General features: G+C 46.2%; 1 protein-coding gene and 1 long non-coding RNA gene across 4 annotated transcripts; both read right to left on the bottom strand.

The window, feature by feature from the left end:
* Window positions 1-55,686: 55,686 nt before the first annotated feature.
* Window positions 55,687-93,697, bottom strand: DUSP10 (dual specificity phosphatase 10). 3 transcript variants are annotated; one of them, XM_036277431.1, is made up of 4 exons: window positions 93,590-93,697; window positions 90,566-91,419; window positions 60,115-60,486; window positions 55,687-56,968 (listed from the first exon to the last, which is right to left on the bottom strand). In XM_036277431.1, exons 2-4 carry the CDS (start codon window positions 91,374-91,376, stop codon window positions 56,703-56,705), a joined length of 1,449 nt encoding a protein of 482 aa, XP_036133324.1. In that variant the 5' UTR covers window positions 91,377-91,419; window positions 93,590-93,697; the 3' UTR covers window positions 55,687-56,702. The 3 variants fall into 3 exon arrangements, with proteins under 3 accessions (XP_036133324.1, XP_036133326.1, XP_036133325.1); XM_036277433.1 differs by lacking the exon at window positions 93,590-93,697 and adding an exon at window positions 93,357-93,369 and having other exon boundaries at window positions 55,807-56,968; XM_036277432.1 differs by lacking the exon at window positions 93,590-93,697 and adding an exon at window positions 92,600-92,640 and having other exon boundaries at window positions 55,807-56,968.
* Window positions 93,698-136,440: 42,743 nt separating this feature from the next.
* On the bottom strand, window positions 136,441-138,353 carry LOC118640534. The gene is made up of 3 exons (XR_004961414.1): window positions 138,036-138,353; window positions 137,403-137,536; window positions 136,441-136,712 (listed from the first exon to the last, which is right to left on the bottom strand). It is a non-coding gene; the product is annotated as an uncharacterized LOC118640534 (long non-coding RNA).
* Between the last annotated feature and the right edge of the window lie 5,826 nt (window positions 138,354-144,179).

Below are 144,179 nucleotides of genomic sequence, written 5' to 3'. Positions count from 1 at the left end.
CTCCCCAAAAGACGAGATGGCTCAGAGAATAGAAACAGGGCTTGGCGTAGGTCTCTCTTCTTCCTCCCTACTGAGGACTCAGAAAGCCAAAGACCAGAAGGGAAGGCATCAGTTGACCAGCCAGCTCTCGAACCTCTGACACCCCTTCTTCCCTTCCATCACAGCAAATGCACCCAAGGAGGGGCTGAGAGACCAAGCTGCTGGGAGCTGGGTAGGACAGCTTGGAGAGACCCTCAGCAGGGTAACGGGCAGCTGGTGGGCAGAAATGGCCTGTTGGAGAAGTCCGGCACTGGGCTGGAATGCCCTGGCTCCAGGGGCCCCCACCATTTCCCGGGGAGCCGCACTATTTCAGGCATTGGCCGGCAGCAGCCTGAGGGAAGCGAGGTCTCTGCATGACCACCGGGGTGGATCTGAACTCACAGTGACTGGGAAGTTGTCACCAATCATGCTCCTTGCCGCTGGGTCCTCTGAGTGGGCTGAGCAGAGCATCAAGGATGCATCACCCGTGGGCTCCTCACTATGCACAAACCGCACCCCTTAGGACAGGGAGGAATTATTTCAACCAGAGCAATCCATGTGGATGCGTATGAACAAAGATAAGCAGATCATAAAAGCAGCAGCATGTATAAAAAGAGTACAGCATTCACGTAGGCACAGTGTCAGAAAAACAAAAGCTGCGAAAGAGCTCACAAAGGACGAAAATAACTTTTTAAAAGACACACTTGGAGCATAAATAAAAATGAGAAAGCTGTAGCTCCTTTTCACGGAAAAGCTAGAACGACACTGAAGTCCTCGTTTTACTCACGCAATCCAAATCTGCCGAACACTATGCACAGAATTCAGCTAAGCACCAGGATAAAGATAAGATATATTTCCTCTTTTCTGTTAACATAGGGTGTCCCCCCAAAATATGTACACAACTTTGAATAATTATAAAGCCAGTGTTTACTAAAATGCAGTTCATTTTCAAAATGTAATAGCATCTACAGACACCTAGTACACATTATTGTGGGACACCTTGCATATGGAGGGTCATACATCCTTTAGAGCATCTTATTAAGCTGTAACCACAGATCACAAAAGGGTATTGGAGAGAGTAAGTGGGGACAAAGAGAAGCAGCATATAGCAAATATTCAAAAAAATTTTGTACACAAGTTTATGGACCCCCATAAAGGGGGAACGGTAGGTGTTTGAGTTCCCTAGATTATAAACTCCTAATTTGTATCTCTTTTCTCTGATCGGAGAATGATTTTCCCGACAGGAATGAATAAAACAAATATTCACTAAAATAAGTGAAAAAAAAAAAAAATGGCGAGACAAAACAAACTGCTCCTGGTGTGTTTATGTCTATTGGTCGTAGCAGAAATAAACCACACTGCTAACTCACTGCGTGTTTTTTCTGAGAAAGCCTGGAGCACGGAACACACGTTGGACAGATGACGGCACGGTGTCCGTGTTCTGTGCTGGAACAAGTAATTGCGGCTTCTCTCACACGACCTCGTGTACCGGACAGGGCTGTGTGAGAACGTGCAAATGCTTGGGGACGGACGCAGAGAACGTTTACAACCAGACTGGTGTCTTCACTGGTGTTTCTCAGGACTCCCTCTGGCCGGCGTCCAGTCCAACGTGATACACTGAGGACCGTGATGGTTTCTTAGAGAGCATGCAGCTGTGATTGGGAAGCAGCCCCAAGCTAAGGGTTTAGCTGATATTGTAACAAAAAGAATTAGGATCTACGATGGATGGATTTAAGTTGGGGCCTTCTGCTTCTGTTAAATTTATATTTAACGGAGCGAGGGCACCCTAGCAATAGTGTCACTGCATGTCACGTGGGTTAGGTCGCACTTTCAATAGTACTGTGTGTTCTCCTGGTTGTCATGTTTTTAATAGTGTATTTACCAAGTAAACCTGCCCTGATGAAAAAGATATCATGATACAGGACCTCAGAATAACCCAGCATAAGGAGTGACTGAAGGAACTGGGGAGCATTCAGCGTGGAGGAGTACTTTAAGAGTGTTCAAGGTGTTTAAATTATTCAGGAGGATTGCATAAAAATAGATGACAAGCATCCTCGGTGGCTCTAGAGGAAAGAGCAGGGGCAATTGAATATGCATTGCAGGAAAGTGTTGACTTAGCTTAAAGAAAAACTTTATTTATTTTACCATTACTGGCTGGAGAAAAACAAATCATGAAAGCAAAGATGTGGGAGTAGGCAAATTCCCCATCGCTAGAGGTACGGAAGTAGCTGTTCCGGTAGGTCACTCCAAGACCACCTGGGGAAAGCCAGGCTTCGGGAGTTAGCCGGACTACATGCCCCTAAGTTTGTGCCACAGTAGAAAAAACTCTGAGTACAGACTGGGTCAGGGAACCTGGCCCTCTACCTCGTTCATGTAAAATTACCCCTTGGGTTCTTTCTAATCAAAAAGTCTGATGGGTATTATGTTGGCAGGTTTTGTTTGTTTGCTTGTTTATTTTAATCCTCACCCAAGGGTAATTTTTCCATTGATTTTTTTTAGACAAAGTGGAAGGAAGGGAGGGAGGGAAAGAGAGAGAGAGAGAAACATCAACGTGAGAGAGACATCGATTGGCTGCCTCCCTCACGACCCCAACCAGGGCCGGGGACCTGCAAACGAAGTACATGCCCTTGTCCAGGAATCAAACCTGAGACCCTTCGGTCTGCAGGCTGACGTTCTAACTGCTGAGCCAAGCAGCCAGGGCTGCTATGAGGCTTTTAAATTCATTTTCATGATCCTGGATCAGTCAGCATAAGTTAAGTCAAGCTGCAGTGACTAACAACTCCAACATCTCGGTGGCTTGAAGTCACAGTGGTTTGTTTCTTGCTCATACTACATGTCCACCTCAGGTCAACGGAGGGCCTTAGAGTCTGAAGGTTTTGGCCTGCGTCGCTAGCAGAGAGAGAATTCAGTCAATTATGTGCAGGCTCTTGAAGGCTCTGCCGGTCTAGGACTAGTCACAAGATTCACTCCATTAGGGGGGCAGACAATGTACGGTCTTCTCTGTGCCAAGAGGAGAAGAGAAGCAGTCATCCTGGGCAGGAACTAAGGACTATCTGAAATGACAATGGATCCATTCAAACCTTCAAACACGCAAACAAAGGAACCTAAAGAAATGGCATTGATTTCTCTTCTAGGCTCAGGTCCTGCCCCTATCATGAACCTTCTTTGTGATTCTGGGTAGGTCACTTGACCTTTTTATCCCTCGGTTTCTATAAAGCAAGAAGAAGAACCTCTCTCTTTCTCTCTCTCGGGGTTGCTGTTTCAATACGAGTCAACAAGTACAAATGCAATTCAGAACATTCAACAACCACAACAAATGGAGTGGAAGATGAACACATACTCCATGCCCAACACCAAGGAGAAACAACCAGACAGCTGAGCGTCCTGTAGATTGAATGAGTTTCGGTAATATTTTTAAACGTAGGAAACACTTCTATCTGTGCATTTTAGTATTCTTTTACCCCATTTTCCAGCGAGGAAGCTAGAAGCAGCTGTCCCACTCCATGTCACAGATGCAGATGAGGCCCAGGGCCCAGCAAGAAGGTCTCTGAAGACACCCAGGGTCCATATTAGCACCAGGAAGAGCGAGTCCCTGGCTCCTGGCTCCAACCATTAGCCGGTTTGCTCCTCTCCCTCCCCACTGGCCTTCCTCCCTCTCTTATTCCTATTTCTATTGCTCTGCAAAACCTTGGCAGGAAGAATGCAGTGCGGGTCACTTGGGCAGTGGAGGAGAAGGCCTCTTCCAAAGGCCCTTTCAAAAATAGTTCCAGTTCACCCGTGACCTGGCCTGTCCCTCCAGGGAGGTCACTTGAGGGAGGCTGGGCACATGACGGAGCCATTTTTGTTCCAAAGGCAGCCCAGATGTTCCAAGAACCCAGGCTCCCCGCACAGACGGCAGTAACCGCGGCATCCAGGAATGTGGGCCCAGGTCCGTCTCCTACTCAGGAAGCTGATTGAGATTTGGACGGTGAATTGGAAAGTTTAGAGGCACGGGTGGCGGACCAGGCGGGGTGTATGCAGATCCCGTGGGTTTGCCTTCCCATCGAGGAAGGCTCCCCTGCTTGAGGTCGGGGCGCTGCCGCAGGAGAGCCAGGCAGGAGTGTGGGTGCAGGCAGGTGTGCGCGCATGCTCAGTGCCGCCTCGCTCCGGCTTCTCCGCAACCACTCGCTGAGCCCACCCAAGGGATTTATCAAAGACTCAATCGGGGATCATCAAAGATGCAGACAGGGATAGTGCCATAGTGCCCACCCTTAACGATTTAGAAATTCATTGAGGAGACAAGACATGAACATATGCAACAACTCAAAAAAAAAAAAAAAAAAAAAGGTTACAAGGCACTACCGAATACAATTAAAGTGGTAGGTTTATAGGAGAGATTTCAGAACGGGGTCTAAATTATTGAGGACATTTTTGTGGGTAATTTACAGCGTGGCTCATGCCTAAAATCTGCCTCTCCCGCACGGGTCCAGGCAATTCTTCCTGGTTCCAATGCAATAATATAACGTTTCTTCTCCACGAGTTAGAAAGTGTTCTCTCCAGACAGACCAGTGCAGAGACACCTTCGTGGGGAAGCGACACCCACCCAGCGCTCTCGAAAGGATTGCAGTGACACGGGCCTTGCATGTTGATCGTTTCTCCTTTGTGATTTTCTGTGGATAACCACATCTCACACTGTCATTCTGTGCAACTGCTCTTGGTTTTTGTTTTTGTTTTTCCGTGTTTTTATTTAACAGGGAGAATGATGCTGCTTGTCAACATATCATGTCAGTTCTGAGTTTGATTAGCAAAGCAGGGAGAAGATTTGGAGTGTGACCCAAGGAAGCCACCTGTCTAATCCCATGAGCACCTTCATACCATCCTCCGTTAAGGACTGGAGGGGACCCTGCCCACCCGGCTTGATATGGCGGAGCTAACGCAGGAGATGCTCAGCTAAGTGCTTGCTGGGTGACCAGCCTCATTTATCGGGTCCTCTGGGCTCCCATTTTCCTTGAACACACCAAAGCGAGGTGCTTGCCACACCCTAGATGGGAAACTTAACTTCTGCTTTATGATTCTGGTTTTAGAATTCAACTCCTACAGAAGCATTCTTTTCTCCTCTTTTGTCTTGAAAATGGGGTGCAGGAAGGAGGCGCGGGTGTCTAGTGTTTTCTTCAGAACTCTCAAAATGATGGGCGGGAATTCCGTAGCTTTGCAGAAGTTCGGTAAAGGATGTAAAAGCCACAACCAGCAGAAGCTGGCAGGAGAGGAGGAAATCTTAGGCGCAACCTGCCTCCGAAGATGGAGAGAAGCCGATCTCATCCTTCAAAACACACTCAGTCTCCTCACCTGCTCTGTCGGTCACCTTGTGATTCAGGCTGTTTGAGAGAATTCCAGTTGACCATTTTCATCCGACCGATGAGCTGATTTTTCAAAGTACTCAATACAATTGTCAGGTGGATGCAGGCGACGGGATGTTGAAAGGATGCTGCTTCCACGAGACGCTATGGATGAACATTTTATCCTAGGCTACCCAGAGGGCTACACATGAGACCCTTTCTTCTCAGTCCTATTTTTAGAGAACACGTGCTATGCCTGCACCTGTCAGCAGTTGGCTCAACAGCCAACGGCCCATTTATGCTGTTACTGTACATGCGGCCACATGGTGAGGCCTGGCCTGGGGCTGAGGTTACGGGAAGGTTACCATGGCCACGGCCTTCAGACAAGGACACTCTTAGAAATGACCTTTCAGTCTAGTCCCTCTCAACTATTGGCCCTTGACTCAGAGTCAAACACCAACATCCCAAAGCAGTAATCACCGTTGATTTGCAGGAAGGAAAATGATTTGGGTTCCATTTGTTTTTTGGGGTTTTTTTTTATCCTCACCCAAGGACATTTTTACATTTATCTTCAGATAGAGCAGGAGGGAGAGAGGGGGGAAGAGAGAGAGAGAGAGACACATCAATGTGAGAGAGACACATCGAGTGGTTGCCACCCACACGACCCCAAACAGGGCCGAGGACAAACTACAACTGAAGTATGTGCCCTTAGCAGGAACCGAACCCAGGCCCCTCAGGTCTGCGGGCTGATGCTCTAACCACTACTCCATTTGTATTTTAAAAAACACAATACACATACATACAAACATGCGGCCACATACATATATCATGTGTACTTACATGTGAAAGATTTAAAGTTAGGTATCAGATTTAATAGTTGCAACCTTGGCCCCATGAACCTTGGTATTACTTGAATTTTTAACACCTAGGTTTTCATTACCACTTGTGGCACTTTTTAATCTCTTGGCACGGAACCCTCCTATAATGATCTTACAGGGAAAAAAGAAAGAGAAAGGGGGAGGGAGGGAGGGAGGGAGGAGAGGAGGGAGGAGAGAAGCAGAAATGGGGGTGTTCACATTATCAAGAGTCAGGACCACCAGCTCTGAATGGACGGAGTGGGCACAGATAAGTGTGGCTAGCCCAGACAGGTTTGATGAAACGGCCGAATTTTGACCAGAATTAGAAAATAATAGTATGCTTACTGTATCCTCTAAGATGTTCACTGGGGAAAATTGGGAAACTATTAAGGAGCACAAAGAAGAAAGTTCCTATTGCCAGGACACCTCCGAGAAACACCAGATGACATGGCCATTACTTCGCCTCCATTGTCGTGTGTCATGTTTCGACTACATGCTGAAGGGTGACAGAAACACCCCATGACAAAGGGGAGGGAGGTGGGGTGGGGAGCAATGGAGATGTGTTACCAGAGGCCCTGAACTGCTCCTCTGGCCTGAGGTCCCACCTGGACCCCGAATACTGCTGTTATATTCATCTCCGAAGCCATGTTGGAGAACTAGCCTCCCTGGGCCTGTTACCTTCTCTGTAGAACGGAGATATTCTCTTTGTCCCACCCACCTTGCTGCGCCCAGTCCCCCAGACATAAACAAAGCACACCCCAGCTACAAATCAGTCCCTCCTTGCCTGGAATACAGAGGGATTCTAATATCATGCAGGTTTGTGGACTAACCCAAAGGTAGCTGAAATACCACACTGGGTATTTATAACTGTGATTTTTCTACCATGTTTTCTACTATACGTGTATTGTTTTAGCCACAGTGTGAGCATTGTAAGGCAGATTCTTGTATCTGTCTGGGGACCGAACCAGCACTTGTGTATCTGAGAAAATGTGTTTTCTCTGTTTACAGAGGAGCCTATCACCAGCCCTCCTATAATTCTGGGGCATCTCTGGGCAGCATCAGTGGGATGGAATTGTGCACTCTGGGGACAGGTTTCATTGCCCAGGAGCACGCCCAGTCCACACACCGCGCTGGTCAGTCTCATAACAACACCCACTACAATGACACGTGGAAGCAATAATGAGGGCAGCTCCCGTTCCTGAGGGAGTTTATGCTCCCAGCATGCATTGTTGCATTTCATTCTCACATCAACTCGACCACGTAATGACAATTATTTGCTCCATTTTATACAGGAAACAAGGCACAGGGAGGTCAATAGCTTAGTCAAGGTCATGCAAATTAGTCTCAGGTGAGCCAGCATTTAAACTCTGGTAAAACAACCCAACAGGCCCAGCTCTTATCAACCGCTGATATACGGGCAAAGGGGGGAATCTCAGGTACAATTTGTGACCTGCTATTGCTAGGGAGTTATGCTAGGCTGTTTTGGAGGTCACCTGGAAATTTTGCAAGGTTTTCTAAAGGGTAGGGAGCTAGGAGAAATCTGACCTCCCCGCAGGGATGTTTGTTAGGCAGTTGCCCATCCCCCTCCCATCCGCCCATTCCAGAGATGCTGTTCTTCGTGGCCTGGTGTCAAGAAAATGTGTCCACCTTGTTGGTAACAGTAATGTTGTCATTAAGGGAGGTCATTTATGCCTAGCTGGTGTGGTTTAGTGGTTGAGCATTAACCCATGGACCAAAAGGTCACAGGTTTGATTCCTAGTCAGGGCACATGCCCAGGTTGTGGGGCTCGATCCCCAGTATGGGGTGAGCAGGAGGCAGCCAATCAATGTATGTCTCTCATCAATGTTTCTCTCTCTCTCTCTCTCTCTCTCTCTCTCTCCCCCTCTCCCTTCCTCTTTTTCTAAAAGTCAATAAAAACATATTTTTTAAAAAACTAAGGAAGGTCATTTAAGGTTCTATGAGCAAAGACTACTGCTTTAGAACTCTTGGGGTGGGGGTGGGGAGATTTATAATCATCTCATTCTATCCTGCAGGGCCACTCCTCCGCTAGATCCATCCTTCTGAGTCATCTCTCAATTAGAATCAACCACCCAGAGCACGCTCTGTTTCCGAAATGTGTCCTGTGATTTTAGGATCTTTTTTTCCTGTTTTGCTATATTGCTTATAATGTTTATGCAGCTGCTTGGAGACCTAAATAAATATTCAATCAGTGTGACACAATCATGTTCCTTCCTTATCAGGGAAGGGAGAAAATGCCAACCTGAATTTTATGCAGTTTTCAAGAGTTCCATGATGCAAACTGATAAGTACATTTAATTGATGTGATCTTAATTGGAATCACAGGGAAATTGGAAGGCGCATAGAGCTTCGTTGTTTGTGTTTTTAATAGCACTGTTTGACTGAGATTGGACCATTATCTCTCTCTGGTTTTTCAAATGATGGAGAGTTTGAATTTCTAAAATTTGCTGAAAGTGGAGTGCTATATTGCAATACTTTTCTTGGTCTTTTCTGTTAAGCTGTTTCATATGAGTTTTAGATTTTTATTATGTTTTGAGAACAAGCTACCATAAGTAGTGTGTGTGTGTGTGTGTGTGTGTGTGTGTTTCTGTTCATGTTCTAGCAATTAGAAGTTCAAGAATAGTCATTCATGTTCATTATATCAGCTGGTAGTACTTATTTATTCACTTGTTTATTCAAACTTTCATTCATTTAACAAATACTTATTGAGCCCAAGCCATCTCCTTGAATTAATTGATAAGCACAGGAGACAGACAAGTGGATAGGACTAAAGTCTCATTGGAGCTGGAGAAATGAACAAGTCAACCATAGGACAGGTCCTGGGGTGGGGGTGTGTCCTGGGTGGGGAGGCTTTGCAGCTTCTCTGCTGGATGTTTTGATAACATAAGACTGTAGTGTGGCTGGCTTTACTTATTGGTTGATTATTCCACCCAGGGGTCACAGTCAGAAGTAGATTTGGAAAACAACCCAGACGTCCATCCACCAATGAATGAATAAATAAAATGTGGTATATCACACAGAGACTGTTACATTGGACCACAGAAAGGAGTGAAGTTAACAAGGTGAACCTTGCAAACATGTGAAGTGGAAGAAGACAGTCATAAAAGTGCACGTAGTGTGTGATTCCACTAATGTGAAATGTACAGAGCAGGGAAATCTACAGAAACAGAGAGTAGATTTGCAGCTGTTTGGTGCTATGAGGAGAAGAGACGGGGAAACAAGGGATTTTTTACCAAAGAGCATGAGGTTTCTTTCTTTCGTTGTTATTACTCCTCACCTGAGGATCCTTTTCCATTGACTTTGAGAGAGAGAGAGAGAGAGAGAGAGAGAGAGAGAGAGAGAGAGAGAGAGAGCTGGATTGATTGCCTCCTGCACGTGTCCCAACTGGGGCTAAGTATCAAACCTGCAACCCAGGTACGTGCCCTTTACCAGGAATCAAACCTGAAACCCTGGGGTGCACAGGTCGACTCTAACCACTGAGATACCAGCCAGGACTGGGGTTTCTTTTTAAGGTGATGAAAATGTTCAGAGATTTTTGGTGGTGACAGTTGTACGTATTTGTGAATAAACTAAAAGCCATCACATTTTAAGTGAGTGAGTCGTATGGTATGTGAATTAGATCTCAATAAAACTACCTTATTTTTAAAATATGTTTTTATTGATTTTTTTTTTCCAGAAAGAGAGGAAGGGATAGAGAGATAAAAACATCAATGAGAGAGAAACATTGATTGGCTGCCTCCTGCACGCCCCCTACCAGGGATGGAGCTCAAAACCCCAGCATGTGCCCTGACCAGGAATGGAACTGGGACTTCTCAGTCCATGGGACAGTGCTCAATCCACTGAGCCACACGGCCGGGCACAATAAAACTCCTTGAAAAAGAAGTAGATCTCGAATAATCTAGCAATCTCTCCTTTGTGCTCCGTTACAGTGAGAATGCCTTGACAGTCTTGGTCCTTCGCCAAGGACTGACCAACGATCATGCTGACCGTTGAACCCTTTCCCTGAACATCATAAAACCTCACTGCATTTTTCTTAAATAGGTTTTTCCCTTGAACTCTTAGAGCGTGTCATTCAAATGTCAGACATACTCACTTGTGATGCCATTATCAATTTACTTGTCCGTTTTCTGTAATCGATCATGAGCCTATCCAGGGCAAGGACCATTTCTTATTTGTCTTTGAATCCCTAGCACCAAACTTTGTGTCTCTAGAGCAAGTAGCTTCTTAGAAAAGTAGAAGGAAAAAGGGAGGAATGGAGGGAGGGAAGGAGGAAGGACTGTGGAAGGGAGAACCACCGTTTCATCCGGAGTCAGTAATACCTAACACCTGGAATACAGTGTCCGCTCTGTGGGGGCTCTACCAGACTCCTGCGCAGGGTGCCTTCAGGCAGCATGCTGTCTACTGATGGGTTACACCTGCGCTGGATTTATGCACATCCGTGAAAAAGGGCCGTGAATGCTATGGGAGCGCCTGGATTTAAGCTACATTAAACTGTTTAATCTTGGCTTATAGTCGCTACAATATTACTCTTCAACCACTGTCTATTGGTAGCTTACACATGTGAATCCCGGCGTACGTATTTCCCTCATTTTATGGTGTTTATTAGCTCAAGTCCAGGGACCTTAGTTTCTGCATCTTCCATGCCTCTCTAAGTGTGGACTGTGGAGCAATTGATTAACAGAGGCTTATTCTCTGAGTAAATGGCTGGGCGACATCAATAAATAAATAGGATAGGAAATTTGACACTGTTTGGCAAGTTTGAATAGTGAGCTTAAGTTGGTATTTTTTGTATCCACCATTAAGTAAACACTCTGATTCTTTATATCCCAGAATTCCAGTCACTCCAGCCTCTATACCACAGGCTATTCTGTGACATAAAAGAAAGCATTTACCTGAAAGAACTTTTGTTATCTCCAATATAAAGAAGTCAAGTTACAGCACCCATCATTTCTGAGGACTTCAGTGGTCAAGCAGGTGCGAAGGAGAACACTTTCGGTTTGACCTGTGAGCCCTCGTCCCCAGGCGCAGCACCCTGATCTGCTGCTAAGCCACTGTATGTGTGAGACAGTCGGGTACCCCACCTCTCTTTCTACAGTAGCCTTCCTATTGGTCCCAAATGTAAATCATTACCACCATAAAGCACCTTCTAACCATCCCCTGATGTCTGAGGCCAGAGTGGTCTCACGGCTGGAGACCTGGCCTGCTGTGATTGTATACACCCTCTTGGACGGGGCACCTGAGAAAGGAATTGGACATTTGTTTGTTATCTACAAAGGGACATTTTTAGCAAGGACAGTAAGGGTCAACTTTATCCCCCTTTTTACAGGGTGCGTTTCTGAGGACTAGGAGGCAAACTGTAGTCAAGCATGTGGATTTGAGGATAATGTTTGGATGTCTCGGAGCTGCCTTGTTAGTTGTGTACTGAGAAACCCGATCCAGTGGAGAGACCGAGCGGGCTCAGGTCCAAGAATCACGGGTACTATTTCCAGTACTCCCAATAACTTCGGAGGGAGGGCTGGCTTCACTCTGCCTGGGGCAGGGCCAACCTCAGGGCAGTGTGAGGCCACACTGGGTGTCCCTAGGTGGCCTGTGTGTGAGGGAAATCATGCAAGCTCATGCCTCTCTGTATTTTGCGTGTCTTCAGTCGACTAGGCTCGCACGTGATGGAGGCAACAGAGACAGAAGGATTATTTTGAATCCTTCTTCTCTCTCACTAGCTTCTCCACATTCATTCATTTGATTCCACAAGTATTTATTGGGCAGCTACTATGTGCCAGATCCTGTTCTAAATGCTGAGGATACAATGAGGCGTTAAACAGTCTCCCCCTGCCGTGGGACTGATCTTCTGGTGGGGGAGGGGTACACGTGTGAGCCAAAGGGAGGGGTCTTCGCTTCCTCCCAGTGGAGGAACTCGCCTGGTTCTCTGTCCTGCCCATGGATTCCCCTTCTAATGGGACATTTTTCTTGGCCAGCGGGATTCATATGAAAAAAGAGAGAGCGTAAGACATAAGCAAGAAGGATTATTCCAACTTAGAACAAAGTCCTCATTCTGAAGAATAAAATCGTATTGCTGACCATCCTTTGTGATGGGCAGTGAACATAGTAAGAGGCAAGACTCCAGAGTCTAATCCCTTTGGCCTTGAATCCCAGCTTGACCTCTAACGAGCTACATGTTAGAAGGTAAGTGCTATAGACTGAATGTTTGTGTCTCCAAAATTCATGGGTTAAAACCTATTTCTCCAAGGAGATGGCATTTGTAAGTGGAGCCTGTGGGAGGTGATTAGATCATAAGGGTGGAGCTCACAGGAATGGGATTAGTGCCCTTACAAGAGAGACTCTAGAGAGTTTCTTTGTCCCCTGAAGACACAGACACGTGATGCTGGTCTATGAACCAGGAAGGGTGTCCCACTAGACACCATATCTGCCGGGATCTCAGACTTTCTGGCCTCCAGAACTGTGAAAGAGAAACACTTGCTCTTTACAAGCCATTCCATCTGTGCTACTTAGTTGTGGAAGCCTAAGTGAACTAAGACAGTAATTTACCCAACTGCCTGCATCTCATCTCCCTTCCTTGTAAAACGGGAATAATACGAGCAGCCACCTCTTAGAGCACCTGTGGAGAAGAACTGAGATCGTGTGCTTACGGTGCCTGGCATATGGCACACACTCCCTTTCCTTTTTTTTTTTTTAAGTGTATGTAAGGATTTACTTGATAGAACAGGAGGGAGAGAGGGGGAGAGAGAGAGAGAGAGAGAGAAACATTGATGCGAGAGAGACACATCGAGTGGCTGCCACCCACATTACTCCAACTGGGCCCGGGACAAACTGCATCTGAGGTGCACGCCCTTAGTGCGAGCTTCCCTGGGACTCTCTGGTCCACAGGCCAATGCTCTAACCACTGAGAAAACCGGCCAGGGCAATACATTTAGTTATTGTTTTAAATCTCCTAACAAAACCTGTTGAGTGGCAAGATTTTAGGCTCTTCCATAGCTGCATTCTGTAACACACCTGTTTACTGGTCTCTGTTATCTGATCCCTTCTGTTTCTTCATCACCCCTTAAATTGGGCCAGATTCCTGGTCCACGGTCACTGATGCTGAACACACATACATCCATGCACACCCACACACATGCGTGCACGCAAACTAGACTCTGCATAAAACCTCCCAGTGGACAGAGTAGGGCCTTTTCCGTATTCACCAGACACGTTCTCTCTGGCCAGAGAGCACAGGGCTCTGAGCAGAGTGAGCAATGGGTTTAACAGGCTCAGGAGACCCTACAGACCCCAAACATCCATCTAACATCCCCAAATCCTGATGTGTTAAATGCTTTCTTAAGAAGAGTGATATTCCATTGATTTCAGGCAGGAACGTATGAGGAACATATGTTCGGGCTCCCATCACAGTGCCGCTGTCTCTGTGTCTAATTCCATCAACTGTAACACGTAGGACCTGTATCAAACACCCCACGGAACCCTGTACGTGAAGCGCTTAGAATAAGCGTGCTTGGTGCTATGCATCTATTCATAGGAAATACTAAAAGATACACACACACAGAGCTGAACAATGTTCACTATAGCATTGTTTATACTAGTGAGGAACCAGAGACATTTTAAATATCCCACACAGGAAATTGGTTCAATAATTCAGGGTACATTCCAGAAAATAATACAGGTAACATAGTTAACAGTCTGAGGAGTGAACTAATGGGTGGAAACTGATACTAGGTCTCATGATGAACTTGTTTATACTGATATTTTAATTAGTTGTATGCATAAGTTGTATATTATTTTTAAAATTAAAAATGGTGTTGTAATAAACAAATTCAGAGTTTATTAATTCAGTATGGTACTAGGAGTCATTAATATTTATGTTGTAGGAAAATATTTAATAACACAGTCATATATTACTGAGCAAAAAAATAAAATATGGTTGGTATCATCTTGTTTTTATAGGAAAAAACTTTCATACATGGGCCTAATAAAAGGCCCAAATATAAGCCCTAGAAGAAAATGTGTCAATATAATGGTGCTTGTCTCTGTGTGACAACATTATGGAACATTTTAGTCTTTTTCACAATGAATTTACATTTCTTTTGTGATAAGGAAAAGTGGTTACAGTTAATTAAGTTCTAATCAAAGGTATATAGAGCCATAGGGAGAGATTGGAAAGATATACAGCAAAAAATGAAATGGCCCTTCTCTATATATATCATGGTGAGTTGTTTTCTTTTTCTTTTTTCAAATATGTTTTTATTGATATTTTACAGAGATGAAGGGAAAGAGAGAGAAACATCGATTGGCTGCCTCCAGCATGGCCCCCTACTGGAGATCGAGCCCACAACCTGCGGATACGGGTACCTCTCAGTCCATGGGACGACGCTCAATCCACTGAGCCACACTGGCCGGGCAAGTTCCTTTTTTTTAATCTTTTCACTTGAATATATTCTAATTTTTCTGCAATAATCTCATATTACTTTTGTAATAATAAAAGCCATAAAATTTCATTAACTTTTTATAAAATGCATATAATAGTCTAGGAAAATTTGGAAAGACATATGGCAGAAATGCAAACAGTGGTTTGTTATCTTTGGGTGAAACATTAAAGGAGTTGTGTTGTTTCCTTTGTGCTTTTTAAAGACTTGTCAAATTTTTAGAATGAATATAGAATCTGTCTCTAATGACAGTGAAGAAAATGTTATTAGAAAGAATATTTGCTCCTGGCTGGTGTGGCTCAGTTAGTTAAGTGTCATCCTGTGCACCAAGAGGTCACCTGTTCGATTCCTGTCTGGTCACGGGCCAAGGTTGTGGGCTTGATCCTAAGCAGGGGTGTGTGGGAGACAGTTGATCAATGTTTCTCATCCATGTTTCTATCTCGCTCTCCCTCTCCCTTCCTCTTTCTCAAATTGATAAAATCATATTTAAAAGAAAGAGAAAAAGAAAAAGAAAAGGAAGGAACCTTTGCTTGTCAAGCTACAAGGAACTGTGTCTTGGGTACCCCAGGAGATCCACGTGGGAAGTTCTGAGAAGTTGACCAAATGGACTGTAAGGTCAGAACTGTGCCTCGTCTCATAAAAATTGTCACTGAGGTAAAGGACAGTACATCTATATCAATATACTTGTCAGAATCTGGGTCAAGTACACTTAACACCCAAATCATCAAAGCGAAACTCACAACGTTTGAGTCCATCCATGGGAGTCTAGCCATATCTGGTTTTTAAATGCACAAAATAATATTGAAATGACAGTGTATCGGACAAAAAAAAATACATTTCAAGGTAATAATTGCTGTAGGCCCTCATAGCCTTATCTACTGCGAAAGTCAACATGTGAACCGAACCCTGGGGAAGGGTTGACCACTGCTCTCCGCAAGGACATTTTGCAAGAGATATTTTCTGTGCTGCAGACGCCTCCTCACAGGTGGGCATTAACCAAGGGAAAGCCATTTGAAGTTGATAAAGTTGTGAATTTTAGAAGATTCTCCAAGAATTTTAATTGTAATACTATTTCATAGAATAATGGCAGTTAGTTGTGAATTGTTACCAAGTAGGGCCTGCATCAATGAATATTTTTAAAAACATATTTTTATAATATATACTAACATTTAAAGCATGTTTATGTTTGTTTATGTAATTCGGCGGAAGCAGTTGACAGCCTCCAATGTTAGATCACACAGAATGCAAGTGTCGGAACTAGACTTTGATCTTGGTCATCAAACCCCAAAGCCAAGGCTCTTCACACCCCAAAACCGCATTCCCGTTCTAATTCATCGTAGGTCGTTGACAATGATCGATGTATTGACTGAAGTCCATGCTTTGTTTCCTTGCCTTGGTTAACTGGAGCGTGCTTCCTCTCTTTAGCGTCTTTCTACATGGAGGCCCTGCTGTCAGGTCATGCTTGAATTGTTCTATGTTCCTGTTGAGTGAAATCACAGTTGATGAGGCTTTGGTGTGATTGGAAAGATTTGGGTTTGGTTCTGTTGAAGTGCAGCAAGAATCCTGGGAACAAGGGAGACGCCGGAAGCCGGAGCAGGTAACTAGGGAGAGAGTAGGGACAGGCAACATTGTTCAGGGTGGTTAAGGGCGCAGCTGGGTGTGATGAGAGGTGAGGGGGCTGGATGGAAGAGTCTGGTGGAAAGAGGGTAATCAAGTCACAGCAGCAGCTGGTTGCCTTACGCCACACTCAGAATAACATCAAAAGCCCACGTACCAAACGCTAATTTGGCAGTAATCTGAGACAGAAGTGCATTGATCCAATTACTTTTCCTGGCACCCCAAACCAGTTACTACCTACCAGCTTTTAAGAGCTTCAATAACCCCAGGGCTAGAATGATGAAATAAGCCCCAGAATAAACAAATCTCACTTTATGGCACTGGGAGTCACTGGGAGACCCGTATGGCCACGGGCCATGTCTCCTTGCTGACATGAATGAACCAGCTCCTACACCTGCCCCCAGAGAACCCCTTCATCCTCTGCCCTACCCTCAGCTTTGAAAGATATAAGAAAAATGTTTTTCGTTCATGCAGTGAGAGTTGTTGCTAATCTTACAGACCAGCTTCTGCTATCCCCGGATTTGTAGACCACCTGTGTGGATGTGTCCAATCTCAGGTGACTGTATTCCTAAACCCTTTTGGGTTAGGGAAGGATAGTTTGGGGGCACTCCATGGTCAGAAATTAAAATTCCGACATTGGAGGAGAGGAGGTTGGGAAACTCTGTGGTCCGGCCCTTCCTTCTTCCCGATGAACAGGTTACAGACATGACACGCTGACTCTATGGTGGCCAGTTCTCCAATGTTACTTTACTTTGGAATCTAATACGCTGTTTGGAAATACATCAGGAAGAAAAATGAGCTAATCTGAATCTTCCACATGTATTTGTAAAAGTAGAACAGTAACGAGCAATGGTTTAGAACTTAGGAAAAATATGATTCAGGAAGGACACTGACCTTGTATCACCGCCGTGTAGAATTGCCTACATTCGGTGATAAGAAAAGATAGACCAATGCTCAGTCTGTTTGGTTCTTGTTCTGTTATTTCGTATAGACAGTGCACCCCTGTATTGCCTACCTTGGGCAGACAGTTCTCAATGCCCACTTTGCACACCGCCAAGGTGTCTGTCTGGGACTTGCTCCTCTGATGGTCTCTGAGTCTCATTTTGTGAGCTCTGGTGAAATGAACTGTCTAAGGCAACACACACAGGTCATGTGGGTAGAGCTTGCATCTACATGTCAATCCCTTGATTCAAAGAGTGACCCAATGTATTGAATAAGGTCCCCTTTTCCCTACCCTGAAATGTCCCTGCTGTCCATATATGTTATATTTTAGTTTGTTTTTGTTTTTCCATAAGCATGGGATAGCTCCCAACCTGAGACCATATTAAATTAAATTATTTGCTTAGTTGTTGTTTTTTGCACCATGCACATCACGTAAATAGAAGTCCCAAACTAATGTGAGAAGTAAATTATTACTAAGATTTCTCCAGAGACAAATATATTCCCTCTACCAGGACCAAGTCAGATCAATTTCTCCCTTCACCTTCTTTCCTGGTTCTCTTTCACTGAGGACAGAGCCCAGCGTAACAAAAAGAAGTCTTCTACTCCTACAGAGTGTTTGGGACATCCGTGGAGACATTTTTGATTGGAGAATGCTATTTGCGTTCACTGGGTACAACCCAGGAATATCAGATACTTTGTAACATACAGGATCGATTGAGCATGACAAAAATTCATCACTCTTATAGATGAAAGAATTGTTTAGAATGATCAGACCCTAGCACATAACTTCATTAAACATATAAACCTAACGAAGTCTTTAAAAATGTTTTTATTGTTAATTAAGAGGAAGAGAGAGATAGAAACATTGCCGTGTTGATTTTCTCCTGCACGCCACCTACTGGGGATCGAGCCCACAACCCGGGCATGTGCCCTGACCAGGAATCGAACCGGGACCTCTCAGTCCACGGGATGAGGCTTAATCCACTGAGCCACACCAGCTGGGCTAAAGTATTTTTTTTTTTTTGCAATTAAAAAGTATCCTGATTTTTTTTTTCCAGGAACACAGCTTTATTTGAATCATGACTTCACTTTTTTTTCCTAACGTCGCCAAGAGTTGGTTACTATTTCAGAAAAGTATTACGCGTGGAAACGCTACTCACAGACCTAGAGCTACGGCTACCGTGGGTGGCCCTCGTACCCACTGCGGCCCAGAGGCCCCTTTCTGGGCCAGTCCGTGTACGGAAGCAGCTGATGCTTTCGTGGGCCTCCGGGTGCAGGTAAATGCCGTGTACTTCGATATGCATCCATTTACTACCACTTACTTTGATTTCTTTTTCATGTCTGAGTTAAGGCAGTGGTTTCATTTTCATTAGGTAAATTATGCCATTAATTTTATTTCAGAATAATAAAAGGGACATTACAAAATAGACAAATAAAGGTGCTGGTTCTGAGAGGTCTGTTAACCAGGGAGACAACCCTTTGAGGAGTTTCAGATTTACATCAATAATTCAGATTCTGCTTCCCGAATGGAAGGTTAAAATACACACACGCACACGCACACGCACACACACACAGCCCTACAGCTTAAAACCAAAGCTCTAAGTCACGGGTGACAGAAGAACACAATCCCCGTTCCTGTTTTGTTTTTCTTCCCTAAGGGGTTTTCTTAAAATCTTGCCAAATCAGCCATGCATTTTAGCAGATTTAAAAATACATGTAAGTGTAGCTTACGGTTTGCATTTGTAAAAACCTTGGCGGCACGTACTTTATCTGCCGTACAAGATTTCCCTTTTGTCAAAGCAGAACACCTATAAAAGCGCTATAAAAAATATAAACAAATGCAAGGATTTCGTAGTGATAGGGTTCCCACAGCTTAATGATTTCACACAAGGATCTCCAAGAGAACTCAAAATATATATATATATAAAAAAATACAAGGTTCCAAATCTGGAAGACTTGCCACGAAATGGACTCCCCCATCACCCTCCAATCCCATGAAAAATATTGGATATAAACAAGGGCAATAACCGATGTGAAGGAAAAACAGACGATCTCATAAAGGTCTTTGAATGGGCAGAGAGGTCACTGAATAGGTCTGAGGAGAACAGTCTGTCAGATTCCCTGCAGTTCTGGACACTCAGTCCCCACCACGTGGGGCAGGACTGTCCACCTGGTCCCCTTCCAGACCAGGTGATTACGGTCGGCCTCCCACCTGCTCTATCCCCTCTCCTCTGCTACCCACGGCGCCAGTTGCTCATGTGAGTCTCGGCAGAAGGATCTTGCCCTGTTGAACAATTGCCACCTCTGGGCTGGGGGTGTGGAGACGGTGGGGTGTCTTTCAGGACAGGACAGAGCGAATCGTGTACTTTAAAGGTTTGGAATTGACTTTTGTAGGTCAGTAGGACAAGCCTCACGTAGTCTGTTTGTTCAGGAGATGATATGAGATATTATGGATGATTACGAAAGAGTCTGGATGGACTCTCAGTCCTTGAGAACAGAGGCTGATAAACCACGGTGGGGGGGAGGGGCGTGTACAGAATGACGTCCTCAGCGGGGGTGGATGCTGACAGCTGTGGACAGGAGCACGTACGGCTCGGAGGGAGACTCACTGGGGAAGCTTTGATGGGACTTTTCAGACGAGCTTGGCAGACGGGGGCTAACAGCCCAGAAGCTGTAGTGGCCCAAGGAAAGGCACAGAGGTGGGGACCAGCAGCTACCAAACAAACAAGCAAATCACAGGAGCTTTAGAGACCAGATATTCTGATGTTTGCTCTTTTGGGAGGAAACCAAGGTCCAAGACATAAAGGACTTTGTGCACATTTTCACAGGGTTAGTGTCAAAAACAGGACAAGAACTCAGGGGTCATAGCAGTTGGACCATCTCCCCCAAAGTTTCCCAGGTACACAGCTGGCGGGAACTCGATGCCCTGAGATATAACATTGTGCACAGCCCTTTCCCCATCACATGCCACCCGATCAGCTCCTTCCAATGCTGGCATCGCCGTGGCCAGCTGTCTCTCCGGACAAGACTCCTGGCGCTGCCTTCAGGGCTGTGGGTGGGCCAGGAACTCTCGTGGTGTCTGCAGAGATGCTGCGAGAACACCTCTAATTTATTCATCCGAGCTGCTGCCCAGGAGCCTCAGTCCTGGCTCCGCTCCTGGAAAATCGGGTAACTGGTTCTGTGAGCCTGACTTCACTGATTGCACATCGAATTATTGGCCAATAAACTAGACCACCATTCTCGTGCTCCTCAGTGTGCCGTGTTAGCAGCGCACAGTGCCTGCGAGGCAGATTTCAGGTCTCCCTGCTCTCCATTGAAGGTTCGGAACAACGCACAGCAGACTTTGAGACGATGCATCTCCCTGGTTCCAAGTCAGGCGCATGAGGATCTCGGGACGAGAGAGCAGGAGCCTGGGTCTTGCCAAGCCAAAGGGTGGTAAAATACAACACTCAAAGCGTGGTGAGCACCACAAACACAATGCTGAGCAAAGAAAGCGAGACGCTAGAGTACATACTGTGGTATTCCGTTCAGGTAACGGTTTTAAAAACAGGTAAAACGAATCTGTGTTATCAGGAGTCTGGGGAGTAGGGGGGCCTAACCTCGCTGGGGTTAGTGACCGTGAGGAGTACCCGAGGACTTCGGGGGGCTTGCAAGTTTCTGAACTAGATCTGCGTGCCATGAGTGTGTTCACGTCTTAAATCTTGTCAGACTGTAATGTGATCTTCTCACTTTTCTATGTTAAGCTTCTGCAAATAAAACAAGGGGGTTCTACAGAAGGTGACCTCAGGGGGATCTGATCATAAATCCCTACCTGGATGGGGGAGGTCGTCACACCCAGGCATACAGCTTCTTCAGTAAAAGGCTTGTCTTTGCCTTAAGCAAGCCCTTCCCATTGTTTCTGAGCATCCAGGCGAACACACCGTTGACACACCCTCTTTCAAGTCCCTTCTTCAAAAGTGTGACCATTCTCCAGAGAGCGCATAATCTTCACATATCTAGGGATATACTAAAACTCACTGAATTGTACATTTAAAAAAATTCTTTTTCCTTTATTGATTTTGGAGAGAGAAGAAGGGAGAGGGAGAGAGAGAGAGAAACCTCGATGAGAGAGAACATCGATTGGCTGCCTTCTGCATGTCCACCACTGGGGATCGGGCCCACAACCTGGACATGTGCCCTGACCGGGAATTGAACCAGCGACCTCTTGGTGCATGGGGCAATGCTCAACCACTGAGCCACACCGGCCGGACTGAACTGTACATTTTAAAAGAGTGAATGATGTGGTATGTGAAATATATCTCAATAATAAAGAGCAGGAACAGACCTGGGGGGGGGGGGGGAGCAAGTCCACAATCCTGATTGTCCTGCAATCCAATCCCTCCCTGTTTTCTCCACCTGCCTGTACTCTTCCCAGCTCCCTCCTCAACTCCAAATGTGCAAAGGAAGTGGCCAACTGTTCTTCCCAGAGGCACTTTTCTCAGTCTGTTGAGACCTTGTTCGGGAGTATTCTTTGTTTGACTCAAATCTTTATAAGAATTCTCTACAGGTTTGGAAGCTCTTGCGTCGACAGGTCAAATTGGCAAAGGAAAAAAAAGCCACAAATAGTAATCGTGGGGAGGGGGTCTGGCATCAATTTCTGATGAATAAGAAGATAGTAATATGGTTGTTTCAAATCCCAATTTTCAATTTTATTTCCTTGTTGACAATAGGGTGAGAGACCAAGAGAAAAGGAGAAAAACTTCACCAACAACAACTCATGGTTCAACAATTATTTGCCAAGTGCCTGCATTGGGCATGGGGCACAGAGGTGCGCAAGGGACCTATAATGTCTGCTGCCATGGAGCAAACACTAGGGACCCGAGAGGGTACAAAGGAAACGCTCTCTCTCAATTGCTGCTCATACGGTAGAGATGGTGTGCTCTTCGAAGCTAAGAGCACATATTCTTGAACAAGATAGACCTAGGTTCAAAGACTGGGTCTATTAGTGATCTGTTCTGTGACCTTGGACAATTGACATAGGTTCTCCAGACCTCACAGAGGAGACATCCTCTGTGGAATGAGGGTATTCACCCTGTCCTATGTCAATGATTGTAAGAACTACCGCAGATACAGCTCATAGCGCCCTTGAAGGCTTTGGGGAGATATGAGAGGTCTAGGAATGGGGTGTACCTTCATTGGTTTGTTATCATAAGAAAGTCTGTTTCTGACAAGATGCGCTCTATGTCAATTAAATATTTAAATCCTACTTTAACAGAAGCATCTAAAATCTGTGGAAATAATGACATCCAGTTACAACGATGTCTCTGTACAGTGACCGCGTCTCCCACCGCGTCTCCTTCCTTCTTTCCTTCCTTCCTTCCTTCCTTCCTTCCTTCCTTCCTTCCTTCCTTCCTTCCTTCCTTCCTTCCTCTTTCATTTAAGTCTAGTTGATATATAATATTATATGAGTTTCAGGTGTACAGCATACGAGTCAATATTTCTATACCTTACAAAGAGACCACCTCACTGAGTCTAGTATCACCTGTCACTGTGCAAACTTATCACAATTTTATTGACTGTCTTCCCTTTTTTACCCCTCCCCTCCCCCTCCTTTCCTCTGAGAACCATCCGTTTGATCTGTTTCTATGAGTCTGCTTTTGTTTTTCAGTCTTTTGTTTCTTATAAATGTTGTTTTCAAGTTAGAATTTTAACAGTAAAAGCCGTTGTCCAGTGGGGATTTGTAGTCACACACTGTTAGTGATGGAAAGAATTAAGAATCCTTTCAGTTTTGAAAATAAAGAAAGTGAGTTTGACAGGGTTGGAATTTCATCTACCACGTTGCTGAGTCGAACAGGTTATACACCTAACCAATTAGGGGATCAAAATAGTCACTTCACGTCTTCAAAATAGTGCCCTCTGATGTTAGAAGAAAGAGACTTTTGAAAAACGAATACTTTGCATTTTTTCTATGCTTGACTCGCTTGGCCCCGGGGAAATGAAGTGGGTAGCTGATAGGGGAACTGGTGAAGAAGAATGGGACCACCTGCTTCAAATCTGCCCTTGGGAGTACAGCCATCTGCACCCTAGTGACACCCCCAAACCAGCCCGTGAAGGCCAGGGTTGGCTCTTGACTGGGGAGCACCTTTGCCTAATGCTGGGGTCCACTATGAAGAAGGTTGCTTGGCCAAAACTCTAACACTAGGCCTTCCCATCCAGGCTCTCAGCCCTAGAGGTGGATTCTGTCCCCCACTTTTCACCCCTTCCATCTCCATTGGTTCATCAGCAGGGCGGGGAGGGAGGACACCATGCATTGGAGCTCCTCAGACAGACGCTTTATTGGATAGCCTCAGACACCAGCATTTGAGTGCATCTGAAATTGTCTTAGCCTACTACTATTGATGACATTAATAATAACTTTTCTGGGAACATAGCTCCAGAGGAAAGGGGCATGTGCACATGTGTGTGTGTGTGTGTGTGTGTGTGTGTGTGTGTGTGTGACAGAGAGAGAGAGAGAGAGAGAGAGAGAGAGACAGAGAGAGAGAGAGGACATAAAGCAAGGCGCCCTTGTGAGTTATCTTGTTTCTGTTGGACAACAAGCACGCAGCCCGAGGGCAGGATCCCGAGGATGAGCTAGGAGCAGACCTGCAGAGGGTCCAAGCATCACATCTGTACATTCTCAAGGCTCCTGGGCAGAGGTCTGGAGGCTAAGCTGTGTGAAAGGGGCGACGGCTGGTGCAGGTGGAAATGGACAGAGGGGTGGACGGGAGCAACCGGTACAGAAGAAATGATCATGACACGCGTTGCAGAGGCTGAGGAAGACTTTAGTGAAGAGGCAGCACTGCACTGGGCTGTGAGGGGGCAGAGAGATTGGCTCAACTCCCAACAGAACAGGCCACAGAGCAGGGTGAAGGCCGAGATAGAAACTTCCCGAGAAAACATCAAGGCCAGGGGCATTCCTGCTAGACCCACTTGGCAGGATTCTTGTTGAAAGCAGAGCAGGGTGATAAGATATCCAGAATGGGGGATGAGGGACTCAATCCCCTACAGAGGGTGGTCAGATACCAAGGTTGGGGACTGGCTAAAGTGACTCAGCAGAATTCTTGCTAAAGCTGGGTCAGGAGCTGGCATATGACTGAAGTCAGGAGCAAGCCACGCGAAGATGTGGGGTGGGGAGAAGGGTCCAGTCCTCGCCCAGCAGATGCCAAGCCCCTGAGGGGTGGGGGTGGGTGGGAAGGGACAGGTTAGGCACACTTCCACCCTGGCAGCTGGTTTCACAGCATGTGACCTATCCAGTCTCAGCAACCCTCGCTCCTGTAAACAGGACTAATCTCACAGGAGCGCCAGGGACTTCTGCGTTTTAGAATCTCACGTGGCCCTCACGAAACTAAGAATCACATGCTTGAAATTTGGTGATCGTCCAGTTAGGTACGTAAGCTTTACACTCAGATAATGCTTTCTAAACAATTTTAGTTTAGATTTTTTTAAAAAAGTGTTATTTGGGCATTTAGAAAGACTGTGTGTGTGTGCGAGAGAGAGAGAGAGAGAGAGAGAGAGAGAGAGAGAGAGAGAGAGGGAGGAAGAGAAATTACGTAACTTCAGACCACACTGGTTTTGTGTATCACACATGAAGTAATTTGTGTATAATTGTTCAGAAGGGATGTTTACCCAGGGAGCCGAGAGCGATGCTGAGACGCCAGTAGGTTGTCAGATCTACGTGTCTGTTTAGATGAGGACAGTGGCCAGGCCGGGATGACATTGGCATCAGAGAACACGTCTACATAATTCCACTTGTCCAGATCCACCAGCCTCACCCAGAACGCCAGTCCCTTACCATGGCCTGCATTTCTGGGACTTTGGAAAGGGGCACACAGCCAATCCTCGGCCAGGGTCTGGGGCCTTGGGACGGAAGTGACCACCCGGGTTTTTACCTGCGATTTCCTGTCCTCTGGAAAATGATGTTATACCCATTTTCCACTATTTCTCTCTCTCGGGGATCTGTTCACATCAAAATTCTACTCTAGCCCTGACCGGTTTGGCTCAGCGGTTAGAGCGTCGGCCTGCGGTACAGAGAGACCCGGGTTCGGTTCCCGCTAAGGGCACGTACCTCGGTTGCCGTTTGTCCCCGGCCCTGGTTGGGTCGTGCAGGTGGCAGCCACTCAATGTGTCCCTTTCACATCGATGTTTCTCTCTCTCTCTCTCTCTCTCTCTCTCTTCCTCTCTCTCCCTCCCACTCTATCTGAACAAAAAATGGAAAAATGTCCTCGGGTGAGGATAAAAAAAAAAAATTCTACTCTAATGTCATAATAAATATTCTCTTTCCCAGGAACCAGAACCTGAGCTACCTCAGTGGCCTCTGGAAAAGCATGTGTGTGAGCCCGGGGTTGGGGGAGGCAGACGGGGGCTTGACCACCCCCCTGGCCCCAGGCTTGGCCATGTTTGCATTCACATAAACCAGAGAGGACAGCGGACTAGGCAACAGAGGGCCCACACACGTCCGCCAACAACCCACACCACTCTAAAGCAGACAACGCCCATCAAAATTAGGGATGGCTCCTCTGTCCGGGACAGACCTCACGTTGATTATCTTAATTTCAATAATACAGGAATTTTAAGTACCAAAAAATAACCATCTGCCCACAGGGCCTCACTGTCCCTTTATTTCCAGAGGCCGCAAATATCCAGGTATTTCTTATCCTGTGCCTGTCCTTTGCCTGCAGACAGGGACCCAAGTACCTGAATAGTTTAAGACCCCAGAACTGGAACAGTTTGCAATGTCTTTGGGGATCAATAACAGAGAGAGCTGCTGCGTCTCAAACAAACATAACACAGGAGCACTGGCAAAGCATCAAATACCAATTCGACCGAACTGAAACTGCTTAATTCTTATTACATGGGTTCCACTGGGGAAAACATTAAAACTGTGATCAAATAGGAAATAACGATGAAACAACAGCATTCTTTGTTGTGACTTTGAATTATACTGAGAATACTGAAGGCAATAAAGAGATTAAGATCATTGGCTGGTGGGGCTCAGTGGATTGAGCGTTGCCCCATGGACTGCGAGGTCCCAGTTCAATATCAAGTCAGGTCACCTGCCCGGGTTGCGGTCTTGATCCCCAGTAGGGGGCGTGCAGGAGGCAGCCGATGGATGTTTCTCTCTCACATTGATGTTTCTATCTCTTTCTCCTTCTCTCTTCCTCTCTCTAAAAAATCAATAAAATATATATTTTTTAAAAAAGAAGCAATCATTGCTTCATGGTATTCCGCATAACTCGCATTAGCCAAAAGTTGGCATACTATTTATAGTTATAGACTACAGAGCAATACCCGAGAATGAAATGTTCCTCAAAGACATCATGGGGCACGCACAGAAAAATGAGTGGGCCACGGCTGAGCTGATGGAGAGCTGGCTAAATGCCGCTTGGAAAAGATGTGCAGAGGAGTCTTCAAGAATAAGTAGTTTTCCAGGAGGATGAAAAAGGAAAAGTCATCGCAGACCAGAGGAAGAGCGTAACAAAGCTACCGAAGAGCCTACACTCGCTTGGAGAGAGATTCCGCGTGTAAGGGAGCTTCTACATGGCAAGGGACATGTCTGTTTGGCCACATCCTTAAAATAGAAGTGGCTGAGTCATTGCACATGGCAGAGAGATCTTGATGGTGGAGCCCTTTAGTGATGGCACAGCCTGCCCCAATCACGCTGTTTGACGTTCTGCCTACGTCCGATTTATTTCTCCTCTTCTCCCGGTGCCGATCACACAGCTTATTGGACATTGAACAAATATTCTTGAGTTGAAAATATGATGATGTGATTTTTGCAGCTCAATGTTGTCCTGCAGAATGGTGGCCACATAGGAGACCTCAACACATCCACTGAGCAGTGGTCTTCCTCGTGAAAAACATTCATGGTTTAGTTGGCAAGATTCACTACCAGACACCATCGGTGCTGTGTTTCTCTCTTCTTCATATGTCTTGCTTTTCCCACCGTACAGATATGCTCCTCCAGGTCCCCCCACAGTGCCCTGCCCTTCTCCGGAGTCCATGTCATCTTGACCTCTGCTTGTCTCCGCTCCCTGCCACTTCACCCAGATCTGTGCAACCATGAATAGTTGAAACAGTGTTGCCAAATGTGATATGACATTTCCTCCAAGTGATGGCCCTCAACTCACTCAACTCAATTTTGGGGAAAAAATAGTCCTATAATGTATCTGTATAAGATGAAACAGTATTGCTCTGGCCAGTTTGGCTCAGCGGTTGGAGTATCAGCCCGTGGACCAAAGAGTCTCGGGTTCGATTTTGGTCTAGGGCACATACCTCAGTTGCGGTTCAGTCCCCAGCCCTGGTTGGGGTCCTACGAGACGCAGCCAATCAATGTGTCCCTCTCACATCAATGTTTCTCTCCCTCCCACTCTATCTGAAGATAAATGGAAAAAAATATCCTCTGGTGGGGATTTAAAAAAAAAAAGAAAATGAAACAATGTTGTTGTTAAAATGAAACAGTGGGATCTTATTTTAGATCTTCTTACTATTGGCAAAAGCCAAGGAAGTTGCAACTTTTCCCCACAACAGTCAAATAAATTAAAACGCACAAACAAAACACAGTTCAGTCTTTGGCTCAGGGATTAAGTGGAAGCTCTGACAATAATGGGAAGGAGACATTTGAGATGCACATTACAAATATCCAACACTGGAGGATTTATTTTTTGAGCTGGGAATTTTCAGTTTATCCAACACAAGATTAAAGATCTTGGCAGGATATAAGAGGGAGGGTGTGGAGAGATACAGACAGACAGGTGAGCACATAGACAGACGATGGTCACTTCATCAAACATATTCCTGCTTGTGCTTCAAACAGAAATCTTACTTATTCAATGGCACATGTAGGCCAAAAAAAGACTCTTCCATCTTTTCTGGTTTTTGCATCATTATCGCGATACCTGGCGATGCTTTCGTTGTAGGAGAACTCTCTATTTCACAGAGCTAGGGTTGATGGCCAACTTGTGCAGGCCAAGGTGAGGCCCGAATACTTCACCCCCATCTACCATGTCACTAATTTGGCAACAAGGGTTGTTCTTAATGGAGAAAAAGACAGAATTTTTCTTCTGTGTCTTTAATGCCAACTTTTTTGTTTGTTTATTTTTTTGCTTCTTGAAAGAGAGGCAATGTCACAAATTTCATTACTATAATCTAGACCGTCAGAGCTGGCAGGGACATTAGGAGGCACCTGGTCCAATCCCCTCATTTTACTGATGAGAAAAAATAAACAACTGACTTGTTCCAGACTTTACAACAAGCTGGTGGCGACGCCAGAAGAAAACCCAGGTTCTGCACCAAGCGGCCACCCTGCTCAGGACATGGGGGACGCCCGAGGTGCCCCTGCAGCCACAGACTGGCTTGCAATCAAGTTCAAGAATGCTTAGGGTCTCTTGTTCTGCAGGTTCACTGACTTAGGAGCTACAAAGGAAAAATACTGAGGTAAGTGTTGTTTGGAGGGGTTCATCATTAAGGCCGAGAGATGGAAAGTTCTGCTCCGTGCATGGCTGCCTCGTCGACAGTGCTGGGAAAGGGAGCTGGTAGATGCGTGGATGCATCAACTCGCCCCCAGGCGGGGACACTGAGGCACCAGCAAAGCAGCAAACCCACACCGCTGGAGGAGGGACGGCTCCAGGGCTCCAGGGCCAGGCTTCTCTTTCCTGGGCTGCACCGTGCAGTCCACAGCTCGTGTAATTCTGCAAAGCGCTCATGATTCAGCGAGGACGCCGGCCCAATCAATAAATAATATGGGGAGTTGAGAGATTGAGGTCTCTCAGCAGCTTTACCAAGATCTATTAAAAGTAATTTCAGTCCCCTTTGAATTGCAGTCCTTTTTCTCTTCGCTCTGCCAGAGGTTTTTATTTTATTTGTTCTTGCATTTTGGATGGCCTCTTTGTTGGCTGGGGGATGGATTTGATTATCTCATTTCACTTGGTCCTTTCCAGCCTGTTTCTGGGTTGGGAGTGGGTTGGAAATGCATTCCGGACCTGCGGCCTGGAGGGAGGAGGGCTCTCTCAGCAACCTCCACCCCGGCCCACCCCAGTGGACCAGAGCCTTGCATCTCCATCTGGGCGAGTCCCCACGAACCCAGGACTCCCGAGTCCTGTTCTCGCTCCAGCCACACTCACTGCATTATTTGCCGCGGGCCACGGGATGCTGTCAAACTCCGAAGGTGCTTCTCAGACTTCCTGTTGCAGAGAGGAGCACCTGCTATTTATGGGATTCAAGTGATCCGTTTCAGAGCCACAGAAATCAATCGGTAAATCAAATACCAACTTTCTGCTGAGTAGCTCCTCTCCATGTGGCACATTGAGAAGCCACATAATGAGCCCAGTGGAACTGAAAATGTTCCTCACTGGCTTCTGTGTCCCAGCTCATACAGAGATGGCAGGATTGCTTCCTAGACAAGGCAGAGAGGTCGACCGAGGTCACGCCACCGTTTCGTGTCAGAGGTTGAAATCAAAACAAGGTTTATCTTACGAGACCACAGTATGTTTTTCGCTCCTAGTCTTCCAAGACATTGTAATGCTAATACCCCAAATGACATGTTATCCTCCGCATGGTCCTCCATGAAATAGCACCTGTTACCCCAAACCACTGTGGCCAGCTGCTCCCCAGAATTCAAGATGGCCTACCCTTTGCAGAAGGTGGCCCTGATTCTAGGGATGAGGACCGAGGAGAAAGGCACGCTGCAGAAGCCCTGCTAGCATGCTTCCGCCTCTCTGGTCTCACCGAGTCAAAGATGGTAACATACCTGTTCCTGGCAGTGGCCCAACTGTACTTACATTTCCTCCCTCACCACCACGTGATGGAAATTGGGCCGCGCTTTCTTTCAGAGGACAGATCCTTTTACAAGGACAGCTCTGGAGATACTCTGGCCACTCTAGCCCCGGGGGCTGGTAAGGCTGAGAGGCTTGGACTGTGGTTCTGATGGAAGTGGGATACGCTGGGTTGGAGGACGTGCTTCGCCTGGCTTGAAACTCCGTGCCTACTGCGATGCTAATGAGGGTCCAGAAAGGACTAGGGGAGTAGCACCCTGGGGAGTAGCTTTGGCTATAACCTTGCACCATATTTTAGCTAAGAAAGGAGACATAGACTTTCTCAGACTGTCAGAACTCCTCCCAGACCAGGTCCTGATTTATTTCCAAATAGGCAAGAATTCAAGTCAAGTCAATAACTTGTGTTATTGGACTAGTGTTAATGAACACCTTTCATCAAGCTCAGCGTGGTTTTTAAAGGCTCTTCACCCTCACGACCCTTTAAGTCTTACTGTAGAGTCGATATTTATGACATTAAGGACAATAATAGAAGATAGCAAATGACTAAATGCCAACTTGAACGACTCCAGCAAGCCATGCTTAAAAACTTTGGGAAAGAGAAACTCAACGTGGAATTTGGGGGCTGGATTATTTTTGAGCGAGGCGTCACTGAAGGAGAGAGACGTGTCCCTGGTGTGGTTTGAGTAGACAGAGAGAAGGGGAGAGTGGGGATGTCAGACCCCAGGAAGGAGCATGGGAAGAGGGCAGAGGCTGGGCTGGAGCAAAGATGCAGGGTCCCCGCTCCTAGCTCAGGACCCAAACCCCAGTCCCCAAAGGGGCCAAAAGACCTGCCTGGAGAACAGTTAGCATTAACTACAGCTAGCTTCCTGCAAGAGATTCTTAAAGCAATTGGATTTTCATTCTGTCCGTCACAAGAGCTTCCTGGAGGATCTAAAAAGTCAATTTAGATCAGTTGAAAGAATCGCATTTCATGACAAATGAAAGCGAGCACCGTTTTCATATAAAGATATATTACAGCCACTGCCTCCCCCGTGCGTTAATCTTGTAATCTTACCAAAAAAGCAACAGTAATTAACGTTGCTTTGCATTATTCTTGAATAAAATAATATTTTTATAGCTCATGAGTTGCTTTCTTTCTAGTTATTTATGGATTTTTTTTTCTCTTTAAAGGTGAATTATGGCATCACCAAGGAGAGAGAGATTAGCATAAGTAAGAACCTTAAATATGAATCCCAACTCTGATAATTTCCAGCTGTGAGACCTTCAGCAAGAAACTGACATTCTCTGGGCTTTGATTTCCCAGACATGGAATCCAACACTTGCTTCGTTGAGATGATGGGACCTTAAGTAAAACGACATTAAAAACATACTTGACAATTGGTTGTCACTCAGTGAACGGGCGCCATGTTATTCCTACTCCGCAAGCTTCCTCTCTGTGTGGGAGTCGGAGAAGTGACACTATATCACAATCGTCAACTATTTTTTCTCTTTATTTTCTTTGACTTTCGATTTTTTTATGCTAGTGAGTTCATGCAACTACTGAATTTAATCCTAAAACTCCACACCCTAAAAGTTCTCCAGTAATCCCAACAAACTGTGAAGAGACCAAACCTAGATCGAGTAAATATAAGATTTATGCGTTATGTAAACCCAAGGTCCAAATTTTTCAGTTCCTTCAATTTGTCCAACTATTTGCCCCAAAAGAAGAACCAGCTTGACTAACTAAAATTTTAACTTATCAATGAGCTGAATTAGAATCATATCATCAGCATCTCACATGAGTTGACCAGAAATCTCTACGTGGTCAAGTCATGAATGTCAGGGAAAGAATACATTTTTTTCCCATTGCTCTGAACTGCTTATAGCTAACTCACAGTCAGGCACGAGAAAAGAAAAGAAAAAAGACTGGTTTTAGGCACAGCTGGAGAACTGGAGTGGGTACCACCTATATGGTTAGAGAGTCACAGTCGGGAAGATTCTAATGGGCTTTATATTCTAGAGTTTGCATAGCAGGTCTTTACATTCTTCACACTTACCACATTGAGAATGCTTAATCAGACTGCACATGCAACATTCTGATAAGGTCCCCTCGCTCTTGTGTGTTAGGATTAGAATGATGGGGTTGTCAGGAAAACTGATGTTATCTTGAGCCTCTAGAAATGTGGCATGTAGAACGGGAAATTTGGTTCTGCTTTAGACTCTTCTGGCCAGGCTCCATCTAATTCAATCCCTTTAAAGGATTGTTGGCAAACTGGAAAGAGGAAAAGGCCTCAAAATCCGGTTATGCGACAAATGATTGAAGAAACAAAGTTACTTAGCTTGGGTAAGAGTCCAGTGTGAGGGGAGGGATCCTAATTCCTACCTATCACTGTTGACAGTCAGCTACAGTTCTATTAGAACACAGCTCACAATAATGAGAATGGCAATGAGCACATACTATGATATGGACTCTGTTCTAAGCTATTACGTTTTATGTTATCCAATCCATACAAAATCTATGAGGTATCTACTATGATTGCATCCATTTTGCAGATGAGAAAACCCAGGCACAAAGTGATGAAGTAGCTTGTCCGTGGTCAAACAGTAAACTGGAGTGGCACTTAACTCCAGAGCCCATTCTCCTAACAGTTAAACGTTTGGTATGGCCCCGGTGATGAGAAGAGTAACCATTTGGTGGGAACAACCGTTGAGTGATTTAAGCACACGGATGTTGAAATATAGGGGAGGAGTAATTACCAAGGCAATTAGATGAAACAAGTCTTCGAGGATTTCCCCCCTCAAAGTTTTCCCTCTTAGGGTTGATGGACCTCTCTTCTTTTCAACAGTAGTATGTGAAGCTCTGTGCTGGGACGTAAAGGGTGTGGGCCAGATTCAGTGCTGACTCTGTGGCTTCTTAGCCACATACCCTTGGAAATGAAAGTTTAAAAATAAATGAATAAATAAATAAACAAATGAATTTAAAAATACCAATTTTATATCAGTATCATCAGAGATTTCAAGTAGAAAATCAACTAATTCCCATAATAGTTCAATTGTTTTCTCATCCAACCCATAAAATTAAAATAAAGCTTTGGTCCCTGCAGGTGTGGCTCAGTGGTTGAGCATCAACCCATGCACCAAGAGGTCACAGGTTCGATTCCCAAACAAAGCACGTGGCCAGGTTGTGGGCCAAATCCCCAGTGGGGGCATGCAGGAGGCAGCCAATCGGTGTTCTTGCTCATCGATGTTTCTCTCTCTCTCTCTTCTTCATTCCCTAAAATCAATTAAAAAAAATTAATAATAAAATAAAGCTTTGGAATTTCATTTGACATTGTCCCAACCGTTCCACTTCTAATTATTTAAATCATTTACATAGAGGAAATGAAAACATAGATTCACCCAAAGATTTGTAAATACATCTCCACAGAGCTTTATTTATAATAGCTCCAAACTAGAATTAAATGTCCACCATGAAGTGAATGGGTTTTAAAAAGCCTGGTACATCTATAATACTACTCAATAATATTTTAAAATATGTTTTTATTTTTTATTTTTTTTAGAGAGAGGAAGGGTGAGAGAGAGATAGAAACATCAATGTGAGAGAGAAACATCCATTGGCTGCCTCCTGCACGCCCCCTACTGGGGATCGAGCCCACAACCGGAGCATGTGCCCTGACCGGGATTGAACTGGGACCTCTCAGTCCATGGGACGATGCTCAATCCATTGAGCCACACGGGCCGAGCTCAATAATAATTATTTTAAATGAACTCCTGATTCATGTAATAATATGAGTAAATCTCCACCACTCGATGCTGAGTGAAGAAGCCAGGTAGAAAAGTACATTTATAAAAATGTCGAAAGGAGTGAACTTGCAGGTATAAGATAAAGAAACCCTGGCGACAGAATGCACAGCATGGTGACTACCATCAACACGACTGTGCGTCTATTTCAAAGCTGTTAAAGAGTTCTTCCCAAGAGCTCTCATCATGAGGCGAAAAAATTTTGCCCTTGTTTATTGGTGTCTGAGACTATGGATGTTAACTGAACATTTGTGGCGGCATCATTTACCGGTCAAGTCATGATGCTGTTCGCCTTACACAGTGCTGGATGTCCATGACATCTCATTAAAACTGGAAAATTTTTAAGTAAAAAAAAAACAAAAAGTGTACATATTGTATGTTTCACTCCTATGCAATCAGACCAGTGGAGTTACCAAGGGAGGGCTAAGGAGGAATTGGTGGCAAAGTACACATGATACTTTGCAGGGTGGTGAGCATGCCCTGTGTCTTTCCTGGACAATGACGACACGGCTGTATACATTCGTCACACTTCATGAACTATACTCTTAAAATGGGCCTATTTTATTATGAGTAAATTATACTTCAGTAAAGTTTAGAAAAAAGGAAGATATACAGATTTTCAAAAGGAAAATACATAAATAAGATAAAGCCCTTAAAAAGGGCTCTGTGCCAGCAAAACTATTTGTGCCCCGCACTGATTTGTGAGTGTCTCTGACTCCTGCCAAGCTGTTCATAACTGCTAAGGTTAGGTTCCTTTCCAAAAGGATTCAAAGCGACTGATCCAATTTTTTAAAATTGATTTTAGAGAGAGAGGAAGGAAGGAGAGAGAGATAGAAACATCGATGAGAGAGAACACCAGCTGACTGCCTCCTGCATGCCCCCCATGGGATTTGGCCCACAACCTGGGCATGTGCCCTGACCAGGAACGGAACTGGCGACCTCCTGATGCATGGGTTGATGCTCAACCACTGAGCCACACCAGCTGGGTGATCCAAATTTTTTCAAAGAGGAATCCTCTCCTCCTTTAAAATTTCAGATCCATGTCTTTCCTGGGCATTTCTTATAAATAATCAGTGTCCATTTGGAAACACTGCAAGTGTGAGATTCCCGAGTTAACAGCCTTTCCGTGCCAGGCGGACACTTGAATTATGGGCAGGAACACACTGTGAAGTCTGTATTTTTAAAAATGTGTCAATCCGCTGTGCTGGCATCTAAACTTGGACAAGACAATGTCGAATGCAAACTGTAACTGACAACAAGGTAATAATAACATGGAAAAAAAATTCTTCTGAATAGTGGGCCTAATTGTGACTCCCAGAGACAATTCTTGACCGACCAGAGCGACATCAGCCCTAACCCGCCTGAATGAAATCTGTCGGGTACACGAAGCGCTTCACGGAGAATTGATGAGACCGGCCCAGCCTTGTTTCTGGGCAGCCTCTTGTTAGTGGGTGGCCTGTGGACTGGGCGTGGGCCCTGCTCGTGGCCTGCTGGAGGGAGGGTCAGCTCAGGTCACGATGAGGGAATGGTGGATACCCATTTGCATCACTTGGGGAGCTTTTAAAAAATGCTGCTTCCCAGGCCCCACCTCCAGCCTATGAAATCGAAATGTCTAAAGCTGAAGCTTGGGCACTGAGTTTTCTCAGAAGCTCCCTAGATCATTCAAACGTGCAGTGGGGACTGCAAGTCGGTATTTCAAAAGGAGAGGGGAAAGGACACGTCATTGGCACCGTTGAAAAGACGTACACCTACCTAGTGACACAAAACCATTTTTTTATTGTTAATCCTCACCGGAGGATATTTTTCCATTGATTTTTAGATAGAGTGGAAGGGATGGAGAGAGGGAGGAAGTGGGGAAGGGAGGGAGAGAGAGAGAAAACATCGATGTGAGAGAGACACATCGACTGGTTGCCTCCCATTTGTGCCCCATCCAGGGCCAGGGATCAAACCTACAACCCAGGTTTGTGCCCTTGACCTGGAATCGTATTCGAGAACTTTCAGTTCCCAGGCCAACACTCTGACCACTGAGCCACACTGGCCAGGGCATGAAACCATTTTTAAAAGAGCAGGAAACGTGAGCTCTACCTGGAGAAGAACAAGAAGCATTTCCAAAGTTAAGTTAAAGGAAGAAATGTCTAACTCCAGAATGTCCTCTCATTGGACTGCACAGCCAGCGGAGACCTACGAAGAGCTCCCACACCAGCCGAGCTCCAGCCCACGCAGCCTCGAAGTGCAGCCGAGTGGGGCACGTCCAGCTGTCTTAGAATTGCCACTGAAGTTCCCGGATGTGCTGTTTCCCCACATGTCTCCGCCTCTCTGGAAGAGCTCGGCCAGTCTGCTTCTCGCTGTTGGCGACCGCCTCACACGTTTGCACCTTTCAACCTTCTTATTCCTCTGGAAGGCTGCTGTCTGCCCTGGTAAACCACCTACACCCCTTCTTCCTTCAAAACCTGGTCTGAGCTCCTCCTCCAGGGAGCCCTCCCTGATAAGCAGAATGCATGCGTCCATGTGGCCCAGAGCCTAGCTGCTCTGCGCATGCTCTGTGGATCAGCGATATCTATCCGCATTATCCACCCCGGGAGCTTGTGAGAAACGCAGACTCCCAGGCCCTGCCCCAGACCGACTCAGTCCCACTCGGCCTTGCCTCAAGGTCCCTGGTGAGTACCCACTGGAACCTCACACTGAGGGGTGGAGAAGGGCGAGACTCCGCCCCTTCCCTGAGGCCACAGGGCTGGTGTCCCGTGTGCGCTGCATCTGGTAAGACATCACTGCACAAGTGACTCGTGAGGGCCTCTGGGTTCAGGTGGCTGACAGCTGAAATGTGGCTCCTGCTTCTTCCGCTCTCCCCTCCCCCCAGGTGCTGGGGACACCGAAAAGAGAAGAGGAACTATGGCTTTCCCAAGTGCCCCGGGAGAGAAGGGATGTCTTCTCCATGCAGGGTCAAGGGAAAGGATGGGTATAAAATAGAACCAGAGGCTTGGAAACATGGAACAGACTGATGAATCTCAGAGGGAAGGCGGGGAGAGATTAACCAAAGAATTTACATGTATAAATGCACAGCCCAGGGACACAGACAATGGGGTGTGAAGGCCTGGATGGGGGGCACATCTCTAATACTCTCAACAATAAAGTTTAAAAGAGAGAGAGAGAAAGGAGGGGTAGTCACTTCTAAAAATTGACATCGAATTCACACATCATCAAATTCACCCTTTTAAGATGTACCATTCAGTGGTTTTTAGTGCGGTGACAGAACCCTGCAACCGTGACCGCTCATTTCAGAACATTGTCATCGTCGCGAAAAGAAAGCTCATGCTAATGAGACCAGCTCCTGGCAACCACTGATTTGCCTGTGTGTCTGCGGACTCACCTGCTCCGAGTGTTTTCTGTAACCAGACTCGTACGCGGTGTGGGTGTCTGGCTTCCTCCGCTGAGCACACGGTGTTCGGGGCTCGTCCACGTTGTGGCCTGTGCTGTCCCGGCGAGGATTCGCTCCTTGGCCAGTCTCTCCTTGGCCTGAACTCTTCCTCCATCCCGACTTCTGTGTCTGTCTCTGTATTGTCCGAGTCCCAGTGCTCAGCTCTGCCCGGCTCTTCCTCCCTCTAGCCTGGTCCAGAAAATGCTGGATGAGAAAAACGGAAGAGATTATGGGACTTCGCTCACCAGTTTCACTTCTTACGGATCACAGTCCTGTGTTTCTCCTGGTCTGGTGTCTGAACATGTTGCATCATACCTTATCACCAGCGTCTCTCTCCTTCTTTATTGGGATGTTAATACCAGGCACAGTTAAAAGATTTATATAAATATCCTTCATCATCTAAAGGGAGGGGTGTGCAGAGAGAGAATGTGAATAACATGAGAACTAAAATGCACACAGACGGAGACAAAGTTGGCAATAATACGGATTAAACTGATCAGGGATCTGGGGTGACTACTCCAGGAAAGAAAACAATGTAAAAGTTTAGTAGACTGTATAAAAATAATACTAATTGTAGTTAGTCACATAAACGGTTCAGCATTGAGCCTAATTATCATGCATTACAGTGATTCGGAGGCTACGATGAAGGGTGGGTTGGATGCACCTGTGAGGGTCGCGTGACTCGGTGACCTGGCCCAGGAGCGCCCAGCCTGGGAGCGCGTTGCGCCCGGCACCCGGTGGGAAGGCTCAGAAGCAGGAAGCATGCCCATTGGGTAAAGATCAATCCACGTCGCCGAAAGAGGAACCGGACGGACTAATCTCAGCCTCCGGTCCCCTTCACCTTTCTCACTCTAAGACTTCATGTTTTCGTTAAAAAAGAAAAAGAAAACGCAAAACACAGGACCTGCAGCAAGGCGGTCAATGGGATTATTCTTTATTTGGAAAGAATGGTTCTTTCTCTCTGTTTCTGCTCATGGGATCCATTGATTTCTCCTTAACAATCTGATCAATTTCACAAGGTTTCAGAGGTATGTTTGAAACTGTCCACTGGCCTTTTTATTTATTTTTTTTGAATCCTCACCCAAGCATACTTTTTCAAGTATCTTCAGATAGAGTGAGAAGGGGAGGAGGAGAGAGAGAGAGAGAGAGAGAGAGAGAGAGAAACATTGACGTGAGAGAGACACATGGACTGGTTGCCTCTTGCACGACCCCAACCAGGGCCAAGAACTGCAACCAAGGTATGTGCCCTTGACCAGAATCGAACCCGTGACTCTGCTATGTGGGCCAATGCTCTTAGTCACTGAGCCAAACCGACTAGGGCTCCACTGGCCTTTTTAAAAGTGACTTTTTAGTGGGCAGAAAGCCTCAAATAAAAGGAGAAAACACCCAGAGGAAAAGCATATTTCAAGAATTCATTCACCACCGTTGGAAGCAAGAAGTGTGTGTTGAATTACTAGCTCTTGGATAAAGAGCCTGTTGAAATGCCCCCATGTGCTCCATCATAGAGATACATTTGCAAACGTCCACACTATATTTATGCACCTGAAAGTTGAAGCAGCAAACAAAGTTTACTGTGACATAATAAATAAGGATACTATATGAGCACAGTGATCACTGGTAACATAATTTGAAATAAAGTTGGTGTTAGCTGTGCAGTGAATAAGAAAACAATGAATTTAGCAAGAAATTAAAAACCAGTGGCGGTTCCCTCTCTCCTGGCTTCCTTGTTCCCTCCCCTCCATCCTAATATTCAATTTCTAATCTTCAGTTTCATGGTCAGTGTTTTTGGCGGGGAGGACCTGGTAAAGGCGCGGGCATGCGCAGGAAGCCAGAGGAACAGCAGCAGCTTTGCACGGGACTGAGGGCACGCGCAGGCCGGCGGAAGGGACGGAACTGGCGAGTCAGCGGTGATCAGCCCGGAGCGCGGCCCAGCGACGCGGAGGAGGTGGCGAGCATGACCCACTATAGAAGACGGAGAAGGTTAGGCGGAGGGAAAGGCCCGCTTGGAAGCAATTATGGATATACCGTGGGAGCTTTTAAAAAAAATTTTTTTTTCTTTATTGATTTTAAAGAGAGAGTAAGGGAAAGGGAGAGAGATAAAAACATCAATAAGAGAGAACACCGATTGGGCACCTCCTGCGTGCCCCTCACTGGGGATTTGGCTCACAACCTGGGCATGGGCCCTGACCGGAATGGAACCCGTGACCTCTTGGTGCCTGGGTCCACGCTCTAACATTGAGCCCCACTGGTTGAACTATTGTGTTTTTTGTGTGTTTTTTTTATCCTCACCCGAGGACATTTTTCCAATTTTTTTTTGTACAGATAGAGTGGGAGGGAGAGAGAGGGAGAGAGAGAGAGAGAAACATCGACGTGAAAGGGACACATCGAGTGGCTGCCACCCGCACGACCAACCAGGGCCGGGGACAAACTGCAACCGAAGTACATGCCCTTAGCGGGATCCGAACCTGGGTCTCTTCGGACCGCAGGCCGACGCTCTAACCGCTGAGCCAAACCGGCCAGGGCTGAACTATTGTGTTTTAACTGGACAGATATCACTGGGAATGTCCATAACAGTGAAAAAAGAAAGAAAGGAAAGAAAAAACAGAGCGTCCTTACTATCTAAAATATACCATATTTTGGGAAACGTAGTGTACATTCACAAGATGGTGTGTGATGTGCTTATGAAAAACGATCAGTAAAATGAATAACTTGAGATACACTTTTGATATCACGTTAAGCAACAAGAGTCATTATTTGATTGTATATATTGAATGAAGACAACTATATAACATTGCCCAGAAAACATGTGTTAGGAAGGAAACTAAAATATTTCTACTGGGAAAGAAAGGTAATTAAAATTTTTTTTCTATTTTCAAAATCATGTTTAATGAGCATATATTATATTTATAATTTAAACTGTGGATGAGCACAGGCTTCTCAAGAGAATGGGTTACTCTTATCTTCTTCTCTTAAAAATTTTCAAGCACATCCCAGCTGGTGTGGCTCAGTGGATTGAGCGTTGTCCCCTGGAGGGAGAGGTCCAGTTCTATTGCCAGTCAGGGCACAGGCCTGGGTTGTGAGCTTGATCCCCAGTAGGGGGCGTGTAGGAGGCAGCTGGTAGATGTCTCTCACATTGATGTTTTTATCTCTCTCTCCCTTCCTCTCTGTCTAAAAAATCAATAAAAACATATTTCAACATTTTTCTTTCAAGCACATACTTTTCTAGGCTTCATTCTATCCTCTTGGGGGATTTGATACCTTCCCATAACAACTTCACTAGACGGCTGTCAGAGAACATTGGGATTAATAAAGTGACACAGATGGCCATCTCTTACTTCCCTCTAAGGATGGCGAACTCACTTCTGGACATTTGCAATGCGTGTTCAATTACCCTTTACCCTCTGCTCTCTCGTGATGTATGGTAACTTTGAACACACACATTCTCACCGTGTAAAGTTAATCATTCGCAATAATGACTATAGTGTACTTAATTCCCCTTCAACCGCTATGCTCGAAAATGAGGACTTAACAATTAATCAGGATTACTAACCAAGTCCATGGAGACTTAAACAAAGACAACCACTCGTACAACCCAAAAGGGACGCGTGTGAACGTAGGGCATAGGATAGAGAATCTACGTCTCGGATGTCAGATGTTCAAGGTCATTGGGATTACAAACATTTTTGAGCCACTTTCCAAGTGAGAACATTTGGAGGTGGAAATAATACGAACCACCTGGGCCCCGTTGAAGCACTACAAGAGCAAAGGAGTATTGTAAGGGTTCCATAACAGCTCAGAGAAACCAAGGGGAAATGAGTCTGCCCTGAGGAAAGAAATGAGAAGCAGAAAGTTGTAAGACATCCAGGCAATTATTGCTACCCCTCTCAGCTCCATTCTTGCAGAATATCTGTTTTCATCCACATGTCAGAGACACCAACCTCTCCCAGAACGACAGAGAGCATGTCCAGCTACCCAGAGAGAAACTGGCTTCTCATCTCTTGCCTAATTCTAAATTCTTGGAGATGTGATTCGAAATAGCCCAGCTTGCTCAATTTCCCATTCCCCATCCAGTGACCAGTGACCCAAAGTACAGTTGCACGTTCCAGACAGCTCCTGGGCTCATAGTACTATCATCATGTAATTTGGGGAAAGAGGCAGCCCCAGAAAACCGTGCGTGTTGCAAAGCAGAGAGCTGGCCAAACCAAGCAACCCAGTTAAGAGACCACAGTGCTTTCAGATAGGCGTGTACTGCCCTGGCCAGGTAACTCAGTTGGTTAGAGTGTCCTCCCAATATGCCAAAGTTGCAGGTTTCATCCCCGGTCAGGGCACATGTAAGAATCAATCAATGAATGCATAAATAAGTGGAGCAACAAGTCCATGTCTCTCTCTCTCTCTCTCTTCCTCTCTCTCTCTCTCTCAAATCAATTTTTAAAAAAACTAAAATAAAATATGGGTTTATTTTTGTTATAACACATGGCACCCCCCAGTTGACTAAGCCTTGGTAAAGCAGCGTTGGGTCAGAGTCCTCCTCTGGTTTGCCCTCACCAGACACTATAATCTGACCTCCAGTTGCCAGAGTGTCCACATGGATCGATTATTTATCTATGTCAATACTCCCCAAATGTTAATGTCCAGAGTTTTATGCAGGCAACGGAAGTGTATGATAGAAATAACCACCAACGCACTATGGTAGAACAAAAACCTCATTTGGAGAATCTGTAGAGGCCTCCCAGTAATGGCCTTCAGGCCTCACTCAAGCTGTCCCCAATAGGTGAGAAGCATCAGGCAGTCAAAGTGACAGTGTGATGCTTATTGAGCAAATGCAGCCTCACGTCCAGGTCCCAGGTCTCACCTCCACTTAGATTGCCAGAGTCACCCCTGTGTACGAGTAACTCTAGTTGAGTTCTCTTCACCCAATAACGCTATAAATACCATTTGGGGTTCATTGCCGATTGCCTCTTGCTAAGGATCATGTGCCCATCTTCAGCCAGTTCCATTAAAAAATTCCTTCCTGCTCCCATTGAGGTGGTGCCGTTTTAGGGGTTTCCTTGATCCTTTCCTGGGTGCCTCTCCTCTGTACTTCCATCCAGATTATGTGCTTGTCTGTATCTGATCCTCACACTCAGGCTGCAAAGTCAATGTTTGAGCAAATCCATAAAGAGAAACTCCGTCCAGGGTGCAGTCAGGGGGCTGGGATTTGCTTCAACAAACTTGGCAAACCCTGGGTTTCCAGCTCTCTCTCGTCAGAGAACGCCTGTTCTCTCCTTTTGGGATAACACTGTCGCTTGCTCTCCCTCTCATTGGGAATACGCTACTCTCTCTAGCTGGTTGCCTTAATCATCTTTGGAAACTCTACTGTCAGTGAGAATATTCCCTAGAATGGGAAGAGAAACTCAGATTGGTAAAATCCCCACTCCCTGCACTGCACAGAAATACAAACCCCTGGAAATGTCTTCTATCTTTCTACTCCACACACCCTTGGGACCAGAGCAGCCGGGTAGTTTATCCTGTAATTATTTCATGCCCATTCATGTGGCCCCTACTGACATTTCTCCTGCACATTCCCTCATTAAGCTGGAAGAACCCATTGGCAATCAAGTAATAGGTGACTGCCAATCAATTACGGTACTTTGGACAGTTACTGGCCAGAAGGAAGGATAGTGGATCATCTGTCCCTTTCCTTTCTTAATCCCCCATATTTCAATCTGTCTCCAGTAAGCCAACAGATTCCATCCTGCCTACACAAACACCAAAGAGTTCAATCTAAGGGAAAACGAAAGGGGCAGTGTTCCTTTGGAAGGCCAACCAGCTTCTGTCAGCTCTCGCCCAAATGGCTGAAGGTCTTTTGGCAGAGGGTGTCTTGCATTCAGAAACATTGGCATGGTGGTGTCCTTGTCTGAGATCCCAACAGTGGCTGCAGCGGTCTTCCTCATATGCTGCTGGGAGATGCTGCTGATTTAGTAACTGCCCCAATACTGCAGCCCGCTCCCACCCCACCACTGGGAAATCACTAGCATTTCAAGGTTGGGACAATGAAGCGTGTCCATTGTCCTGTTTATAGAAAAATCTGGGTTTACTCGCAAGGACTAGATACCTGTTTCTGTTATTCTATGTTATTAAGAGAGGTGTTTAAAAGGTGAGTACGGGCCTCCAGTGATAATCGCCAATAACCCTTGAACTTTCTTGGTAAGATGTTTTTAGTGTTATCTCCAGGGTGATGCATTCTCTGTGTGGGGGAGGAGGTTTCATAGGAGACTGAGGACAGAAGTGACATTTGCCTTCTTTTTCAGAATAACAGTAGTTAAGAAATGTAAACGAACCCAGGATCTAACTCAATATAATGAATGATTCAACCACATATCTCTCTGGGACATAGACAACTTAGGACATGTCTTTGTGATGGCTTTATCAACTCTACCTTTTGCCTATAGATGTAAGAGTACATTTGGGGACAACGTGGGCTCTTTCCCCTAAGTCATCCCCGCTCAGAATCTACCAGGCAGCTCCATCTTGAATTACATTCTTCTCTTAGTTGGAGCTATGGCCCTCAAAACACATGCTGATCAAATCATGTGATTTATGTATGCTATATGTGCTTTTCATGGTTTCCTTGGATGAGAACATGGAGACAAAGAGGAAAAATGAGGAAGAGAAAAAATTGAAAACAAAAAAATTAAAAGCAGTGGTTTAAGTAAATCATAATAAGTGTCACTATAATATACATTCCAGTCACCTCATAGTCCTAGAGCAGAGCCTGCCTCACAGTGGGCACTAAGTAAATGTTTGTTGGATGGATGGATGGATGGATGGATGGATGGATGGATGGATGGATAAGATGCCCACACAATTAATAATTAGGGAGGTCTGTTTAGCCTTGTGTGACATCCAGTGAAGAGAAATCATGGAGAGAAAGATAAGCTACAATGTAGAAATCTCACATTCCAAATAAAGAGAACGTACTTTAGTGTTTAAATGTTACTTGTTACTCTTAATGCCAATGAAGGTAATTGCCCCCCCCCCCCACCCCACCCCGGTCCCCTCTGGTAACTGTTAAGGCTGCTTCTTTATTTTTGTTTTGTTTTGGTTTTTTTATAAGCTTAACTATCTTGTGTTTCAGTGTGATTTATTTTCTATGTGTCCTTCTTAGGGCTCATAGTGCTTCTTGAATCTGTAGTTTGGTATCTCATGAGTTTTAGAGAAATATCAGCCATTGCCTAGGCATATATCTCCAGTGTCTTTTCTGCAGTGTCTCCCCTCCTTGAACATGAATTACACATATTAGACATTATCATATGTATTTTCTCTTATGAATGCCATTGAATCACATATGTATTTTTTTTGTATATATTTTTCTTTATCCATATGTATTTTCTATCTTTTGGGATTTTCATTCTTTATTTTAGAAATTTTTTTCTGTAATCTACCTTCTAGCTCCTTCATTCTTTCTTTAGCTATGTAAATTTTGTAAAACCCACCCACTCGTTGATGTCTTAGTTTCAGTTACTATATTTGATTAACACAATTTCCTTTTTTTAAAAGTGTCTAGTTCTCTCTGGAAATTCCAAAGTCATTGTGAGTTATAAAGTGAGCATATAAGTTAAAGCCCATGGCAGGAAATCCATTATCTGGATTCTCTTGGGATGTATTTCCATTTTTTGTCATTCTTTCGTTTTTAGTTGCCTTGTCGTCCCCTTTTTATATGTGGTGATGGATAGATAGGTAGACGATTGAAAGATGATAGATAGATAGATAGATAGATAGATAGATAGATAGATAGATGATAGATAGATAGATAGATAGATAGATAGATAGATAGATAGATGATAGATAGATAATAGATAGATGATAGATAGATAGATAGATAGATAGATAGATAGATAGATAGATAGATAAAATTGTGGAGATAGTTTGAAGCTTTGGACGATATTCTATCTATCAGCTTGGCTAGCGCTAGGAGGGTTCTCTACCCCAGACTCACCTTAATCCAGTAAGTGATTAAAACATTCCAAAGCCGGATTACAACCTCTAGGAGAATTGGTATAGTCATTATGTACCTTTAGTCCAGGTCTATGATCCCTTGGGCTGCCGATTCAAACGTGTCCTTCGCTCCGTGAGGGACTCTGAGCTCTGATGCTTCCCTTAGCTTTCTGTCTGCCAAAAGCTTTGCTCAACTTTCAACCGCTCAGCTGCCTTTTCCAGACTTGGAAGACGGATCCGGGTTAAAGCATTCCCAAAGTGAAGCTTACCTCTCTGGATTTCCTTCAGCTCCTAGATTTTGTTTCCAGAACTCAGAATGACCTCATCAATTCTCTGATGTCTTCAAACACTTATTGTTTATGTTCTGTCCAGATTTACCAATAACTTTCAGTCTAAGAATTGGCCCAAATGACTAGTCCTCCTTTACTGGAAGCCAAACCTTCTCTGGCAGCTTGTAAGGTTTTCTCATTTTTCCTGATATTCTGTAGTTTTTCCATGATGTATCTATTACATTTTTTAAAAGGGTATTGTTCCTGGTACTCATTGTCTTCAATCCGCATCCCATGTCTCCTATCAATTCCTGGATGCTCTACTACCATCTTTTGGATGTTGCCTGTCCCCATTGTCTTTATCTTTTGTTTTGTTTTGGTTTTTTTTGTATTTTTATTTTTAATTACTTAAAAAAATTTTTTTTTCTTTATTGACTTTAGAGTGGAAAGGAGAAGGAAAGAGAGAAACATCAATGAGAGAGGACATCGATTGGCCGCCTCCTGCATGCTCCCCACTGGGGATCGGGCCCACAACCTGGGCATGTGCCGTGACCGGGAATCGAACCGGCGACCTCTTGGTGCAGGGTCGATGCTCAACCACTGAGCCACACCGGCCTTTGTCTTTAGTCTATCTTTCTGGAATTTCTATTAGATGTTTGTCAGAACCTCTCTCATTCTTTGTAGCTTTTCAACTTTTCCTCCACATTTTCAACTTATTTATCTTCATCTAGTACATTTTAAGTGGTTTATTCAGAATATATCTACTCTTCCAACCTATTAATCTCTCTCCTGATACATTGCATGTACTGTTTAACCTGTGCATTGGATTATATTTAGTGACATTTTTTCTATCTTTGAGAATGTCTATTTTCTCCTCAAATGTATCTGTTCTCCTTCATAATATTCTATTATTATTCTCTGGATCATTTGCTTTCCCTTATACTTAAACATCTTTGACATGTTAATTCTAAAGTCCTCCTTGACAGTGAGTTGAGAAAATACCCTATCTCCTTCTAGTAAAATTATTTCTGAACTTTTTCTCTATAATGTGAACACCTGATGGGTGTTTGGTGAAATTTAAATAAAAGTTTGCACATGCAGCTGTATATCATATATGTAAGATTAATAGATGATATAATGTTAATATATAATGATACTATATATTTTTATATAAATATCTGCCGTCCAAGTACTAACCAGGCCCAACCTTGTTCAGCCTCCAAGAGCAAATGAGATCAGTCATGTTCAGGGTACCTGGAGTCTAATAGTTGCTCAAAAAATCTTACTTACACTCCTCCTCTCTTCTATTGAGCTCCTCCTCCTTTGCCTCTGCACTGTCAAGGTAGTTGGGTATAAAAGACGGTTGGGTTTAATAGTTTGAATTTGAGGGCAACCTGACTTCCAAATGACTAGCACATATGAGGGGCTTCCTGAACAGCGCCAGGGGTGGAAAGGAGGAAGAAAGAATGGAAAGAGGGAGGAAGAGAGGGAGAGAAAAAAAGGCAGGAAGTTTGGTCTAGGTATTACTTTATGAACCCTGTTCTCTGAACAGTCTATCTCCTTCTCCCCAAGGGACAGTACAAATTAGCTTAGCATTGTGAAATTAGGGTTGTGTTTTTCTTCCTACTTGCACTCTGCTGACTAGGGGGGTTTTAAGTACATGATCTTATTCAGTCCTCACAATATGCCTCTTATCACAAAGATGGAAATCTCAATTTGTCTGATTTCAGAGTCTTCTCTTTCCATGCTATCACCCTGACCATAATTGTTACATTTCTTTAACAAAGAAACAAGTATCTCCCAGAACTACTATCAGAGAAACAATATGGGTTTGTTTTCTTTTGGTTGGTGTGTTTCATTTTTTTGTCCCAGATCTGTCCTTTGCTAACTGTGTGATCCTGGGGTGCTCACAAACTGTTACTTGTTGACCTCAGTTTCTGCCTGGGAAGAACGCCTGCCACTGCTAACCTCACAAAATCAACCTTTGTAACTTGGAAGGGCTTCCAACCTGTGAAAACCTATGAGTGACACATTTATACTAAGGTGTACATGACTAACATGAGTTCCCACACTGAGACGAGACAGAAAGGGCAGAATAAGGAGCGTTGGACACAGTACAATATTCACACAGAGAGGGCACAAGAACATACTGGGGGCATCTGAAAGACATATTTCAGCTACTTCATAGCTTTCCCGAACCATTCTTGCTCAGACCCAGTGTGGTATTCTATACGCTTCCACATCCTGTTTTCATCATAACCCAAGATTCCAGAATCCATAGACTGCTCCTCGCCCCAACACACACACACCCATCCCTGGGAAAGAGATCCTTCCTGCGCCAAATATGTACAAAACCACCAGCCCCAAAGCTGGCTGTGGGCTGGCTGAGCTCAGGGCTATTCTGGGGCCGCCAGTTTGCATGCTGCTCGGGGAGGATTAATGAGACAGTCTGCTCATCCATGGCAATTAGAAACAACACTGGGACTATTCTGGGGCTATTTCTATGCGGGGAACTTGAACTGATCATCAGCCCTCCGTGCCCAGAGACCTGTGGGTAATGAGGGCCGCGTTAAATATAGGAGAAGCCGCCCAGAGCAGCCCACCTGCACCGGCACTGACGTGCTCTGTGCCCTCAGCTGGCAGCTCAGGAGCAGTGGGGGGGGGCATTTAGCTTCAACCTGCAGGATTGGGGTGTTGCTTAACTACAGCTAAATAAATGCCCTGGCCTTTTAGCCCTTCTCGGGCTGGCAGACACAACACGGGTGGAAAACCACTCCAGCCCCAGGAGTGCCATCCTGACATGCAAGAGCCCGGTTGTAAATCACAGATTCGCCACCAGCCCATTAGGAAGGTCAGCTCAGCTTAGGACTGAGGCGGTGCAGGGAGTCTCAACCTTGTATCGGACAAGAACAACTTTAAAAACACCACTCAGTTTTCTTCTCATGATACTGCTGAAGGGCTGACAAAAAGATGGATATTTTCTCCATTTCACAGACTTTATCATCATCTCTGTTTTCTAGAAACTGGTGTGGAGAGTAAACTCAGACCCATCGGCGGAGTGCACAATAGGTCCCGGAGAGAGCCCTCCTGAGCAACTGTGGCCACTCATCACCATGGTAATTACCTCTTTGTGAAATGTGTCTTCCGAGGCTTGCTACTCAAAGTGTGGCGCTTGGATCAGCCGCTTTGGCACCCCTAAAAGTGTAGTAGAAAGACAGGATCGGGGGCCTCTGATGCACTGAACCAGACCCTGCCCTTGTACCAGGTACCCGGGACATCTGTCTGAGCAATGGCCCCCCAAGGGGCCCCCTGCCTGTGTCTGGAGGGGAGTGAATCAAAGTAGGCTTTCTGGCTGCCCTCAGCCAGTTAGAAGAGGCTGCGAGGTCATTTGCCTCCGCAATGACTAGCTGCTTGTTTGCCTGCTTGGGTTTCCTAATGCCCGATGAGCAAAAAATTTCACAACTTCTCAGGCTCCCAGGATCGTATCTGGACAAAATCAGCTCCGTCTGATAAGTCTGGAAGCCATTGATTGTCTGCAACTTGACCTCTGAGCATCGCCCTGAGGTGTGCGCTTCTGAGGGTCCAAAGGTGAGTTTCTGGGCTGCCCTGTCCATCCATCAAGCCTGATGAGGAATGAAGAGTCCATGGTTCTAGACGGGGAGGGTCTCTACCCTGATCAACTTAGGATAGTCAGCTGTGTCTGTAGTTCCTGAATATACAGGGGTTCATTCTCCACTTATGCACAGCCCAGTGCCTGGCATCCTCAGGGTATTTCTGCAGCTGCCCACTCTGCCTCCCCTGAAACTGCTTCTCACTCATGCCAAGTCTGCGCGGCCCGGGGAAGCCTCTTCGGGGGAGCGGGTAACGCGACCCTCTGCGGCGCTGCAGGAGTCAATGTTTGGAGGGAGTTGGCCTCAGCAGAGATCAAGTGCCTGACTTTGAGGTGTTTTGGGGGCTTGAAGGCACAAACACCCAGAGGGCAGGCATCCAGGCCCCTGCCGCTCAGCTGTTGAGACAGGCCCAACTTCTCCATCCCCGATAAGGGCTGTCTGTTTTGAGTTCTTGAAATTTTCCCCACTCATGGGCTTCAAACCATCAAAACCACCTGAGCGACACCCTCTCTCAGCTGCAAGGTCCCAAGAGGTGGCAGACACACAGCACCCTGGAGCACTATTCCACGGGGAATTTTATAGCCACTTAATCCCGCCTGGAGTTGCAGGTGTGGGCAACCCAGAGGCACCCACACAGGGCATCTCTGACAGCTCGAAGCTCCTTCAGATGACCAAGAAGGATGGTTGAATAATGGTGGACATTTTTTTCTCCATGTGGTCACTGGGTCCTGTGGGTGTCAGGAGCCTCTACGGGCCCCACAGTAAGAGCTACACCATGTGCGACACCAGCATCATCTGGCACATGGGGAGGAGCATCAGAGGAGGAGTTTCCACACTGATTCCACTTCCTCAAGTCCTGAGAAATCCCTTCTTGCCCAAGAAAACAGCACAGAAGCCACTGGCCAGGCTGCCTCCTTGCTTGATCTCTTTCTTTAACAGAGTCAAGGGCCCAGGTCAGACTTGGTATAAGTACGGAAAGCAAAGCAATGAACAGACAGACAGAGTTCCTGCTTCATGAGCCTGCAGCTTGGTGAGAGAGGCAGACCTTACATAAACCATCAGAGAAATAACTGCATAGTTAAACTGGTGACAAGGCAGATATACAGGGTGCTACATACAGTGGTCGTTGGTAAAACAATGTAAAAAAAAAAAGTTCAGAGCCCTAGCCGGTTTGGCTCAGCATTAGAGCATCAGCCTGCAGACCAAAGTGTCCTGGGTTCGGTTCCCACTAAGGGCACGTACCTGGGTTGTGGTTTGTGCTCGGCCCTGGTTAGGGTCGTGTGGGTGTCAGCCAGTCGATGTGTCCCTCTCACATCGGTGTTTCTCTCTCTCACTCCACCCCCCCTTCCACTCTATCTGAAGTTAAATGCAAAAATGTCCTCAGGTGAGGATTAAGAAAAAAAGGTTCAGAGATATAGCTTTTGCCAATTTTCACGGTGTAAATTCTGCCTCCATGGTTGATTTCAAGCCATCAGCAATTGCCAGCTCACAAAATTCCAGGATATTTAATAATCAACTACCATTAGCCAGTGGGAGCCAACTCCAGCACACCCCTGGGTCACATAGAACATAGCAGAGAGGGACTGAACCACATTATGGGTATCAGAGCTTTCCTTGTGGAGTGAAATTTAGGCTGAGACCTTTGGGGTCAGCAATTAGCTAGAGAAATAACAGAGGCAAAATACCTTCCAGGCAGAAGGAATAATCTGTGCAAATACCTGAGGTGAGAAGAAACACAGTGTTTGAAGTAACCAAAGAAGACGAATCCACTGTAGCGTAATGTGCCCCAGAGTAAAAATTTAATATCATTGCATTGCTGTCTTTTTCAGTAAATATTTTCAAATTCAAAAGAGATATTCATAAAACTGTTGTAAGGTCTTCGGAAAGAAAGTGCCATTTAAGTGCAGTGTTATCGTGATAATAAGTATTATTTTGCTGCTATTCTATCACTGATCCGGACATGGTCCCTTGTACTAATTCCAATCATCATTCTCCGCTACCATCCAAAACAAAGAAAGGCAGATTTAAGTTAGCTGAAGACAGAAAAAAAGGTCTTTGGAAGGCCTAGTTTCCAAGGGTTGGTGCTTCTGCCTGGAGACCCAACAAAGGCTCCATTAAACTGGAAGTTGAAGCTACCTGCTGGCCACTTTGGGGTCGTCATGCTGAAGAACCAACAGGCAAAGAATGGGGTCATGTCCTGGCTGGATGCCAGTGACGATCGAGGTGAAATTTGATTACTACTGCACTGGAGGAGAAAGAAGTATATCTGAACAAAGGACACCTCGTATATTCTCATGTTCCACAAACTGGGTGGCTTAAAACAACAGAAAATTATTCTCTGTTTTTTGGAGGCTAGAAACCCAACAGCAGGGTGTTAGCTTTCATTCTGGAGGCTCTGAGGGAAATTGTTTTGTGCCTTACCCTGAGCTTCTGGTAGTGTCCAGCAACCTTTGGGGTCCTTGGCTTGTGGCCTTTGTTTCCTTGTGTGTGCCCAACTTTTCCTCTTTCTTTCAGGACACCAGAAATTGGATAATTACTTCTCCAATATAACTTCTTTAAAACTTCATTACATCTGCAAAAATCCTGTTTCCAAATAAGGTCACTTGTACAAAGTCTGGGGTACAACATTTCAAAAACATCCTTTTTGGCCAACGCAATTCAATCTATAACATCCTCATATTTCATGTACTTCAGTTGCAGGATGTCGAAAGGAAAGTGGATCTCCACCCAAAGGGGAATGAACATCACCCAAGAATGGATACAGTAACACGTGGTGCTGTGCACTTTCTCTTGGAGAGAGTGTTAGTGTGTTTTTAACTGTAGAAGTGATAGTTGAATCTTCCTAGGTGCAAACATCATTTTCTAATATCTGTTTGAAAGTCATGCATGGCTCAAAGAAGTGTCGATGAATGCCAACTTGGCAAGGCTGAACGGCGGTGCTTTGGTACGGTATCAATTTAGCTAAATCAGAAACTACATTTTGCAAAATTCCCCTTCCTGTCACACTGGATTAAGGTTAGCCTTAAGAGAAATGTGCATGAGGTGTGGAAGGCCTATGTGAAGCAGCCGCCGTTATACTCTGAACTGGGCACCAGGCAATACCACATCGAGTGCACCTGTTCACTGACCTGGTGGTTCACCTTGACTTAGGGCTGCAGCTGTGACTCCAGTTCTTAGAGCTCCTCCCAGAACTCCTCCCTCGATTTCGTAAGTCCTGTGCCGGGTCCATGTTCAGCTCCACTGCAAAGGGCATGCGATCCTTCTCCAAAGTCACCTACATCACAGAGGTTGGTTAAAGGCCAATGTGGAGTCTAGCTTTGCCTCCTGAATTCCATTCTTTCTTACTCTCCTCCACTTTCTGCCCAGCTCTTCTCCCTGTTAGCTCTGCTGACCCACGGAGACTTCAGCCCATCCTCAGACACGGAGGGAACACACTTCCATTGACTTCTTCTCTGGATCCCCCAGTTATCTAATCCCTAGAATAAACCCCTCATTCTACATCTCTTAGTGTTTCCGCTTCTGAAAATAACCTGATAAGGTATTGTGCCCCATTGACCACGGTTGTCACAAAGGAAGAAATCAGGAGCCAGAAGCCTGGAATTCAGTCTACCGCCTCCATCCAGGCAGGAGTCTTCTACAGATTTGTTTTGGACAGTCTTTCTAAATACTATATTATCACCCCTCCTTAGTAGTCATTTTTGACCCTCTCTTCCACCCACATCCATGTATAACAAATCGTCTCCCTGTAGAACTTGAGCGCGAACATCAACCCCTCTTGTCTGAGACTGGATGTCCCGTGTTTGGGGAATAAAACAGATGTAAGGTGTTGTGTCTTATTTACAGGGGTCTGCTCATAAACAAGGTGCTAACCCTATGGCTCGATCTCTCTTCAGTTTGGCTTGCCAGACTTCTTCCCTGCGGGAAGATCCAGTTAGAGCAGGGCACTGGCCTTCTATCTCGGTCATTATCTGAAGTGTGACTCTGTTAGGTCCCGGTTCCTGACTCTGTTAGTTTTCTCTTTTACTGTAAGCTCTCATTTTCCCTGTTCCCCAGGTTTTATTACCCTTTCAGAAGGTTGTCTTTCCTCATTTTTCTGTCGACAGAAATGTGATCGCTGGGCTGTGTACATTTCATTCTTCTGCATGGCACCTCCCCTGTCCTTATGCGGAAGGAGCTAGACAAGCTCTCTGGTGAAATGTGAACTCCATATCTTGGTGAGCACGCATTCATTGCAAAAGTATTCACCGTGGAGGTAAATGTATATAGACAACCTGGAGTTGCTGTTCTGTTCAACGTAAGGTAACAATGCCTTCTGGATCTTTTTTTCTTTTTCTTTTTTTTCAATTAGATGTATTATCCATTCATTCTATTAAATCATTAAATTCATTCTTAGGAAACAGGACTTGCTGGACTCTGAGAGTGATGCATGCGTTGGTCATTGACTCTGCTTTCTTGGGAAGATAATACTCAATTATTTCCCAGCTCAGCCCTAAAGCTCCCAGGCACCTAGGGAAGCCCAGAAGCCTGGGGAGTCTGATTTCTAGAGTGAGCGATGTCTTAGTTAATCCATATTATTCTCATGAAATGGTTAACATTCCTCATGAATAAATGGAAGGTAAGTGACTCAAAACAGATTAGCGGAAAAGGCCTGAGTGTGTCTCAGAATTCTCGGTATGGTGGCTGGCAAGATTCCTGTCTGCCCAGGACTGTCTTTCTCTCAAAATCATCAAGTTCAAAAAAACATAAGTCATGTTCATGTAGCTAAAGAAGAGACTAGATTGATTTTTTTTCTCCGTGTTTTGTTTTTTAAAAGAAAGGGAATAAGTCTTACATTCTACCAGACATTTAACATTTGGACTTAGAATCAACACAAAGAAATATCTAGTATATCATTACATATTTTATATCACTCATTATAGGTCAACCCGACTCCTTAAATATGCTCGGCCACCAATTAATAGTCTGAGAAATATAAAAATATAGAACACCATCAGAGAGATCTCTTCACTTAATACTTTGTACTAAATGCAGATAATTCCAAACAACCCTCAGTTCATTCCTGTGAATTTTCATCTCCACTTTTCGAATAAGAGAAAAAGTAAAGTTATTTCTAGTAGAAAAGCTATTTAAAAATAAATATAAAAAATATTTTGTTACAGTAACATTTGTAAGCAAATACAGTGATACCTCGGTTCTCGAACGCCTCGGATTTCGACCAAATCGGTATTCGACCAGGAGATTCGAGAAACTTTTGTCTTGGAATCCGAACAAATAATTTGATACCTCGGTTCTCGACCGCCTCGGTTCTCGACCAAATCGGTATTCGACCAGGAGATTCGAGAAACTTTGTCTTGGAATCCGAACAAATAATTTGATACCTCGGTTCTCGAACGCCTCGGTTCTCGACCGCCTCGGTTCTCGACCAAATCGGTATTCGACCAGGCGATTCGAGAAACTTTTGTCTTGGAATCCGAACAAATATTTGGAACTCGAACTTCCGAGATGAGCCGAGTTGAGCCGAATGGCGTTCATTCGGCCCAGCGCGCCTTGCTTGCGTCATCAGTGTGAGTGCAGAGAGAGAGTCACGCTTTGTGGAGAGAGTCACGCTTTACACTGAATTTAACCCTTAGACATACTGTACACTTTTATTTCTTGTTGAGACTTGTGTTTTTCTACATATTATATACAAATTAGGCCAGTAAATAGGCATTTTCTGGGGCTTGGAACGAATTAATCCAGTTTCCATTATTTCCTATTGGGTTTCATTGCTTCGGTTCTCGAACAATTTGGTTCTCGACCGTCCTCCTGGAACGAATTATGTTCGAGAACCGAGGTATCACTGTAGTCACAAAACCACGTCAAGCACAGCCATACAGAATTGGACACGCCAGCATTTTCCAACTCTGTTGCCCTGTGCAAGTTTGTTGTGAATCTCCCCTAAGGCCAGATCTCTCTAGACAGCTATTTTCATAAAACATAGAAAACATTTGGCTTGTGCCTCTCCTCTATGCCCGCCCCACTCGACTGTGGATTGGGAACCCGTGGAAAACGAGCCCTGTATTGACCCAGTACGGTCGGGAAGCTGTACTTGATGAAACTGACTTCAGCTTGATGCCTAAAGAGTGGGAAATAGAAAGTTGCTGTAGTGCACACTCCATGGTTAATGCCACTAAAAATGTCAAGTGAGCAAGTGGCAATGGAGGGGCAGGGACGACCAGAATCCTAAACGGCAGATCGTCACAAATATTTATCCAACAGCCTCTGGGAGGTTATGGGAGTCTAACCAATCAATCTGTCAGTGACTTGATTGATCCCCAAAGCTCAAAGGCTGGGATAGAAACCCCTCATTCCTTAGCGTGACTTTACCTGAAGCTTCCCCTACTAAGAGGGATTGTGTGTGTAAAAGGTGGTGGCAGGGTCTGGGGACAGATGTGGCCACTGGGGAGACCCGTATGGGAGCTATTTTGCTTCCTTGCTCATTCTTTCTGCCTCACACTGAGAACAGATAAAATGTTGCCTCTTCTTTCTCTGCCCTATAAAAATGTGTGTTTATTTCCAATTATGTGACGTGGACAAGTTACCAGAGGTAAAGGATGCTTGGCTCTGAGTTGAGAAAAAGAAGAGAAAACAAGACACGTCCCAAGAGGAGTTTCATTTATATAATGAAAATAAATTTTTACACAATCAACAGAAACACACCCAGCTTTTTTTTTTTTGAGAAAAATATTTTTAAATAAATTTTTGTCTTTTTTTTTTTTTTTAACATTCTGATATACATATGTAACAAGGTTTATGGCACTGTAATCAGAGTCAAATCCAAAAAAAAATTAAACAAAGGAAAAAGGTGGGAAGAAAAGTAATTGGTTTCATTGAATTCTTGTTTAGCTCCAAGCTGGCAGATTTGCCTGACATCTGGCTGCCCAATCTAACTTGCTTGCACACTCAAAACACCCTAGTATTACACAGTGAAGGCATAAGGTAGAATGGTCAGTTCCTCGCTAGTTCAAAAAGATCTCATAAACCCAGAAAGGGGAAAAATATAATCATTCAGAGTATGAAACACACAAAACCAACAGTCTCCTTTGTCTCTTTCAAGAACGTGAAGGGTTCGTAGACCACTGAAGCTGCCCTGCCTGTGCTTGGCACCAGCGAGCAGGGTTGAACCTGGTTTGGTTGGGTTTCTGTTTTCTACATGAATGGGCCCAGGGAGATCCCAGGTCTTCATGATCCAATGTCTTCTCTACTTACTTTTGGTTCTTTTAAATTGGTTTAAAGTGTAGTATATTCGGTCTATGAACCTGCACAGACTATATAATCATAAACTCTACAAATAGCTTCAAAGGAAAAGGGGGAGAAACCAGTTTTATTATGTGTTTATTGTTGGCTTTAAAAAAAAAAAAGAAAGAAATGACTTCTTTAGCATCCCTGCTTTATCAGTTCCTGGGAAGTCAATCTCAATGGGGTGTCAAAAGTTAAACTCTTCTCACACTTGTTAAAAGTAAAAAGATTCTAAACGAGTTTGTTGCCGTTCACAAACTTCACCACCCCCCCATCTTTAAAGAGGGGAGGAGGGGAGGAAAAGCAAAGAAAGAGTCCGTTCTCCTGTTCTCCTTTCTTCTTGTCTCCTGACGGAGAACAGTGACCCTTCCCATCCAGACCGTTGTCACACAGCTGTTTCCACGCCCATCAGCTTCGGTGTAAGGATCCGCGGGGTCACCCCGTTGTTTAGGTCTTCCTCAAACTCCAGCAATTGCCCCATGAAGTTGAGATTTGGGGAAATAATTGGTCGTTTGCCTTTGACAAATTTGTAAGCATCAGTCATGGTCATCCGAGTGTGCTTCATCAAGTAAGCGATGACGATGGTGGCAGAGCGGGACACCCCCGCCTGGCAGTGAATGAGAAGCCCCTTCCCGCACTGGTGAGCTTCCTCTGGAAAGAGGGAGAAAGGCAAGAGGTGAAGGGAAGGAGACAGAGATGGAGAGAGTGAATTAACTTTTACCTGGACTTGACCATGCCATATTTTCTAGAGAAAGAATAATTTAAATAAATTTGAACCCAAGTATAATTTACCAGTTCACTGTGTATGTTTATGTCACAACCTCCAGAATGGGCTCAAAGCAACCTTTGCATAAATAAGAAGCTACTTTTCTATGTTTAAGGAGAAGAGTAGATGAAGGAACTATTCACAGTAACAATTTACATCACAGATGCTGGCAGCCAACTGATGCGACAGCCACAACATAGTTAATTTCCACATCAAGCAAGCTAGAAAGTAGACCCTTCTGGCTACGGGTCTGAATTCCGATCGCCAGACTGTACGACTTATCAAAACTAGATTTATGAACAATGTCTCTCATACCTGTGAGAGAAGAAAATAACAGAAATAACAGAAAATAGAATTGCTCTGTACAGGAACTGGTATTGAATAAATAAGAATTTCGGTCTTACTGAACTCAGACTGAGGTTAAAGGAACCAAAGTCAACTAGAAAGTTACTATGTTCAGCTTCCTTCTGGGAAAACCCTGTTGCAAAGTTAGCAAAAGACTTGCAGTCCCCAGTCACAGGTGTCGCCTACGTCTGAACTGTTGACCCCTCTGCACCCACGTGTGCTGTTGCCATGTGACAATGACTCAAAAGGGAGGAATTTCAGCAACGGTGCAGGACCCAGAGCAACTGGAAAAGGCCGTAGTTTATTCGTTTCAAATATATTAAAAGCTCGGGAGAATAGTTTGTGGGCACCGCCTAAAGGGATTCTTCATGACACTTCCAGACTAAAAGGTATCCCCAAGAAAGTGTCCTTGAAGGGATACCAGTTAGATGAAGAGTAGGAAGGACAGCCGGGTAAGGACAGTCATGATTTAACTTAAATTACCAAGAAAAGAAACATCATACAAATTTTCATTTTAATAATCTATAGATCAGGCCGACTCCTCAAAGCAAAAGTATTTCAAGAAAGTATCTCCCTTTGTCAATATCCTTTTTTTTTTTTGGCACACACACTAGAAATCACACACACACCAAGACTGGGGGCACTGCAGTCAGAAGACGAGCTACAAAGGGCTGGGTTGGACCACTGGTTCCACTAAATACTAGGTGAGTGACCTTGTGTGAGTCACATAACTCCCCTGAGCTTCAATCCCCCTGTCTGAATAATGAGGATAATACCAACTAACCAGTCTCAGGGAACATGGGAGTAATATCACCCAAGTTAGAAGTAAATAAATGCCATAGTTCAACCCTAAACCTAGGCTCCTTTTTGTTTATATTAGTCTCTCAGTGGATGTTATGATGTTCATTAAAACTTGCTATGTTTTTCCTAAAGCAAGGCTATAAGCCTTCAATGTACCCAATGACATAACTGCGAAAATAAAATTGGGCCTATGCAGGCTGTGATATGGAATTGTTTCTCAGGTTAAATGCCATTTGTTATTTGTTTGTGTTCCATCTGAAAAAGCAGATAAGCATGAATACCCTACAAGGCATGTGGGTGCTTTGATTGCAGTCCTCTTAGAGGACATTACATGCTACTCACTAAAAGAAAACAATTTCCCAACTTCCCTCAACTGGAATTATGTCAGAAAAATTGCAGCCATAGCATCATGTACCCACCAGGAAGTTCCTCATCTACTGATGACAAGGAATCTTTCCTCCTCGGAGCTCAAGGTCTGGCTCAGACATTATCAATAAAGAAGAGCCCTTTGCACCCACGTGTCACCCACTGGGAATCAAGAGAGTAATGTAATCACTGTCCCAGCTTATTGTAGAAAGGTCCCTGGCCTTGGAGTCCGGTCCCTTCTCTGACCCTAAAACTCCTATGACCTAGGAGAAGTCACTTTACTTTTCGGAGTTTGGTGACCACTCAATGTCCTTCCAGAATGAATACTCCATGGTCTTGCATTGAAGGCACTTAGCAAGGAAAACAGCTAGGGAAAGTGGCCAAAGTGGTCAACTCCGCAGCAGATCCACCGGACCCAATGGCTATTGAACCCAAGGCTTTGTTCTAACAGAGTGCACCAAATAGGAGTGCGTTCTTCCTGGGACACAGGCCAGTCACAAGCTGCTGCCATGTATAGGAAAAGGCTGGGGTCACCCCTTTGTGGTAATAAGGGTAGAGTCTCTCTTAAAAAAAAAAAAAAAAATGGTTGAGTCTTTGATAGATGCCAGGTGTTCCCAAATGACCCTTTGAGCCTTACAACAGTCTAGGCCACAGAAGGAGCACGTGTTAAAGTTAGGATAACGACTAGGCCGGCCACTGCGTGCTCCTGGCGGTCAACGCCTACTCTTGCTAGCATTTCCCTCCTTGGGAACTACTCAGGCTATACAACCTGATCTTCCTACTGCAGTGAGTCTGGAAACTGTCTAAGGAAATCTAGGACCATCTCACTAACACTCACGTTCATGCCCTTTGCTACCTGATGTTTCAGACAAGGCAGGTAGAGGGAAAACAACGACTTCCTCCCACCACCTTTAGTCCGCTCTCTTCTCTGCGCTGACGGGATGGGGAAAGATGGTCACTACAGCATTGTGTTTGACTGACACAGATTCTTCAGAAGCAACCCTTCAGCAACACTGCACTTGCTTCAACCTCGCGTAAAGAGGCTCTACCAGCTGCAAATTCATTGAACTCTAGGCAAGGGAGGTGTGGGGGAGTTTGCGGGCGTGTCAGTCACTGTATTTCCTGCAAGGTGCTGAGGTAGACCAGAAAGCCAGAAAGCCACAGCACCAGTTCTGGTCTTCCAATGCCTAACTTTCTATGAGCCTCTTTACAGACATCGTGTTCTAGAGCATACCACTGCTAACCCTACCACTTTCCACTGAGAACTTGCGGTGGTTTCTAGTGAACGGATCCCAGCCGAATGGAATTCCTGTTCTTTATAGCCTCCTGAGGGATCCAGGACACTCGATGGGTTATGACTTGGGAGGAGCCTTGGGCTGCACCAGGCAGCAGAGCCCGAAAAGCACTCAGGGCAGCTTTTTAAAGGAAAACCCAGACATTCATCTTGAACTGGGCATCAAAGCAAAAGCCGGAGGGGAAAGGAAGGTGGGCTGGCGGAATCCAGGTGGGAGATAGTTACCGATGAACTCGAACGCCTCTTCAAAGTACTGCCGCAGGTTCTGCTTGTTGCTGTCGGTGGCCGGCAGCCGCTTGTAGTTGAACAGGCCTTTCTCGTAGTGGTAGAGGGGCAGGTGCGTGGTGACGTTGATGACGTAGCCGATGTTCAGCCGCTGCATGGTGTCCAGGTCCTGCGCGTCCTGCTCGTTGCCGAGGAACAGGAAGGGCAGGATGGGCGTCAGCTCGGCGTTTTCGATGTCGGGGGTGGTGGGCAGGGGCTGAGGTAGCACGCTCGAGGCCGCGGACGCGCCGCCCCCCACCTCCCGGCACTCCTGGAGCTGGAGGGAGTTGTCACAGAGGTTTTCATGGTTCTGCTTAAAACTGCTAAGTCCACCTGGAACACAAACACAGCAAGCGGCAATGACGACCCCGGGATCTTCCGAGTGGGCAGCACTTCCCTGTAGGAAGGAGTGTGCGTCTTTGCTGGGGTGTTTATGTGTGCACGTGTGCGTGTGTGTGTGCACGCGTGTATGTGTGTGTGCGTGTGTGCACGTGTGTGCGTATGTGTGCACATGTGTATGCGTGTGTGCACGAGTGTGCGTATGTGTGCACATGTGTATGCGTGTGTGCACGTGTGTGCGTATGTGTGCACATGTGTATGTGTGTGTGTATGTGTGTGCGCATGTGTGCGCGTGCGTGTGTATGTGTGTGTGTGTATGGTGCGCTCGCGCGTGCGTGCATGTGTGTGTGCGCATGTGTGTGCGTGTGTGTATGTGTGCGCGCATGTGTGCACGTGCGTGTGTATGTGTGTGCGTGTATGGTGCGCTCGCGCGCGCGTGCATGCGTGTGTGTGCGCATGTGTGTGCGTGTGTGCACATGCGTGCGTGCGTGTGTGCATGTGTGTGCATGTGTGTGTAAAATAAAAATAAAAGAAAGTCCATTTGGAGACTCAGGACGAGCTTCAGAGGGTGTCGCTGCAAACGGGACTCGGCAAGTGTGCTCTTTATACAAACTGGGGCACGTTCCCCTGGAAAGAGCTCCACGCTGCACCGGGCAATTTTATCAGCAGCTAATCTGATCTGCCTCGAAGAGCCGTGTGCTCAGTGACCTATATAGAACCTTGCGCCTTGGGAGCTGGGGAAGACACGGTGACCTCGGTGGGGAACTTTTGCCAGCATCCCGGCACTGCAGGCGTGTGACTTGCACCCTTTATAAGCTCTCCTCACCCAGAATGACAACTGCGCTTCCACGCAGCAGAGGGGTCATGAGCAGGGATCTTGGGAGAAGCAGTTTACCTTGGCTACCATCCCAGCTCCACCCTTCCTGGCTCTGTCACTTGCAGAAGTTAATTTCTCTGTGCCTGGATCCCCTACCTGTAAAATGAGGGCCCTGCGTGTACCCCTTGGTGTGAGTAGGGAGCCTGGGAAGAAGGAATACATGCAAGGTACTTAGCATGTTGCCAGGCTCACAGTGTCACTCCGCAAGGATTTGCTATTTTTATTAGTATTATTTACATGATTGCCCATGGGTTAAAGCAGCAGAGAAATGCTTAGAAAAGACAAAAATATAGGGAGGTGTGAGGGGAGTTTTCCTTATGATCAACTCTGATTTCCTGTAGGACACAGTGTAAGATCACCCCAGATCCTTGCACCCACCTTTCCAAGGCTTGTGTGGGCATAAACCCATCCAAAAACCTCTAACAGATCCATGAATACACACTTTTGAGCTGGCTTAAGGCTCTGTTCTGCCTCCTAAATGTTATGGGTCTAGACCAGTGGTTCTCCACCTTCCTGATGCCGCGACCTTTTAATACAGGTCCTCATGTTGCGGTGACCCCCAGCCATAAAATTATTTTTGTTGCTACTTTATAACTGTCATTTTGCTACTGTTATGTCTTAGGCGACCCCTGTGAAAGGGTTGTTTGACCCCCAAAGGGGTCATAACTCACAGGTTCAGAACCGTTGGTCTAGAGTAAAAAACTAAACTGTACCAGTTTCCCCATTTTTAAAATGAAGACCACCCCCCCTCCACCAGGGTAGCATAGCTTAAGGGAATTGGATACATAAGATGTTCACTACAGCACTGTCCATTTTATTAACAAGGCTGAGTTTAAAAAAATTTAAGGGGAAAGTTAATATAGTTATCCAATGGAATATTATATAGCCATTAAAGGTTGTAAAAAAAATAGGAAAACAAAGAGAATGTTTCTGTTCAATATTAAACAAACAAACAAAAAAAAGAACCTTTACTTAAGTTAGAAAATTTGTGGATCATAGTTTGCTTAAATGTTCCCTTTAATATTTGTTAGATGCATCAAACACGTGGATAAGCCTGCAGAATTATTATGAGGGTCAAATTATACAATGTACATATAAGGGCTATGCAATCAAACAGTAATTACCACCAAACATAGATGCAAGTCAAACATAGATACACTCTGGCCTTTCCTTTGAAAAGAGGAGGAAGTTGGAGATCTCCAATACGCTGAAAGCTACCACAACACAACATTTACCCTCTAGGTAGATGCTTTACACGGCGGTTTCAGGAGGTAAGACAGGAAACAAAAGCGTGAACAGGATGTGGCTGTGTTGAAACAAGGCAGGAAGTCTATCTGTCCACCAGTTTCTGAACTGAACATATGTCCTTCAAGTCTCATCTTTAGCAACCGCAGCAGGAAGTTCCAGACTGTAACCTAACCAAGTGTCAGGGCTGTTTACGGCCAAGGCACGTGGATGTGGCCACGTAACCCAGGGAGGTCGTATTTTAAGGCCTGGCAGTGACCCCAAGAATATTCCAAGGGGTAATATTAGGATCACTTCACTCATCTGTTAGTGTCAAAACCTACCTCTTCTTTTTGAAAAGAAAAACAAAAACTATAAATTCATTGTAATTGATTTCTAGAATTAAACGCTGCTCTTCCATATTATTAGTGTATTCTGCAATGAAATCATAATTAAAAAAAAAAAAGTTTGTCTGGACTGGACTCAAATAGATCATTTTTTAAATAGAAGAAATGGAAGACTTGAAAAACTTCACTAGTAAAAACATTTAAAGAAATTGAAATTACCCACTGTCCCCATCACAAACTCCACAAAAGAGACTAAAGAGTTATTTTAAAATCTGCTCAGCTCAGCCTCTATAAAGCCAAGTAAACAGTTCCGCACTGATTCTGTGATGGGAACCTAATTCACTTTTTTTCCCCCCAAAGAAAAGGGCAGTTGTTACACTTTTCCATATACGATGAGAGGAAAGAACAACAAAACGAACTCAAAAGAAGTTTCTAAGGCGGTGGGGGAAGGAAAAAAAGAACTTCTCTCTGTTCTTATTTAGGGTACGCAAGCTGTAATTTGTCTTAAAAGCAGCTAGTTTTAAAAAAAAATGCACGCCAGAAAACCCCCCACACAGAAAAAAGCAGCATAGAGCTTTTTAAAATTCTGTCTCTACACCTCCTTCCCCAATGACATCAGCTGGAGGCTCCCCACCTGCCCAGTTGCCATAGCAGTTACACAAAGACATACAATGACATCAGTTGGCATGATATCAGCGCTTTGAGTGCAAACAATACAAGAAGAAGTACTTTGTTTAAGGCCTTTGGTGCAACTGTGTTCGGGGAGGCAGTGATGTAATATGCTAACAGGTGGTGTGGGCCTTCCATTTGCCAAAGAGGGGAAAAACCATGGGGGGAGGGGACAGTGAATTTGAGACAGACAGACACAGAAAGATCCAAATCATGGGGGGGGGGGTGCTCACATGCAAAATTCTGGCTATATTGTATGTTTAAGCCACGTGGGAAGCCGGCTCAGAGGCTATTTGGAGAAGGAATGGATAGAAAAGGAAATAGTGTGATTCAAACACATTAGCTGGAGAAGAAAATTCTCATTGAAGGGTGTGAAGATGTAGTCTCCTGCTTGAGTGCTAGTGTGATGATCAACTCAAGTGAGAGTTTTCATGAAGGGTTACGCACGTTATATAATTCGGGGAACACACTGTCCCTGGGGATGGTGCTTTATGTATAATGAACCAGCAGAATGGCAGTGTGGTTTTTAGAGATGACTGTAGGGAGGGGTGCTTTCTTCTCTTGGGAGGTGGAATTAGGAGCTAGGGAGGAGGGGAGGAAAGGGGTAGGGCTAATAGGGTTTTTTCTTCCAAATCCTTATCCCCTCCCTGACCCCATCTATTCCACTAGAGTTAGAGCTGACTGCTCCCTGACCTCGGAGCTGTGACTATTTCATAGTCAGTGAGGGACGAGCATTATTCCATACTTGTTATTACCATACAAGAACATTACAACGTGATAAGCAGCAACTGAAGCAGAGGCAGTGTGCATGCTGGGTAGGTGCAGGGGTTAGAGACAGACCAGGCTGCGAGTGTGATTCTGCCTCACAAGAGCTGTGAGACCTGGTGCAGATCACTTTCCCTCATTAAGCCTCAGTTTGCTGATCTGTCCAGGGGACCTCATATCATCTACCCATAGAGCCACGTAAATATATAACCAGGCGCTTGATAAATTAGGTCTTATTACCCCAATGTCATCATAGTCGTCCCCACCTCCCACTTGCCCATGTGCACTGCAGTTCTGAGGACCCCATGATGCTGAGGCTGGACTGCCTGGGTCGCATCCCAGACACGAGCTATGCCATCAACACATAGTTTCTTACCCCTTGCTTCCTCAGTTTCCCCATCTAGCAAACAGGAATAATAACAGCACCTGCCTCCCACTACCTTGAGGATTAAACTGGTTAATAAAAATAAAGTCCTTGAAACAATACCTAGCTCATATTACAGCACATGTTTTCCGAAGCTTTGGGGAACTGCTCTTTAAAAATCTAAAAAATTCTGCTTCATATGAAGACTCTAACTGATAAGTAAGCCAATGTCTAGAGGTTTTCCTCTTCAATTTTTATTTTAAAAGAAGTAGGAACCCAAGTATCTGAGCAGTTTTAAAGCTTAAATAGCATGCTCATAAAGACAGCAACAACTCCGTCCTTCCTAAACAGACATGTCGAACTTCATTTTGTTTGTCAAAGCTTCCTCAATCCAGAGCTGCCCGGGTTTGGATTCCTGGTTTTCCCAGTAGAGGACGGAGTGTTTTATTTAATTTCAAACTTATTTTTTTTTCAATTACCATTTGCATTCATTGTTATTTAGTATTCGATTCAGGTTACAGCATACAGGTTAGACAATCGTATAAGATTGCGTGTCTTAAATAACACCGCCCCCTCCCTCCTCAGGCACACAATTGCTTGAGGTATCAGCACAAATATTTTCCAAGCATGAGCAACAATACTGGGGGCGATGCATTTCCAACCCTTATCTCAGAACTAGGTTCTCTGCCAAAACCGGGCAGCACGCGGATGCTGAACGGCAACCGGAAATACCCAGCGCCCCTAGGACCTAAAACTCGCCCATCTCTCCCCCAGGAGGTCAGTTAGTGACAGTCCCGCTGAAGCCTGGGATCCACATTTGAGGGGAAGGCTCTGCCGATCATTTCGGCTCCTGCTGGTGTTTTAGCTTCTGCGCTCCGGGAAATGAAGCCTGAGTGATAGGATTCGGAAGCAGCGCTGTGGGTGGCAAATCAAAGAAACCACATCCAAGTGCAGAATTCATAAGAAACTGCCCTATTCTGAACATGGACGGCGCTGCTGCACATAAGACTTCTGGTTTCATGCTAAGCTGGGAAGTGAGCGCTTTCTAGAATTTTAAGCAAGACTCTCACTGAAGGTCAGCAGGTGGAATTGACACCCAAAGACAAGTGGAGGGGACTAAAAGGAAACTTCCAGAAGTTTGCTGCAAGCATACTGATCACCCCTTTTTGGTGCCTGGTTTTCCTTACTGGGTGACTAGTCTTTTCAAGTAAAATGGTACCTGGATGATAGTGGTTAAGAACACAGACTCTGAAGCCAGGCTGCTTGAGTTTAAAATCCTGGTTTTCCCACCACTAACGAGCGGTGTTACCTGGGGCAAGTTATTAAACATCTCTGCACCTCAGTGTCCACGTCTGTGATATGGAGACAGCCGTAGTATCTAATTCCATAGGGCTCTTAATAGATGAAATGCTACCTGAGTCAGATATTAGTACTAGAAATGGGGACGATATCGGTGTAAAATGGAGCCTAATGGATACTCCTCCATGAAACTGGAGTACATTAAAGCAGTCGCGATTCTATTTGCACAGGGACCCTCGTGGAAGGAAAAAGCCGGGATAAATTGAAGCTGATGTCAGGCTTCCAGAGCTGAAAGTCTCAAAGAGAGGCTCGGAGTCACCTCATTTTTTTCAGGGCAGAAAATCACCCACCTTAACAGGGGAACTATTTGGGGTGCCAGTGAGATCCACAAAGATCCCTTCTGCTTTGTACCTCTGAGGTCCACGGACAGGATGGGGCCCTTGACAGTAGGAATGATTTCAAGTTCAGGACCAGGTGGTAGCACCTAAATTGTCTTATGGTCCTAGCCTTAGGGACAGTGTATTTCTTTCCTAAAGAGAGTGAAGAGAGCCCTGGCCAGTTTGGCTCAGCGGTTGGAGCGTTGGCCTGCGGTCCGGAGAGACCCAGGTTCGGTTCCCGCTAAGGGCACGTACTTCGGTTGCAGTTTGTCCCCGGCCCTGGTTGGTCGTGCGGGTGGCAGCCACTCGATGTGTCCCTTCACGTCGATGTTTCTCACTCTCTCTCCCTTCCTCTCTCTCCCTCCCATTCTGTCTGTACAAAAAATGGAAAAATATCCTCGGGTGAGGATAAAAAAAAAAAAAGAAAGAAAAAAAAAGAGAGTGAAGAGAGGCTAAGTCCAGTGACAGTGCTGTGTCACATAAGAGACAGAAGGATAAAGAAACATGTATTGTTACCCAGGGAAGAGAGAATCTTAGGGGGCTGTGAGTAAGCAGTTTTGATGGTGGGGACCATAAGCCAGAGAGGGGTAAGCCCTATGTTCGTGTCATTTGACTGGTTACAAGGAAAATGTTGATTATTTGGGCAAATACTGTTGGGTGTGCCAGGAAGATTTCTCTATACTTATGTTGTTCCCTCATCTCACAGGCTTTTTACTCTCTGATCTCTTTGATAGGAGATACCAGTTATATATAGCTATATTTTTAAAGCAACTTTAGAAGACAGTCTATGAAACATAAGGCACCAGGGAAAAGCTCTTCCTTGAACTTAGAATAATGGCTCTGCCACCTGCCAACCGTGTGGCTTTGTGAGTGATTGGGTCTTCCTGAACCAGCTTCCCTCAACTACAACATGGGGATACAGTGAGTAGTCACTTGACATCATAGACATGTTCTGAGACTTTAAGCAAAACACTTCTAATGAACCCAGTTTTACAGAGGCTAACATATAAACAAGAGTTAAGTTCCTAAGGTACCGCATCTAAGTCACAATGAAATGACTTGGCCTAAGTGACCACAAGTATTTGAGGACCTGCCATAGAACTTAGATCTGCTGCCACGATCCCGCGAGACTGCGGTAAACACTCATCCTGGTAGCCTTAAGAAGGCAATGCAACCCTACAGCCATTTGCGTAATCATGGTCAAGGGCATGGCACAGGGAAGAAGGGCTGGTTCCAGGTGGTCCGAGGCAGGATGACCTGAGACTCCTGGTCAGAAGAGGTGTTGCTATAGCTGACACCGTGAAGGATGGTGCAGTTGGTTCGAGAACTGGGGAAAAGGAGAACCATCTGCCAGAGCCAGCCCCAAGCAAGGGAAAGGATGCCAAAGAGGGGGCACAGGGCACCCCACCTGCAGCGCTGCTCTTGTAAAGGTCACATTCAGTGTTGTTGGGTCCCAGTTTGGACTCCACAACACAGTAGGAATTGGCACGCAGAATGTGTTGTTGGGTCTTTGGTTGGTGGTCTTCACTGGAAACTTCATTATATTTACTAATGTCCTAAGATTTCAATATAAGTGAAGAGGAAAGTTAAATCTAGGCTTATCATATAGCCATAAATGCATCCCTGGAAAATTTTCTGAATATAGTTTTCTAGACATTTTAGAAATACAGATAAAAAAATTTTTATAAATAGAGTCTAGAGTCTGTTAATAAAATTCAAATGAGTAAATTTGCAGATCGAATGGCTATTAAGAGATTCATGAATTGGGCAGTATCCCACCTAGCAACCAGAAGGGTGTGCTGAGGATCCCACAAAACGGAAGCTTTCCATAGGCAGAAAGGTGTGGCGGGGAGCTACTAGCAAGAGAAAAGAAAGGATTAATTTCAGGCCAGGAAATCTATTCTGGGGGTGGAGGAAATGGCATGGTTTTATCATGCAGATCACCTCACTAGTATTGATCGAGAAATTCCAGACTGATGGGTTTACCATTCCACTCCTGGGGGAGGCTGAAACTGCATTAGCTTAGTTAGGAAGTTTTGGTTCGGTGATGCGGCTTAGCAAGAGCGACTCCATGTTGGCCTATTGTTTCTTTTTTAAATATGTGTGTGTATATAAAGAGAGCGATACACATATAGCTAGAAGTATATATATAAAATGGTATAGAAATCATATGTATTTAAGTTGAAAACACACACACACACATCTGTGTATAAATTTTTTATACCTCTAATTCCTCAGTTAGTTAAGGCTTCAAAAATTTTCTCAGGGTCACTCTATAAGATCTCAGTTTCAACACTATATGTATATGAAAATAATGCAGCTTCACTCTACAACTAAACAGCACTTTTAACGTTTCTTTTTCCATATTCTCCTGCCTATGTATATTCAAATTAATAGCAACAAAACGGAGGCTTTCGGAGAAGAGAAACAGTCTTGTTTAAATGAATCCTTTTGTGCACAGGACTTAGCCATGCCTCACAGAAGGCAGGTGTTTTGTTGCTAAGTCTGATAGGAACAGAAGCTGCAGGAAAGGGATATTGAGATAGGTGTACCGTCCCCTTAAGAAAATAATTTATGCCCAGCTGGTGTGGCTCAGTGGTTGAGTATCCACCTTGCACCAAGAGGTCGCTGGTTCGATTCCCAGTCAGGGCACATGCCCAGGTTGTGGGCCCGAGCCCCAGTGGGGGGCATGCAGGAGGCAGCCAATCGATGTTCTCTTTCATCGATGTTTCTCTCTCTCTCCCTCTCTCTCTAAATAATAAAGAAAAAAAATTTTAAAAAGAAAGAAAATAATTTGCAAACATTAAAAAATAAAGTTAGAGCCGTGGTTCTCAGCCTTCCTAATGCGACCCTTTAATACAGGTCCTCATGTTGTGGTGACCCCCAACCATAAAATTTTTCATTGCTACTTCATAACTGTAATTTTGCTACTGTTATGTCTTAGGCCACCCCTGTGAAAGGGTCGTTTGACCCCCAAAGGGGCCGCGACCCACAGGTTGAGAACCGCTGAGTTAAAGGCTCTCCTGGTGTTTTGCTTTACATGTGACCAATTATAGGTAGAAATTTCTTCAAGAATATCTCTCACCAAACTATCTTCCCATAACTGACTAAAGGTTCCTCTTGTTCTTAGATTTAATAGTAGTTCATTTAACCATGATGTACTTAGTAATGTTTTGAAAAATAAAATTCTTGAAACGTTTATACCAGAATTTTCTGGAATTTCTAGTTAATCATACAATCCTTTCATTGACTTTTCTGCCAGACAAAAACCATAATTTAGAGTATTGATGCTTACCCAAAATAGATATTGCTTGTATCACTGGGTAAATCAGGTTATCTTACTTATTTCTGTTTCCCTCAGATCATCTGTCATCTGCTACCCCAACAATTTGATAGATTATAAAATCTAGCATTCTGGGAAGAAGCTGATACTTGACTCCAATATATGCCGAAAACCATAAACAGCAACTTTTGCTCCTTCCTAACCTTTGTATAATTTTCAATATGGTTTCAGCTATATTTTTTTGGTTCTGTACACTTTTACAACTTTTTTCCATCCTTAGCTTGTTTGGGGGAGCTCTCATTTCTTATGTCGTAAAATAGACCGCTTCCTTCTTTGATGGATAAAATCTGTCATGCACTCAATGGAAATATTTTTTGAAGTTCCTGTCTAAATATTTACTTAAAAAAAAAGTGAACTGAGCGATGATTTTGGAATGGCGATACAAAAAATATATATATATATATATATATATATACACATACATATGACGCTTTCATTGTATCCCTTCCATGAAAAGCTGACCCTGAATGTTTTTGTCCAATTTAAAAGGCTTTGCCTCTGCCCACCCAGCCCAGTCTCCCAGCTCAGAAGTTGCTTTGGGGGCACATGAGAGCCCCACTGGGGACTCGATGCAGCAAAGGACTGGGGTACATCGCTGTCCCCTGGAGAAGCTCAGCTGCTCAAAACAGGCAGCTTCCTGTTAGGGCCTCGGGAAGGGAGGTGGCTTCTCAGGGCTCCTCCCGACCCTCCTACTTTAAAGCTTTAATGAGTAACCACTGTTTAGGACACAGGGAGTTTAATTTGTGCGACTCGCACAGGCAGATTGTTGGAGAGGCTCCTCCACGAGTATGTAAATACAGCCTGTTTCTTTAAATGTTACCTCATGTATTTACATTAGAACAGAAAGCACAGCCAGAAGCAACAGCTGATGACAGTTGTGTAATTTTCCACAAAGACAACAATCAAACAGCTCTGTGTGATTTTTGCGAACAGATGACTTTTATGTGAGCAGGACTCAAAGGGAGGATCTCAGAGTTCCCCCCGCCAGGAACCCCTCAGGTTGGGCAGAAGTCACTGTGGCTTTAAGGGAGGCCGCTCTGTCCCCTCCTCACCAGGGCCCGCTTGTGTCCCTCTGTTCTTTCTCCCTTCCTGTCTCCTATCGTAAACCCTTCAGAAGTATAAGGGAGAAAACAAGATTTGAAGGGGGCATCTACTTAGATTTTTTTTTAATCCTCACCCAAGAATATTTTTCCATTTATTTTCCGATAGAGTAGGAGGGAAAGGCAGAGAGAGACACATCGATTGGCTGCCTCCTGCATGACCCCAACCAGGGCCAAGGACTGAACTGCAACCGAGGTATATGCCCTTGACTGGATCGAACCCGCGACTCTTGGTCTGAGGGCCGACGCTCTAACCACTGAGAAAACCGGCCAGGGCATCTACCTAGACTATATCTGATGCTTGAACTTCCACTGAACCCACAGAATATCTTTCAAAGCTATTTGGAAGGGGCGAGGGTGGTTGCAGCAGGGTGGTCAAGCCCGGTCCCGCTCCCCAGGCAGGTAGGCTTGTGAGTCGGAAAACCCATCTTCACACCCACCCTCCCGGGCAGGCTCAGAAAGGTTCCAGTAAGAACCAGCCGGGAGGCAGGAAGTGGGCATAACTGACTTCTCCCAATCCCTGTGCCTGGGGCAGGGAGAAGCTCCCCATCTCTGGCCTCACCTGCATGGCCAGAGCGGACTTTCTGGTGGGTCACTGTCGCCTTCACCCCCAGTCCCTGTGGAAGGCCAGCCTGTGGGTGTCCTAGTCGCTGGGAGCTCACCTGCCTCACCAGTGAGCTCACTCTCACTAGCAAACCGGCAATGAATGAAAGTGGAAATGTTTAAATTCAGGGCCGGGCTTTGGGATTCATCGAACGAATGGCTTTCCACTAAGAAGCTTGCCTATCACAACACAGGCTGGGCACGCTGCGTTAGGGCTGCGTTAGGGCTGCGTTAGGACAGCCAAGTGCAAGTCGTGTGTCTGAAAACTTCCCCGTTCGGATCCCCTGCTTTCTCTAAACCTGTGTGAGCAGGCCCATCCGCTCCCCCCCGCATGGCCCAGCTCCAGCTTCTGGGTTTCCTTAACAGGCGCACCAGTTAGACCCACGGGTTTTTCACTTTTAGAATCTCTTTTATCTAGGGGCAAGGCCTCCCAACCATTCTGGGGCTTGAGGGACATGCTGAAGATGTCCCTCCCCCTCCCCCGGGAGTCCTCACTCCCTCCCCACTCACTGGTCAGGGTCCAATGGGAGGAGGCGGATGATAAACATATAAACCTACAAATAAAAGGGTAATAATTAATTATAAGGCCATGTGGTGCCCTCCAGTTCCGGGGTGCTGTGGGAGGGAACTAATTACCTGAGTTCAGGGCAGGCCTGTCCAGGGCTGAGCAGGAACGGAGTGGTTCGGGGAAGGGGAGAGGGAGGGAGTCCAGGAGAACGGTTAAGGCCCAGAGAACCACGCGGTGGCAAAGGAGGGACGCTCGTGAGGTCTGGGGAGACACCAGCTCGGGGGCCTAGCTGGTGAGGCCCAATGAGTGGGCGGGGAGACAGTGACCAGAGGCGGTCCTGCAAGGCCGTGGAAGGCTTCGTAGGCTCATGATGCTGTTGGGATTTTCCTCTAAATTCATCAGGAACTCCTGAATGTTCAGAAGTCCATAAAAAGTGATCAATGCATGTTTGAAAGGAAAGGGGAATGAGAGGGAGGAAAAAAAGGTGTTAATTTACCAGATGGTGCAATATACCTATACTCCCAAACTTGGGCAAATTTGTACACTTTCTTTCCCTGAACATGCTTTTTACACCTGCTATGGACTCAATTAAGCACACCCCTCCCCATTCATATGCTGAAGCCCTAACCCCAACGTGATGGTATTTGGAGATGGGGCCTTTGAGAGATGTGGTCATGAGGGTGGGGCCCTTAGGATGAGATTAGTGTCCTTATAATGAGACGCCAGAACACTTGCTGTCTCTTTCCCCACCACTTAAGGACACAGAGGGAAGGCCATCTGCAAGCCAGCAAGAGAGACTCCATCAGAACCTAACCATGCTGGTATCTTGACCCTGGACTTCCAACCTCCAGAAGAGTGATAAATACGTTTCTGTCGTTATTTAAGCCACACTATCTGCGTCATGTAGTGATGGCAGCCCAAGCCAACTGATACGGTACCATTTTAAACTTTGATTCCCAGTATAGAGTACTTCTTAAAAATAGAAATAATTTTTACTTTCAAAGAACCACACCAAAAACTGTGGACTGCCTGAGAACCTGGCCCCTGGGAGCCAGCCCACGTTGGTACCATATCTCAAGACCAGCCAGGACAGGTGCAAGGTCAGGATGGAGAAGCAGCCTAAAGAACCCACGTGCCCATAGAGACTAGACCATGCGCCTTCCAGAACCTTCGTCCTACTAGCTAGTTGCAAGCAGAGAAGCCCACTCCGTTCCCAAAGACACCTACCTCCTCCTTAGTTCTCCCCTCCTGGTGCATCAGCGCTGGCCCATCCCTTCCTGCCAAAAAATATTTTAGCTGGAGGCTTTCCGTGCATTTGGGAGGCTACTCTATGCCTTCTCTGTTCACTAAAATGCTCAATACTGGTTAGTCCGTCAAGATGGATTAAAGGAATGGGAAAAACATCCATGAGATCATACTGGAAGGCGGCAGAGGGAAGAATGTTAACAGAAGTAGAGTGCTATAAAACACAAAGCTATATTTTTCCCAAGAGCTCAACCACTCTTCATCATTGTTTAATTCTCTGAAGAGAGGGAAAACATTCTTTGCTTTTCGGTGCAGAAGTTTAAATAATGAAGCATTGCTAAACAAACAAACAGAGGAAAGCCCAGCAAAGCTATTCATTAAACAGGCTCACTGTACAAAAGGAAAACTGTTGCTTAACCATCCACCTCCCCTGAGGACCAACATTTGTCTTAGACCCCAAATTAAACACATCACAGCTTCACAGCAAAAGTATGCTTCCCGATGGGATTTAAGTAGAGTCCAATTAAATAAATCTCTGGAAATATCAAGAGCAAGCCTCAAGGGAGAGCATATTTCTACTGTGAAACATTCCCAGTGGAAATGGCATTCATAAAAGGTCATCTAGAAACATCCATGACAAGAAGAAGGGAGGAAAGGCAGGAAGCAAAGGGAGGTTGCATAAGGGAAGCCCGGGGGTTCCATCGCTCAGTTCTGTGCATAAGTGTATCGCCAACAATGCTCTGTACATCTCAGCTCACTTTGAATGAAACCCCAGTAACAGCTTTCAGGCGATGCGTTTTCGTCTGACCTAGAGGTCAAAAGGCTGTGGCTTAAGACATTCAGAAAGTGATAGGGGAAGGGATGAAGTGTCAACCTCAAAATTTGAGCTGTTTTTACCGAACCATTGTTTTCAGTTCACAAAACCCACAGGAACAACTTCCTCAAGTCACTGAGTTGAATTCCACATTTGACAAGAATATAAAGCAAACCTAAGCATTAACCAGCCAAATGCCAGAAAGAGCAGGTGTAAGCTCTCCTCGAACAAGAATTCACCCAGCCAGCCCTACCCATACTCATGTCACCCCACAAGGGCTGGGCTTGGAAAAGTCAGCCTGATGCCAGGTGAGGCCTCTGTGCACTGAGAGATAACACAAGGTATCAGAAGCTAGGATGTCCCCACCTAGTGAACCACCTTCTGAGATTAAGGAGAAAATAGTCAAAAGGCCAGTACATCTCCGAGGAGGTGGGCTGGGATGCTATATCGTCCACGTGGACTTGAGCTAAGTGAAGGGCCAGCCAAGTAACAGTCATTTCAACCTGGGACACGTAGAATAGAGAGGTGACCTGGGAGGCACTCCACATCTGACACCACTGGCCTTCTCAGCCACGTCCCCTTGCAGTCACACCTAACACTGCTCAGGGTGACAGAAGTCCTGACGGCAAGGGCTCAGAACGCAGCTGTCTTTCCACACTGAAGTGATACCGGGTTCTAGCTCTGTGATCTCTGTTGCCACTTCTCTAAAATCAGGAGTTTGGATAATTTGTAAGTTTCTCCCAATTCTAGCATTCTACAATGTCAACACAGCTTTGACAAACGTGATAGTGAGAAACAATGGCCAGAAGGAGCCCAGCTGCTGTAGGGCATGTGAGGCCTGGGTGGTCTGCTTCTCACCACAGGGCCTTTGCTCTTGCTGTTCCCTCTCCCTGGAACTCTCTTCCCCTTATTCCTCATGTGGGTGATTCAGGCCTCAGATCAAGTGCCATTTCCTCATCAAGGTCTTCACTACCATTCAATTAGAGCTGCTGTCCCTTGGCTCTCTCTCATCATATCGCAAAGATCTGAAGTTTTATCATCTTCAAAGCACTCATCACTCTCTGAAATTACTTGTTCATGTCTTCACTAGTTTATTGTTGTTGCTATTAACACGTGGACCCCAAGAACGCCGAGCTGATGTTCGTCTTGGAGGACACTGAGTATAGCATTTCCCTGCAGGGGGGTTCAGCCGCCTCCACACCACAGCAGTGACCTTGGCAAGTGGCTTCGCCTTTCTGTGCCCTCACTTCCTCATTTGCTAAATGGGGCTAATAATAGTACCAACAGGCAATAACAGAGTTATTGTGTAAACGTAATGAGCTAGTACTAGTGGTTATTAATAGAAGTTGAAAGCACTAGAGCAATACAGCGAGTCCGCACTCCACACTGTTGATCGGTTCTGTGACTTGACGCAAAACGACACATCACAAAACCAATTTTACCAAAGCTAATTGATATAAACAAGAGTTCTGTTCCTACAGCATCTCATCAATGTTATAACAAACTGATGTTGAGCCCTGGCCAGTTTGGCTCAGCGGTTAGAGCACTGGCCCAAGGACCAATGACTCACAGGTTCAATCCTGGTCAAGGGCACATACCTCAGTTGCAGTTCATCCCCAGCCCTGGTCAGGTCGTGTGGGAGGCAACCAATCAATGTGTCTCTCTCACATCAATGTCTCTGTCTCTGTCTCTGTCTCTGTCTCTCTCTCTCCCTCCCTCCCTCCGTCCCTCCCTCCCTCCCTCTCTATCTGATGATAAATAGAAAAATATCCTTGGATGAGGAATAAAAATTTTAAAAAACGATGTTGAACAAAACATTATTTGAGGACCTGTTGTACATTATTTGTACAATAGCTGCTCATTAAATATTTATAGATTAAATAGGACAAGAAAGGCCAGTGAGTTGTGAAGCACCTATTATGTGCTGTTCGGCATAATACTAGGGATTCAGGGGATTAAAAAATAAAAAAAAAGTACATATTCCCTGGAGCTAAGTATAGTGAGAAAAAGGAGGAGGGATGAAGAATCATTAGGGCAAACTTAGCAAAAGGAAACACTGAAGAGCAACCTGAAATGATGCCATCGGCATCGTCTGAGGCAGGTGTAGGGCCAAGCAGGTGAACTCAGCCTGAGTACATGGAACCCTCGTCACCCCGGCTACATGGGAAGGAGGGTTGACAAGCCTCTCGAAGAAGAGGCACCCTGCGGGAGTGCCAGTGTGGCAACCAGCCTGCCCCGGGAGGGCTTGGATCTGTGACAGTTCACACCCTGTTGGCCTTTCTCCCTTTCTGCAGTCTCCATGTCTCCCCTTGGACACTCTGTGTATGTGATGGATGGTGGACATGGATGGAAACCACGAGAGACTAAAGGAGGCTTAAGTGGGAACACTCAGCCTGAGCGATGTCAGGGAACAGAGGGAGGGGTCCCCAGTTCATCTACCACATTTATTAAGCACTTAAATGTGGGCTGGGACAAGAGCAGGTTGGGCCCTCTCTGAGCTAGCTGGCCCACCCACTTAGACACGGAGATGGTAGCAGATGGATGACTCAGGTAGAGTCTCCACCACCCCTGGGGGCCATTTCTTCTGCCTCCCGATGAAGGGACACACCACTAGATCTAACATCAGGAATTCCGGTTCCTCTTGTTCCTCTCATCAACCATGAACCTTTGGGCAAACGAACTTTAAGGCCATTTCCAAACATAATCATATCCTAAGAGCTTTTTCTTCAAACACAGGAGGGTCCTCATCTCTAAAAACAGAGTTGTCACAGCCCTAGCTCTGTTACAGGGGTAACGTGATGGGCACAAGTGAAAGTCGGACCCAGGGCCTCGGAGCCTGGCTGCCCAGAAGGGAGATGCTCCGGGGCACAGCGTGAGAAGAGAAGAGGGAATTTTCTGCGCCTCCTTAGTTGGTTCTGATGAACCCTGTTCTGTACTTAAAAATGGGACAGACAGTCCTCCGGTTACCGAGAGTGGCAGGGAGAGCTGACCTTTCAACTGAACAGCACACCTGGTGGAGTGGGAAGGTCCCCAGAGCTGGTCCACATCAGACAGCAACCAAGTCACCTTGGGCATCTCAGGAGACCTCTTTCAGAACCTGAGGACACTTTTTGTTTTATTCCTCGAGTTCACTAGTAAATGAATCTTCCCTGGCAAATATTAACATGCTGGCTACCGTGTAACCACATTGTTTCCCAGTAACTGCATTTAGAAAAATAAAGTGAAACTGGTAAACTGAAGATTACGAATATATTTTACATTAACATGTCTAAAATCTGATTGTTTCAACATGGAATCACTGATAAAATAGCTCTTAGCGAAATATTTTACATTTTCTACACCAAGTCTTTGAGATCCAGAGTGCACTGTACGTGGGAGCACAGCTCGGTCTGGCCAACCCATTTCAAGTGCTCGTAGTCACCCAGCCACTGTGGCTCCGTGGTTAAATGTCGACCCATGCACCAAGAGGTCGCCGGTTCGATTCCCAGTCAGGGCACATGCCCAGGTTGTGGGTCTGATCCCCAGTGGGGGGTGTCCAGGAGGCGGCCAATCGATGTTCTCTCTCATCCATGTTTCTGTCCTTCCCATTCCTCTCTCTCTAAAATCAATGAATGAGAAAAAAAATCAAGTGCTCATAGTCACGTAGGACTCACGGCTACCAGGTTGGACGGCGCAGATATAACAACTGTTGTGAACCCATCAGATGAGTTAAAACATGCTGCCAAGTTCGTTCCCACTTTACAAGTATGAACTAAGATGTGTGTGCGCATGTGCACACACACGTAGAAGCAGTCCCAATGCCTACAACAATCTGAGGGGCAGTAAGCCACCCAGTGTCGGTCAGCTGCCCTCGAACATCCAGTAGCTGCTCTCCTCTCAGGAAAAGATACACTTCAACTCAGAGCAGAGATTCTGCTGGATCACCCAGAGCAGGCCTTTTTCTTCCCACACGTCCACACCTCCCTAACACACGGTAATACTGCAAAGCCACGTGACCGTGCACAGTGGCTGTGGTGGGGAAAGACCTCAGGAAGCCAGATGGGGATGCCTCGGGGTGTCTGAATGGCCGGGGAGGGGGAGGATGAAAGGGTGCAGGGTGGGGCGAGGGCTCACTGTCACCAAGCAGCCCCTCCTGGTCCTCTCGGGCCACCATCTAGAGTCACTGCCCAGCTACCAGCTAAGTGTACCAAGCCAATGACCCTCCTCTTCACTCCCGTGACAAAGCATTGCATTGTAAATCCAGCAAAGTGTCAAGGCACTAGGAGGAGATGGATTTCGGGGTAATTATTTAGGCAGCTTTGTGGCATCTGATTCTCAGTCCCCAAAGCTTTCTCGGAGTCTTCTACAATGATGCAGCTGTTAATATGAAAGCTGTCTCTTTGAAGGGTGGGTCCCACGGTCGGCTTCTCCCAACTTTCGTAAGGGAGAGCTGCCCATCACCCTGTCATTCATTCAGTTCATCATTCCCACCGAGTGGGGTGATCGGGAAAGAAGAGGTCCACCTAATAAGGGCAGACGAATGCATTTTTACATAATATGTAAGATTAATTATAACAAATTCAATCCAGTTCACACACTTGATCAAGGAAGACAAGCTAATTATCTGTCGGGGAATTAGCACCTATTTAGAGGGCATTTTACATCCATTTAGCAAAACGAACTAACAGGAATTGTCTTTCGTTCTGATACACTTTTGTGACTGCATTTGCTTAAGCACTCAGAAGACTTCAGTATTGTCCTAAACCCCGGGTTTTAAAAAGGGGGAAGGGTCACACAGACACGGTCACACAGCATCTCACGGGCTGATTCTGCTGAGAGTGTAACGCTGTCTCTTTCAAAGCGTCTTATCCACAGCGCACTGGGGTGACTCATGGGCACGGCGCGGGGTGGTGTTGGCCCTGCTGCATCGGCCACTTTCACAAGAGTCTGGTTTTCAGTAGCGCTGACTGGTGCCTCCCCACTTCCTGACTCTGCCACCGGAGGAGCCCAAGGGCGACAGTCCTTCTGAGGGTCCAACGCAAAGCCCTTGATCAAGGATCAAGAGTTCTCTTAAACCAGTAACGTGGATGGCTGATTTCGCTCTTGTGTTCTGAAGAGAATAGCAGGAATGAAAAGTAAAGGAAAGTGGGCGGGGGGGGGGGGGTGATAATTAGGCTGGTCTGAGTTTCCATTCTCGGTGGGGGATGGAAACAATTCCGAACAAGGGGCCCCTCTGAGAGGTTTCTCTCATATGATCAAAGATGTAGAAGTTACCTTAACTTATTCATAGGCAACTTAGTTAAGTAAAATGTGATACATCTGTGAAACAAGACGTGTTCTGACACTAAGAGATGACTATACAGGAAGCAGAGTACAGGCCGTGTAAAGTGAAAATGAATTTCAGTTTCTAGATGAGAAACTCTGCAAAGTGTGCACATATATGGGTAAAGAATGAAGAGAACATGTAAAACTGAAACTGGGCCAGTCAGGGGGATTTGTCTATCATCTGGTTTTTTTCTTTCTAAAACTTCCTTAATATTCCCACAATGGGTCTACTATTGAGTCTTTGCTATGACTTAATTTGATAAGATTCCCTCACGTAGAAATAGTACATAATTTTCCAGTATGGCACTGATTCCGAAAAAGTACTGATGTAGGTATCTGTTCACCCCACCCCCAGAAACACTGGGTTATTCCAAACCTTTAAACAATACAACCTACCAAGCATCAGAGTTCCTATTTCTACTACACCCACGGCAACGCCATTTCATTTTATTGAATTATATCACCCATATATCTCTTGAATATAAGTAGATACTGATGAATCATTTCTGTAAATATTTTATATTATAATTATGGTACATTTTTAATAAAGGTTGGCTATTATGTGTCTGGCACTGTTCAAAGCACTTGTATATATATTTTCTGATTTAATCTTCAGTTACCCCCATGACGGAAGGGTTTCTACCCTCCCCATTTTGTGGATAGGAAGACTGAGGTACAGCGAACTTCATTTGCTCAAGTTCATGCTTTCAGTAGCGGCAAAGTCAGAACTGAAAACTCAGCCGTCTGGCTCTAGGATCTGTCAACCTCCACGCTATACTCCCTCAGCCAGAAAGGATATAAATTCCCATTCGGAAGGCAAACACAAAACAGCAGGCTGATTCACTGAGCAGTCACCTACTTAACAGGCTCATTACAAAGGGAAAGGGAGAGAAAACAGGGAGCGACCTGGCCAAACACATGGACCCACAAGAATTGCTCACTGAATAACAACTCACATACTAACCGAAGGGGTGTAGTCCCACTGGGACTTTGTGAAAATGACTGAACTGGGAGTTAGGAAACATGAATCCTATGTCAGTTCTGCTACTTGGATGCTCTTGGGTGAGTCATCAGTTTCCATGTCTACAAATGGGACAGATGTGACAAATGCTGAATCATCTGCCTGACCCAATGAGGCCCCCAGCAGAGGCTTCCCAGGGTCCACTCTGCTGTCCTCCCCAGGCACCGGCTATGCTTTCTCCGGGGTCTGTCCCTGCCACACTCCCAGAGTACCAGAGCTATATTTGGCTTAAACCATAGACAGGAAGAAGAAAGATAAGGGAGAAGAGAAACACTGAAGAGAACAACAATAAAAGAGCGAAGAGTTTGAGAGAATTAACTTTCCCAAAGGGTTAAGATAACCTAACTAGAGATTCTTCCTTCACACACTTGAGGGGAAAAAAATCTGTAGTTAATATTATTATCCACACTAATAAAATGGATAATGAATATAAAACATAAGCAACGAAATACCTTTGGGTATTAGAGTCTTTAAGATATAGCCCTGGCCAGTTTGGCTCAGCGGTTGAGCATTGGCCTGTGGACCAGAGAGTCCTGGATTCGGTTCCCACTAGGGGCACGTACCACCAAAAAAAAAAAAAAAGATATAGTCATACACACCCATCATATATTTCTTCTTACTCAGCACATCTTTGTATTTGTCTTTCTTCTCACTCATCTATTTCCCACTCTAGAAAGTGACTGAGAATATTAACACGTGCAGAAGACGAAGCATCGCCGGCATATCCATAGGCTGTGTATTCTGGAGAATGCATTCTAAGCTTCTCCACATTGAACATGCACCAGCTGAGTGACCTTGGACAAGTGTCTGGACCTGTCTGAGCCTCAGTCCCTCATATGCAAATTGGAGCATTAGCATGAGATAAACTGCTCCCAAAACAGAATCTGGTACATAATAAGCATTTCATGAGTGTTAGAGATAATTATTGCAGTTTTCAGATGTTCCTTCAATCAATTTGTTACACCTTAATAGCCTCTGCCATGACCCAAATTGGGAGGTTCCAAAAGCTGGGATATAAATCAGGGCAAGGTCACCGGGAGGCCACCTCTGCTCGGAGGACTCTCCTTAGCACTGATTTCGGTTGAGGAGATAGCACAACGGGGGAAGGAGAAAGTGTTGTAACTTAGGACACCTCAGGGATACAGCACAGGTACAGCGGCCATTAGGAATGAGGTCTGTAACTCACTTGTAAATACGCACGTGGTCAGCCTGGGAAGAACTTGGGCTTTGAGGTCAGAAGAACCAGGTTTCAATTCTTGTTTTCCAACTCTCCGGTGGAGAACACGGGGAGAAAAATTTCATCTGTTCCTCAGACTCACATTGCAAAACTGGGGATTTGCCTCAAGAAGCTGAGCTCAGAGCTGAATACGTCACATATAGGGCGGCCCCAGCCGAGCACATAGAACGCGTTCAATAGCTACTCATGTTTTGTTTTGTTTTGTTTTCCCCCAAACTATCTGGAAAATAATTTTCTGATTTCAAGGGTATAGGTTGGTCAGACCCAGAGTAGTTTTAAGTGACCGAATGGTATTCTGCTGGAAGATGAAAATATCATCACGTGAGAATCAGAAGGCCATCCTTATAAAGTCTGATCATCAAAATGTGCTATTTTAATAAGACTAGAAATACAAGACCCAAGAAATGTCCCCTGTCACTTCAGGGAAGGTCCTCTTCCGAGTCTGTGTCTGGTCCTGTTGTTTTAAGAGAGAGGCAGACAAGTGATACTAATGAATGACAAAGCCAGTCTTGAAGGCCGGAACCTGGACTCAAGTCCAGGAGCAGGAAGACGCTGTCGCGGTGACCCTCAGAGTCCCCTCTGTCCTCACACGGTCCTGTTCTCTCTACCCCCTGCCCTCCCTCCCCCTGCTCCCAGTTTGTTTTTTCCCTCACTTGCCAGTGTCACAGATGGTAAGATTGAGCCCAGTGGTCGTGGACCCTGGAGCCGTGACTCCGAGAACGTGGGATGATATTTCTTCCATCAAATTAACATGAAAGTCACAATGGACTAGAGCACGCTGCTCTGGTGCAGCGGAGACCGCGTCCTTACCTGGGGACACGGAGAGCATCTCAGCCACATAACGAAGGGAGAGGTGAACACTCCTCCGAGGGAGAACCAAGCTGACAGTACCCCTAGATCACGTCACTGACCAGTGGGCGACAGACGCTGTAGGGGTCCCAGCTCCACGGTAAGACAAGGAAAAAGAACCCTTTTCGGAAGGTCTCATGAAGAGTTGGGCTTTTGTTTTGTTTTTCATGAAATTTGAATCCTAGAGGGTGAACATATGCCAAGGAGGCCTTCACCACAAATAAAACATTAAGGGCAACACAGGTAATCAGAGGAATCCGCCAACCCTGCGCTTCCTGTTGGGACCACCCCTTCGCCAGGGGCGCGGCATCCGGTGACAGCCTTCATCTGAGACCAACGCGCCAGGCGGCTCGCTCTCTTCCCATCCAGGGCCTGGCTCTGCGCCTGTAAGTTCCATACAAGATGGGGCTTGCTGGGGTAGGGAGTGGAATATATACATGCTGGAAACATAAAAGGATGCTCAGATCTCCCTCTTGGCTTACGGGTGAAACATCTCAAGAGGCAACGGCTTCACAATGAGAAAGTCCACTACATCAACTTGAACATAACATGTCTATTTTCCAAGGGTCTACAGTAAAATGCAGGCCAGGGTTTATCTTCATCCTTTTGTCTTCCCTTGAAGTTTTCTGAATGAGTAAGGTTATACCACACGAATGTAACATACATGGCATATGGAACACGGCGGATAAAAAGATGCCCAAGAGGAACAGGTGTGGGAAGAGCAAGCAGCTTGGAAATGGTAGGCTCATGTTCTCACCCCAGCCCTGTCCCCGACAGTGGCTTCTACTTGCACTTGCAAACTTTTTCTATTTCTAAGTAGGCCAAACTCTTGTTTATGAAATATCGTTTACAATGCTTGCTAGCTTAGCATGTCCTCTTTCATAGATGGCATGCAGGAAAAAATAAACACAGGCCTTCCTATCAGCAACGTGTCCAAATTAGTGAGCTGCAAATGACAAGGCTGCATCTGATTCACAGAGGAGAAGGCCTGTCACCCCCAGCTTCTGAGGGAGAGGGAGAACATGCATTTCCTTGTCTATTAAAAAGCAACACATTTTTAAACAGTGATTTCTTTTTGGATCGAGACTGTAAAAGCAATCCTGCTGGCCCATGACGATGGGCTTAGGACAGTCCAGACTCTGTCTTGTGAGGGAAAAGACAAAAGACAAATGCCACACAAACAAGTACTTCCCGGGAGAATGACATTTCCTAAAGCTGACCCGCCCCCTAAGAAGATGGTGCAGCAGAAGACGACGAGGGGGACAAGCAGGTATGTGACCACCGTGGAGGAAAGGATTTGAAATCCTGGTCTGGTTTGTATATGTTCTCATTCTAACATTTAGATGATAGGAGTCATGATGACAGCCTCCCCGTCCTGAAGGGTAGTGCCTAGCACATGAAAGGCTTTACTAATATGCGTGGAACCAATGAATGGATCACTTTTACCCATAAGGCCCGACACACACAGAGACTGACCTACCGAAAAGTCTCTAGAAACCTGCAGTGTTTGGGTACAGGAGTGCATTTTGATGTATGCTTTCCAGCTATCCTTACACCATTCACTTCCCTAGAAGATGGGATGAAATCAACATTAATATTTCTCCCGTATGTTTAGGAACCAGGTCAATAGCAGGATCATGAGTTACCAGCTTCGAAAGGTCTCAGACTTAGGTCCTTATAGTTCTGGACTGAAGTCTGAAAATTCAGCAAAAAAAGATCAATACTCCAAATGATTGACTAAATATATTATCTTAGTTTACATTTGCATGCTGCACGTTAGATAATAATACACACACGCGTGCATCAATCTATCGACCTGACAAGTCCTATTTTAGCACTAAGGACCAAGGCTCTAAAATTAATTATGCATGTGACCTTGAATGAGCGATAAACTTCTCTGGGCTCCATTTCCGTAACTGCACAGCGAGAAGTAGACGAGATAACGGCTCTCCAACTGGCACCTTAGAATCAGCTGGGGAGCTTTAAAACGCCTGATGTGCAGGCTTGGCCCCCAAACCCATTTAATTGGGATCCCTAGAGGTGGCAACTGAGCCTCACAGGCTTTAAATCGTCCCAGTTGATCCCAGTGAGCAGCCTGCTGTGGAAACTACTGGACTGGGGACGTCTACCTAAGCTGCTTTCTTGTTCTCCAAACTGGGTTTCCTGAGTCTGAAAGAGGTGAGCTAACCTCCCTTGGGATTAGAACTTCTAGCCTTAGTGTATCCTTATCGGCCCTCTTGAATGACACTGTCTATGTATTGCAGGTCAACACATGTTTATGCCCACACTGTTCCCCAGAAATGCTGGGACAGGGGGGCTCTGGCTGCTCATGCCAGTGAGCCCTAGGAAGCAGGGTGGCTAATGGTGAGGACCTCACACCTGCCCTTTCTGGGGTGCGAGCCGCCAGACTGTGGCAGAATGTTTATTTGTTCTAGTGATGTTGCCAAACCTCCCTTCCCTGACCCGGCCTGTGCTCATTGGAAATCATTAGCTATCACTGTGAGGACAGGAGTTTCTTGAACTCGCCCTTGACAAGCCAGATGGTTAACGATCTGAATTGGTCAGGCCACATGGTTCTTATTTAACATGCTCCCACAGTGCTGTACTTAGGAGAAGTTGTCCCTCCCCCGAAAAAAAGAACCACACACTTAATGTCATGTAAGAGGATCTGAAAGAGCATGGGGGTTGGGGAGCACGGCCCAGGGGCCTGAGCTAGTGAGAGCTGTCTATGTGCCCGGCACTTTATTGACATCACCTCAGTTTGTCCTGATGTTGAAATTATCCCTATTTTACAATGGAAAAAAACTGGGGATCTGAGAGGTAACCTGAGTGGCCTAAGGAACCTCTAGTTGGACAGTCGAAACGCCTAGATTTGGAGCCAGGTCAGAGTGAGCTGAACTCCAGCCCGCTGAGCACACAGCGTAAGAGAGGCTGATGGAGTTAAGGGCAGCGATGGGGAGAGAGCTCACTTGTCTCCTTTCACTTCTGCTTTCATTAGGGAGGAGGGTAGTGTGTCCACGAGCTCAGGCCACTGTGAACCAGTTCGGGGCAAAGCCTCAGCCTCCCCTAAAGGAACAGAGGCCTCTGGATGGCTCCCTTCCCTCTCCCTTCACCCGCCATCTCTTCCCCGCTCCAAGCTTTGAGAACTTTCAACACGAAGTGCACTGTCTCCTCCTTCCTCCGACCCTTTTATAGTCAGACTACAATCCCTCTTCCAAAAATAAATCCGCCCGAGGAGAGGCCAGAAAAAGCAAAGCGTAATAGTTGCATGCTTTCACTATGGACCTATGGGGCATTAGCTGGACAAATTTATCATCACATTTTTACAAATTCCCCTGCAAATAAATAATTCTAGGATAGGCCCAAATTACTCTGGCCTCTTGACCCAACATGTTTTTGTAATTACTTGGCACTCCAACTGTATGCTACTTAAATTAGGGATCAGTCACCAAGTTATTTTTAGGCCATAGCAACACACACACACACACACACACACACACACGCTGCTGTACCTAGCCTGTTATTTGTACTCCTTTGGAAAAGGAGCCAAAACTGACCTTTTTATTGGCATCATCATTGCAGTTCAACCAGTAGTAATCATAACATTAAGCTGCATGCTGGAGTCCGTACCATGTACGAGGAGCTGCTTAGACACTCTGCACACATGAGTTCACTGTGTTCCTAAACTAACACTATGAGGTGGCTGTTACATCCTCTTTCATAAATGAAGAAACGAAGGCAATAAGGGATTAAGCAATGTGCCCAGTGAGGAGGGTAACCAAGACAAGAACGCAGACAGACTGAGTCCCTAAGTGCTGCCTGCATTCCCCCACCATTTGCCACAGGGCTAATGTTTGGCACGTTTGGGTGTTAAACAGGTTCAGAATAACAACAGTGAGTTTGTGAATATAGATATGTCCGCGTAACATCCCTGAGAGACAGGAGAAAAACTTGTCTACCCACCTCCCAAAATAAAAATAAAAAACAAAGCAGAAAGAGAAAGAAAGTCTTCATGGGGTCTCTGGTTTCTGAGCACAGTCATGCCTTTGGGAAGAGACTCAGTATTGCCTGTAGGTGTTTACTTCAGAGCCCTTGGTGACCATGGAAGAACTACAGTCCTGGTGGCTCATTTCTCAGGAATTATGAGGGAAGGTTTTATTGTATCAAGTCTAACCCCCTGTTATCCAAATCTTCTCTATGTAACAGCCTCTGGAAGTAATTCTCCAACCCCCCTGCCCCCACCCCCGGGAAATGCCTCTAGGACAGACGCAGGCCTGTTAGTCTTGGGTCTGTGATAGCAGAGAGCAAGTACAGGCACGGACCCTGACATACCTGTGCAGAACAGGAGCTGGGGACCCCCGTGACCACCTGGGGCCCTCCCACTCAGAGGAAGGGATGCTTCCCAGAGACCTGACCACCAGTGAGTCATAGCAGGATTATAAGTTTGAAAAATTCTCCAAAATGATCACATGACACTGATCTATAGAAGAGTAAAAATGTTGTCCATACTATACCATAAAATATCCCAGCCTTATTAATTTCAAAACATTACGTTTAAACATAAAACCTATTTAAATACATTAAAATACTGGCTAGTCTATAAATTTTTCAACCAAAAAAAAAACAAAGGAAGAGAAGGCAGATAGGGAAAACAGTACTAATTGTTTAATCTGGTGACAGGTATATGGGGGCTCACTATACTCTTTCCTTCTTTTCTATATATTTGAAAACAAATTTTTCCTGTCAATCCTCACCCGAGGATATAGACTTTTAGAGCGAGCGGAAGAGAAGAGGGGAGGGAGAGAGAGAAACACTGATGGGAGAGAGACACATCAATTGGTTGCCTCCTGAATGACCCTGACCCAGTCCAGGGATCAAACCTGCAACCCAGGTACGTGTCCTTGACTGGAATCGAACCCATGACCCTTCAGTCCACAGGCTGATGCTCTGACCACTGAGCCAAACTGGCCAGGGCTTGAAAATTTTTATAATAAAAATGTTTAAAGGCATAGATTGCCTTTAAGGAGAAGGTGGCATAGCGGACCCGTTCCTATTTAGATTAATGACCAATTATTTCCCTGAGCCCAATCTTGGGAGACTAATAAATATCATAGCAAAGATGGTAGCTCTAATTCTGGAAGTCCCAGTGTTGTCCAGCCTTCTTATTCAGTGTGCTTAGAAATCCTATTAGAAATAACTTTTAGATAAAACTGATCATAGTTCGTGCAAAGAGTTTGCAAATCCCCAAGTTTTCCTTCTTTCTCCAGGTTGGGGGAGAAAGAAGTACAGGGCTGACAGCATGTGACATAGGTCACACCGGGGAGGGGTCTGTAAATTAGGACGGTAACTCAATCTCAGGGGCTCCTGCGCCTCTGGTCACCCTTCCCAACCTGACACAGCATTGCTAAAACGGTAACTGAGCAGCCGCTCTTCTTGACGGGCAGCACCAAAAATGGAGAACGTGGCATTGAAACAGGGGACGTGAAACTTGGACAGGGAGGGTAGCAACCAGTGTTTACAAACATACACCAGGGCGGCAGGTGGGCCAGCCATAAATTACCCAAGATTGTACTGAAATTGCTGAAAATAAATTAATGAGGCCTTAGGAGTTTCTACCTTAGAAGATTCTCACTACCCCCATCACCCTTCTTCCCTACAAAAATCACTCATTCCAAAATGGTACCACTACCACTCTTGCTAAAATAAAATCTTACATCACCCAGGGTTGGGGTTAGTAAAATTCGCCTCAGCAGAGAAGCCAAACCAGAATGGTCTGCTTGACCCACTCAAGAGCCCAGAAGTTGCTAGCCATGCCTTCTGAGAGATGCCCACCCCATTCCTCACTCGGTGGTGCTATGGCATTAACCTTTGGTTTGCCCAGATGAAAGGGTAAGCTAGGGCATCCTGGTATTGCTCTCTCTTCTTTCCCATCTTGGTCCCAATTTTAGGCCATTCCCCACAAAGAGACCAAAATTACAATGATGACCATGATAAATAAAGTAGATTACAGTCCCTTTTGTCCCTGAACTGCATATTTTCAACCAAACTCCCAAATATTTGAAGAAAAAGCCCCCAAGAGCTACAAATAATCCAACCTCTACCACCAGCGCGTCTTCCAGGTCCACCGCCGCTGTGTCTCACCAACTCGAAAATGACGAGCCCTCACAGTGGCCGCCCAGGGCGCTCAGTGGTGAGGTCAGCAGCATGTCCGGCCCCGCCCCATTGAGGCGATCTCACTCCCTGACACTGAGGAACAAGCTCAGGCTGCCTGGAGCCTCAGCTGCATCCACAGCAAAGGGGGGAAAAACCCCACTTTCATCAGTAGCACCCGGGAGACTCATTTCTCAGTGATTAACAAGCCACCCCCATACACAACAATGCCATTGCCAAAGAGAAGGTAGGATCTACATCTCCTCTTAAGCAACCTCATGTGCAAGTCCAGGGTCATCTTAGTGTGCGTTGTGTGAGGCCTGTCCTCAGATCCTGCTGACACAAAGTCCTGCCCTTTCTCAACAACATCTACTCTGCATGAGCAGAGATGGCCATTAAGACCACTGGCTACCCCCTCCGTCTGCTCCCCAAGACAAGCTATTTCAAATGGGAAATGTGTAGGTTGTATTATCTCATCTGAAAAAGCCAACAAGCCACGATCATAGTAAGGAAACACTAGCTGGTAAACTTCCTGGGACTCACTCAAAGTCAACCGAACAAGAATATACAGCAGTGAAATACAGAGCTTCCCTGGGGAAAACCTGAGCATACCTGTGGACACCAGGAAACTCAGGATCAACAACAAGATGGCTGGATGCTGCTGGAACTCTCTGGGTACAACCTCCACGATGCCATCCTTCCCGCCAGAGCCCAGCAGCCCTACGGGCAGTTGTGACTTTGTGGTGGTTGGGTCCTGTGAGAGGGCCGTGGAAGGTGGCAGGGGAGTTCTATCAGAGGGACTCAGGGCCATGTCTCCAAGGACGCCACTTAACAAAAGGCAGAGCGCATCGTTGCGAAGACCGGAAGAGTGGGGGGGAGGGGCTGTCTTCACACAGACAAAACAACTACCTTGCTCACCTCAATGGCCTGCTACAATTTAAATATGTACGATGTTCAAAGGAACCCTTTGATCAACACTGTTCAGGGGACTGGCTGATGGTAAGGCCCAGACTGTGTACCTTGGCTCAAACATAAGAGAAGAAAGAAGATGACTCTCTCTCGGAACCACCACCAGATAGAAGACACCAAAGAGGAAGAATGAGGGGCAGTACCCCAAAGGATGGTGTTTGAGGACAAAGAGGCACAACTGGGGATGAACAAAGGACGGAGCCTGCCCCTGCTAGGTTAGGCAACACCGTGTGGAAGGAGCTCAGAGAATAGTCGGTAATTCATTCCTTCTGCTGGGGCTCAGCCACCATGACCTCAGAGTTATTCTGCACTGTGAAGTAAGCGACCCACAGCCCCATCTTGGGAGGAGCCATGATGCCAACGGTTGTCAGGTGCAGCCAGAGGTTGGGGAGTATTTCATAAGAATGACTCTGTTCCTATGGCAGAGGATCAGATGTTTTTGGTGACCTTATACTGTGGGGCCTTATAATAAGGATCTCTGCTCCTCTATATGTTACTTAATAAACCACAGAAAATCCAAGCTGGTCAGAGAGGGGGAAAAAGAAGAATTGCCTCCAAAAAAACCCCCCTGGTACCTGTAAGTTTACTTGTAGTTCACCATCTCAGTTCCATCTACTTGGGTTAAGTCTAAGACAGTAACTTTCCAACTAGTGATTGATTGGCATAGAGCTACCAGACCAGGCATGACTTGAGACACCCTCTGGTGTCACGAAAGCCCCTTTTTAGAAAGATGAGAAAAGTCTCTGAGAGGTGGAATGACTTGCACAATGCAAATTAGAAGGTGAAGCGAGACCAGTACCCAAATCTCCTGGCTCTCAGCTCAATGCTGCTGGGTTTCTCTCACTACACCAAAATAATTAAGAAAGGGCATGGGAGGGCAGACAAGAAGACAGAAGTCTATTTTGGTCTTTGGTAGGTAAGTAGGGGAAGGAGAATGCTGGTACTTCTATGAGAAAACCCCAAGTGACCCCAGGCTAATCAGGGGTGTGCCGGGGAAGGGAGCATTACCTTTCAACACCAGAGGTTCTTTGCCTTCTCTCTTCAAAGACTCGAGGACTATGTGAAGTGGCTGGGAAGGCATCACTCGGCTTGGCTCATTGGTATTCTCATCATAAACTATAATTTCTTTGGAAAAGATCCTCTTGAAAGAATCCTTGCCTTCCCTACAGGAAATCAAGTCTAGGACAGTGATTTTGCCCTGCTGTAGTCTCCGCCGGCTGATCTTATCGGCACAGTTAATGTGGACAGCTCCTTGGATGTGACTCTTGTTGTACTCCATGAAGGGCCTGCAGTCAATGATGACAGGGCCCTGGCTCGGCAGGTGACTCTTGCTGCATTTGGTCATCTTCTTCGCCAAGTCATTGGGGTAGATTATTTTGATGCTGGCTAGCTGCTTGGGGGTCCCTGACACAGGGCTGCCCAGCCCACCTGATGGACTTAGAGAGCCTGCATTCTCATTGTTGTTGACCATCTGGGTGGCAGGGCAGGTGCTAGAGGTTCCGATGGCAGTGGTGGCAGAGCCAGCGGCAGTGGCTTGGGTTTGGGCCTGACTGTCCTTGTCGTAGGTTGCCACAGTGCAGCAGCTGGCACTGCTGCATCCACAATTCAGGGAGCGGGCAGAGCCGCTGGATGAGGGCATATACGTCAGATTCGCAGCCTTTAGGGACACAACGGCGGTGGCGACCACAGGAGGATGGCTGTTACTGCCCGGGGCGGCAGAGCCAAGGTAGCTAGAGTCTAAACAAAGGTTGAGATCCTGAGGCCGGACGGGCCTAGACAGTGCCACTACTACCCTGTCGTCTAAAGGAGACGGAGGCATGAGGAGGCTGAAAACTGGCAATTCAAGAAGAACTCAAGACAGTCTGTAAAGAAGGGGAGGGGGAAAGAAAGAATAAAGTCACGTGACACAAAAGGCAGTCTAATCCAATCCCTGGGAGAGGCCACTGCATCCCTCTGAGCAAAGTCGTCCTGAGTGCCCTTTATCATGCTGCTCTTGAAGCTTGAACCCCATTTTTATGGACTCAAAGAGGATGTCAACCTGAGGACCCCCATCTGTTTGGTCACTAAGACTAAGCTTACATGTATAGTCTATGCATATGTTGATGAACAACCTTTCCTGGACCTACATCAAAGTTCACCTTAGAAAAGGTATAAAAGCACACAGAACTAGAAACTCTGAAGACAGAAAGGAAAGCTCTTAGGAATATCTATTCTGGGCCTCATCTCCTGGGTAGAAGTATAGTGCAACTATCTGAGAAAGACCCATTTGTCCACCCTTGCATACTTTCCATGTAATTCCTTACCCACTGCAAAGGCACAGGAATGACCAAGAGTGCTGGCATGGCTCACAGAAATATACAGCAGCTAAATATACATCGGGGCGGATGTCAACTTTCTGCAAATCAGAACGAAAGTATCCCCCTAAGTGAATCTTTTTTTGCTGGGAGCTAGTCTCCCTTTCCATTTGACTGAGCCCTTTGAAAAGCACACACAATCATATTAAACCTCCCATGTTTCCTCTTAGCCTGTTCATTAATCTGCTTTTTCCCTTTCGTTACAAACTGGTGTCCTAAAACGAAGCCTCAAGCCAAGGAGCCAGGTCTGGAAACCCCAACCCTGGCAGACCCATCACCATTTGCTCCATTGCTACCCCTCACCCCACACCCCCACTCCTGTCTTTAAGGAAAGGACTACTTTGACTCTCCTCTCTCCTTCATTTCCCCAGGGGCAAAGACTATGCATCTCAGAGCTTCTCTCAACAGGAGGCAGGCACTGTGCATAATATTTCAATCCCACACAGATACCCCCTCTTCGAGGCAATAAATCCCACAAAGATGACTTCCCAGTTAGCCTGTTCCTGTTCAAAGGGGCAGTGAAGTATAGCCCACCCGGTCTACCTCCTGTCTGGAGAGGGCGCCTGCAAAGGGACAGTTCCTTGCTCCCTGAAGGCACAGCGGGTACTCTACAACTGGCCCTGCGGGCTCCTCTCCTATTAACCATGCACACAGAAAGGAGACCAAACCCCATGCAAGAGTCACTCACCTAAACGAACTTTAGGAGATGTCTGGGAAAATGTCATCTATCACCCGTCTACACAGGACCGTCACCATTTTCTGACATCAAGCCCAAGTGTCACAGGCAGAATACACACACACACACACACACACACACACACACACACGGGCAAGCACCCATCGCATCTGCAGACCCCCCCAACTCCGGATTCTCTCACCCACCTTTGGATGGGAGCAAAGGATCCAACCCCTTCCCTCCCGCCCTCCCTTCCTGCTTTCTTCCCTCCCTTGCGTAGTATTTTTTGAAGAGCAAGTACTATTCCAGAAGCTATAACTGTTTCCCAGCTGGACCAAGCAGTGAAAGTCTTTGCTATTGTGTTACCTGCTAGGGAACGTCCCAGGATCAACAGTCCATTTTCTTGGAGAGGGACGCATAAGCGTGTTCACGGGGACACAGGCTGGGACCCCCACCTCCACTTGGAGTGCGCGGCTCACACACGCACGGAGCGTCTAAAGAGATCTGCATCCCTGCAGCAGAGTCGGGCGTCTATATGCCCGTGAAACCATCCAGACCGGCCCAGGAAACCTCCCGGAGAAATACTGAGCTACCTACCCCCTCTCCCTTGCTAGCCGTCCCTCCACCTCTAGGCAGAGGCTGGAAAGAAAATTAAGTGGTTACAGAAGGCTCCTTCCCTGCTCCTGGGGCACCTAACATCCCCCCTTCGCAACACAGCGCACTAACAAGCCCCAGGCATTTAAAACTGCCGCAAAGCATCCCAACAAACCTCATTTTTTTTCCTTCGCCCCAAATCCAAACAGACTGCAGAGAGAGTAAACGCACAGAGCGGCGTGAGCCAACAGCCAGAACGCTATTCACCTCACCTGCTGTGGCTCCCCGTGAGCATCGCCACACACACACACACACACACACACACACGCATACACACGCACGCACTCACGCACTCACACCGCCTAACACTCCTGGGCTCTCGGGGGAGCCGCAGTGACTTCCACTTACTTCATTAATAAGTGTAGCCCTCCACCATCTGGCGCTCCGCCTCAGTGTGGATTCGCACACTCAGCCCCCATTCACTTGGCTTCATTGATCTCCAGCAACAACATAGTTACTTTCTCTTTTGCTAGACTGTAAATGTACGGTTTGGGGGGGGCGGGCCGGCGGCCGACCGACGGCGGGTTGGACCAATAGGAATGCGGAAAATGCTGACCGTTACCTCACTGCAGCCCGCGGCCAATGGGTGCCCAGAGGGGGAGGAGTTGGGGGCGTGGCATTGCCTCCTGAAGGAGGGCTGCTCCAACACTGCCTCGGGTCCTCGGTGTTATAACACGGGCGGTGATGTCATTGGCAACCAATCAAAAACTTAAAAAGGGCCAGCCGGGGCCCGCGCGGAGCAGCTGCTCTTTATTTACATGTAAACCGAACCGGCAGGATGCAGTTAACCCTTTCCGGGGCTGAATTGTCAGTTGGCCCGACTCGCCGCTCCGGCTCCAGCTGGCTCTGCCCACCTGACGGGATCCCCCGGAACCCCCCTCGCGCGGGGACAGACCGCGCTGTCTCTTTATGATCCCTTCTTACTCCGGACGGATGATCAAAAGTGCCGGAATAACTTTCGAAAGGCAAGTACGACGAGAACCATCGCTGTCCCCAACGGGAAAACCGGGTTCTTCGAGCGGCGCCAGGTGACTTGGCAAACCCTAACAAGCTTCACGACGTCGCCGAGCCGCTGGCGCTGGGACGGTGGTCGGCGCGCAGCCGGGGCACCGCTTCTCCAGCCCGCGCGCCGGGGCCGTGCGCTGGGGCCTGGGCTCCGACGCGGCTGGCGAGCGGGCCGGCCGGCCCCGGGCAGTGAGGCCCGCCCCTCTCGGCCTCGCGCCGCCGGGAAGCGCCGGCCGGCCGGCCGCCCGCAGATGTCGCTGCCCCTCCGGCTTCCCTACTGCTACCCCGCGCGGCGGTGGCGCGGCGCCCTCTGGCTTGCAGACGTCCGCGCCCCGGTCACGCCCCCGCCTCCCCCGCCTACTGGCCGCGGCTCGAGCTGGAGCACCGAGGCGGCGGCGCGGAGGGCTGCTCGGAGGCGGCTGCCTGGCTCGGGCCCGAAGCTCCAGGGGGCGCATCCCGAGCGGGGGCACGGGCGCCACCCGCCTAGGCCGGGCAACCCGGGACTCGTCCTGCGCCCGACACGACCCCCAGGCCCAGCCACGGGCGCACAGAGTGCCCGCCACCCCTCAGGGCCCCCTGGCAAGCCGAGGACAGCCGGCCCGGAGCTTCTGGAGCAGCCGCGGCTGGCGGAAAGGACCTGAGCTCGGTGGAAAGCGCCAGACTTGCGCGGCCGAGGGGTCGCTGGCCGGGGCGCGCGTCGGGAGGAGAAGCGGGGCCGAAGCCAGCCTGCCTGCGCGTCTGGAAAATCTCGGGGAAGCCGAGGGAAAGTTGTTGGCGGTACGAACAGGAGTGGAGATGCGGAAATGGAATGCAGAGAGGCTGCATCAAAGAACCCCAAGAAGATCCCTTTCCTTTCTCCCTCTCCTGGCTCAGAGAGGCAGGGCGACAGCGAGATGATTACCGTGCAGTGAGCACGATAGAATCTTTGGCTGTGGCTTTTCTCTCTGACCAGATTGAAGGTGTTCGGAGACATACTTCAGGCTCCAGGCCTGATAAGTCAGCTAAGTGGGAGCGACATATGCATGTAATTTAGATCTGCCAGCTCTGCTCAATGCATGATTCAGAGAAATCCCCTTGGGTATCTAGGGAGGGGGCCGGGCGGGATATATATGCATATACACACAGTCTCGTTTTCACACCAGTATTTCAAATGGAAGTAAATGCACACACTCATCTTAAACAGGAAAGGATTTTTGTAGTCCATTCGCACACTAACACACATACACAGTGGTGGGGCACACCATTTTTTTCTCACACCTTTGGGGATCAACAGGTCCTGGCCAGGAAAGTTGTGTTCTAGGTACTTTCTGTACAAATCGGGAAACAACTTCCCCAAGGGTCTACCCTGGATCTCTTTGGAGCTTAAATAGCTAAAGCACCCCTCACCAAGATCATTATTAGGCGGGAAAAACTCGGGGTTGGAGAGTTCTGGGTGTAACTCCTGATTCTGTCTCTCATCTGTTGTATCTATCCATCCAGAGTCACTCTGTTCATTCATTGATCTGTGAAATGGGAATACCCCAACTAATAAAAATTCTGCTGCAAGTGCTCAGGGGTGGAGGAAAGATTGTTGATAAAAGGTATTCAGTAAAAAAGCAAAGTCCTTGTTTCGGGAAATGGAATGCCTCTGTTTAAGGGTACTTATGATCTATAAATTCACTGCTAACACCTCAGTATCTAGGCCCAAATGAAGAAGGGACTTATGCAGTTGCAGAAGAGTTCTTAACAGCTTTTCCTATGAGACCCAGAAGGGGAAAGTAACTTCAAGGAGAAATGCCACTCATTTAATGAGATGATCATTTTATTATAGTTTCAAACTAGTGGTTATAATTTAGTTTGACTAAGAATCTAAGCCATCCAGGCTATAAAATTGGAAAATGATGGCACATTTGCTTACTCTTTATCAAACCTGAAACATGGAATAAACATCAACATATACAAAGATATAATTATTGTTTTACTAGGCATCTCTCAGTGTATAGTTTAATATTCAAATTATAGAGTGGTGGAAAAAATCAGATTATAGATGGCTATCTTTTCAGTTGCTACTCTTCTAAGCTTTTTTTCTACAAAAAGAGGTGATTTTGTTTCTATTTTTTGAGTCAGAAATGTAAAAATGCTATCTGAAATACTGTCCTTAGATTTAAATTTGTAATACCAGCCAGCCAATGGCTATGAGCCTGAACTGAATACAAATAACCAGCAAAACCTTTTAGTCCCCAAAAAACAGCATCTTCATTGAATTTTAGTGTTCTGGCATGATTATACTCAGTCATATCTTTGTCCCTACAAACACCATAAGAAAATGATCGTTTCTTTCAGTGCAAAGTGCTGTGTGTTAAATCCAAAAGATGAAGGTAACTTAGGCCGTCATATAAGGTATAATAGGGATAATGTTGAACAAATATGTTAATTAACCGACTTCCTTTATGTGCACTCAAATGAAAATGTGTGTGTGATGATGGCAGAAGGTGGGGACTGGGTGAGAATCAGGTTTTCAAAGGAATCCTTCAGGTCAAGGTGGATTTCTGGAGGTCCTAGAATTAAGGCAGGCTTAGAGAACACTTAGAAATAATAAACCCCAGGACAAAGGTGATATCAAATCAGAAGAAGTGAGGAATGGCAAAGTGAGGTGGCAAGCAGTTGAGGTCCTTGAGGCCAACGTGGTGAAACATCCGTGACACTTTCCAGGCCTAGAGAGGGCTGATAAAAGGACCCCCAGCCCTGAAAGAGGTGGCCACTGCAGCATTCGGGGAAGTGATGGAGACAGAAGTGGGCCCATCTGCTCTCTCACTATCCATGAGTTTGGATGCAGGAGGCCGCTGGTCTTTCCCTTTAAATTCGTAGGTAGGCTGCCCTTGTAACTGGAAGGCTCTGAGCCGTTAAAGGTTCCATATCTGTGTTTTCTAGTGTGGTAGCCTCTTGCCACACAAAACTACTGAACACTTGAAATGTTGCAAATATGAGCTGAGATGTGCTCTAAGTTTAAAATACATGCTGGATTTTGAAAACATATAAAAAATGTAAAGTATCTCCATCATTTTTACGCTGGTCACATGTTGAATTGTTTGGATCTGCCGGTGTTAATAAAATGAATGTTACCAGTTTCACTCCACTGTTCAGAATGTGGCTATTAGGAAACTTGAAATGACTTGTGCGGTTTACGTATTTTTATTGGCAGTGCTGTTCTGGAACCTATAATTGCTCCTTTGATGGGAGGTCAATCTGGTACCAAAGGCAACAGAGCCACAGGATGTTAGGCCTGGAGGGGACCTGGGAGCTTATCTAGGTCAGTGGTTTTCAAATCGTGTTAGGATGAGCCGGAGGCGGTCGGGACGCCAGCGCACGTGCTTGCTGTGAGAGCAGCGAGGAGCCGGTGGAGCTTTGGGACCTCACTCCCATCCCCACCCGTGCACACTTGACATATATTTTTTTATTCCTCAGACTCCAAAGTAGGATGTCATTTGAAGAAAGGATGCTGGTTGGTTTCTTGTCCTGTTTTGTTTTGTCTTTTAATCCTAGCCCATCATTTGACCTGTAAGGCAGTATGAGGCCAAGATCATGGAGGTGTCACGGTCAAAGCTACGCTTGACCTCAGACTTCATTTCAAAGTCCAGCCTGGCCACTGCCGGACACCGTAGAGGAGGTGACTGGCCTATTGGGGGATTAATAAGGTCCCTGTCTCAACGGAAGCTAGCACATTCCCCTTCCAAGCAGTCAGCTTTTCCTCCCCCTCCCCTCACCCCCTGTTGGGACCTTAAAAAGGCCGCTGCTCTTTGTCCAAAGAGAATTCTGGCCGGCCCAAGTGTGAGCATCATTGACACGAACTGATTCCCTCCATGAAGACAACAAACAAAAAGCTAACTGCTGGCAATAGGGCCCCAGCATGCCTGGCTCTGAGATGGATGGCCTATTATGATTATGTGTTGCGACATCAAAGACTTAACATGTTCCCCTTCGCCAAGCTGAGCAATCATTTTCTCATTAGGACATGCCGTGAGACCCAGAGTCCCCGTGTCTGGCTGTGTTACGGAGGGATGTTGTGGGATACCAAGACAGAAGGTAAACAGACACTCATAGCCTTCCTGACCCCCTTCGGGACCCACAGGGATATCTCCCCAGCATCTCGGAGTAGGTGGACACTGTACGGCTTCTGGATAGAACAAGGTCCTTTGGCTTACCAGGTGTGTCGTAATGGGCCTTGTTTATCTTTACAATTCAACACTGAACGGATTCTAAAGATCTAGCATTTGCAAAAATATTAGCAGTTAACAACACTGAATGTTTTGCTCTGTGCCAAGCACTGTTGTATGTGATCTACATGCACTGACTCATGAATCTTCAGTCCACATGGAAGCTATAGATAAGCACTCGCATTAGCCTTACCTTGAAGATGAGAAAACGGAAATACAGACAGGTTAAGTAATCCACCCAAGGTCACACATCTAGAAAGCAGCAGAGGTGACGTTTGAACCCAGACTGTCTGACACCAGAGCATCTGCTTGTAACCAGGATGTGTCATTTAGTTCGTTCTCTGTGGGGATTCTACAAATGTAGACTGTCAGGGTATTTTTAATTGCCCCTTCGGAAGAATTTGCCATTTGTCCCTCTGCTTTCTCCCGAATGTGTCAAGAGTCCATCGCGTCCTCATGTGGTCTCACTCTCTCTACTGCTCCCTCCCTGTTTGGGATTGCACAAAACCTCCACTCTGTTTCCAGGATCCTTCCAATGAGCAATCTACACTTTGTCGGTGTTTTGATGGCTGCTGCAGGCTGGACGGACAGATTCAAGGAAGAGCCTGTGATGTGTCTGTTGCCCAGATCTTGTCTTGTTTGCCATCCCATCCCTAGCCCCTGGCACTGGAGACAGCACCTGGTGGGAGCTCAGTAAGTTTCTGTTGAATGAATGAATGAATGAATGAATGAATGAATGATCCAAGGATCAATGACTCAGTCAATCAATGGATAGCATTTTTATCTCTGTGCCCTTGAATTGTTTCCTCCTCTGTCATCTGAAAGCTTTGTAGCTATGGATTTGCACCATCTGTAATAGCTAAAGGTTTAGGGACCTCCGAAGCCCCCAAATTCAATCCTCTTCTGAGTTCTGAATGCAGATATTAATCAAGTGTCCATGTCTGGGGAGCCCCATTGTTTACCCATAACTTTGGTTGGTTGTTTTTATCATATTCTCTCATTTATAGTTTAAGTCCAATTTCTTTTCCCTGGCGTCTGTGGGAACATCAGCATCTTTCTCCCTGTGAGCCACCCTCATCGCGAGCCACACCATGCCCGTATCTTTGCGTCTGTGAGCATCCTTTGCACTGTGACTGTCCTCAGCTAAGGCAATGTGTCTCTTTTGTATTCACTGAGTTTCAGTAGCACGAAGGTATCTTCCTTTTTTCTTGCCACGTCTTCCCTTGGATGGCACTGGGGCATCCATTTCTATATGTTCATCCCTCTGACAGATGGCGGGGCCAGTGTTTATTGTCTAGCACATCACTGATGCCCATGAATAGCTTTTTTTCTGAAAGAGGCATTTCAGCAAGGACTTGTGCCTGGAAGTCAACAAACTCCTGTTCCTGGGAGCTGGGTGGTGTGCTCCAAGAGGAAGTGCTGCTCTGATTCTAAGCTACACAGGACAACAACCTGAGAAGTCCTGTTTCTAGAGTTCTGTGAAGGTGACCCACATCCCCCGAGACGACCCACCCAGGGGCACTGTTCAGTGTTCACCCTGATCTGTACGGTGAATACAGCCACCACTTGAGAAGTATAATCTCAGCCTGTAAAGGCCAACAATGCACAACTGTGGTGGCTGAGTCCCTTTCCAGGGGGATTTAAGTGTCCACTGTGTGCTAAGCTCTGGGCCCAAAGGCCCATCTTTGCCACATAGTAGGTGCTCAAATGAATTTAGGTCAGGTCAGGTCAAGCCATTGGACAGGTAAGAGAAAAACCCCTATTGTAACTGACTACATTTTTAGTTCAAGTAGGAATCTTGGGAGAAAGAGGAAATGTCACTGATGTCATGAACTTCCAGCTCACCGAAATTTAGAATTTAAAGAAGATAACTAGATCGGGTCAGAAAGTGGCCAAACGAAGTGCTGGACTGTGTTCTATTCATCTGTCGATGCCCGGAGCCTGGCACGTAGCAGGTGTGAGTGACTGAGAAAATGTGTCACCTTTCTACATGAACACACGGGGACTCCTTAGCCACCTTCGTGCTAGGAACACTGATGCTAGTTGATAAACTGCTATTCTGAACTCTAAATTGGATTAATGGAATGTTTTCTCTATATTCTTCACAGAACAGAAATGCCAACAGATTCTGGTTTTCGTTTCAATCCTCGTGCCGTGCATGAGTTCTCCAGAACATAGACGAGAAAAGTTAGAGACTTCAAGGTCATCGAGCCCATTCTCCCGATGGCTGGCTCCAGCCCACCTCGCATCTGTCACGACCTTTGCTAAAGGTCAAACTTCTTCTTTCCCACCTCCCATCCTGCAATCATCAACATTATTTGTGGATAAGAAGGAAGAATCAATGGGAGGGAAGAAGGAAGGCAGAAGGGAGACAGAGATGGCTAGGAATTTTTTGTTTCCTTTATAAATTTTTTTGCTTGTATTTTCTCAATGTTTTAAAGGTATTATCTCTATTGACTGTGTTGCAAATGTTTTTCTTTTTTCATATTTTTCTTTTCTTAATTTTTATCGAATTCTTGGGGTGACATTGGTTAATAAAATGACACAGGCTTCAAGTTTACAGTTGTCGGGTGCATCATCGGTATATTGTAGTGTGTGTTCACCATCCCAAGTTGTCCCTTTCCATCACCATTTGTCCTCCCTTTGCCCTCCTCTGCCTCCCTCCACCCCCTTCCCTCTTGCTTGTATTTTTGATTACAGGGTTGGAAAGGGTATATTTGGGCAGAGAGAGGACAAGGAGTGGACAAGGAGAGGAAATGTTGAGAATTCTAGACATTTTTTTGGCTTCCCGAGCTAAGCAGACTGGGACAGAATCTGGCCACAGAAAGGGGGTGTCAAATGCTTTGCAGCCAAAAAAATGTGATAGCACTGGAGCTCAGTGTGGTTGTCCCCAGCAGTCCCTGGGCCGCACTCCTGAGATGTCTGACACACAGCTGCCCCTCGTAGAGCTGCACCAAGACTAACAACGACCAGGGGCCTCAAAGGGGAAAGAAGAAGCCAGTCGCTGTTCCCCTGGGAAAGCTGAGAGAAAGGACATTGAGGGACGTTCGGATGCATGTCCAGAGTCACTATTCAAACCTAGAAGAACCTCAGCCTGGCCGGTGTGACTCAATGGTTGAGCGTTGACCCCATGCACCAAGAGGTCGCCGGTTTGATTCCTAGTCAGGACACATGCCCAGGTTGTGGGCCTGATCCCCAGTGGGGGGCGTGCAGGAGGCGGCCAATCAATGTTCTCTCTCATCAATGTTTCTCTCTCTCCCTCTCCCTTCCTCTCTCTCCAAAGTCAATATAGAAGAAATATTTCAAAAAAAAAAAGAACCTCAAAGATGAGTGTTTCTGATCCCATAGTAAGAGGAACAGATTGTGCCTCCTTCCTGTGAAGATACAGAGTTTTTCCTTTTGTACGTTTGCGCTACTGTGATCTCCATCTGTGATGATTACTTCCACGTGTCTAGTTGGCTGGCCATGGTGCCTAGATAGTTGGTCAAATGTTATTCCGGATGTTTCTCTGAGGGCTGTTTTGGGAAGAGACTGATGTTTAAAGTCATGGAGTTTGGGTAAAGCAGATTACTCTCCATAATGTGGGTGGGCCTCGTCCAATCAGTTGAAAGCCTTAATAGAACCAAGACTGATCTCGCCCAAGCAAGAAAGAATTTTACTGGCACATGACCTTCAGACTTCAATTGCAACTAGTTCTCCAGTCTGTGGGCCCATCCTGCAGATTTTGGACGTCCATGCCTCCATAGTCCCATAAGCCAATTCCTAAAATAAATATCTCTATATATATGCATATGTCATGTTCGTTCTGTTTCTCTGGGGAAAACTGACTAATACAGCTTTGTTTCCTTTCGTGGGCAGAGCAGAGCAGAGCCTGGGAGATGAGCATTGTATCAAATGTCAATGTGTCTCCATTCCTATTCTGTGTTACTAAAGACACAGAACTGACACATCTTCGTCTTTGACTGCCTTAATTTCCAAGAGTTTAAAACTATTCTGAAAAGGTGGTGAGGATACACTCCATAAATCTAAGACAGAAAAAAATTAAATTTTAAAAAATCTAAGGTATTGATTGATACAGAAGAAAAACACGTCCTCCCCATCTACTCATTTATCCAGAAAAAAATAGAAAATTGCAAATAAGGCTTTGAGATCCTAAAGCAATCTTGAGATTGGAAAGATAAAAATCAACCTACAATATGTTTCTGAGCCTCTGATTTGTGTCCATTCAGCCTGAAGGGAAAGAGATGAATATTTTTGCTTTCCCCTAAATGCATATTTAATGTTTACCTAAACATCCTGAATTTTCAGCCCATCAGGAGTTTCCACAGTAAGTATAAACTGCTCCCAATTTTCTATCACGTATTAAGAAAGCTGTTTGAAGTTCTAGAATCAATGTGGACACCTCGCTGCCATTATTTATTTCTTGTTACTTTTGCTTTTCCAAGTGAATCGACATACAGTTGAATTATTATACGATCTCAGCCCAAAGGCGTAAGGAGTGGATTTCTCAAAATGAAGAGGTCACAGTCCACAAAACCACATCGAGACAAAAATGTACTCTATTTTTGCAGCTGCCTGAGGTTTTTGGTTTTTCTGGCTCTTTATCAGGAATGTGTGAAGTGCCTGCTGGTGAATATACCACTTCTGGCCTCCTCCTCTCTGGTTCCTAGTGGACTGGAAATTCCCCGCCTGTTATCTCGACCAGAGCTTCTCCAACTCAGGACACACACATGACCAGGGTATCTCGTTCAAGGTGCTGGTTCTGCTTCGGCAGGTCAGGCTGGGACTGGGGACTCTACGTTCCCTAATGTGCTTTCCGCTGACTTGGGTGCAGCTGAGGCACACACCACACTTTGCATTGCTACACCCACACCATCCAAGACGGTAGCCATTAGCTACATGGGGCTATTGGAACACTTGAACTGTGGCTGGTCTGAATTCACATTTACTCTACGTACAAAATACAAACCGGATTTTGAAGGTTCAGTCGAAAAAGAAGGATAAAATATCTCATTAATAATTTCATACTACAGTAAGTCCTCAACGTCATTGATAGGTTCTGCACCTTTCAACAAAATGATGTCCATGACACCAGTTCTGCACAATTCTAATTGATATAAACAAGGGTTATGTTCCTATGGAATCTTACCAACATTATAACAAAAATGAACAAGAGGACGTTATTTGAGGATCTGCTATACTTCAGCCCAGACTCTCCTAAACTCCTAAACCAGACTCGAGCTTCTCAAAGCGTGGTCCATGGACCTGTGGGTGATCACAGCCTGTTGCTGGTCTACATTCAGAGAAGGGGTTTGCACCAGAAGGCGAGTACACATCACTCAACACACTGTTGAGTTCAGCTGATTTGTTTTCCTCTCTTTGAAAGGAGCAGAACATGAATTTACCTCCTGGCCGGGCTCCCTTTGTCATCCTGCACGGAGTGGATGCTTTGAGGGAACACTGCTATAAACACTCTTCTCCTGACAGTTCAGCCTCAGTGCCCCACAGACATCTCTCCCCTCCTAACCCTCCGACACCTCCTCCTGCTTCTTCGCTGTCTTCCTCTATGAGTTGGTGTCTCCTGGTACCAGGTCTCCAAGCCAGAAACCTAGAGGAGGGTAGTTTCCCTACATCTCCAAAGCTGCTCTCTTCTCTCCATCCTCATCATCACCAGTTCAATCTAGACTACCAAAGCTTGCTTGATTATTGCCACAGGTCATGGGCCATCCTACAGGCTTGTCCCAGCGAGCTGTCCAAAGCCCCTATCTAAGCAGGCCACTCCCCCGGTTAACCCTTCAGTGGTTCCTCAGAGTCCAAGTTAACACCCTGGAATGGTTCATGGTCCCTTCCTCACAACCAGGCATTCTGAACCGCTGGTGTTTGCCCTTTCTTTGACCTCTGAGTATTCATGCACGTCACTCCCTTCAGATGCGGGTTTTGGTTTATATGTCTGTCACCTCAGTTCCTTACCCCTTGGAACAGAGTCTCTGTGTAAGACCAACACCTAGCATGGTGCCTGGAAAATAAGAGGCGCCCATTACATGTTTGTTGAATGACTAAATGAAGTCAAGGCAGAAAGGGACAACTTAGTTGACCCCACACTGAGCAGAGTTGATGGAGGTGGGGCTCACAAAATGCTGCCTAAGTCAAGTTGGTCTCGGTGCCTGGGCTGGGCTTAGCCTGTAGAGGAAGTCACCGAACTCCAGGGACAGAGATGGAGGCCGTGGGCCAGAAGGCAGGAGGGCCGTTAGCTGAAATGTGTCCACTGTGGCTTCCCTAGCTGATTCTGGTACATTCTGAAAGCTCTCCTGGATCACATCACAAGCAGCTGTGGCTGAGACCATCTTTCTTTTTGTTGTTGTTGCTACTCTTCCCCCGAGGATATTTTGTCCATTGACTTTTAGAGAGAGTGAAAGGGATCGAGGAAAGGAGAGAGAGAAAGAGAGGAAGAGAAACATAGAAGTGAGAGAGACATATCCACGGGTTGCCTCCTACATGCACCCCAACTGGAATCAGGGAAACCTGCAACCCGGGCATGTGCCCTTGATCAGGAATCGAACCTGCCACCCTGTGTTGCTCAGGCCAGTACTCTAACCACTGAGCCGCCACCCCAGCCAGGGCTGAGATGATCTTTCAGAATGAAAACTCTATCACCTGGCCATCTTGTCCACTCTTCATTTCTAGACCTCCCTGGTTTATTTCTCTTCCATCCCAAACATCCTTCCAACCCCTGCCAACAATACTACCATTTTGATTTCTGCCCTTGACTTAGACCCTGTTCACTTACCACCTCGTTTTCGCCTTTGCATTCTTTTAGCATATAACTTGCAAAATCTGGCCCCTGACTCCAAAATAGCACTAGATGGTTGGATGGAGCCAGTCTGCCATCTACCCTGATCTTTAAGACTTCATTTGCTATGTTGTTGCTTTATGCCAAAAGAATGGCAGGTAGGACGGAGAAGAGAGGGGGTGATGGGGGGGCTGACACAATCATTTGGAGCCAAATAATAGATTATGGCTGGAAACTCCCATCTCGATTTGGCTCAAGGGCCACGGCTATATTTGGCTGGCCCCCGATTGACATAATTATTATTGCCAGAAAGTAATTTTAGAAAGAACTTAAAATGAGGACCTGGGTGATTAAAGCTCTAATAATAACATTTCTGAAAAGTCTGGGTTAATGAATCTGTAACTCCCGTAAAAGAAAAGAGGCTTCAGGTGTTCAGGGATCAGTACCTGGGACTGAACTTGGGAAAAAAAAAAATTCCACCGGGGAGTCAAGTAGGGCAGGAGTAGATCACATGCCCCTAAGAAATCTTGGGAAGAGAAGGCGATATAGCTCATGTTTACATCCAAAGTTCCTCTGAAAAACCTTTTGAGCGTAAAAAGTTTCGCAAAGCCACACGGGCATGTGGTCCTACGGAGCACGGGGTACGCTGCCTGAGGGAATCCCCTGCCTGCTGCTCGGGCCCCTAGGAAGCCTGGCCCTGCCATCTCCTGCTCCTGGATGCTGAGTCATCAGCCCACCAGCCCAGTGGGCCAGGGGCTGCCTCCTATATTCCATAGCGGCTCCTGGGACAATTTTCTCTTCCTGCTCTAAGCCACCTACTTAGGCCCACCCTAGAGGAGGAGGGAGTTTTCCCCATCCCTCAACTTGAGAAGAACGTTCCCAGCAAATGCAACGCTCTCTTGCCCACTGGGCAACAGAGCTGCCCTCTGGATGCACAGGCACAGCTTGGTTTCCCGTGACCCCTGCTCGGTCGGAAATGCCCCCTCCCTGCATGAAGGTCATCCGGAAGTTCCAGGTACATCACGATCCCTTGACGACAAGATGGCCTAATAGTTAAGAGCATTGCCTTGACCATCAACCAGCCTGAGGTCTGGCAACTTCTACTTCCTGTGTAACCTTGGGCAAGTGACCTAATTTCTCTGCAACTGGTTTCTTATTTGTAAAATTGGGGAAGTACCAGAATTTATCTCATTGGGTCGAGTGCAAATAAATGTGAAAAGTTTCTCAACACCTGGTGCCTAGTATGAAGACTCAACAATGTTTGTACATGCACAGGGCGGGCGGGGGGGGATGATTGGTTATTTTCAGAGGTGGCCATGGAAATTGGAGGAGTCAAGAGGGTCAAATACCCTATCCGAGAAGCAAACAGACTGGGTGGGAATTGGAGGGAGGGAAAATGAAGAATTAAAGAAAGAAGAGGAGATAATGGAAGAGGAAGGGGAAGAAGGTATATTCGAAACTTCTTAGGATAGCAGAACTTTGGGGTAGAGTCTGCCTGGTTTGAGCAACTTTGCTGACCAGCTTTGCTCAGCCCCTAGACTATGAGAACATACAGCCTTTCTCTGATTTTGTGATTTTGTAATTTCTACCACTGGGCTACAAACTCTGCGACAGGAGCAACTCTACCAGTGTGCTTATTCGTGTGCCCCAATGTCTGGCATGGTCCCCCCAGACTGGAGATTTGACTACCTGTAAAACAACTGAGTGTCTCTCACTGTCTTCTCCAAAAGCACACATTTCAAATTACTGACTTAAAATGATGATGGAAGAGGTTTAAGTCATCAGTTCCTTTCCTCGCTGCTCTTGCTATGAACACGGCAACAATAAAAAATGAAAAAAAGAGCCCAGCCGGTGTGGCTCAGTGGTTGAATGTCAACCCATGCACCAAGAGGTCGCCAGTTCAATTCCCGGTCAGGGCACATGCCCAGGTCGTGGGCCAAACCCCCAGTCGGGGACATGCAGGAGGTGGCCAATTGATGTTCTCCCTCATCCATGTTTCTATCTCTCTCTCCCTCTCCCTTCCTCTCTCTCTAAAAAAATCAATAAAGGAAAAAAAAATTTTTTTAAATAAGAAAAAGAAGGTGAAACTTACACATAAATTGTGGGGCAAGACACAGGGCATGATTAATATTTAGGTCAAGGATGCTGACCAAAGAATTTCAACTTTCAGAGAGAAGGACATGGAAAGAAGCCGTTGTTTGAACAGTAGTGACAACAACACCGTCTTATGGACTCTCAATGTCTTCCAAATGTTTCTGGGCCAATGTTTTATTCTCACAATAAACCTTGTCTACCTGATACATTAGACGTTGTCATTCCAGTCTGACAAACGAAGGGCTTAGAGACCAAGTCGAGCAAAGTGGCTTCTGTGATCACACAGCTTGTTATTAAGGTCTTAGGGCCAGGGCCTCGGTCTCCTCAAACCTAAAGCTGTATTATCTGAGCCCTTCCCCAAACCCACAGTGGACTGAGGGCATCTTCGGAGAAAAGGAGTCTGGGAAGTGGCTGCAGCTTACGCCGAGAAAGAACTTGGGCCCAGCTTTGCAGGGAAAACTCAGCACCAGCTTGTCTGAACCAGTCCATGGCTGCTTGGCAGAGACAGCAAAGGGGCTGCGGCTTTACACAGTGGTCTCCTTGAGAGCGGGCTCCCCAGTGCACACCCGCAAAGACAGCTTTCCAACCTCACAGTGGCCCATTCATCACTGCCTCCTCTCCCTTATCCAGGGAGAACACTGATCTATGTAAAGTGCCCGTGCAATAAATAACTGCAACTGACTTGGCAAATATCAAATGCTACCAAAGTAATTATTAATGTCTCATCAGCCTGGTTGTGGATTTATAACCCACATCCATCAAATACGACCTGGAAAGAATTTACCTAACACATGAATATGTATGCACCCTGGATAATGCGCACGTGTCTCACCTCCTGGAGGTGAAAATTTATATAGCGAGCTCAGGAAGGAATTAATTATGATGGAATTGGGGCGGGGGAGGGGCTCTCAACAACAGCCCCACTGGAAATGCTCACTAGCCTTTATCAGTAAAGGTTCTGCTGGCTCAGCTACTATTTTTACCAATTGTATTTAAAAGTAATCGCTTCCTATCAAGAGTTTGTCTCACGTCTGGCTTATCATTTAGATGGGTTAATAGGAATTGGGAAACCTGCTTTGATTAGTTTGAAAAGCTCAAAAGCTGAGGCTAGGTAGTTCCTGGTCTCCATAGGAGGGGGTTTGGAGGTGTCCCTGCTGGAGGTGCAGACCCCACGCTCCGTGGGGGGGTGATAAACCCAGTAGAGGGATGATTGTGTGTCCCAGCTAGTTAGACTCCAAACTCAGGGAAGAAAAAATTGAGCTGCAGCTTGTCCTCCCTATGGAAGAGAGATACAGTGCCTTAGATATAAAGCATGCCTGCTATGGGGTGGAAATTTCTAGAACAAGGAGAGAACTTCAAAATGTAGTCTGTGACTTTATTTTAGAGCTGCAGAGACAGAGCCCCAGAGAATTCCCACAGGACCGGGACTTCAGTGTCCTTCTGATCACTGTCACAGTGCATTGTCACGAGGAAGACTCCACACCCCCTAGTGGGGCGGGCAGGGCCCTGAGGCAGTGCAGAAGCCATGGCCGGTGCCAGGTGCAGTCCAAGGGATCCGAGGGGAGGACGGGGGCAGGCACGGCCTGGAGTAGATGAGGTGAGACAAACAGTCACTGTCGCGAAGCCTCCTCTACACCTTGCCCGTTTCCTCCTGGCTTCGTCTCCCCACGAAGAAATCAGTATAGTCATCTTGACATTAGAGATGAAGAAAATTAAGGCTCAGCAGGTGTACAGAGCAAGACTGCCAGACATCTAAACCTTGGCGGACATGGAATTTGAACTCGATTTTTATTTGACTTTATTTTTTCTGCACTACATCCGATGATGCTCTTTTAAGGATGAGGACTTCCGTCATCTTTTGTTCATCCAAAGCCTGCCGGCCCTGGAGCCGAGGACCCGAGCCTGCGAGAACAATGAAGGGTTGCTTTCAAGAAGTGCTGTGTGAGCTTAATGCCACGCTGTCCTTTCCTTTCTATTCCTGCAGCAAATCCTGTGTAAATGGAGGTTTTATTTAGGTTAAGAAGAGTGTCTAAGATTCTTGAGCCTTCCAGCAACATCAGCAAAACCTGGAGAGACTGAATGTAAACCAATCAAACAGTGAGAGCATTGCTTTCCTTGTGAGCTTGTGTCTCTCCCCCACTAGGATACATACGGCCCCTCCGAGGGCCCAGACAGAGGACACACCTCCCTTCCCAAGGGGCAGGCATCGCGTATTGCATGTTGCAGCCACATTAACAGAGGCTTATTAAATAAAGCTGAATTTGCAATATAAGTCTATCACACCCCACTGGAAACTTCCCAATCCTTTGGCTTTTTATCTCCTTCCAATGAGGTCTTCTGAACCTTCTTTGTTTGAAGATCAAAATTAATCTTGTACTCTAAAAATATATAGTCACAATTCAAGAGGCACAGGGTGAGGGCAACTCTAGTATTTCTCTAGGATGTGAAAACAGATGGCCAGTTTGGTTAGTTCAAAGAAAAAAAAATATCCAAACAAGTCATTAGGTGCTTTCCACAAGCATTAACGGACGCCAAAACATGTCAGCAAGTTGAACGGTAGCAATGGTTAAAAATCTTCTGTTATTAACACCTAACAATTGGATGGAGAATAGAGAAAAGACATTTGACGGCATAGGTTTTTTAAAAACCTGATATTGTACAGGTCGGCATTTTGGAGTCAAAGGCTGCGAGCATTCCACTAACTGCTTGTGTGATCTGCACCCTTCCTTCCCAGAGTGTGGTCAGCAGCAGTTTCGGGGACATTACTTGGGAGCTTATCAGAAATGCAGACTCTCAGGCTGTGTCCCAAACCTGCTGGGTTAGACTCTGTCGAAAGAGTGCATGTCATCCGTGTGCATGGGAGTGTTTGGGACGCACAGAACCTAATTTCTAGCTATACTGGGGAATATGGAGGTGCCTGATTTACCCCCACAAATTGGAGCAGGCAGACTTAGAGAAAGTTCTCACCCTGGGACTAGGTCAGAGTAGTGGGTATTGGGTACCACCCAGCTTTGGAGCAGCCGTGGCCAGAGGAGGTAATACCAACCTCGCCCAGAGTGTGTTTTGTCTTTAATAACAACCTAATGCGAAACAGTTTAAATAATATATGATTCACCCTTTTGTAGTGTACAATTCAATAGGTTTTTGTCAATTTTACAACACTGTCATCAAACCGAAAATAAATCTGTACCCGTGAGCAGACGCTCCCAATGCCCCCGTCCCAGCCCCGGCACCAGGCAAACACTAATCTCTAAGAACTTGCCTGCTCTGAATTTCACGTGAAGGGAGTAGTACAACGTGTGGCCTTTTGTGACCAGTTTCCTCCACTTAGCATAATGTTTTCAGGGTTTGTCTATTTTGTAGCATGTGTAGGTACATTATTCCTTTTTTATTTTATTTTATTGATTTTTTTTAGCGAGAGAGGAAGGGAGAGAGAGAGAGAGAAACATTGATGTGAGAGAGATACATCAATCGGCTGCCTCCTGCACGCCCCCTATTTGGGAGTAAGCCTTGGCCTGTGCCCTGACCCAGGCATGTGCCCTGACCAGGAATCGAACCAGGACCTGTCATTCCATGAGATGATACTCAATCCACCAAGCCACACCAGCCAGTCAGGTACATTATTCCTTTTGATGGCCAAATAATATTTCATCCCACGGATGCATCTCACTTTGCTTATCCATTCATTGTTGATAGACATTTGAGTTGTTTCCTGTCTGGGGCTTTTATGAATAAGGATGCTATGAGCATCCGCTTACTGGTTTTTGTGTGGACATATTGTTTGGACCCTAAAGCCATTTCTGACCCTTCAATCAAGTGGCTAACATCAGCCTACCAAGGAAGAAACCCTGGTTCCAGACCCATCTCAGAACCGCATCTCCAAATGGGCTTAAGTTCTACCACTTCCTCCTCACGGGGTCTTCCAGTGAGATAATGAACACAGAGCTGTTTATAAATGCAAACCACTGTGCAAGCAGAAATCAGTCTCAACGCTCTGGTTGTTCCTACTGTGTCCTCATCACCACTCGTTCAGCGACTCTTGACACTGCTAGTAGCTAAGGAGCACGTGGGCCCTTCTCCCAGTGCCCGAGGAGCAGAACCTATGGTGACCGCCCTCTCTGGTACCTACAAATCGACCCACAAAGTGGACAGTCCAGCTCACTGTGACTCCCAAACTCTGCTTGTTTCCAGTCAACAGACAACTTTGGGGGAGAGAAGGGGAAACGTCTCACCCACAATGATTTATAGAAAAAGAAAAAAGAAACACAATCAAAAGAACTATTTCATTAACACATTCTTTTCTAGCTTTCTTTTTTTAATCCTCACCTGAGGATATTTTTCTATTGATTTTTAGAGAGAGAGAGAGAAACATCAATGTGAGAGAGACACATTGATTGGTTGCCTCCCTCATGACAAACCTGACTGGGGCTGGAGATCGAACCTGCAACCCAAGCACACGCCCTTTACTGGGAATCAAACCCGTGACTCCAGGAATCTAACCATTGAGCCAAACTGACCAGGGCTATTTCCCAGCATTCTGATGGAGGGTGGTGGCCTAGGGAGGGACGGGGGCACGGAAGTACTTGAAATACGAGGCTGCTCTCCAGGGACGTGAATGGGTTCAGCCTTCTTACGTGATAGAAAATATAACCTAGTTCTAGTAAGAAAGGTTCCCTACAGTTGGCCATCAGAAGCCCACTTGGAATGAGTGGTCCAGGAAAGACTATAACTCTGGGAAGAAGAAGGGAAAACAACAGAGGAAAAGAAGAGAAAAGGTGGGGAGAGAGAGGAGAGAAATTACGGTCTTCCACCATAAGAAAGCGATTGGTCCCACACATAGCTCAAGGGTATTTTGAGCTAAATATGAGAGCTGTGGGTTCCCCCAGTGCCCAATTGGCCCCCAGGGGCAGAGTCCAGGACGCAAACTTCAGAGAAGGGAGAACAAAGTGATGGGTGTGTGGGTGGGAGGGGATTTACCTCCTTCCTGCTCCGGTCCTTTCTGCTGCAGCGAAAGGCTGTGGTTTCACTGGTTATACTTGTTAATACAGTTCCTCCTCTTGCAGGATATGTGTGTGGTAACGGCACCATCTGGGTTGGTGAAATAGATACTCCCAGGTATAGCAGACTAAACATAGCAGGATGTTCATAAAACTCTTCCTCTGGGTACTTGGGGCCACCAAGAGGAGGCACAAAGGTTATATAAGCAAATTACCAAGTCAGGCCGAAACCAGACATACACACATTTTCATAACTTAAGAAATTCGCCCAGACCACAAGAGGCCAACACTCTCTGAGAAACTCTAGACCACCCTGAGGTGCCTTAGACAAACACTGTCCCTTTTTCTGTGTGGCCACCACCTCCAGGAGACCCTCTCCTGCCCTGGGCATCGGAGCACCTTGGCTGGACAAAATTTCCTTCCAGAAGGTCCAGATGCTACACTGTTGTCATGACTTCTACAAAGGGTAAGCGGCCCTTTCATTTGAAGGCTTCAGAAGCTCCCCTCCCAGAGCGATAACGTGGTGGCAGAAAGTGTGAACTGAGAAGCCACAGAAACTTCCATTCAGACCCCAGTTCCAGCGGCTGGTGAGCAGTGGGGTCCTGGGAAAATGACTTTGCCTCCAGGGTAAGTCTCCTCATCTGTGCATGCTGCTAAGAGAGCCCACCCCACAGAACATTCTGAAGGGAACGCCTGCTTTCGTGTCTGGCACACAGTAGGTATTCCGAGAAGGCTGGGTCTCCCCCACCCCCTGTGATCGCTCCCTTGCAGCTGAGCCAGAAGGAAGCCATGAAGCCCCGGATCCTTGCACAGGGACGGACACCAGAGTGTTGTCACCCTCCAGTGCTGTTCTGAGAGCCACCTGCTCCTCTTCGCCCTCCCCCACCACGCCCGTCCTCAGCTCGGGTGGCATGGATTTCCCAACAGACGCCCGGGCTATGGCAGCCAGCTCCCAAGATGGCCCCCCATCCTCCGTTCCTGGCCTCCACACCCTTGTTCCGATGTCTCCCACACTGAAGCAGGGGGACCGATGTGACCACAGTAGAGGCCAGCTGAAGCAACAGCGGTGCGTGCCTTCCGAGGCTGCGTCATGATGGACATCCCAGCCTGTGCCCTTCACTCTGGGCTCTGCCACTCTGGGAAGGCCAGCTGCCTCGTCGCGAGCCCCTTGGAGAGGACCCCGAGCTGCCCACGGACAGCCGGCACCCGCTCACCAGCGTGAGAGTGAGCCACCTTGAGGCCGATCCTGCAGGTCTAGTCAAGCCTTTACATGACTGTGGTCTGGCTGCCATCTGACGGTGACCTTGACCTCATGAAAAACCTCAGGCCAGAACTACTAGTCAAGCTGCTCCTGAATTCTTGATTCCCAGGAGCCGTGAGGATGACAGGTGATGATTTTGTTTTAAGCCCTCACCTTGGGGGCTGGAACGGCAGTAGATAATGGTACGGCGAGGGTTTCGTTTCCCCAAGGTGGTCCTCTACCCAACCGGGGAACCCCTGTCATATCAGCCCACCCCCCATCCTTGTCCCCACCCAGCCCGGTACCAGTGACCATTTGGTTACTGTTTCGACCCCGCTCTGTGACTCTGTCTTGCTGTGAGCGCAAAGCCAGCCTTTTCCTACGAGTCCTGAAACGAAACCACAAATAGGCAGCTTCCCACTGGCAAGTCCAAGTCCTGACCAGCGCTAGGAGGGTACTCGGAGCGTGGGTGGCATTTCCCACACACAGGCTCCAGCTCCATAAGCTGGATTCGCTCTCATTTTCAGTCCCTTTGCAGACTCACTCCGTAGGTAGAAAGCGCAGATGTACCCATTTTCCAGATGTGGGAGGCCCTGCGGGACTGGGCTGATGTGAGGACTCAGCCCCTGGGCTGACCGGCTGCTCTCCGGCCTCTGTTCTGCCCATGGCTCAGATTTTCTGCTTGAAGGGCCACAGCCTGGTGTTGAGCCACACGAGGCCTTTATGCCCCAATACACTTGACCCAGTTCACTTGGGGGAAACAGCGAAGTGAAACTGCACTGTGTCATCTGGCCCAACCCAGCTGCAGACTGCCCATCCATCACTGTCGCAGTCTCAGAGGGACCGTCACCTGATGGTGGCTGGAGACCCCCGGGACAGGAGGAGGAGCCAGGGGGAAAGGCAAGCAAGGCAGAGGCCTCCAACCAGAGCCACGCACCGGAGGGTGGGCCCTGACACGGGCGACCTCAGCGGCCAAACCGGAATCAATAAACATAATAAATCATCTCCTCGATTTGCGAAAGGGCTTCAGAAATGCAGTGTCATCGTCAATTCCCTCACTGGTGTCCTCGTGGCCACGGTGTAAAATGTCAACCTCAAGTAGGAGCTCCAAAGCCCCAAACATCACAGAAAAATGGATTTGTATCAAGATATTTTGTCATTTGGGCTCCTCCCTCCCGCTGCCCAAATGCTTTCTTGAGCTGACTCTAATCTCTAGTTCAGTGACAGCCAGGCAAGGGGCAAGGGGGAGGAGAGAAAGATCTGGATACAGCCTGACGTTGGGAAAACATGGTAAGTCACAGAAAGGAATGAAGATGACCATTGGCAGCGGACGGGAGTGAGCCCAGGAGGTGCCCGTGTGTGCGGCAGACCCTGCCTTTGAGGACAGGGGACAGGAAAATGGTAGGGAACACTGTAAGCGGTCACCCCACCTGTCCCCACTCCTGCCACGAGCATCTTCTCCAGAACTAGTTTTCCTTTCTTGGTTGGGTTTGCATGAGAAACTTGGAGTGTCAAGTGCACCCATGAAATTACAAGAAGAATATATAGACATTGCTTTTTTTTTTTTATCCTCACCCAAGGACATTTTTCCAATTTTTGTTCAGATAGAGCGGGAGGGAAAGAGGGGAAGAGAGAGAGAGAGAGAAACATCGACGTGAAAGGGACACATTGAGTGGTCGCCACCTGCATGACCCAACCAGGGCCGGGGACAAACTGCAACTGAGGTACATGCACCTAGGTGGGAACCGAACCCGGGTCTCTCTGGACCGCAGGCTGACGCTCTAACCACTGAGCAAAACCGGCCAGGGCTATAGACACTGCTTTTGAGTTCAAAGCCAGAAGTTGCCGTGGGCACATCTAGGCCCCCAATATAGGGCTGGGCCTGGAAACAATCCCACTTGCAGAAAAGGAGCTTTGGGGATACCTTCTCGGGGGAGGGGCCTGCATTAGTTGAGACCCTGCAGCATCATCAGGGTCAAACACGCCTTGGCCACACTCATGGTCCACCCATTGGCATCGTGCAAAGATCCACATCTTGCCCACAACAGGGGACATCCAGGCTCTCTGGCCACTGGAGAGCACACAAAAGACAAGCAGAGCTGACACTTAAATCGTGCTAACTGCGCAGGCACTGTTCTTAGCGACTGACAAATATTACACCGTTTGATCCCCACAAGAACTCTATGATTGCAGCATTACTGATGGACAGACATGGAAACTGAGGCTCAACCCGTCTAAGCAGCTTGCCTGACTTCGCACCGCTAGTCAGCGGCAGGGTTAGTGTTCAGCCACCGAGGACCCCACGGCATTGTCCTGTTGCTGGTTGATTTTTTTCCAGTGCTGATTTTCTCTTTCCTCATTCATTTCGGCTCTGGCACCGTGAAAGCGATCTAGCCTGCTTTCCAGACCCGCTGTGGGTAAGTGACCCAGAAACCCAGGATGCTAACATGAAAATGCAGATTTCACTCACAGGCAGCCTGGTGAGGAGCCCGCAAGGGCCCCACACTGGCCATTCCGGTGAACTTGGGCGTGGCTCCCACCGCAGCCTCGTAGGGGCGGCCCCTCCTTGGCAGGATGGGGATCACAGAAGCTTTCCTTGCAGACTTGCCGGTGCCTGATAAGTAGCAGCAACCCCTGGGTCGTAAGTGAAGAGGATGCGTGTTCAGTGGGAAGTGGGCATTGCCCCCCACCTCCTTCATTTTCAGAAACGGAGATTTCTAAACCCGTTGGTTGTGCGCCGCTGTTGACTTGCCACCGGCCCGTTTTGTGCTGAGACCTGCAGAGGTCACAGCCGAGTGACGTGAGCGGCCGCGTCTCCGCTGATAACGGAGTGCACTCATTCCACAGCAGACAGCACGCGGGATGCTGGTCTTCGCCACCCTGCGGGAGTGCCTCTCAGACAATCCCCAGCCCCCAGCCCCCAGCACAGCCATCACCCCTCGTGGTCAGTGGCCTGGGGGCCCCGGGGAGGGGAGGCCAGCTAGTCACCGCCCCGCTCCCAGTTCCTCCCAACCTCACATCTCACAACACAGCTGGGGAAGGAAATTTTGACATTAGTCTCCAAAGAGGCATCTGTGCTTTTCATAGCCCACATCCTGCTTCTCCCTAATTGGGTCTCTAGAAATGTTTCCTGCAGACAGAAGGTTCTCTAAAATAGGCTGAATGAATGGACGAACGGATTATCCAATCAAGCATAAGAAATGGATTCAGATAGCTAGTGAGATGGGGGCCTTTCTAAGTTCCAGTGGGTGTAAGGGGTCGGGTCGTTCCTGGGCTGACCAGAGCCCCCATCTGGGCTCCGCCTGCACCTTCTGCACAAAGCTCTTCCCAGGGAGACAGGTAGAGAGTCTGCGGCCCAGAGCACCTGGTATCAGGGTCCAACCGGGACACCAGAACCCACTCTAAATCTTTAAAGCAAAAGGAATTCAGGCGTTGGTTACACGGCTTGAGGGGGAGGGGCAGGGGGAGGGATCTGAGAGGGAAGAGGTTTTATTCAACATCAAAAACTCAGAACCAGAGTAGTCCTGTCTAGTGGCTTGAAAGGCCTGGGAAGAGATGCCTTGACCTTCGCCAAGCAGAGCAGTAGCAGCAACCAGCACAGCTCTCTCCTGAACTGCGGTGGCCTAAGGTGAGCAGAGACTTCCTTGGAGGTGCTGGGCTTGCAGAGATCAGGAACAAAGCTCGGGATCAGAGAGACACCAACAACCTCACAGGAGCCCAGACCCAGAACAGAGCCAGTGGACCCGAATCAATGCCAGTGTCCTCAGGAAGCAGTAACATCGGGCACCCTAAAACCCAGACATACGTGGCCGTCGACATCGAACCTCTTGTAGGCTTTTCTCAACCATGACAAAAACGGGGGAAGCTCAAAACCCCATTCGAACTTTACAGTTGGCATGCTGCAAGCCAAACCACCGAGCAGAAAGGAGGGGAGCTGTTTTATTAAGGTGGCCAGACAAAGCAGAAGCCAGGCTTCCATTTCTGCAAGCGAGCGTTGACAACCCGAGGAACTGAGCATTCAGAATGTTCTTCTATTTCGAGTCTTCTCATTCAGCATTGGGTCTGCCTTTATAGTCATGCACAGAAGTATTGCTTGAGGTGCAATATTGCTTTGTCTCAGAGAAAACACCTGGGAAGGAAACCACCCAGACTCCCCAGCCCATCGTGTCTTCCAGGTTCAAGTGTGGGCATGCTTTGCCTGTGCAGACTGACCTGACTCTCATGCTGGTGTTACCTGCACAAGGCGGCCACTCCTAATGAGCTCACTAATAAAGCCCCAGGTGTTATATAGACTCAAAGGGGAAAGCAATTTAAATGCAAATAAATATAAATATCTCTGTATCTCACAGATTAATGGAAGTGGTGGTAAGAAAATATGACAACTGGGAGCAGTAATGGTCTCAGAGAGCAAAACATGATTCAGAAAGGTCAGAGAACACTTCCCCCTGACTTCTGCCAGACCATCAGCCAATTCAACCCAGGCAGCAATATTCTTAAGGCTCTGCTCAGTGGACCAAATAGCTCTTCGTCATCTGTGCCAAAGTTTCATAGCCTGAAAGCCTTCCTGGACTCCACCTGGAAATTTCCTTGTCAATAATTGGGGCAGATTTTTTGCTTCTTATTTTGATCGTGTGACAGTGTAGAGGATCACTGTTATTCTTGATTTCTGATTATCTGAGATGCTGAGGGGAATGGTACCAAAATTGATTCTTTTACCCACAATGCTCTGTCCGTAGAAGAGTGACACCTCCATCAGCAAGGTCTGGCAGAGAGAAGTCTGTTTTCATTCCTTTTAGCCGCAACCTCTCATCGTTGATTCACCCAAAGGCTCCAGGGAAATGCTAGGGGGAGCTCCCTGAGTCTGTTCAGCAGCAAATAGGAGCCACAGGCTGGGACTTACTATACTCCAACCATCTGGAGAGTAATTGAGGAAACCTGTCAAACATTGCTGCTCCAAAGAATTGTGATGTTGGACACCAAGTCTTGTCACATATTTCTTTGGCAGAACAGATCGTGGGGATAACACAGTACGGACCTCGCTCCGACTCAGAAAGCTCCTTTTTCATTTTTTGAGAAATGAAATTAAGAGCATCGTCAATCTATTTAGAGACAGCCAGAGGCCAGGACCCTCACAGAATACAGTTATGGGTCTGAGACTTTTCTCTGGAACTTAGCGAAGTTGGAGCAGTAGGTGGATGTGAACTGTTCTGATGACCTAATCATGGGTTATCAGAACGATCCACAACAGGCATTGTGGTGGAGTCTTTAAAGATGCCCATCAACAACTCCTCCCACCATGTGGCTCCTCTCATCAAGGGGTGGACCATTTTATTTCCCCTCCCTTTGGATCTGGGGTGGCCTTGTGACTTGCTTGACCTATAAAATATGGTAGAAACAATTCAACTTCTGCTCTCTTGGGACACATCTTCCATGCTCTTAGGAAGTCAATCTAGACCACTGGAGGAAGAGAGGCTGTGTGAGGGTGAATTGAAGCACCTTGGTTAATGGACAGGATCGACTGAGAACACGTGGATGCAGCTGTCTCCGATATTCCAGCCCCAGCCAAGTGGCCAGCTAAGTACAGCAACATGAGTGCCCCAGAGCACCATGCAGGGCACAAGAACAGCCCAGCTGGCCCAGCTAATCCACAGACTCATGAGAAATAATAACTTATTATCATTTAAAGCCACTAAGTTTGGAGTGGTATTTCTGCGGTCATAAATAGTTAGGTAGCTCAGATGCTCAGAGATATTTAACATGCAGAGTTAGCCTTATACACAGGTGAGGAAGTTCCTACGGAACCTGACCTGAGGATGCTCCGAAGACAAGGATTTTCTTCAAGCCCCTCTAAACCAAGTTGTCACCGTTCAGAATATGCCATCATGAGAAAATCATTCCTTTGGGCAAACCACTGTCTTTCCCCTCTTTGTCTTCTTTAAAATACAGATGTAACCCCACATGAATGTAGTGTGCAGAAAAAGAACTCAAGGACTCAAAATTGGTGAAGAGATCATTTCTCTAGAGCTTCAGGAATTGAAATGTAGACCACAGTTTGGTAGATTAAGTATGACACTTACCCTAATGTGAAGAGAAAAGGAGAAATATTTAAAAGGAAAAATGGCAAAAGATTAAAAAGAATGGGGACAATTGTTTCCTGGGGACTTCCCCTGTCTCTTATCTTCCTAACTGGAACCATGACAGCATGATAAAGAGCATCTCTCCACTTCTGAGAGTGGCGATGACAGAAATCATTGAGACCCCCATGCCAGCTTTGATGACATGCTTTTGGAGAAACCAGGTTGGTCATCTGATATCTGAGTGGAAGGAAGAAACAGGAAAATGAAACCAGTGATTGATATGAACACCACTGATCTTTAGGCAACTGCTAGGGCAGAATATTTTGGAGACCTAGGGATGTAACCGATCTGGCCAAGTCTGGATAGTTCTAAAATCTATATTTAGAGAAAAGTGGTCAAAGGAAAAATTCAGGCTTGAGTAAAAGATGCAAAGACCAATGGGGGGGAAAAGATGGCTATAAAAACATCACTCTTCAAGGTATACCCCATAGAACACCAGTCTTGCAAGCAGTTCCATCTTTAAAAAAGGCCTATAGTTAAGAAAGTTTGGGAAAGGCTCTTTGTAAAGAAATTATATTTTATTGATTGATTTTAATGAAAGAGAGAGAAACATCGGTTTTTTTGTTCCACTTATTTATGCATCCATGGGTTGCTTCTTGCATGTACCCTGACCAGGGATCAAACTCAAAACCGTGGCATATTGGGACGACGCTCTAACCAACTGAGCTACCCCACCAGGGCAGGAAAGGTCCCTTTGCAGAGTTATAACACACATCAGCATATCCAAGCTCTGGAATGGTCCAGAGTAAAGAAGGCTCCAAGCTTCATTGAACCCAGGGTTTCTTTATTATGGGAATTCTTTTCCCATTACGTGCCGTTGCATCTCAAGTGAAAAGGAGAAAAAACTTCCTTTCATTTTGAAGTGAAATGTCACATTTGAAAGTCTCCAACCTGAAAAGGAACAGTCTCAGATGACAGTCCTCAGGTCTGTCTGTCTTTCTGCAAGATGTCCAGTGGTGACCAGCGCCATCCATCCACCTGCATAGGTTGCTCAGGCGAGACCAGCACGCTAATACAGAAGACAGTGTAAATGCAACACTCTTCTCCCTTCGTTCCTGGAGAGACCCACATCTAGATCCATAATGTCACACTGGGATTATTTCCTCTGTTCAGCTAAACAGTCCTGAAGATAAGGAAACATTCTTCCCGACATAATAAGCCATCAAAGTACATTTATAACAAATCCCAGGTACACCGAAGTTATCTGTGCTGAGGACAATGCGTTTTCTTCCTGCCTGTCTCTTTCATTATGTCCCCGACAAAGGAGCTACGCCATCACGCTTGCCTTGGCGAAAGATAGTTCCGACAGCTCTGCTCAGCCCCGTGGGATTGCTTCCTGCGTGGGCACACGCTTTGTTAGCAGAGCCACGACCAGCAGGGCTTCCTGAGGTTACCAAATGCTGGTTTACTGAGACTTATTTATACGGAGCCACGCACACACGAAGAGAACAGCCGCGGCCAGAAACTCTCCTGTCTATGAGATCTAGAAATCAGGACCCCTTCTGCCCAAGAACCTCCAAGAGTGGACACGTCAACAAACAAACAGAACAGAAGTGGTCGTGAAATGGGCTTTCTATGCATCGCGGACATGTCGAGAAAATAAAAAAATAAAAAAAACAGAACGAAACGTGTTGCTTACTTTTGCCCTCAACCCCATTCATTGCCTTGTTCGGCTGCTGCCCTCCAACTCAACTCCTCCTTCAGCATCGATGAAAAACAAAACCACCTGATGAATCCATGTTAAAATGTCAGCTGTGGTGAAACCTTCCCCACTGGTCTGCGTTTGTACAAAAGTGTATCTGTGGTGCCCTGGCCAGTGTGCTCAGTGGTTAGAGCATCGACTGGCACACCAAAGGGTCGTGGGTTTGATTCCTGGTCAAGGGCATGTACCTTTGTTGCAGGTTCAATCCCCAGCCCCGGTTGGGGGCACATGCGGAAGGCAATCAATTTGTGTGTCTCTTTCATATCAATGTTTCTCTTTCTCTCTCCCCTCCCTCCCTCCCTTCCACTCTCTAAAAATCAGTGGGAAAATACCCTCAGGTGAGGATTAACAACAACAAGAAGAAGTGTATCTTTGGGCTCCATAATTGATTATCAACTCTTAATCTGCCTGCCCAGAAGCCTCAGCAGGAGCCCACACCTTCAGCACCCCTAACGCACCCCTATGCTCTGTGGCTGCCGCACCTACGTAGACACACTTGTACGCAGGGAAACCCCACGGCACCCAGAAACGTCAAAAGAAGCCCTACTTGTAAACCCCGGGTTTAAGGCATGATCTTCCAAGTTTCTGGAAATACCCTGTGTACCTCCTTTGCTGGGAAGGGGCTTCAGCATGGGCGGTCATCTGGGGGCCTCCACCTTTGGGCCTTCAAGCTCTGTCCAGGCCACTTTGGTGGTCATTGACCCAATGTGACCAGAGGAAGGGGTGGGGAAAGAGAGGTGGGTTCAATCTGAGCATGCTTTCCTTGCTATTCAACCGAAGACAATTTATTTTAAAATAGAAGCTGAGCTCAAGGAAACCATGGCCATTTCATTCAAATGTGTTTCTTAAGTTAAAATACCTTCCCCATGCAGCCATCTGTTTCTCTCCTCGTGGTAAGTTACAATGAGAGAAGACCTAACGGTTCAGAGGTCTGGATAAACACGCAGAGCAATTCAGAGCTCATCCAAATTTTATCTGATGACCTCATCAAAACCCCAACGAGGGGGCCTCATGAGAAGAGAGGCCTGAGCTCATGGCTACAAACACCGTTTCTCCTCAGTGACAGCCGGGTCACCCTTCACGTCAGGCCAGGGAGTCAGAGCAAAAGGCTCTCTGGCGAGTCCAGAAAGCCTTTCTCCCAATAAGCAGAGCCCTGGGAGAACACATGATGATGGGTATTTGGACACGGTCCCCCAGCAGGGGAGATGCAGAAGCAGAGTGGCCTGGGTTCCAGACCTCACTTTTCTGTTCCCCTGTCCCATAGGACCCCCTTCACCCTACCTTCAGACTCACCGAGCCTCGAGCCGCCGTGTCTCAGCTGACCACACGCCTCTTAGGGATCCCACAGCCGGGAAGAGCTTGTGTGCGGAGGTTGGAATGCGTAGGACATGCATTTGCTCATTCAAAAAAGTACAAGAATCTCTACCACGTACAAGGCACTTTCCTGGCTGTTATGAGACATAGAGGGACGTTTACAAGGTCACCGCCCTTTAGGACCTTACAGTCTATAGGGAGTGGGTTAATACCAACAGGAGGCAGCCGTACTAAGCCGTACACATAAATAATTACAGCTGCATGATAAGGCAGGAAAAAAATACACTTGTTCTGTGCAGAGTTGGGTTTGGGCCCCGGGATAGTGTGGTGGGTGTCATTTTGCACGTTTCCCAACAGAGCACAGCCTTGGTTTCCCGTGTATTAAACCATCTCTCCGGATTAAAATAAAATTATACCTCAGTTAAATCAAGAGTCATCATGGAAATTATGATCATAAAAAAATTCTTCTCTGCTGAGACAAGTGGTATGCTATGATGAAATTTAATTTTTTGCATGTGCAATCTTTTATTTTTATATGATTAATAATTGAATATTTTTGTTTCAGTTGTTGGCCTAATTTTCTATGCACATACCATGTTTTCTTCTCAAACTTTCCTGCAGCGTCTCCCATTGCTTAAATACATCAAATAATCTGAGTTCTGGTTTTTTTTTTCTTTTTTTTCTTTTTTCTGAAGACATCTTTCTTGGAGTCCTCTATTATCCTGTTCTAGTTTCACTGGTTGTTTTACAGGCCAGGTGCACCTCTTTTGTCCAGATAATAATCACGGCAAGCATCGCGGGAATTCTCTTTGCTTCTCGCATGTTGTGTGTCTCCTGTTATGTTTTCATGCCTTGCTCTTGGTTTACTCCTGCTTTCAGACGAGACATCTCCTCCAGCAACTTTCTGAGGAAGAATTTTGAGCCTTGGCACATGTGAAAATGTCTTTGTTTTCCCATCGCAATAGAAGGATAGTTTGTCTGGGTATAACATCTTTCATAACTTTGAAGACATCACTCCACTGTTTTCTAGCTTCCTTTTGTTTTTTTTTGTTGTTTTCTTAAAGTAACCCAATACCACTCTAATTCCCAAATTTGGACATCACTGTTTCCTTCTCTGGAAGCTTTTGGAATTTTTACTAATGTATTTTAAATGTTCATGTCTATCTGGCTTGGAATGCTCTATCTACTATCTAGCTAGCTAGCTACCTATCCTTTCAGAGTGTATTCCCTTCTGTTTTAAAAATAATCTTTATCAATTTGCACAATGAAATACAGCATCTACTTTTATTAATTTTTGATAACTAAGTTTGCAATTTTAAAATTCACTGCTGCTTTTGTATTACACACATAATGCATGTATTTATTCATCTTATACACAATTTGAACAATACAGAAATATAATAAACAAGCTTTGAAAGTCTTCCTTCCCTCTAGCTGTATTTCTACCACCTCCATAGGGGAACCATAGCTAAGATTATGCTGTACCTCTATTCAAACACTGTTTTTTACAGGTCCATACTTACATTTGCATGGGCATACATACATAGTCTATATATTTTTTGAGGGTGTTATTTAAAATATTTTAATGGAATCATACTATACTTCTAATTTCACAATTGGCCCCCCTTTTTTTTTTCACATATCAGTGAGTTCTGGATAATTTTCCATATCTGTATGTCCACATTTCATGGTATATAGTACCACAATGATTTATGCAACCAAATAGCTATTAAAATATTTTCTTTTTCTTAATGATGTTTAAATTCTGCTTACATACTAAGACATTGAACTTTCAAAGTAACATGTTATCATACACAGTCATGTTCTTTGACAGCATCTGTCATACAGCCCTAATGCTGACTGGTGACCCCGGATGACAAATCAAATTCATTGGCGCTCCTGTTGCTAAGTAAGAGACGTGGGGGGGATCAAAGGTGTGAGAGGAAGAAAGAAGACACTGGTACTAGTGCGGTTTCCATGAAGCTCGGATTTATCGTCAACAGACTGGACTGTGCTTGGTGTGTGTCTGTGTTCTGGTGAGAAGGACTTGTCATAATCTTAACCCTGCTTTGCTGGGGACTGGCGATCTCTAGATGTTTGGCTCCTCTATGATATGGGCAGTCCCTCTCCCAGCAAAGAGGTAATAAATAGAACCCCGATAACAGTAATAACATTTGTATAGCACTTGAGCGTTACACAGCCCTTCCCAAAGCATGACATCATTGGCAGTGCGTGGTATATAATAACAACCACGCCAACGTATCCTCGTGGCTCCCATCAGCCACATTCGTGCCGGTGCTGAGTCTGGGATTGTGTGGCAGCCAGGCAGACCTGGATTAGACCTTGGTCACTGATGAACTCTGACTTCGGGCCAGCTCTCGGCCCGCCTCGGCCCCCGTTTCGGAGTTAGCACTGCAGCCTAGTAGTTTGATTAAATCGTATTACAGAAGCAAAGCGTGTAGCGCAGGGCTCACTTATTTGCAGCATGCAATAACCTAGAGCTGTTTCCCCAATCCAATATCTGGAAAAAATATAGACATTACTCTTTTGTCCCTAGTTGTTTCAGGGATTTGCTTCTGTAAAAGAACGTCAATGATGCCTTAGAGACCTATGTTCATTTTACCAGGCCAGATGGGCAGCAGGAGGGGAAGACAGGAGTCACCAGGAAGTGACAGGAAGGTAGAGTGGGGACACGGTGTTGGCACGGGGGAGAGTGAATGGGGCTCATTTGAATATGGAACACAGTGTGTTCAGGCAGAGAGGCTGCTGGGTATCAAAACGGACTCAGCAATTTAGTGAACATAGACTCATAAAATCTCCCCGATTAGTGAACTCCAAATTTTAACCACAGACACCTGTAATTAATGGTTTGGGTGACATGGGTTCCAACATAGCCGGCTTTAGTAGTTTCCTGGCTGTAAAGAGTCCCTGAAGGCTGGGGCTACTCACAGAGCCTCTTTCCTGAAGGGAGGCTGATTCACAAGCGATGACTCACGTAGGTGATTTGTATCAAAACCACAAACTGCTCAGATTTTTTCCCCTCCAACTCCTAACCCTGTTCTGCTGACACATTTCTTTTCTGTCTTCTCTGTCTTTCCTTCAAAGTATTATAGGGCCTGACTCTGTGGGGGAAAAAAAAAAAGCAAAGAATTATTGATATAACATCTCAAAAATAACCAGCCCTCAAATGTACAATGAATGAAATGACTGGCAGGATCTGGTTGTCATGGGAACCACTTCTGTTGTTGTGAGCTATTCTTTAATATCATTTGATGAGGCTGATTTATGATTATTTCCAGCTGGAGAGTTGGGTGACAAGTCCAATTATGGTCTGGCTAAAAAGCCAAGGGAAAAGAGAAAAGGTCACTTGGGCTGGCTTTGTTGGTCTTCGGTGATAAAGGCCAAGTGTGCACATATCAGTGGTTTTTAATGACCTATTGATATACTTAAAAGATAACAATAATGATCCCACTTATAGTACTTTAGATTCAATGAAACATCTGAAATATTAGCTGTTTTATTGATTATTAGATATGTAAATTGTCATTAAGTGCTCAATTTTCTACCTACCCTAGAAAAATTGTTCTAATAGAACCAACTTTTTTTTCAAATGTTTTTGTATCATTGGGTTGAACACAATGATTAAAGGAATGAATAAGCTTCAATGATTATGGGTTTGGGTTTTTCTTAGGAAAATAACATGGTTGATAAAACCTCATTAAATAAACCTATTATCAATATGCCATACCACAGACTTTTAAAAAATAGCTTTATTGGAAAATGACTCAGGCAGTTCCAATGAGTCTTTGCTCTTTTTGTATTCGAATGTTTTCTTAAACTGATCAATTGTATTATAAAAAATTCAGTCAACAATAGTTTCTAGATCCTCTTTAGCATGACAGGATTCCATTTACCTTGAAAATTGTAAACAAACCTACTTTTCCTATCACTCTCTTGCCCCTTCCTTTACTCTTTCCTGTCTCACTAAGGTAAAGAACAGGAGCACTATTTGCTCTTAACAATGTTTAAATAAAAAAAAAAAAAGGAGTCACTTTCTACATCAATAGCGATCTTTGAAACCAAAACAAAGAGAAGGAAAGGGAGGGTCATAGTCTGCCCATCCCAGGTACTGTCTTAGCTTTAAACATGTGTAGCATTGTGTTTTGTCACAACAGGTAAGAAAAGAAGCAAAATTCTTCAGATACGATTGGATTGTTGGGGGTGGGGGCGGGGCTCAAAATATGAGATGGTGAGAGAGGATGGGATGAAGTCAAGGAAGAAACTGCTCCTTAGTCCTCAGCTCTACGGCTTGCAGACAAATTTGCATGTTAACTGAATTTGTATGATACAATGTATCAAGTTAAGAAAACATGATTAGAATTCAAAAATAGCACACAGCAATGAGAAATTCCTTGAGCAACCTTTTTACAGTTTTTTGCCAAGAAAGCTATTTTATTTTAAAGTCTGTGGAATGGAAGACTGATAATAGGTAGGAAAGAGATGAACTGATTTTTTTTTCCCCCACTGTAAATTAACCACTTGTCTGTGGACTCTAGTGCCAAAGATGATAATATGTAGTTCATCAAAAGGTGTGTGTGCTTCTTAAGGCTAGGTTTTGGCAGGGCTTTTCAATCTCATGTAATCTGGGTTCTTTTGGTTTTTGTTTTATATGATATATTTGATAATTTACTCCCCTCTGTCCTCTCTTTCTTTCTTGGAACTTCTATTCATTACTTTTTTTTTTCTCTCCTATTTTTCTTTCGCTTCCATTTTCTGGTATGTGTATTAGCATCCTCTTTCAACTGGTCCATCGAATATACAGGGCTTTTTCCCTTTTATGACCACCTTCTCTCCATCAAGTTCTTTTTAAATAGCATCTCTCTTTTCATGAATGCATTATCTTCTCTTATCTCTCTATTATCACATCTTGAATTTTATTCCTTTTTCTCATTTTATTACTTTCTTCCCAATTTCTTTCTTTCCTTTTCTGCCTCTTTTTTTGTTTGTACCTTTCCTCAACATATCTGATGTTTCCTGATTCTCTGTTCCCATTTAAGGACAGAAGACTAAAACTCAGATGAGAACCATAAGAAAATGTAAAAGGAAAATTTCAAACCAGAGAAAATACTTGTTATATATGACAGAATAATGGTCAATGTTTATATATCTAAAGAGCATAAACAAATCAATCAGAAAAGATAACTATTGCAATAAAAAAAAAAAAAAGGAGAAATGTCATGGACAACCACTTTGCAAAATACAATTAGCTAAAATATTTGAAATGCTTGAACTAATAATCAAGTATAAATTAAGAAAACAAGATGCCATTTTTAGCACCAAAGTGTCTTTCTTTCTTTCTTGCTTTCTTGCTTTCTTGCTTGCTTGCTTGCTTGCTTGTTTGCTTGCTTTATTTACTCATTTTTAGTTGTAATTTTAAATCTTGGCAAGGATGGGTAAAGGTGACTCACACATTGCTGGTGAATTTTTTCAGGGTAGCAGTTCAGCTATATGTACTAAAGGTTTGTAAAAGAGTGTACCCTTTGAACCAGCAATTCCCTATCTCATAATCTTAAGGAAATAATAACAAAGTTTGCAAAGCTCTATGCCCAGTCACTGTTGTCCATTATAGTGATAACTGGACACAATACAAATGATCAGGCTAAATTATGGTTATACCCCTCTGACGAATCCTCTTTATCTATAAGGATTAATGTTATTGTAATTTACTTATTGACAAGGAAAAATATTAATGATCTGTTAAGTCAAAAAGATGACAGAAGATTGTATAGCATGGAGCTCTATTGAAAATGATGCTATTTACGACACATACGTACACAGAAAAAGGCTCCATGGTACACATAAACCATGATCATTAATAGATGATGGCAATCTGGGTGAATTTTATTTTCTTCTTTATGTTTTTATATATTTTCCAGATTATCTACAATAAACATACTACTCCATGCACAATAAAAATATTTCTTTAAAAAAAGAGAAGTGGACTTAGAAGTTCTGAGAATGCTCACTGTGGGACTGATGGATGGGTATAGTCTGCTAATCACTAGGTATCACCAGGGGGGAATAAATGGGACAGGTCACTTCATGGGAGAACCACACAGAACAGCATCTGTGAGTATTCTGGGCCCATGTGGCTCTCTCTACGAAAAGCAACCTGCCAGTCCTTTCTGGGGGTGTCTAAGATTAGCAGCCAGTATTCAATGAATCCTTCACTTAACCGGCCCTGTTTCTGGCTTAGCGTTCTCCTCCAGCCCCCACAGTAACTACTGCCCCTGATTCTCCGACCTTTTCAGAGTGCCACTCATCAACTCGACTTATGTCTTGTGCCTCCCTCCTCAACGTCCCTTCTGGACTCTAATAAATTAGCTACTATTCCTTCATCTGTTTTCAGATTTCAAAATTCCTCATTTAGTGAGATCATCTTTTCTGTTCTCTTTTCTTCTTGTTCATTTTTAGTTTTTTCTTTCTACTCTCATTTTTAACAAAATTTCCAAAAGAGCAGAGATAAATATTTGCATTCAACCCAGTACATGTAAAAGGAAGTCCCATGGATGTTCAAACATGTGTGCCTACTCATAAATAACAGTGCACAGATGTCTCATCTAAGAAGATTCTGGGGCTGGGCAAGCCAAGGTAATGCTAACTTGGTGAGGAGGAGACAGGTGATGTCACTTGGATTTAAATACCTGACCTAGCTAGAACCTGGGACATGAGAATTCTTTTCCTTCTCTGATTAGTCTAGCTACAGCCAGAGATATGCAAAAAGCAAGTGACCAACACAATCTGCCAATTTCTCTATAATAAAATGTTGTGCTTGATAGGAAGGAAACTACAGCTGTTCAGTACAGATGGCAAACAGCTGACTGCCTTTTAACAGGATACAGTGAATATCTAAAGTGAATAAACACATCAAGAAATAGATGTCTGAGCTCAGTTCCTGCTTCCCATTAAAAAAAAATCCTTGAATAGTTAGCATTTATTAGAATTTTTTAAATGAAAAGTTCCCCCAAATCACTGACCCAAGTAGAGAATTTCCAAAATCCAATTCACTCAACACTGTATCCCTAAATGCACTCGAACTTAACTAAAATGGATTCATTTTCCAGGAATCATCTTTGTACCCCTTGTTTCAAAGTCCCCATTACAACAAAGATGAGGTACTGAGGACAGGTGTCTCCCTGGGTGTAGGTGTGTGTTTCTCTGTATACATGTGTACACTTGCTTTTCACCACTATTTCGTGTTCACTTAGCCTCCAGATCTGCTGACTTAGAACTTTCTTAAGAACAGAAAGGATGACATGTTTTCAAAGTTCTTCTGTGTCTCATAGCACCCAGCTCTCTACTGAACATGTGGTAGGGATTCAACAAGTCCTTGCTGGTTTACTGATGGACTACTTTGTTGAAAGGGCTGTTTGGACTTCTAACGACACCAAGAGTACATCTGGATCTATGAGACATAGGTCAACTGAGGAAAATGTTGGTTAAGGATCGTCAGTTACGTAATTCCATTACAGAAGGACAAACTGTATAACGTGAGGTGCCTTGAAGAGTCGGATCGAAGGAAACAGACAGTGGAATGGTGTGTATCAGAAGCGTGGAGAAGGGGGATGGGAATTGGTGTTTAAGGGGTACCGAGATTTGGAGATTTGGTTGGTGAAGATGAGGAAGTTCTGGAGAAGGAGGATGCCGGCTGTATAACAATGGGAATGTTAATTAACGTCAGTTAATTAGTTCAAGTGGTAAATGTTATGTGTGTTTTACCACAAGACAATAAAAGAATTGTCGGTCACGTCATCAATGCCTTGAGGGGGTGGGGGGCTCTAGTACCAGGAATGTCTGGGATCCCAGAAAGAGGACCTTGTTTACTGGGGGGACTTCAGTCTCATGCACCTCTAGCTCACCGGATTGGATGCCCTGGGGTCTGGGAAAGGAAAATTCATACCCGAATAAAGCTCAATAAAAACTTACTCCATGTACATTTCAGAGACTGCTCCCTGTCAGTATCATTCTGTCGTTCCATTGGATAGTCCCAGACTCTGAGAAACTGCTCACTGCTTGCGCGTTCTGGTGAGCTCCATGGAGCAGAGGACAGGGAGGGGGACTGGGAGGAGGGTGACCCTGGGTCCCCTCTGTTCCCTCTGTTCCCGCTGGACGAGATGCTGGGCGGGCAGTTGAAGGAAGCAGATTTCCACTCCGGAGCACCTGGTGTGGAGAACCCAGTGTTCCCGGGAATTTGGTTCCCCGTCTCCAGACCTGTCCTTCTTCCTGGCATGACGGTGCACCCTTTGGGACATCTCAGAGCACAGTGAGCCGTTCAAGCACACAATCCTGCGGTCACGCAGGTATTGGCCAAGTGAGCGGCAGAGGTTTGGAAGCGTCAGCAGTAGGGGACCTGGGTAATGTCCTGGGGTCCTAGAAGGTATCCCGGCTTGGTTTGGGGAAGTCATTCATGCATTGGTGGGACCTGCTCAAGCCTCACGTGGGAGGCCCTGGACCCTGCTCACAGGGACCCGCGAGGAGGGAAGTGTTCCAGTGGGCTGTGCGCCCAGAGCGACCCGGAGGCCATTCCGAACCAACCGTGGAAGGATGGCAGCAGGCCCTTGTCAGGAATAACACTGTCGCCTGGCTGGCAAAAGAGCTGGAGCCCACAACTCGTTGTCGTTGAGGACAGGTGGCTGGCGAGGTAGACGGATGTTTTCAGGTTTCTGGGCAAGATCAGACACTGGGAAGCAAAGCAAACCGCAGAGGTGCCAACGTGCAAGTACCATGTGGCCACAGAGAGTCACAACAGGGATGGGAAGGAGAAAGTTCACTTCAGCCAACCAGCTGGATCACCTGCGTGGCAGGGAACTAAACTGCGTTGTGCTCAAGTCCAAAAGGACGTTTCACTTTTCCTGCCCCTGCCCGGGGACAGAGATCCAGCCCAACAGAGCACGTGATCTGAAGGGAGAAAAAGAAGCTAGAATTTCTCTTCTCACCATAACGTCTCTGGGTGTCATCTCTGTCTTGCTTGACCAGCTAAAGGTCACTTCCTGCTTTCACGTGGCCAAAGCTCTCCCTGAACTTTCCTCAGAGTCCAGCTCCTCTGTGTTCCTTGTCTGATTGAACCCCAGCACCATGAAGCTTGGTCTTCCTGTATCATGACTTTGTCGATTTCTTTGCCCTCGGGACATCCTCCAAAACTTCCTCACCCCTCCCTAAACTTTCCGAGAGCCCAGGCATAAGACTCACCCAAGCAGGCTCCTCCTTCCACCTCAGGGGTTGCGTGGGGGCAGAAAAATAAAACCCGTATGTTTGCAAATAATAAAGGCACAGGGCATATCTCTGAACTGTGTGCTTGGGGATTGAGAATTTAGCCACCTCCTAGCTGAAGGTTAAAAGGCTCAATGACCTTGTTTTTCAAAAGCCTTTGTTTGAAGTTGGTTCAAAAATGGAGAAAGAGAAAAAAAAAAAAAAATGAAGACTATCTAATTCTGCGACTCTCATTTTCGAATTGAAATCTCAAATGTCCCCTGAGGCAGTGAATTGTGAAGGCAGCACTATGATGAAAACTTAATAAAAGACCCAGAAAAGATCATAGATCACACGGGTCCATCCGCCGTCACAGGTAAGGGAACAATAATGACATTATTCTAATATTTGGAATGTTCCTGGCTGTGTTTCATTCTCTGCCATGACAGCCACCCTGGCTTCTAACTCCATCACTGTCTCCCAGGCTCATCTGTGGTTTCTGGTCATTTCTGCTGCATGCTTCCATCCGCCCCTGTTTCGAAAAGATGTGTACCACAAAATCCACGTGTGGTGATGTCTTTATGTCATCACCTTATGTCATGACTTTCGTCACTCCCCATTCCAGGCTCACCCATTGACTCTGCCCCCAGCTATCTTTTGATAGCAGGAGCGAGTGTCATTCTCTGGTTTTGCCACTCCTACAGGATAGGTGAAAGCCCTTTGAATGGAATACAAAGACTCTATAGTACGACTTTGACTCATTCCACAGTCTCCCTTTCTGTCACCGGGGGCCTGCCCTTCTCTGTCCCCAAGTCCCCGCCTCCACCATGGTTTTTGCTGCCGCAATCCCAAACATGTGAGACTCATAGGGTTTTCCTGGAATGCCTTTTCTCTTTTTCTGTGCCTGGACAAAGATGACTTGGCATCCACAGCGTATAAGTGTCCTCATCGTTCTGAGACTCATGCCTGACCATCGCTCTAGTCTTCATTGATATGTGGTCACATTGACTGCGTATGTGTCTGGGATCGGTTCCTAGTCTCAAGACTTTATTCAAAAACCTACTAGACTGAGACCCTCGCACTTTGGCACCCCTTTTCTTTCACAGCCCTCGGCTCTGTGCTCAGCTAATGTTAAATGAATTAAAGAATAAATGAAGAAAGGAAGAGGGCTACCGATGCTAGAGGAGGAGATGGACAGTGTACCACCTTCACCGGAGCCAGGGTTGGCTTGGCCCTTGTTATGTGCCCAGGTACTGGGTAGGCACCCTTCTGTCCTGTCCCGGAAGCCTCCAGACAGCATATTTTGAGAGATTAGCTCATTCTTTGCTCTCTTTTCTGACTCATTTCCTACTCAAAGTTCATTTCCTGATTGTCTCATAAGAGGAAAGTTGACTTGTAAATGCAAAGAGGTACTTTATGTGTGACCTCAGTTCCCTAACAGAGACTGGAGAGTCTCCCCTACCTGTCCCCCACACACCAGTTCCCAGAGATCCAGGATCAGAAGGGATTTCTCCTTCCCCAAACGCCACACCGAGAAAGTCACAAGAACAAATTTATCAGTCTTCTTTGCCTGCTGCTGGGACTGTTCATTACCACAACTCTTTAGAAATCAACTTAGGAAAATATATCCGAAGTGATCAAGACCTTCTCCCACTTTGGTCCCTTCATACCTCAGTGACAGAATAAATTGTGTAGGCAAAGAGGGTCGTCCCACAATGATTTATATAAGTAAATCGTTTAAAAGGCAACAGGTGGAGTTAATAATGGGACATGCAGTAGTCTGTAAAGAGTGTATCTGAGAAAAATGTTTAACAACACCCCCAAATGGTTCTGTTCTTTGCCTCCCATTGCTCATCCAGAATTTCAGTACTCACTTCCGTCTGCTGTGGCTCACCTTCTTTCCCGGTCCTGTCCCCTCCCCTGGCACACCTGTTAGGGAAATCTCTCCATGGAGAAAAACACTTTATGTAAACTTAGTGTGCTTTCTTATCTGGCTCAACTGGTCCTTAGCACCCACTTCCTCCAGAGGGACAGACATTGTGTCACCAGCTTCTTTACCTGAAACACACCTGCTGCCTTTCTGGCGGCCAGGTAGGCAGTGTGTTTGTGTCGTCAGGGTTTTAAAAGTGAACTCACGACACAACTGCCTCCTTGGCCATGGCCCCTGGGGTCCAGTGTTCCTCCCTGGCCGTGTGTCCTGCAGGTGAGTAATGGTTGCAATGAAATCATGGATCAAACCCACCCGCCACTGTGAGGTTCCCACAGAATGGGGGCTGTCCAGTCAAGATGCAGCTTCAAAGGTGACCGCTCTCACCAACATCAACTTTGGGGTAGAAGTGGAGACAAAGGACAGAGAAAACCTACTCAGAAAATCTTTTCGGGACACTTGGAGGGAAAGATGTGCAGAGGAAAAAACTTATAAAATGGTCAAATCCCAAGAAAGTCTCTGTATGTTTCAGGAAAGGTGTTGATAAGATGGCAGGGGTCGGGGGACATGGGGAGGTTGGGGTAGGGACTGAATTGAATGTGTGTCTTGTCTTTCCAGAATTGATCCTGAAACAGGTATGTCCTAAATTACAGAGCGTGGCCATATTTCTAGGCCGGTCAGTGTTCCCCAGCCAGAGCTCGTACGATCCATTGTTGGTCTTACTTCTTAGTCAACAGGAGAATTACGAGAATGAAGCATTCTGAAGGTACCTTTCAAAAATTAAGCAAAGTCTTTCCCATCCTCCCCCCTCAAGGGAAGCAGTGATGTCTCTGTCTGAAGCTTGTGCTTCGCAAAGTATGTTTGGGGGAATTACAACTTGAATCCTAATATCCCTTGTTCACACCTTCTGTGCCAGGCGACACCCAGTTCTGGAAACACTAACGCTATATTGTATCTCTCAGCAGACAGAGTCTCTCTACCTGTGAGGGAGCAGCGAGGTCTCTTTGTATCTCATCACCAAGTGACTCCTTACAGGCATCTTTAGAACGCCTCCCACTTCCATGATTTCTATTTCTAAATACTTACGGAGCATTTACTGGTGCAGGTCATTCACTATGTAGTTGTTATAAAAACATAAAAATAAAAATGTGGTTTTCAGACTCACGTAGCTTTGGAGAACTTACCTCATTAAAGACAATAAACAACCTGATTCAAATTTTTCTCCCAGTTGTACCCATGGGGAGGTTGGAGAGTTTTAACAATATTTACAGCTAGCCCTAACCAGGTGGCTCAGTTGGTTAGAGTGTCGTCTAGTATACCATAAGGATGCAGGTTCAATTCCCAGTCAGAGTACATACCTAGATTATGGGTTTGATCTAAGGTCAGAGTGTGTACGAGAGGGAGGCAACCGATTTATGTCTCTCTCTTTCTCTCTCTCTCTCTCTCTCTCTCTCTCTCTCTCTCTCCTTTCTTTTCTCTAAAATCAATAAACATGTCCTTGGGTAAGGATTAAAATATATATTTACAGCTAGAAATTTCCCAAGGAGACATTGGCAGTATTATGAGTTCAGTCACTACTAATGCAAATAATAGCTTATCACTGGATAGCTACTTTATAGCACTTACTTGGTTTTCCCAATTATTCTTCCATATGAACCTCAACCCTGGAGGCCTCCTTCTCAAGTTAATACTCTGTTCTGTTTTGAGGCTCTCTTTGGGAAAATTGACTCTTTACTTTCTATGCCAAATATTTTTAATTCAAATGCTAATTTTAATAGGTTAAGCAACTTGGAAATCTATACGAAAGAAAGGGGGCTTTCTTTATCTAATCTACAGCCAAGGATACACATTCTATTGAGCTGATGTACTGGTTCTCAGTAGAAGTCACTGAAAAATGTTTACACTCAGAAAGAAATGGAAGGAAATCAAAGGTATTTAATAACAGGCAACTGAACCGGCATCCGAGGTGAAGCCCTAGTGTATTTGTTTTCAGAAATGGGAAGATTTCTATTTCTAGGTGTGGGAATAAATTGAAAAGTCAGAAAGTTTATAGAAATATCGGGTGCTCATGAGACCTCTGATACAAGGCTCCATCAACTTCCATATTTGGGTAGGGGTCTCAGAAACTGAGGACTGTCCACGTTTTCCACCTCCAGAGTCTTGTTTGGCTCTTACACAGTGAAGGTAACTGGTCATAAGCTCGAAGTCAAGAGCTGATTTGAAATGGAATTTTTATGGAGCCAATTTTTTTGGTTGCTTACAGTTAATTGCTTTGTACCTAATTTAAGTCCCACGGGGAGCAATTCTAATCTCCCCCAGCAAACTTCACCTTAAATGAGGCTGATCTGTAATCCTATTCCCTGTGTCCATGTGTCCATCGGGAAGTGTCATGGGACATGCCAAGTTTCTAAAGGATACTGTGTGGTTTTATCATCCTCCAAGCACTTTACTTGGAGCAAGGAAGTGAGTTGTTTTCCTGGACATGCGTCAGTTCACTGTCCCAAATAAAAGTTATGAAAAGATGTTGAGATTTATATTAACTTTACTTGTTCAAACAATAAATCACAGTTGCCTGGCAACTTGCAAGAGATATGATGCTGTAAAGGGAATGAGTGGAAACAGAGGAAGAAATGAAACGCCACAGGGCTGCAATAATCGGGAGGAATCCAGATGTTGCCACTAGCCAGTGGTTCTCAAAGTGTGGTCCCTGGACCAGCAGCATCAGCCTTGCCTGTGAATTTGCCGTAACTTGTAACAAGTCTCCCAGGTGACCAGGATGGACACGGAAGTTTGAGACACGCTGAGCTAGAATATGGGATTTTGCTGAAATAGAATCATGAAATGAGTGTGGTCAGTAAAATACGACTCAGAAGCGGGTCAGGCTTTGGCTGAGATGTGGGGACAGAGGTTAGATGGGCAACACTGGACAGGAGGCTACTAACAGAAGTTTCCCCAAAAGGGCTATTTCCCATGTGGAGAAAGAGTGGAATTTTAAGTCAAGCCAAGTTGGGAACCAGTAGGTATAACAAGGATTACAGACAACATTCTGGGGCCTGGCATGGTTTTTCACTCCCTGCCTGGTTTGCCCTGGCATCTCTAGCCTGGAGAATGTTAAAGTCACAGAGGCCCTGACAAGGGAAGTGACCCACTGGAATCTAGCGGGAACAACTCTTTCATTTCACTTGTGAGACAATGCACCCAAAGCTAACAGTACTGAGATCACAGGGTATAAATAGGTAAGCTACGAGTAAAGGAAACAAAGAGACCTTTCAGAGAAACTCCATGACACTCTTTGAAACCATTCCAGTTTTGGTAGACAATGGGGGTTTCATTAGCCCAACAGATCTTTAACAAAGCATCGGATGCCTCTCTCTTATTCTAGAAATAGCAGTGGAGAGTTATTGCACAAAGGGAACCGTGCCAAGGATACCAAATTATTTTATAGCATCTAGAGTACATGAAGATGATGAAATATAGCTGTGAGGACGTGTGTCAAGTTTCCAGGGAACTTACTTTGAGCCATGGATTCCAATGATCAGGGTGGTCTCCCAAAATGACTTCACTATTAATCATGCGTTGATTAAATATTAAACAAGATTGGATCATCGTTTGTCTCTGGCTCAGAGCTTGCCAGGAATCTCTCCTTCCTGGAGGTCAGAACCAAACAGCTTATCAGTGGTAGGGGTTCATCAGAAAGGACCCATTGCCCGAGAAGAGGGGTCCTCACACTTAGAATGCATCCAAATCTCCCTAGAGAGCTCATTAACACAGGTTGCTGGGTCCCCGCCTCCCGAGATGTCGTGGGTGGGGTCTGAGCATCTGCAGGTCTTAGGAGCTAAAATACGAACACCGCTGTTTCCGGGACCCCGTTTGAGGAGCAGTGGGGGAACGAATGCACTGAACAGCAGAGGTGCATTTCTAGGCTTGAACCCTAGGAAGGCGGCAGGAAGCAGAAACCCTCCACTGCTTAGAGCTGGCCTCCAGGAAGGAGCGATGCCCCACAGCTTTGGAGGATTAGCGGAGGTGACTTCTGGAAAGGTTAGAGGCGGGCGTCCTGGTGCCCGAATGACTTTTTCAAAGGTCCTGTTTCACCAGGAATCCAAACAAAGACCCTCCAGGGAATGATCTGGAGCCTGTCTTCCCTACCTGCTGTGTTCCTGCCCTGTGAGCTCATCCAGGCTGGCTGCTTGTTTCCAGAAGGTTCGCCGGTGACTGGGCAGTGGGTGGGGAACTCCCCTCTGCCGAAACTCCTCCGAACAGTTTCTGGGGTGTGGCTGCCCGGAAAAGGGTGACCACCCATAGAGGCTACTTGTAATCCACACTGTGACACTGAACCCACCATCCATGTCACCTATTCCTCAGACACCTTGGCCCCTCTGGGGCTCCTCTGGTCCCGGGTGGAGCATGAGGTGCCCTCAGTGCTGGAGGAAAACTTCTGCACGGAAAAGGACTTGAGAGCAGAGAGAAGCTCTGGCTTGTCAGGCGGCAGCTGGAACTTGATTTCCTGTGCCCGTTTATCACTGTGTCACTCTGCTCCCAACCCATCACCGTCAAGAGTCCCTTGACCACCCAGAGCCCAGTGACCCGAGAGGCAGCTTTGACTTGGGCCGGGTGGAGGTTAGAGGGGATGTAGCCTGCAGAGGTGGTCTGTCCATCCCAGCCTACCCAAGATGTCCCCACTAAAAGCCACACATGGGAGGAAGACAAGACGGGCAGCTGCTAGGAGCTAGGACTATTTCTAGTGGTCACATCACACCCAGCTCAGTCAGGTCCACAGCCCACTGGGGAAGGTGCCTCCACCAACATGTGGAGGAAGGGCTGGGGGCGGGGATTTCCAGGGTCGCTTCATACCCTTACCTTTCTTGCCCAACAGGAAGAGGAATGACTTATGTGAGTAGTGACATTGATGAGAGTGTGACCATCACTGGCCAGGACTCTATTAGGCAAGGTTAAAAAGTTCAAGGTCCCTGCTCACACACATTCCCCTCATTCCCTGGTTTCTCTCGGACTAGCCTGAGTCCTAGAGCAATGGGCTCTGTGTTCTTGGTGTCTGCGGGCCACCCCCGGAAGGACCACCCTAAAGCCGGGAACTTTCTTCAGCGTCTCGGCTTGGAAGGGACGGACCTGTGAGCCCTGCAGGGCAGACTTGCCGTCTTTACTCCCGTGGACGCCCTGCTACATTCTCTGTTCTACGTGTTAGAGAAAGTCCCAAAAGAAACGACACTGTGGTCCTAACTGAGCAACATGTGTGTGTTTCATCGACCTGAATTCTCCAGGAGAAGAGAGCTAGGTGTTAGGATCTGGGCACCCCACATTCCCCAGTCACCCCACATTCCCAGCAAGATCGACACTTTCCCACATGGGCTCCTCTTGTGTCAGGATTTCCCAGGAGCTGTGGAGGTAGGAAAGGGACTTCGACTTGACCCTGAACATGCCCGCCGGGTGGGGCAGACGAGAGAGGAGCAGGGAGGCGCACAGGCGAGGGGCTGGGCCTTCCACACTCCCGTTCAGCTAATACCCGGTACCCGGGCCTCCACGTGGAGTGGTAAATGATGCCAACGAGGTGAACAGGGCCCACTGGGAATTGGGGGCAGGCAATTCTTGGAAGTCAGGGTGGGCTGCCAGCCTCTGGTAGGTTTGTCCACAGGAATCTACACCCCAGAACTGAGCTACGGGTCAGAGTTAGATCTTTTCCTGACCCTGCTTCCAATAAGGAGAAAGGTACCACCAAGAGCAAAATTCATTGGGATTGGAACCAAGATCAGGAAGTTCAACGCACTGCCCCCCAGGAGAAGGGTGCTCTGTAATATAGAGGGGCTATTAGGTGGTAGCGGTATCCCCGAGTACGGGGTGGCCCATTGGGGAGCACTAGGAGTAATGAAGAGCAAGGGTGACTCCAGGACGGTAGGGAGCCCGGTGGTCAGCGGGTGCCGTCTTCCTTGGGACACAGTCCCGAGGGGCAGTGCTGGGGGTGGGAAGTACTGACTCTGAGCTCTTCCTGTCTCAAGCCAGCCGGTCTGGGGACTGAGGCCTGAAGCTACGGGGATCAGTAGAACAGGCTATAGAGACTGAGAGCCTGCCTTGGGAGGACACAGGGAAGCGAGAACTTTTGTGACATGCACTCATCACGAGGGCCTGGGGACCCAGACAGTCATCTTAATTTTGGTCACTGCCTGCTCCACACAGACCTGGGAATGCACCTTGCCCAAGCCTGCCGACGGTGACTGGTGCTGGCACCCACAGTTGGCACCACTGTGATGGGACAGCCTCCCACCCACCCCAAGACACAGTCAGGGTGTCTTGGCTCCATTCTTGGAAGAGTTTTTTTGAATGAGTTAAAGGGGAATCATCTTCCTTCCCTGGGAAACTGCTGCTCCCTTTGTCTGCTTGCCTCTGGGCAAAATCTTTAGGCCTTACTTGCTGCTCTTCTCTGCTCCTCCAATAATAGCTCCATTGTTAGCAGACAGGACAGGAACGTGTGGCTCGGGGTCCTAGGGATCAGGGCAGGGTCTCGCCTTCTCCTTTTCTGTACATTCTTTTTCCCAGTTGTTTTCTGGTTGGTTCTCTTGGTTTGCCCTCAGTTGGATGGAGAAACAGACCAGCTGTTGACGGAGGAAATCAGCAAGCTGGTACTACGTCTTGAACTGCTCCGGTGAGCTGCTGTTTCCGTAACTTTTGGATCTGTCGCCACACATCCTGTCAAAAGTCCTTCAGGCAGGGAGCGCGCCCTCACTGTGCGTCATAGGTGAGCTCACTAAATGTGGTGTATACCATTCACAATCTGACCATTCGGGGTAACCTGTTTTTTATTATCGGGCATATTCACCCCTTTACCCTCCATTAAGATCATTTTTCATTTACGATTGTTTTTTGGTTCATCTCTTTGAGCCTCCCCTCTGCCTCCAATGACCCCAAACATCAGCCCCACCCAGCTTCTTCATTACTCCCTAGAAAGGAAGCAGAGAGGCGAGCAAGCTTGCTGTTGAGGAGCAGAACCCTGGTGATCTGGGGAGTACCGACGGTCAGGGAGACATACTCTCAACCCTCAAGGTGCAGCAGCTCCAGGAGTAACAGCTCCGAGAACATGGGGCCCCAAGCCCAGGGACTTGTTTCAGATTGGAGTCTCATCTCCTAGTGAAAACGCATGCATTTCTTTGTCTGTCTCAGCCTTTTCTTCAAGGCCATGTCGATAGCCACCCACAGCTGTTTAGTGGGCACAAACTAAGGTTTGTGGACCAAGGTACTTGACCCCTGCGTCCTTCCTCTCATCACTAAGACTGTTCCTTCTGCCATCATGTCCCTTCCTCTAGTATGTGGCTGCCACTCATCAAATGTGTATCAGCTTGGTCTCCAACTCCCTTTGTTGAAATGTCTCCATTCTCCGTGCCCAAGCAGATGTTCTCCTCTCTCCATCACTGTCTATCCACCTTCTCTCTAGGGTTCAGGGTTCAAAACAAGGTCCGATTGAGCCACCAGGCTCTTCTCCCCAGTGGGGCCCTCACTGGCTTCCCTTTTAATTACACTCCTCAGCACTTGTCCGAGTGATTCATATCCTGCGTGCTCCAGGGCATCGCCTGGGGACCGTTGAAAACACACAGATCTGACCCCACAGACCCAATCGGACTCTCTCTGGGTGAGCTACCAGCAGCTGCGGCTTCCCGGAGCTCCACAGGTGACCCTCATGGCCAGGCTGGGTTGAGAATCACAGGTGACATACAGATGGCTGATTTTAGCATTTCATCGCACCTTGCTGTTGCTACTCAGCTGTTTTATGAGCCTAGGCTTTGCAAACTCCCAGAGGCCATGTCCTCCTTCCCTCCCTAAGCCAATGTTAGGTACAGGGCTGAGACTTTTCAGGGACTATTTCGATGGTTCCTTCTGTAAATAGTAAAATTACCTATGAGTTCACCGACCACTTTGACACCTTGACTGAGCCAGGCAGGCACTGGAGTTCTGACGATGAAAGCAATGAGCCTGTTTAGACTCGACTCATCAGCTAACAGGTAATGTTTGCTCAGAATGTTATTTGCTGGGATTAAGATGACTGACTGTGGCCCTGGCCGGTGTGGTTCAGCGGTAGAGCATCGGCCCAAGAACCAATGAGTTGTGGGTTCGATTCCGGTCAAGGGCACCCACCTCGATTGTAGCTTATCCCCGGCCCTGGTCGGAGTCATGCGGGAGGCAACCAGTTGATGTGTCCCTCTCACATCGATGTTTCTCTCTCTCTCCCTCCCACTTTATCTGAAAACAAATAGAAAACTATTCTCAAGTGAGGATTAAAAAGAAAAAAAGATGCCTGACCGTGACAGAGGAGAACCGAACATGGAAGATGTCCCTAATTTGGGGAAGAATGAGGGATTTCTGAGTATCTTGGGACAATTCAAGTATCTATGCTATCAACATTCCATACCCCCCAGATGCACCCACATCCCCCTGCCCCGGGTGACCCCAAGACGGCCACTCTGTTTGAGGAATCATGGGTGGCTTTCCTGCTAAAGGAAGCTACGGAAGAGCACGGAATGTATAAGCAAGAGCACGTGTGTTTGCTGTGCACTGACCGGGCAGGTCCTGGTGCCCATGGACAGGGCGTGGGCACAGGTCAGCCCTGTAGCCTCCTGCAATCTGTGGGCACCCCTCAGCCACACAGTCCTCTGCTCCCAGGGCTCCCCAGGTCACGCTGGTCAGAGGGGTTCTCTCAGGTGCCCACTCTGTCTTTCCCACGTCCTCTTTCTCCCCGGAGACATCCGCTCCTTCCACCCCTGGAGCCTGGTATTCCCAGGGTCTCTCCTTCCCTACATTTAGCAAAACCTGTTCGTAAGACTGGATCTATAAATGAATTCATAGAAAGGTGTACTTTACCGATAGAGCGGTTATATCGTACCCAATGCATAAGGAAACGAACTTTTACCAAGTTCACTGTATGTGCCGGCTCTGCTCTGTTGGGGGATAATTAACAAACGAAATGGAAAAGATCACTGGAGAGCGGGGTCGCCTACACACCTGCACACAGGCTTCTTGCCCTCCCTCCCTACAGAGTGAGCTCTACTTGTCACCCTAGAAGACCGCACAGTTAGTCTTGAGGTCAGATGCCACTCTGAGATCTGTCCTCTCTGAGCTTTTCCCTCTGACCACCCAGTTGCTTTTGTTCTCCACTCTTCCCAGACACACGGGGTTGCTTTCTAACCCGAGCCCCTGGTTTAAACCGTAAGTGCATTAAAGGTCAGTTTCCAGCGAGCATGACCACCTTGGCACGTGGTCATCTGACTGGAATGTGTCCTTCGGGAAGGAATCTAGATGCAACCTCAATCTCTGTGCAGTATCACTTTCTATAGGCAACACTACCCTTCCATGCGCACTGTGACAGCAATGCATGTGCCCCAGGAGACCATGAGAAGCTCCTACCTTATAGACTTGTGTGAGAATTCAATGCAATAATACAGGTGAAGAACCTAGAACCGTGCCCAGCTCACAGCAAGCACCCGTCCCCCAAAGGGCTATTCTATTCTGGTCCCTTCCCTTCCAACAGACCATTGCTAGTCTGGCTTTTCTGGGGCTACTCCCATTAGTACTAACCATCCATTTTCCTCCCCCATCCCACTCCTCGCTGTCCCTTCTTCCTCCTTTAATAAAGTTTCTATTAATGGTGGTGGTAATAGCAACGGAATGAAGAATTAATAGCAAATGTTCTCATCGTGCCCATTCATTATAACCACTTCCTCAGCATCAATAAATGAAAACGCGTTCTGGGGAGCAAGGCGCTCCCGCACGCTCCTCAGTTCCGGTTACTTCTGACTGTGAACGTCAACTGGAAATCAGATCTGTCTTGTCTGCACTTTGCTGTCATCAGGAATCGAATCACCTTTTCAAAGAGGTAGGGACCCCTGCTTGGCGCAAGCTGGCCCAGGGCTGTTGTCGAGAAGAAAAGCTGGCAAAATTGAGCTTCCAATATCCTAAGCATCTACTTAGGATGCTTTGTTAAGGAGAAGAAAGACAGTGATTATCGCTGAGATGCTAAAAGAAGCAATTTGTCACAACATGAACAGAGTTAAAGGGAGATCGAATTTGCAGCATAAAATAGCAGTAAAATGTAAACCTGCAGGCAGAGAAGGTTAAAAGTATGGGTTGCAGGGGCGGGGTGTCCATGGAGTGAATTGAAAATAAATGTGTCACTATGGAGAGGGCCAAGAATGTCTCAGGCACGTCAGCCTCCAGAAATACCACGTGACACTGTTGAACTGCGCTAGACCGAAACTGAACAGGGCGACGGCAAACTGCTCTGGCACAAGCCAG

The sequence above is a fragment of the Molossus molossus genome, unplaced genomic scaffold (assembly GCF_014108415.1).
Source record: "Molossus molossus isolate mMolMol1 unplaced genomic scaffold, mMolMol1.p scaffold_m16_p_23, whole genome shotgun sequence".
NCBI classification, from domain to species: Eukaryota; Metazoa; Chordata; class Mammalia; order Chiroptera; family Molossidae; genus Molossus; species Molossus molossus.
Note: the sequence above shows the minus strand (reverse complement) of the source record. Positions and strands in the feature narration are given on the sequence as shown.

Coding starts and splice junctions, on each gene's coding strand:
- DUSP10 (XM_036277431.1), bottom strand. CDS start 91,376: ATGCCTCCGTCTCCTTTAGACGACAGGGTAGTAGTGGCACTGTCTAGG. Junction 60,487..90,565: donor AGAACCTCTGGTGTTGAAAG/GTAATGCTCCCT, acceptor TTTGTGTTCCAG/GTGGACTTAGCAGTTTTAAG. Junction 56,969..60,114: donor AGAGGCGTTCGAGTTCATCG/GTAACTATCTCC, acceptor CCCTCTTTCCAG/AGGAAGCTCACCAGTGCGGG.